This window comes from Pyrus communis, chromosome 9 (genome assembly GCF_963583255.1).
Source record: "Pyrus communis chromosome 9, drPyrComm1.1, whole genome shotgun sequence".
NCBI lineage: Eukaryota > Viridiplantae > Streptophyta > Magnoliopsida > Rosales > Rosaceae > Pyrus > Pyrus communis.
This window is the reverse complement of record NC_084811.1, coordinates 1,491,862-1,626,604: the sequence shown is the minus strand read 5'-3', so window position 1 is coordinate 1,626,604 and position 134,743 is coordinate 1,491,862. Positions and strand designations below refer to the sequence as shown.

At 37.1% G+C, this 134,743-nt stretch overlaps 21 protein-coding genes, 1 long non-coding RNA gene, 2 other non-coding genes and 1 pseudogene across 38 annotated transcripts; 9 read left to right on the top strand and 16 right to left on the bottom strand.

The window, feature by feature from the left end:
- The first annotated feature begins 12,810 nt into the window (after positions 1-12,810).
- On the top strand, positions 12,811-16,732 carry LOC137745560 (uncharacterized). Of its 7 annotated transcripts, none has more exons than XM_068485528.1 (5): positions 12,811-13,298; positions 13,496-13,538; positions 13,730-13,815; positions 13,917-14,931; positions 15,642-16,732. In XM_068485528.1, the coding sequence occupies exon 4, from the start codon at positions 13,987-13,989 to the stop codon at positions 14,884-14,886; it is 900 nt and encodes a 299-aa protein (XP_068341629.1). In that variant the 5' UTR covers positions 12,811-13,298; positions 13,496-13,538; positions 13,730-13,815; positions 13,917-13,986; the 3' UTR covers positions 14,887-14,931; positions 15,642-16,732. The 7 variants fall into 7 exon arrangements, with proteins under 7 accessions (XP_068341629.1, XP_068341627.1, XP_068341626.1 ...); XM_068485526.1 differs by having other exon boundaries at positions 13,719-13,815; positions 15,674-16,732; XM_068485525.1 differs by having other exon boundaries at positions 13,719-13,815; positions 15,647-16,732.
- Positions 16,733-18,902: 2,170 nt separating this feature from the next.
- Positions 18,903-22,814, top strand: LOC137746325 (CRC domain-containing protein TSO1-like). The gene is made up of 10 exons (XM_068486411.1): positions 18,903-19,038; positions 19,371-19,537; positions 19,628-20,318; positions 20,414-20,856; positions 20,943-21,017; positions 21,200-21,380; positions 21,467-21,562; positions 21,678-21,744; positions 21,842-21,962; positions 22,047-22,814. Exons 1-10 carry the CDS (start codon positions 18,979-18,981, stop codon positions 22,336-22,338), a joined length of 2,193 nt encoding a protein of 730 aa, XP_068342512.1. The 5' UTR covers positions 18,903-18,978; the 3' UTR covers positions 22,339-22,814.
- Positions 22,815-25,996: 3,182 nt separating this feature from the next.
- Positions 25,997-29,256, bottom strand: LOC137744782 (uncharacterized). The gene is made up of 9 exons (XM_068484579.1): positions 28,937-29,256; positions 28,462-28,526; positions 28,210-28,258; positions 27,929-28,023; positions 27,692-27,777; positions 27,545-27,604; positions 27,370-27,451; positions 26,636-26,749; positions 25,997-26,442 (listed from the first exon to the last, which is right to left on the bottom strand). Exons 1-9 carry the CDS (start codon positions 29,121-29,123, stop codon positions 26,272-26,274), a joined length of 909 nt encoding a protein of 302 aa, XP_068340680.1. The 5' UTR covers positions 29,124-29,256; the 3' UTR covers positions 25,997-26,271.
- Positions 29,257-30,215: 959 nt separating this feature from the next.
- LOC137744783 (multisubstrate pseudouridine synthase 7-like) lies at positions 30,216-36,736 on the top strand. 2 transcript variants are annotated; one of them, XM_068484580.1, is made up of 20 exons: positions 30,216-30,408; positions 30,710-30,788; positions 30,890-31,087; positions 31,350-31,564; positions 31,963-32,035; positions 32,616-32,672; positions 33,045-33,124; positions 33,208-33,270; positions 33,392-33,479; positions 33,757-33,859; positions 34,001-34,104; positions 34,371-34,444; positions 34,688-34,752; positions 34,954-35,132; positions 35,302-35,369; positions 35,460-35,520; positions 35,666-35,703; positions 35,796-35,864; positions 35,958-36,276; positions 36,404-36,736. In XM_068484580.1, exons 1-20 carry the CDS (start codon positions 30,221-30,223, stop codon positions 36,428-36,430), a joined length of 2,148 nt encoding a protein of 715 aa, XP_068340681.1. In that variant the 5' UTR covers positions 30,216-30,220; the 3' UTR covers positions 36,431-36,736. The 2 variants fall into 2 exon arrangements, with proteins under 2 accessions (XP_068340681.1, XP_068340682.1); XM_068484581.1 differs by having other exon boundaries at positions 33,757-33,885; positions 34,021-34,104.
- Positions 36,737-36,900: 164 nt separating this feature from the next.
- On the bottom strand, positions 36,901-36,973 carry TRNAF-GAA (transfer RNA phenylalanine (anticodon GAA)). The gene has a single exon. It is a non-coding gene; the product is annotated as a tRNA-Phe (tRNA).
- Positions 36,974-41,772: 4,799 nt separating this feature from the next.
- Positions 41,773-44,362, top strand: LOC137745245 (trihelix transcription factor GTL2-like). The gene is made up of 2 exons (XM_068485162.1): positions 41,773-42,395; positions 42,826-44,362. The coding sequence occupies exons 1-2, from the start codon at positions 41,905-41,907 to the stop codon at positions 44,231-44,233; spliced, it is 1,899 nt and encodes a 632-aa protein (XP_068341263.1). The 5' UTR covers positions 41,773-41,904; the 3' UTR covers positions 44,234-44,362.
- Positions 44,363-52,583: 8,221 nt separating this feature from the next.
- LOC137745355 (serine/threonine-protein kinase Nek3-like) lies at positions 52,584-57,879 on the top strand. Of its 3 annotated transcripts, XM_068485301.1 has the most exons (16): positions 52,584-52,851; positions 53,665-53,775; positions 53,920-53,986; positions 54,199-54,264; positions 54,430-54,476; positions 54,578-54,623; positions 54,753-54,833; positions 54,941-54,983; positions 55,065-55,114; positions 55,197-55,278; positions 55,369-55,418; positions 55,580-55,653; positions 55,909-55,960; positions 56,359-56,587; positions 56,660-56,814; positions 56,976-57,879. In XM_068485301.1, exons 2-16 carry the CDS (start codon positions 53,690-53,692, stop codon positions 57,666-57,668), a joined length of 1,821 nt encoding a protein of 606 aa, XP_068341402.1. In that variant the 5' UTR covers positions 52,584-52,851; positions 53,665-53,689; the 3' UTR covers positions 57,669-57,879. The 3 variants fall into 3 exon arrangements, with proteins under 3 accessions (XP_068341402.1, XP_068341401.1, XP_068341400.1); XM_068485300.1 differs by having other exon boundaries at positions 56,359-56,814; positions 57,000-57,879; XM_068485299.1 differs by having other exon boundaries at positions 56,359-56,814.
- Positions 57,880-58,196: 317 nt separating this feature from the next.
- Positions 58,197-59,963, bottom strand: LOC137745431 (protein IQ-DOMAIN 19-like). The gene is made up of 4 exons (XM_068485396.1): positions 59,631-59,963; positions 59,132-59,392; positions 58,316-58,903; positions 58,197-58,217 (listed from the first exon to the last, which is right to left on the bottom strand). Exons 1-4 carry the CDS (start codon positions 59,961-59,963, stop codon positions 58,197-58,199), a joined length of 1,203 nt encoding a protein of 400 aa, XP_068341497.1.
- Positions 59,964-60,819: 856 nt separating this feature from the next.
- LOC137745430 (uncharacterized) lies at positions 60,820-61,949 on the bottom strand. The gene is made up of 2 exons (XM_068485395.1): positions 61,774-61,949; positions 60,820-60,949 (listed from the first exon to the last, which is right to left on the bottom strand). The coding sequence occupies exons 1-2, from the start codon at positions 61,947-61,949 to the stop codon at positions 60,820-60,822; spliced, it is 306 nt and encodes a 101-aa protein (XP_068341496.1).
- A 5,952-nt stretch (positions 61,950-67,901) lies between these two features.
- LOC137744135 (uncharacterized) lies at positions 67,902-69,682 on the top strand. The gene is made up of 6 exons (XM_068484001.1): positions 67,902-68,072; positions 68,233-68,385; positions 68,490-68,570; positions 68,673-68,804; positions 69,046-69,132; positions 69,364-69,682. Exons 1-6 carry the CDS (start codon positions 67,967-67,969, stop codon positions 69,438-69,440), a joined length of 636 nt encoding a protein of 211 aa, XP_068340102.1. The 5' UTR covers positions 67,902-67,966; the 3' UTR covers positions 69,441-69,682.
- Positions 69,683-70,797: 1,115 nt separating this feature from the next.
- LOC137745623 (probable ribose-5-phosphate isomerase 3, chloroplastic) lies at positions 70,798-71,941 on the bottom strand. Its single transcript, XM_068485606.1, has one exon. The coding sequence runs from the start codon at positions 71,809-71,811 to the stop codon at positions 70,972-70,974; it is 840 nt and encodes a 279-aa protein (XP_068341707.1). The 5' UTR covers positions 71,812-71,941; the 3' UTR covers positions 70,798-70,971.
- A 1,167-nt stretch (positions 71,942-73,108) lies between these two features.
- LOC137744867 (PITH domain-containing protein At3g04780-like) lies at positions 73,109-75,921 on the top strand. Its single transcript, XM_068484676.1, has 8 exons — positions 73,109-73,266; positions 73,514-73,600; positions 74,031-74,154; positions 75,047-75,095; positions 75,183-75,240; positions 75,360-75,406; positions 75,498-75,575; positions 75,725-75,921. Exons 1-8 carry the CDS (start codon positions 73,228-73,230, stop codon positions 75,774-75,776), a joined length of 534 nt encoding a protein of 177 aa, XP_068340777.1. The 5' UTR covers positions 73,109-73,227; the 3' UTR covers positions 75,777-75,921.
- Positions 75,922-76,896: 975 nt separating this feature from the next.
- LOC137745306 (peptide-N(4)-(N-acetyl-beta-glucosaminyl)asparagine amidase) lies at positions 76,897-81,983 on the bottom strand. The gene is made up of 17 exons (XM_068485243.1): positions 81,813-81,983; positions 81,690-81,743; positions 81,424-81,594; positions 81,213-81,311; positions 80,883-80,969; positions 80,647-80,729; positions 80,380-80,493; positions 79,832-79,886; positions 79,652-79,738; positions 79,341-79,396; positions 79,181-79,240; positions 79,000-79,087; positions 78,122-78,883; positions 77,982-78,042; positions 77,793-77,895; positions 77,379-77,513; positions 76,897-77,302 (listed from the first exon to the last, which is right to left on the bottom strand). The coding sequence occupies exons 1-17, from the start codon at positions 81,888-81,890 to the stop codon at positions 77,218-77,220; spliced, it is 2,178 nt and encodes a 725-aa protein (XP_068341344.1). The 5' UTR covers positions 81,891-81,983; the 3' UTR covers positions 76,897-77,217.
- Positions 81,984-83,919: 1,936 nt separating this feature from the next.
- Positions 83,920-86,792, top strand: LOC137745919 (protein ECERIFERUM 2-like). Its single transcript, XM_068485951.1, has 2 exons — positions 83,920-84,431; positions 85,806-86,792. Exons 1-2 carry the CDS (start codon positions 84,003-84,005, stop codon positions 86,745-86,747), a joined length of 1,371 nt encoding a protein of 456 aa, XP_068342052.1. The 5' UTR covers positions 83,920-84,002; the 3' UTR covers positions 86,748-86,792.
- A 1,490-nt stretch (positions 86,793-88,282) lies between these two features.
- LOC137744826 (probable aldo-keto reductase 1) lies at positions 88,283-90,820 on the bottom strand (annotated as a pseudogene).
- Positions 90,821-90,958: 138 nt separating this feature from the next.
- On the bottom strand, positions 90,959-93,190 carry LOC137744825 (perakine reductase-like). Its single transcript, XM_068484632.1, has 7 exons — positions 93,039-93,190; positions 92,713-92,880; positions 92,389-92,604; positions 92,065-92,237; positions 91,866-91,962; positions 91,579-91,732; positions 90,959-91,410 (listed from the first exon to the last, which is right to left on the bottom strand). Exons 1-7 carry the CDS (start codon positions 93,096-93,098, stop codon positions 91,226-91,228), a joined length of 1,053 nt encoding a protein of 350 aa, XP_068340733.1. The 5' UTR covers positions 93,099-93,190; the 3' UTR covers positions 90,959-91,225.
- Positions 93,191-94,830: 1,640 nt separating this feature from the next.
- LOC137745411 (probable aldo-keto reductase 1) lies at positions 94,831-98,912 on the bottom strand. 2 transcript variants are annotated; one of them, XM_068485362.1, is made up of 7 exons: positions 98,549-98,912; positions 96,928-97,095; positions 96,523-96,729; positions 96,212-96,384; positions 95,919-96,015; positions 95,663-95,816; positions 94,831-95,309 (listed from the first exon to the last, which is right to left on the bottom strand). In XM_068485362.1, exons 1-7 carry the CDS (start codon positions 98,606-98,608, stop codon positions 95,119-95,121), a joined length of 1,050 nt encoding a protein of 349 aa, XP_068341463.1. In that variant the 5' UTR covers positions 98,609-98,912; the 3' UTR covers positions 94,831-95,118. The 2 variants fall into 2 exon arrangements, with proteins under 2 accessions (XP_068341463.1, XP_068341464.1); XM_068485363.1 differs by lacking the exon at positions 98,549-98,912 and adding an exon at positions 97,186-97,545.
- Positions 98,913-99,034: 122 nt separating this feature from the next.
- Positions 99,035-99,105, bottom strand: TRNAG-GCC (transfer RNA glycine (anticodon GCC)). The gene has a single exon. It is a non-coding gene; the product is annotated as a tRNA-Gly (tRNA).
- Positions 99,106-99,489: 384 nt separating this feature from the next.
- LOC137745600 (probable aldo-keto reductase 1) lies at positions 99,490-102,561 on the bottom strand. The gene is made up of 7 exons (XM_068485576.1): positions 102,424-102,561; positions 101,406-101,573; positions 101,060-101,266; positions 100,803-100,975; positions 100,535-100,631; positions 100,269-100,422; positions 99,490-100,030 (listed from the first exon to the last, which is right to left on the bottom strand). The coding sequence occupies exons 1-7, from the start codon at positions 102,481-102,483 to the stop codon at positions 99,843-99,845; spliced, it is 1,047 nt and encodes a 348-aa protein (XP_068341677.1). The 5' UTR covers positions 102,484-102,561; the 3' UTR covers positions 99,490-99,842.
- A 1,320-nt stretch (positions 102,562-103,881) lies between these two features.
- Positions 103,882-104,657, bottom strand: LOC137745429 (pyruvate decarboxylase 4-like). Its single transcript, XM_068485393.1, has 2 exons — positions 104,652-104,657; positions 103,882-104,490 (listed from the first exon to the last, which is right to left on the bottom strand). Exons 1-2 carry the CDS (start codon positions 104,655-104,657, stop codon positions 103,882-103,884), a joined length of 615 nt encoding a protein of 204 aa, XP_068341494.1.
- A 782-nt stretch (positions 104,658-105,439) lies between these two features.
- Positions 105,440-107,397, bottom strand: LOC137745723 (probable aldo-keto reductase 1). The gene is made up of 7 exons (XM_068485726.1): positions 107,304-107,397; positions 107,001-107,168; positions 106,610-106,813; positions 106,346-106,518; positions 106,161-106,257; positions 105,921-106,080; positions 105,440-105,832 (listed from the first exon to the last, which is right to left on the bottom strand). Exons 1-7 carry the CDS (start codon positions 107,361-107,363, stop codon positions 105,654-105,656), a joined length of 1,041 nt encoding a protein of 346 aa, XP_068341827.1. The 5' UTR covers positions 107,364-107,397; the 3' UTR covers positions 105,440-105,653.
- Positions 107,398-108,644: 1,247 nt separating this feature from the next.
- On the bottom strand, positions 108,645-111,519 carry LOC137745409 (probable aldo-keto reductase 1). Of its 2 annotated transcripts, none has more exons than XM_068485359.1 (7): positions 111,407-111,519; positions 110,399-110,566; positions 110,053-110,259; positions 109,796-109,968; positions 109,528-109,624; positions 109,262-109,415; positions 108,645-109,023 (listed from the first exon to the last, which is right to left on the bottom strand). In XM_068485359.1, exons 1-7 carry the CDS (start codon positions 111,464-111,466, stop codon positions 108,836-108,838), a joined length of 1,047 nt encoding a protein of 348 aa, XP_068341460.1. In that variant the 5' UTR covers positions 111,467-111,519; the 3' UTR covers positions 108,645-108,835. The 2 variants fall into 2 exon arrangements, with proteins under 2 accessions (XP_068341460.1, XP_068341462.1); XM_068485361.1 differs by lacking the exon at positions 111,407-111,519 and adding an exon at positions 110,681-111,078.
- A 1,592-nt stretch (positions 111,520-113,111) lies between these two features.
- On the bottom strand, positions 113,112-120,617 carry LOC137745381 (probable aldo-keto reductase 1). The gene is made up of 7 exons (XM_068485328.1): positions 120,520-120,617; positions 120,217-120,384; positions 119,883-120,086; positions 114,003-114,175; positions 113,822-113,918; positions 113,582-113,741; positions 113,112-113,493 (listed from the first exon to the last, which is right to left on the bottom strand). Exons 1-7 carry the CDS (start codon positions 120,577-120,579, stop codon positions 113,315-113,317), a joined length of 1,041 nt encoding a protein of 346 aa, XP_068341429.1. The 5' UTR covers positions 120,580-120,617; the 3' UTR covers positions 113,112-113,314.
- Positions 120,618-122,457: 1,840 nt separating this feature from the next.
- On the top strand, positions 122,458-126,154 carry LOC137745024 (uncharacterized). 4 transcript variants are annotated; one of them, XR_011069641.1, is made up of 4 exons: positions 122,458-122,693; positions 122,920-123,076; positions 124,345-124,587; positions 126,016-126,154. It is a non-coding gene; the product is annotated as an uncharacterized lncRNA (long non-coding RNA). The 4 variants fall into 4 exon arrangements; XR_011069639.1 differs by lacking the exon at positions 126,016-126,154 and adding an exon at positions 124,982-125,121 and having other exon boundaries at positions 124,356-124,587; XR_011069638.1 differs by lacking the exon at positions 126,016-126,154 and adding an exon at positions 124,982-125,121.
- Positions 124,831-128,353, bottom strand: LOC137745023 (perakine reductase-like). The gene is made up of 7 exons (XM_068484875.1): positions 128,154-128,353; positions 126,691-126,858; positions 126,322-126,525; positions 126,052-126,224; positions 125,567-125,663; positions 125,332-125,485; positions 124,831-125,197 (listed from the first exon to the last, which is right to left on the bottom strand). Exons 1-7 carry the CDS (start codon positions 128,208-128,210, stop codon positions 125,004-125,006), a joined length of 1,047 nt encoding a protein of 348 aa, XP_068340976.1. The 5' UTR covers positions 128,211-128,353; the 3' UTR covers positions 124,831-125,003.
- Positions 128,354-134,743: the final 6,390 nt, after the last annotated feature.

Sequence of the window (134,743 nt, the reverse complement as noted above, 5' to 3'; positions counted from 1 at the left end):
ATAAAAAACACTTCAAAATGCGTTATAAAGTTTTCATTAATGCTCACAGAAAATATTTCGTAAAAAAAAAAATTTGCATTTTTGACAAAAAAATGTGGGTTAACACTCACGGTTTTAAGTTGGTTTTTACAAACTTGTATATAAATCATCGTTCACACTATATATTTTCACCTTCAAATAAGGGTGGGCAATAGGAATCGAAAACCAAAACCGAAACACGAATCAAATCAGACCGCACCGAACAGTTTGGTTTTGCGATTTTGAAACGGTTGCGGTTACAAAACCAAACCACGGCAAAGAAAACGGTTTGGTTTTAGTTTTGGGTTTTCAAAACTGCATCAAAACCGCACCATATAGTGAATGTTATGTTTTAAATCATCCAATTTTGCACCACTATTCGACATCATTGCCTTGAACTCACTGCTTGCATCTGTCTGTCTCTCTCTTTCTTAAAACTCATCTTCATCTCTTTCTCTCAAAACTCATCTTCATTTCTTCCACAGTAGGCATCAGTGCCCCGAACTCATTGCTTGCATCTCTGCGTGCGACTTGGCTGCTTACATCTCTGCGACCTCACTGACCTTTTTATCCATGGTTGCAGTGTGGTTCATGCCATCGTAGGGCTTTAATGGCCTTAGTGGGACTATTATATCCATCCCATAGCTTCCAGCATAATATACATTACTTAACTGTACAAATCCTTTTACCTGTAGAACCAAATTAAATGAGAAAATTCTTTTATGTGCAACACAGTGTTTATTGATGAACATTTCAAATTTTTTCGAGATTATATTGATGACTTAATCATTACCTTATCTCTACTCTTTTCACTAATTACTGCTATTGGAAAATACTTGGCAAGAATTGTCATAACATCACCAACTAAGTCCAAATGGCTAGAAGTAGAACGTACCACCCAGGAATTATAAGCTACATATGAGGAGAGTGGTCTATTAGGGTAAAGCTGTCATGCAGGTTTGACAGTCTTATGCATAAATAGGTGTATATTTTAAATTGTACATTTTTTTCTCAAAAACCAAACCGAAACCTTTTGAAATCGCACCGAACCGAACCAAATGGTTTGGTTTCATTTCGGTTTTGGCTTCAAAACTGCACCGCAAAAAGTTTCGACTTCGGTTGCGGTTTCACTCAAAACCACACCAAACCGCACCGCGCCCACCCCTACCTTCGACTCACTATGAAGTTTGAAAACTAAAGGAATACCCACTTTCCGTTAATATTCCTGAGGGTGGAACCTATTCAACAATGTTTTGGGCCTCATTACTATATTTTTCACTGATTTATTTAGTTTTCGACTTAAATAGTCTACTAAATGTACATTTGTTGCTCAATAAATCGCAAATCCGCTTCCAAATGCCTTATAAAATTTTCCTTAATGCTCACGAAAAGTATTTCGCGAAAATAAAAAATTTGCATTTTTGACAAAAATCGTGGTTTTTAGTTGGTTTTTACAAATTTGTACATAACTCGTCGTTTCAACTATTTATTTTCACCTTCGCCTCACCGTGAAATTTAAAAATTAAAGTAATACTTTCCGTTAACATTCTTGAGGGTGGAACCCTATTTTAATAATATTTTTTGCCTCACTACTATATTTTTCACTATTCTTTTAGTTTTCAACTAAAATAGTCTACTAAGTATACATTTGTTGATCAAGAAATCAGAAATCTGCTTCAAAATGCCTTATAAAATATTCTTTAATGCTCACAAAAAATATTTCATGAAAAAAAAAATTCGCATTTTTGACAAAAAAATGTGGGTTAACACCCACAGTTTTTAGTCAGTTTTTACAAAGTCGTATATAAATTGTCGTTCAAACAATTTATTTTCACATTCGCCTCACCGTGAAATTTGAAAATTAAAGTAATACTCTCCGTTAATATTCTAGAGGGTGGAATCCAATTTTAACAATGTTTTGGGCTTCAACTGACACACCCCGACCCAGAAAGTCCACTTGGACCATGAATCGAGCTGTGCTGGTCGACACCTGGAAGGTGATGAAGCCATAAAATGTGATAGTGTATAAAAAGTTAATAAATTTGAATCTAAAAGTGTCTAAATACCAGAGTGCGCTACAGTGGGAGCGAACCCATTTCACACGCGATGTCCGAGCATAAGTAAGGTACAGTAGTGTGGGTAAAAATCATACCCTTAAAAGTAGCCACCAATACTAAGATTAGCTATATATCCTCGTCGGCACACACGCAGTCAGGGTTAGGCTCTGATACCAAATTGTCACATCCCGGCCCGATGGCGGATCACTTCCCGAGCCCGCTCCACCACCGTAGCACGATATTGTCCGTTTTAGGCCCACTACGTCCTCACGTTTTTGTTTTTGGGAACTCACGAGCAACTTCCCAGTGGGTCACCCACCATGGGATTGCTCTAGCCCCCTTCTCGCTTAACTTCGGAGTTCCTACGGAACCCGAAGCCAGTGAGCTCCCAAAATGCCTCGTGCTAGGTAGGGATGGGAATACACATATAAGGATCACTCCCCTGGGCGATGTGGGATGTCACATCAATACTACATGTTTCACTTATTTTTTTACTTTCTACTAAATATACATATGTTGTTCAATAAATCTTAAATCCGCTTTCAAATGCCTTGTAAAGTTTCCTTAATGCTCACGGAAATATTTCACGAAAACAAAAATTTTGCATTTCTGACAAAAGACATGGGTTAAAACTCACGGTTTTCAGTCGGTTTTTATAAATTTGTACATAAATAGTGATTCAACCTATTTATTTTCACCGTCGCCTCACTGTGAAGTTTGAAAATTAAAGTAATACTTTCCGTTAAGATTCTTGAGGGTGGAACCCCATTTTAACAATGTTTTAAGCCTCACTACTATATTTTTCATTATTTTTTTAGTTCGACTTAAATACTCTACTAAATATATATTTGGTGCTCAATAAATCGTAAATCTGCTTCCAAATGCCTTATAAAATTTTCCTTAATGCTTACGGAAAATATTTCACAAAAAAAAAAAAAATTGCATTTTTGAAGAAAAAAAACGTGTGTTAACACTCACGGTTTTTAGTCGGTTTTGCAAATTTGTACATAAATAACCGTTCAATCTATTTGTTTTCACCTTCGCCTCATTCTGAAGTTTTGAAAAGTAAGATGAGACTTTCCGTTGAGATTCTTGAGTAGAACCCCATTTGACAATGGTCTGGGCCTCGCAACTATATTTTTCATTTATTTTTTTAGTTTTCAACTAAAATATTCTACTGAGCTAAATATACATTTTTTGCTTAATAATTCGTAAATTTGCATCTAAATACTTTATAAAGTTTTCTTAATGCTCGTGGAAAATATTTCGCAAAAAAAAAAAAAAAAAAAAAATTGAATTTTTGACAAAATAAGTGTGGGCTAGCACTCACGGTTTTTAGTCGGTTTTGCAAATTCGTACATAAATCATTGTTCAATCTATTTATTTTCACCTTTGCCTTACCGTGAAATTTTGAAAATTTAAGGTAAAACTTTCCGTTGAGATTCTTGAGGGTGGAACCCTATTTGACAATGTTTTGGTCCTCACTATTGTATTTTTCACTTATTTTTTCAATTTTCGGCTTAAATATTCTACTAAGTATACATTTATTGCTGAATAAATCATAAAATCACTTCCAAACACCTTATAAAGTTCTCCTTAATACTCACGGAAAATATTTCGCAAAAATATAAAATTTTCATTTTTTTCCTTAAAAAACATGGGTTAACATTCCCAGTTTTTAGTCTACATAAATCTGTTTACTTTTACCTTCGCCTTACTATGAAGTTTTGAAAATTAAGGTGAGACTTTCCATTGTGATTCTTGAGTGTAGAACCCCATTTGAAAATATTATCGGCTTCACTACTGTATTTTTCACTTATTTTTTTAGTGTTAGGCTTAAATATTCTACTAAGTATACATTTGTTGCTCAATCAACCGAAAAACTGCTTCCAAAATCCTTAAAAAGTTCATGAAAAATATTTTGAGAAAATAAAATATATGCATTTTTGTCAAAAAAAAACATGGGTGTTAGCAGGCTCGACGCACGTAAAATGAGATGAACTCAGCTCACGCAGAGTGAGGCGAACCATGACATGCAAAACAAGTCGAGCTCCACTCACAGAAAATAAGGTAGAGTTCTGGATGCAAAACGAGGCAAGCTTTTCTCACAAAAATAAGATTGGATACGTCGCACAAATTGGGGCCAGCCCTGCCCACGAAAAACAAGGTTGGCACCATGCACGCCAAAACGGTGCGGGCTCCATGGACGTAAAAAGGGGCGGGCCTCTGGCACGCAACAATGCAGACACCTCACATGCAAAATGAGGCGAACCCAGACATACAAGATGAGGCGGGCTCTGCGTACGCAGAACGAGGCGAACTCCAAGGTGTCTAAAAAATAAGTTGGGCTCCACGCATATAAAAATATATTTTGAAGAATATGAATATGATAGTTTGTTGTAGGGGTAAGAGAAATAAAAGAAAAATTAGCAAAAATGTAAAAAAAATTATTCAAATTCTTGAGGGTGGTAGAAAGTCAAGGTGACTTTCTAGCAGCCACAAAGTCATGCGTGACTTTCTTCCACCCGCAAGAATTTGAATTATTTTTGTTAATTTTTCTTTTATTTCTCTTACCACTACAACAAACTATTAAATTCATGTCTTCAAAATTTATTTTCCTGTGCAAAAATCTATCATAATTCATATTTAAACACTTGCAATCAACGATTTAAAACATAAATTTAAAGATGTTTGAACCTTTTTTTTTTGTTAATTTTTTTTTTATCTAAATCTAAACTACATATTAATAGAACCTTCTTTGTCAACCAAAAAATGATGAAAGACTATTGAGAAAAACAAAATTTTGCTATTTTTTGTATAAACTTCACCTATAGGTGATTTTAAGACTATCTTTCATTTATTTTTTTAGTTTTAGGCTTAAATATATTGCTAAATATAATTTTTTTGCTCAATAAATCGTAAATCCACTTCCAAATATTTTATAAAGTTTTCATTAATGCTTGCGGAAAATATTTCGCAAAAATAAAAAATTTCATTTTTGACCCAAAAAACGTAGGTTAACCACTAACGGTTTTTAGTCGGTTTTGCAAATTCGTACATCCGTTCAATCTATTTATTTTCACCTTCGCCTCATTGTAAAGTTTTGAAAGTTAAGGTTCCATTGAGATTCTTGAGGGTGGAACCCCATTTGACAATGTTTTGGTCCTCACTATTGTATTTTTCACTTATGTTTTCAGTTTTCGACTTAAATATTCTACTAAGTATACATTTGTTGCTCAATAAATCATAAAACAGCTTCCATACACCTTATAAAGTTTTCCTTAATGTTCACAGAAAATATTTTGCAAAAACAAAAAGTTTTATTTTTTGACCAAAAAAAGTGGGTTAACACTCACGATTGTTAGTCAGTTTTATAAATACGTACATAAATCATCGTTTGATCTATTTGTTTTCACGTTCGCGTCACCGTGAAATTTTGAAAATTAAGGCAAGACTTTCCATTGAGATTCTTGAGGGTGGAACCCCATAAACATAAAAAATGACTGATGCATATTACCCTAATCAATTAACCTAATTCACGTGTCTCCTGCATAAATTATATACAAAATGAGAACGTCATTCTGGGCTTTGGGCTACAGTTTGGTTTAGAAAACCACTTCAAATTTCCAAGTAAAGCCCAAATTCGTGGAAAATGGATTCTTTTCTTGTTAGATGGACTATTGAGGAACTCAAGACTCGAGAAAAACCTTTCTTATTGTTGACGATTTATATGGAAAGAAAATAACACAAAAAAGTTATACAATCTTATGTTGGAATTTAACCTTTTGACTTTGTTTTGCCCCCCACTTTGTTTCTTTTTTTTTTTTTTTCTTTTTTTGGATATGAGCAGCAATTGTGGTTGGCTATACCTATCAAGGTGGATGTGCCCTGCTAACTGGAGGGCTTAGGTCAATATTTTAGCTTTAATGTGACTTCAGTATTGAGATAATAATGTATTTCTCACCTTCTTGATTTACTTTTTTATACAATCAAACAATTTAATGTTTTACTTAGTTACAAGTTCATGCTACTGGGCACTTAGTTACAAGCTCATGTTACTAGGTTCGGCTGCAAAACACCATCAAAATGTAAGCATACCCCATCCATACAATACATGATTGCAACTTCAGAAGGAATGGGTGAAAAAGATCAATGAAATGATTGATACAAGCACTTCTACAAAAACAAAAGTTCGCTACAGAAAGACCCACTCACCTCATTACATTTTATTTTACAGCTTTGAGCTTTTTACTTTTTTTCCATCGCATGAATCTCTCACTTTCTCTGTCTGCACTTCACCCAAGTTATCGGGTTCTTTTTCTTCCTTTGCATGTGAAGATCTCATGTCACGTCAACAAGGCACGTCAATAACAATATTTTTAATAAACAGATAAAGTCTGTTGATTAGATAGTGCATCCGCTCTTTAACCCTAGTTTGAATTCTAATCTCCGTGAATTATGATAGCACATTTTCAAAAGTTTTTCAACTCACTTAACCACTTAGTCATTTTTTATATTAAAGTTGATGATCCATGATCCAAGATTAAGCAAAACCATATCTTGATACGTTTGAAGTGGTCCCTGCATTGGTTAGATATTCAAGGGAAGAGGATCCCCTCTAGATTCATTTTGTGGGGATCTTAGTGATCTCTACATTTTAACCGTTTATCGTATATCGTACGGTCAGTTTTCGTTAGGTACTATTTGTGTGTAATTTTAAATAAATAAAAAAAAGTCAAATGATTTATGTCTGCCCAATGCACGATGAATGACTAAAATGTGAGAATCCCTAAAATCCTTACAATTTAGATTCGGATGAGGTTCAAATAAATATTCAAGGGGTGATTTATTATAAAATAGGACCAAGGAGAAGCTTACACATATCATTTAATCATAGTATAAAAATCACATAATATCAATTTTAATAATGTTAAGACCAACCATGAAGAATTAATATTATTATTGACCTTCATGTGAGTACTCCCATGCCGATCCAATTATAGTTCAATGCACTCTGTATCAGCTAGGAATTATTATTATGTTTTAATAAAAGCGATATTCTAACTGATTTATGATACCGCGAGGAGAGAGAGCAACGGTTGATTCAAAAAAAATTATTAGAGGGATTAATAAGAATAGCGCGGTCTGCGCAAAATTTTTTGGATGAAATAGCATGCTAATTTTGTCTGTGAGGCATTTCATCAAGTACTTGGTAGGTTTAAAGTCATTTTCCAAGCCATATTGCACTTACGTCGACAAATGACAATGATTTTCGAGCAAACATGTCGACTGATGTATATAGTTTTTGAGCGAGCATGTCCATAGTTGATGACATATGTCGAGTGATATTATCGACAGATGCCCATACCAACGTATGGAAAGGTACGAGGCTAGCAGCTGCTCTGTCTAGTGTCATCTTACACTTTGTAGAGAAGTTGGAGGACAACATCCAGGGAGATTTCAGAATTTCAAAGGACATCACCTAACTCTACATGGAGGATTTATGAGCTTTTTTTTTGTGGGGGGGGGGGGGGGTGTCAGCTGACACATCTTGTTACTTAGTGGATCCGACCCTAGAAGAGAGATTGAACTCGAAAATTGCATGACACAGTAATTAAAGAGAATTACCTTAACCATCAAAATAATTCATGATGTGCAATTTTATTGTTTGATAAATTGTTATTGTATTGTTTGATAAAGAAGCTAGGAATATTGTTTTGTCACATAGTTATGTAATTCAAAGTGGTGGCCAACAAAAAAAATGATGGCACATCAAGATGATGGAAGAAGCAGTTGCTGGTTGGGCCTCATTTGACTACGGCTTAAAGTAAGTCTCTTCTTATTTGGTACTACTACTCCTTGGCTTTTTGTTGTTTAGGGTATCAACTAGGGCTAGCTTTTGCTTTGGGTACAAATAGACCTAGCATGATACTATCTACTACAAGATTCAAACTTGAGATTTCATTTTTTAATATTGTGAAAGAAAGAATGACTAAACTAATAATTAGTTGGTATGTCGACATGTTTCTTAATCTATATTCTTCGGACTATAAGTTTTATTACTTCTTGTTTTCATTATCTACATTTAGAAATTTCCGTTATGGAAAAAGAAAAGTTCTTTTGAATTTTTTGATATTCAAATATCTATTTACACAACTTAAATTACATGTGATACAAAGGCAGAAAAAATGTAACTTAAACCGTTATTAAAGATCTATGTTATTTTTTATCCTGTAAAATAAGTAGATTTTTTTTTAAAATTTTATGAAGCACCTAACTCTTGGTGTGCCGCTAGCATTACAATCGAGTTATATTATTCTCCAGTCTCCACTTTGGTGTGCCCACGAATACTGATTTCAATATCAAATTATTGTTTACCAATAATCATTGTGTGGTTTAGTCAAAGTACTCACCCCGATATCTTGTATATCAAAAAGATAAACACTCTTGGTATACTTTCCATGTAGGATTAAAGAGGGAGACCAAAAGGCTAATCCCAACAACAAATTAAAAGGACGGTTATAATCGTACATAGGTTGCTTTTTCTCCGATACTTTTATGGCTTGCTTGTCTCTTATCCTTCTTTATTTGAAGTATAATATCTTGTAAACCCCACATATCCATGCACCCTCCTCAATCAACTCCTACTCCCAACACATGCACTTTACTATTTTGCCCTAATTAACAACTTCCCTTTCCATCCTTCATAAATTGACTCCACCTCAACCGTCCGTTATAAAAATGTTAGGAAAATAAAACAAATCAGAGTTGGCTAGAGTAGTTTGTTCTTATCAATACACTTATGTTCGAATCTGAAGAAAAGTTGAGGTTTCATCATAAAATCAATTGATATTATAAGGAGTAGTTTAAGTTCTTATAAGTCTTTGCATAATTTGTCTTTTCATCGACGTAGACTCTATAATGTTCACATCTTCACACGTCCCTCACGTGTGATGAATTTTCAAGCCAAATACATGGACAACACGAATTGGGTGACATAGAGCACGTGTGACCTTTGAGCTTCACACGTGGGGCAACCTGCTCCGATACCATGAAAAAAGTTAAGGTTCCATTATAAAATTAATTAGTAATATGAGGAGTAGTCTAACCTCTTATAAACTCTTGTAAGGTTTTTCTTTCACTCGATATGAGACTCTTTAACCTTCACATGCTCAGAAGATACACTCTCTATAATTTAATATAAACCATCGCTCGAATAAGAAAAAAAAATTGAAAACATATTTAAAATCTGAATCCAATAAGTACAAGAGCAATAAACAAGAGGATCAGATAATTTTGGGCTGTTTTAACCAAGAAAACTTTAATGAAAAGCTACCGATACTGTTCATTTTTTACACTAAAAAATCAATCATGATATTATTCACTTTATTTTTTTATTTTTTTTATCGTTAAAATTCAAAATTTTTAAATTTTTTTTATTAATTTTCTTTTTAACAAATCGTGACACGTGAAAACCACGTCCTTATATGTCACAATAATGTAAGAATTGACAAAGCTTACTCATAACTTTAGCTATCCATATTCCCACACGCACAGCCAATCACGTGGGATGCACTCTCGCAACTCATGAGGTTAGTAATAAATAAAATAATAAATCTCTCAAATTGAAACGTGTATTACGATTCTTTGTGGTATTGAACTTGCATCACATGTTTGTTTACTACGACTTAATAATTTATTCGTTCTGCATCAAAATCATACGTCATTTTATTATGAGTAGTGTTATTATTATTTTCAACATTCGTATGATTCATAGGAGCAGAATTAACCAAAGAACTTAGAATCAAATGAGAATTTGGGGTCGATGTGGTTGGTTAACTATACACATCAGCCATTTTTGTTTATGTCAATGTCCATTCATTTGTGTTTCTGGTTCCATCTGTGTTTGCTCATTTGTTTTGCTTGTTTCGCTCTCATTACCCAACCAACAATTTATTAAGCGAGACAACTAATTACATATTTTATTACACATTGATGATAGTTCTTAAAACATCACATGACAAAGACTGTTCATATATTCACCAAAAAAGAGTTTACAACATCTCTACAACACATTTCAAGACATTGCTTCAAAACAAGGAGATATTTTTCAGTGTGTCCGGAATATGAGGGTGGTACACCACATATCATTGTACAATTGGAGGGACACTTGAAAAAAAAAAAAAAAATTTCCTCCACTTGTATAATAACATATGGCTTACCCTTCGTGGTCTGGGTATACTTAAAAGGAGGATGATTCTCTCCCATCCTAATCTCTCTCTCATTCCATCACCTTTTACTTGAACGGTTATGATTAAGACACCTCAACATCTTATATTAATTTTTTGGGTAAAGCACAAAAAACTACCTCAACTATTGGTGTCACGACACTTTCATATTCCATATTTTAAAATTGACAATGTCATAACTCATCTTTAGAATTTGGTCCAATGTTATACCTTCCGTTACTTGGCCGTTTACTTTTCAGTTAAATGCTGACATGGCTTGATTTGAGGCCCAATTTCTATTAAAAAATCATTAAAATATTATTAAAAACTAAAAAAAATTATTTAATATTTTTTAAATATTAAAATAATAAAAAAGTTAAAGTTTAAAAAAAAAAAAAAAAAAAACAACCCTCGTTCGTCCCTCCCCCTTCCCCCCTCCTTTGTCTTCTCCCCATCTTCATCTTCTTTCCCCCACTTGCAACCCCCGCCCCCCCAAAAAAAAAAAAAAAAAAAAATCCAATTTGTCTTCTCCCTACACCCACCCTCAGTTTGTATTCCCCGCTTTTCTCCCTCCTGCAACCCAAAAAACAAAAAAAAAAAAAAAAAAAAAAAACCTAGATCCCGTCGGCAGGAAGATAGGTGCGCGGAGAAGGTGGATGATAGGTGCAGAAGAGGATGTGGAGAATGGATGAGAGTGGTGGATTTAGGGTTGGTAGGGGGGAAGGGGGACGAACTGGGTTGGGTTTGGTTGGGTTTTTTTTTTTTTTTTTTCTTTCCTCTTATTCTTCTTCCTCCTTCTCCTTCTCCTCCTTCTTCTTCTTCTTCTTCCCCCGGGGGGGGGGGGGTGTCGATGGGTTTTCAAATTTTTTTTTTGGTTGAAGATTAAGAAGAGAAGAAGATGAAGATGGGGGGAGAGAGAGGGTTGGGAAGGGACGAACAGAGGGTTGGGTTGGATTTTTTATTTTTCTTTATTATTTTAAAAAATATTAAATAATTATTTTTTTAGTTTTTAATAATTTTTTAATAGAAAGTGGGTTTCGAATCAAGCGACGTCAGCATTTAACTGAAAACTAAACGGCCAAGTAACCAAGGTATAACATTGGACCAAATTCTAAAAATGAAGTATGACATTGTCAATTTAAAAAAATAAGGTATGAAAGTGTCGTGACACCAATAATTGAGGTAGTTTTTTGTACTTTACCCTAATTTTTTAAAGAGACGGTAAGACAAATAACAAATTGTGACAGGAAAGGAAAGAAGGAAATGTGAATAAGAGGGAAGAAAATCCTGTTTACACTCAAAAAGCATTCCGAAACAAGAAACAAAAAAAAAAAAATTAATTAATTAATTAAATGAAAAGTCCTCAAAACTAGCGCGTGAGTGAGATTTGCTCAAGAAGTTTACCTAGAACACTTGTCCAACGACTCTTTGCAGAATCAAATACCTACCAGTGCTCCCACAATACCAACTCGTACAGATTTTCAAATTCTAAACAGAGAGAGAAAGCCTGAATATCAGGATCCTCTCCTCAGCTATGGGGTGAGAATCTTCTTGAGCAAGTCTATCGAATTGTTTAAATTTTATCCAACTGCTACAAACAAGAGGTTTTTCTAAAAATTATAATAATTATAATTGTTGGATAAAATTTAAATGATTGAACTTGTTTAAGAGGATCTTCATCTTTAGCTCATGAGAGGATTCTGATCCATGAATTGGCAACACTATTCAGTGGTCAGGACAAAAGGTAGTCCGTCCTGGCTGCGGTCAAAAGTCATTCTTGTACTGCGACTACGCGGTATAAGTGTACATATTTGTCGTGATTTAGTATTGTAATTTAATAGTTTTTTTTTTTTTCACTTATTGAGAGATAGATCCGATTCTCGTTAAAAATAAATTTAAACCATATTATTATTAGTCTATTATGAGACTAAATTCACTATCCTTTTTATTAATATAAATAATATCGTCTGTTAAAAAATAATGTACATATTTGAATGTTGTAACAATTTATGTTTTAGATAAACTTCAAGACAAGAAAAGTTAAAAACCGTCAATTCATATCCTATCCATAGATGATTAAACGATTTTTAATTAAATCCCATATTTAGCAAAAGTAATCGTTGAAAAATATACTCTTTCGACCAGGACACAACTTGAATGAACTTGTCTGTTTGAGATTACTTTTAAGAGGACTAAATATTTTCGATGTTAAGAGATTCTCCTAACAACATTTGAACAAAAAAAAAATTAAAAACTCAAATCACAAAAGTGTTTTTTGAAAAAGCGCATGCCAACTAGTTGAGGCACTTTTCCTAAAAAAACTCTTAAAATTTGATAATAATTTCAACATGTTTCTTGAAAATTAATTTCAACAAAACGCTTATGAACAGAAATACATCCAACAAAACGAACCCAGAAGCATTATTTTTTGAAATACTGTGTGCGATGCAAGTTATTATTGTTTCTTAAAAACCAATTAATGTGAGACATAATCGTGCTTGCACTTCACAAAAGCCGGTGGAGGGGCCTCTTCCCCCAAAAACTCTTCTTTAAAATAACATGCAAAAATTAGGGAGCAAAAATAAAGCTTTATTCTTTTCCTTCTTTTATTTTTCCGTTTTTATGACTTAATTTCCATGAGAGTGGAGGTTTTAAAATCCCAGCTCTGAAAGCTTTCCGAGCACATATCACCAAAACAAATTTGCAAATTTGCCCTCTTCCTATAAACTCTGAGGAAAATTCCCCATTGGGTTTCAGTTTTTGGGGCTTCACTCTCTCTCTGTATCTCATGTGAGCATGTCAGCTAAAGCAAAGTTCTAGAGAGAGAAATCATGAGTGAGGAGAGAGAGTAGAGAGAGAGATGCTTTTTTTTTCCTTTCTGTTCTGTAATCTTTTCAAAAACCAACCTTTCCAGCAAAACCCAGTTGCTATATATCCCTCTTTTTGCTTCACCTTCATTAGACTACACAAGCAAGCAGCTGTCAACGTCTTTGAGGTATATATATTTTTGACATTTATCTCTCTCTCTCTCTCCTCTCCTCTCTCTGAGTGCAGCAGCTTTACTGTTTTTACTTCATATTCTCTCTGTTTCTTTGGGGTAAAGATTTAATTTTTATTTATAAATAGTGTTACTTGTTTTATATATTTTTGACATTTATCTCTCTCTCTCTCTCCTCCTCTCTCTGAGTGCAGCAGCTTTACTGTTTTTTCTTCATATTCTCTCTGTTTCTTTGAGGTAAAGATTTAATTTTTATTTATAAATAGTGTTATTTGTTTTGGCGGAGGTCTTCCCGTTGATAGTGAAACAAGTCTGCTTTTTGTCTTCTACTTCTCTCTCTCTCTCTCTGTGATTTATTTTACAGCCCACATTTTTAAAGCTGGTTTCTTTAAATTTAGATTAATGGATTTTGTGCAGTAATGCATCAGGAGCCAGCAACCCAGATCAAGTCAAGGCTGGATTATCAGATTTTGAAGCATTTCTGAGTTGGGTTTTTGCCCCTGGTCAATTTGAGGTAACTTCTCTGCTTCTTCTTGTTGTTTTGCTTATCTTTTTGCTCTTGTTTTTGGTAATTTCTGAGTGGTTTTGTGGGTTTTGTGTTGTTTTTTGTGTAAGGTCACCAATCGTTTGTTAAAATTCCCCAAAGAAAGTTTGGAAAAGTGAATTGCGGTGCTTGGTTTGAAAAATGAGAGATTTCCCATCTTGTTTTGGTGAAAATGGGGTTCAGGTTGCTGATTCTTCATCATCAAATAGTAGTAGGGGTGCCCAGAATTTGGTTACTTGTATGTATCAATGCCGGTTACGAGGCCGGTCTTGCTTGATTACTGTGACTTGGAGTAGGAATTTGATGGGTCAAGGCCTTAGTGTTGGGATAGATGATTCATCAAACCAGTGTCTTTGTAAGGTTGATATTAAACCCTGGTTGTTCTCCAAGAGAAGAGGGTCCAAGAGTTTAGAAGCTTATTCGAGTCAAATAGATATATATTGGGACCTTTCGTCGGCAAAATTCGGATCCGGGCCTGAACCTTTGGAGGGATATTATGTCGGGGTTGTGGTGGACAGGCAAATGCTTCTCCTTCTCGGAGACATGAGGAAAGAAGCTTTCAAAAAGACTAGTGCCAACCCTGTGCCTTCGAGTGCTGTTTGCGTTGCTAAGAGAGAGCATATTTTTGGTAAGAGGGGATTCACCACAAAGGCTCAGTTTTGCAATAATGGTCAAGTTCATGACCTTGTAATTGAATGTGACACTGTCGGCGTCAATGATCCATGCCTCCTGGTGCGCATTGACAGCAAGCCTGTGATGCAGGTGAAGAGACTTCGGTGGAAGTTCCGAGGGAACCATACCATCTTGGTTGATGGGCTTGCAGTTGAAGTTTTCTGGGATGTTCACAATTGGCTGTTTGGTACATCACCTGGAAATGCTGTTTTTATGTTCAAGACGTGTCTCTCAGCAGAGAAGTTGTGGGCTAGTCAACCAGCCTCTGATCCAAGCACGTTGCAGTGGTCATTTTCGCAGAGATTCTCGGATAGTAAGTCACAAAGTCTAGGATTCTCGCTGATTCTGTATGCTTGGAAGAATGAATAGAGGAAGTCAGATGTTCTCCATTGATTGCTAACAGAAAAACCTCTAGTGAGTGATGTTTTTCTCAGCTATGTGATTGAATTACTGCAAAAAAGATGATTATATATGATCATTTGTTTTTTCTCAACCTCTTTTGGTTTCTCTTCATGAGTAGCTTGAGCAATCAAAATACATCAGACAGTTTTGTTTTTACTGGTTGTATATGCTCCATATACCGTTAATTTCACTGTTTATTTTTTTTTTTTTTTTTTCTTTTGCCTATTGAGAATTCTATGTTAAAATCATGGATGCGCAAATATTGAAATTAATGCACTCTTACTCAGCAAATCATTGAACTTCTTATTTGATCATGTTTGCGCTAGCTATAGTGATGTTCTTTTCCAAAGTCGGAATGAATGCTAATGGACTTGGCCACATCCTATTCTTGTTAAGTAGCCATATCTGATTTTATTTTTGTAACATTTCTTTGAATTGGCCTAACTCCACTTGTATTTGGGATCATTTTATACTGCTGATTGTGTTGTGGGTATTGCTGTGCGAATACTTTGACAAGTATGAAACGGTTCAGACCCTCCATTTTACGTATTCTTGCATTTAGATGCTTGACCATCACGGAAATATAGCTAGACTACAAGAGATTGAAAGCATGAAGTACTATGGTACTTGAATGATGTTTGTATAACTAGGTAACTGATGCTATTGAGCTTTTGAGTGAGATTAAGCAATTGACGGAGGTCTACTGCTTTTGCTTGTTGAAGTCCAGATTATAGCTTTTGGGTGCTTGTGCTAGGAATGCTTTTCTCTTGGGACGGTTCAAGGAGCCGAGATCTCACATTCACTATACAAGTCAAACATAGAAGTAATGGGAATCTTTGGTCTGGAAAATTTTACAGTTGCTAGCAATCAAGTGGAAGAAAGGATATAGAAGGTTAAATTGTACATAACTGAAGGAATGTGAAGGGGTAGGATTAAGCACCCTGCACAACTTCCTGGCTTACTTTGCCTGTTTCGGGTGAAGGGTCAAATGATAATGTATGTGCTAGGCATGAATTTGTGGATAAAAAGGGGACAATTCGCAGCTGCTCTTTTTCTTGAAGCCTCGAAAAGCATCTTCTATAGCCCGAGGTCGGATACAGCACATTATCTTGTATCAAGGAGCATTGTGATGAAGAGAGTTCAACAATTATTTTGTGCTTGATTTCTCTGTAGATGTACCTGTTTACCCTATGGAGCCTGCTCATCTTGCAACACATTGTGCTTCCTTTGCATCAGGGCTCAAAATTCAACTGTATATGCTCTAGCTGAAACCCGGAACAATCACATCTTCCACCTCTTTACCCCCTCCCCCTTCAGCCGAGCTACTTCGATACCTTCCACTATGCGTTTCCACTGTGAGTAATTTTTGCAGAAGTTTAAGCCTGTCTTAGTTGTAGTTTGGTGTTAACTCGAAATTTAAAGATGGTTGGTTGAGATTTGCATAGCATTCAAAGAGTGAGTTATTTTTGCTGAAGAAAGCTGCCAAACTTCATGCTTATTGAACCTTACACTTCATATTTTCTCTGTTGATTTATGGATGCATTCACTGGTTGAATGTTGCAGCTACGATTTTGTTGTAACAGGCACAAACCCGGCCACAAATTTGGCGTAGGCTGAGCGTTCGCGGTGGTAGGGTTAGCGCCGGAATTAGGCTAGGGTTAAGCTATTTACGGGAGAAATTTTCAAATCTCGGGTGAGTTCTTTAGCTCCTCCGAGCCAGGCCAGGTTCAGTTCCTTCAGACATTAGCTTGTGACAACCCCTAATTGGTCAAAATATTCAAAACATGTGTTGGTTAAGGATTTAAATGGATGCAATAGCCCTAATTGATGGTTTGTCATTGTTGAAATTATTTTAAAAGCAATTTTTTTTTTTTTTTTAAAGCTTGGGTCAAAATTGTGTTCGGTAATTGAAAAAAAAGGTGCTTTTTGTAAAAATCATGGATTCAAAACAACAGAAAACAAAAGTAGCTCTACCTCTGCTTCTAAAAACAACATATTTTTTTTGCAACACAACAACCTCAAACTAACCCGAGGGTCTCCTTGTACTGATTTCTATAGGAGCTTTTATGTGCATTAGGTGAAGTTTGAATATTTGGTATATGTACCTAACTAGATACAAATAAATTAGAGTTTGTTGGGAATGCGTTGGTCCACTTATAGTTGCTATTGCAATTAAGCGTTGTGCATTGAATTTGAATACTTGAATGTTTGTATCAACCCATATTTTGTTTTATACTACGGAGACAGAGATTTGAACTTTAAGGGCACCTTTTAGAGCCAATTTGGCTACACGGCACATCTATTCAACTCAAAGTGTTTATGTGTGTTGGTACTACGGTTTGGTAATATTTTTCTTCACTTATAAGTGAGAAGTCTTAGGTTCAATTCTCGCCAAAGGTAAATTTTAACCACATTATTATGGCAAGTCCATTGTGAGGGTTGGCCAACTCCCCCAAATAATATTGTTTGTTCCAAAAAAAAAAAAAAAAAAAAAAGAACTGTTTATGTCAGTGTTTGACAAAAATAATTTAAGGTGATTCCCGAATGTTAAAGTTGTATGGATGCAATATTCGTTGTGCATCTTGATCAAGTGGATCGTATTTTTTGTAGATTTTGATGTGATTGTAAATGTGCTCATGGGTAACAATTTTTTTTTTTTTTTTTTTTTAAATCTTTCTAATAAAAGTACTTATGAGCTTAAATGCTTTTATAAAAGTAGGCCGAAACCGACTTTAAGGCTGGTCCAATTTGGGCTTGTCAGCTCTAAGCTTTTTTTGAATTCTAAAAGTACTTATAAGTTCTTCTCATAAAATCGTTTATGTTTCTAACAAAAATTCTTATAAAATACTTCTTATTAAAGCAAACTCAAAGCGAACCTTAAAGATTGGTTCGATTTAGGGTTTCTTGCCCCAGCCCAAAAAACCGAGTGTAAGTGTGAACTCTGTTCCGGTCGAAAATCTTCTTACACAAACAACTTACATGAAACTCAAAAAATAACATAATATTTTGGAGCACGATGGAATTTTCTCGAACTCACAATCCTTCATTAAGATAGAAAAAGATATGCAAAATAAGAAAACGAAGGGGAAAGAGATGATTGCCTTTCTGCCGAACTGCCAGAGTATTCTGTTGCAGGATTATGAAAGCTACAGCTTTCGAACTATTTGCCACCCAATTTTCACACCCATTCAATTATTGATAATGTCCCAAATATATAACTTAAAAAAATTCGAAAAATATATAATCTCAAAAAACGCATGTGTATTTCCATGGACTGATAAATGAATTGAAGAAGATTAATCGTAAAAAATTAACAAATGACTGTGTGAATTGCTTAACTTGACTTCAATTCAATTGAGGAATAATACAAAACTCCACTAATCACTACCAATTAACTACAACAACAACAATCAAGTCGTACATGAAGTGGAGTTGGCTGTATGAATCTTAGAATATCATTACGCTCAGCTTTGCATCAAGTCTTTCGTTAGCTCCAAGTACTCTATATATTCTCTTATAGTCTTTTTCAAATTCTTTACAAGTCTTTCTCTACCTTTTTCGTCCTGAGCCTCCCTTTTATAGTCACATATTCTAACCGGAGTATCAACTATTAACAATTTAAATATTAGGGATTTAACAACTAACAATTTAACTCCTTGACTTGACTCTATCTCTTTATCGATTCCCCTCTCTCCTAACAACTAACTATTTAACCCCTAACGCTGTATCCTTTGTTAAAAAAAAAAAAAAAAAAAAAAAAAAAAAAACTATTGTGGGCCGTGGTCATATTGGGCTTTTTATCTTTTGGGGTCCTATACTCATTTGCAAATGGGAGTTTAACGACATGCCGTTTATCTGAACCGAAACCTCACGAACACAAGGTCAAGGGCGGTCCCCACACACACAGAGACAAAAGAAAAAAACAAAAAAACGAAAATCCCTCCCTTTCCCGCCTTGCCGCCCCAGTCCTCCCCCTTCTATTATTTTCACTCTGTTTCTCTCTCTAAAATTCTATAGAGAGAGAGAGAGATTTGATGCGGCGGAGCTTCATCTCCGACCATGGACACTCCGCTGAAGAATCAGATCACCCCCACCACTCCTCTTCCTGCTAAATACGAGGTCTTTTTTTTTTTTTTTCAATTTTTTTTATGAATTAATTTTTTTTTCCTGGGTCAAATGGGTTCTGCTGGGTTTAGTTTTTTCATGTTCTTCAATTTATTTGCAAATTTAAAATTTTGGTTTAAAATTTTAAAATCTGGATTCGAATCAAGTTTTCATTTTTGTCACTTCCCACTGTTCATTTTCCACTTTGCAGAAATGGGTTTGTTGTAATTTTTCAGAATTTTGTATGATTCCTGCAAAACCCTTCGATTCCTTCTCAATCTTTCGAGATCGGTTGCGTTTTCTAGGCCGTAGAGTGCGAAATGATTCCTGTTTGATGATTTCTGCAGGATTCCCCTGTGTTCAACTACATTAGCAATCTTTCCCCAATTGAGCCGGTGAACTCCGCAGGAAACGATCATCACACTTTCAACTCCCTAGCTTTTGCATCTCTTCCTTCTATTTTCGCTTCGCCGCAGAATCTTTCGGTCCCAGAAACACGCTTCTTACTTAGAAGGTAAGGTTTTAACCATATCTTTTCTTCCTGCGTTGCTGATTTTACTACTTTTAATTGTACTAGTGTTTGATGTTTTGTTCATGTTGTCAGGCATCACTTCTCTGATTCACCGAAACCCGAGTCCTTCCAGAGTGGAAACCGAAACAGTAAAAGTGATGGAGTTCCGGTTTCTGTTGAGCAAGCGTATTTAGGTACTGACGAACCGGAATGCTTTGCATCCGGAAGTTCTTCAGATGTAGAGGTAGCTAGTGCAGTACCAACTGAGAATTTGGAACCACCGGTTGAGTTTCTAAATACCTTGAAGTATAGTTCTGGTAGCCCACATAGAAATGATGTACATCATTCGAAAGGAAGGCACTCGTTTTTCGAGAGGGAAACACATTTACGCAGAATTCGGAGAGTTGAGCAGAAGAAAGATGCAGCCGCATGCGATTTGGTGAGGTTGATTTCTGATGATCAGTTAAAATTCGATTTGACAACCATTAAAGAGAGTTGTGCGGGGCACGATCCTAAACCAGTAGATCCTGGAGAAATCTCTTTTATGTCAAACATCCTACGAGACAATGATATTGAAGTAGAGGAATCTGCTGGTCCTATCGATTCTAGTGAAGAATGCGAATTGGGAAAGGTCAGTAATCAACCAGAAGGTATTCGGGGAACTAAGGAAACAGATCAAGCTCCGGCGATACTTTCTGGTACTTTACTGGATAAGTTAACTGTTAATGATCCAAGTGGTATTGTGGATAAAAAGTCGCTGAATTGTATACATTCTAGCTGCAAGGTAATATACTGGTTTGGACAATATTTTTTGTTGAACTGAGTTTCATACTTTTTCGATTTGATGGTAATGCAACAATTTTGTTTGACCTTGTGCAGCCTAGTTCTCAGTCATACGCAATACGCAGGCGCTGTTTGGATTTTGAAAGGCCAGCAGCTCACCAAAGGAAATCAATAGATGCTAGTGGCAGTTCTTTAGCCTTACCGCAGTCCAGTTGTGAAGTCGCCTCTGTCGAAAAGCAGTTGGTTCAAACTATAAAAGGTTGTGATTATTCATCTTCAAGGTTACCTGGCATTGGTTTGCACTTGAACGCTCTTGCAACTTCTAGTGAAAGTAACTTAAGTAAGGTTGTCAAGCATGATATTTCTGAGAGTCGAGTGACAAATTTTCCAAACTCCAAGATATCTAGTACTTCTTTGACTCCCAGTGAGGTTTGTCGTGATGAATCATGTAAAAATAAAGCTCAGGTTGCAGAAACTCCTCCCCAAGTATGTGCAGCAGTTGGTCAAGAACATGACTGTAATAGTCCTGAGAAGAAAAGGCATGCGCCATAAATTTTAATGACTATTCGTATTCTTTACTTCTATCCATCTGAATGCCGTTGTTTTAACATTTGATAACTTGCAGGCTTAAGTTGCAGCCTGTTGGAGAAAGTTTGGCTTGCAAGCGCTGTAACTGTAAGAGATCAAAATGTTTGAAACTGTGAGTTTTGTGCATACCTTATCTGTCAAACTATGAGTTTATGTATGCAGTATATCGACTAATTGGCAGTTTAGTGTTTGGTAATCAATTATAATTTTCAATTTTCGCTGTTTGCCTTGTACACTATGGATTGGTTCCTTTCCATTCATCTCTTACCTTGACCTCCCATGTTCTCCATGCAGTTATTGCGACTGTTTTGCTGCTGGTCTCTACTGTATTGAGCCTTGTTCATGTCAAGAATGCTTCAACAAGCCTAATTATGAGAATATTGTTTTAGAGAATCGCAAACTGATTGAATCCCGCAACCCACTTGCATTTGCTCCCAAAGTAACTGCAAGCGCCGTTGCTATTCTACAGCACGGGGTTAGAAATTATAACCGAGATCATCTGTTGCATTTGCATTGTCCTATAAATTATAATCATGTAGACTCACAATGTTGCCTATGCAGGAGGAAACTAACTCGACTCCGTCTTCAGCTAGGCATAAAAGGGGATGCAATTGTAGAAAATCAAGTTGCTTGAAAAAGTACTGTGAATGCTTCCAGGTACCGAGTTTTGGCCCCTTTTGTATGAATGTAACGCTCTTGTAAATCTATTAAAGTTTTTGGTATATATCTACCAACTGATATGGTCCATGGACCCTTCGATTTTCTTACCAAGGGTGGTGCTGGATGCGGCATCCTCTGCAGATGTGTAGGGTGTAAGAACACTTTTGGCCGGAAAGATGGTGAGCAAAGTCATACGAAATTTAACTAATCATTTTATGTTCTAATAGGATTCACGATTTGTGTACCTATAATTTATTCTTTTTCTTTATCCAATAGAATCTAAACAAGCTGAAGTTGGAGGAGATGAATCAGTAGTTCCGAATATGGATGCACTGAATGTCAGTTTACCGACAGTAAGGGATCAAGATCTCCCAATGGCACGTTCGAGGATTTTCAGGTTTTCGACTCACTTATTTGTTAGACTGTATGTAACTTCTTTGAGATGTATTGTAAAATGTTTGAAGGTTATTTTGTTTTGCAGACCTCCTCGAGACCAATTGACATCCTCTTCTAACGGGAAACAGAAAATATTTTCTCTGCATTCTGTGGTATCATCTCCTCAGCTCGAAAAGCATCTTCAGGCAATTCCTGAAGACGGAACTCTTGAGACGTTGGCTAGCAGTGGCTCACATAAGTCAACCTCTCCAAACTCAAAGAGGGTATCGCCTCCTCACAGCGGCAGCGAGTTCGGGTCAGCTTGGAGGGGCGGCAGGAAGTTAGTTCTGAGATCCATTCCACCATTCCCGACTCTGGAATCACCACGAAAGCAGTGACTTGCGCCACGATAGAAGTCTAAGAAACTGAAGTCGAAAGAGAAAAATCAGGAAATCGGAAAAAGGGTGCAGAAAAAAGAAGAGAGACTTGTTCTTGCTCTCGCAATTCAGGAAGATGGAAATCGCCGTATGGGCTGGTCCAAGTCCAACCAAGAAAAACATGGGACTTTTTGCATGAATTATGACTGGTAGTTTACGGACAGCAGCAAGGGATCAAGATCTCCCAATTATTTGGCTTTCCCAACTCTTGAATCAACACGAAAGCAGTGACTTAGGCCACAAGCTTCAGTCACGCACTCCACTTCAACGCATATTCTCTGCTGCATAGTTGTGATACAAAGATGTGGCTTCTTGCAATCTTTATGTTACGAATACTGAATCACTGATGGCGTTAACCGTTACTCCTAAAACGATGTCAAGTTTTGTAATACGTTTGTGTTTCTCTTAAGAGGAGGAGGAAAAGTAGATTATTTCTTACCCGGAACCCTTTTTTCTTCAAAATCTTTAACCACTCTAAAACTGGAGCATGTGACGGTAACTATTGAACCTCGCCGTCCTGTGTCACTTCCATCTTTGAGAACTCTGTCCCTCAAATCTGTCTTTCCTATCCTTGATTTTCCCTTCAGCCGGATGCCTTTCCCCCGCACTCGAGAATTTGTCAATTGTTTCGTGTTCTACTGCTGCTGCTGCTGCTGCTGACGATTTCTATGTCATGAGGATGACCGCTGTGGGTCTCAGATCTTTGGAAGTTATCGATTGGCATTGCAAAGCAATTACTGCTATTGCTAAAAATCTTGAATCCGTAACCATTGTTTCAAGGAGGCTAGACTCGATGCCTCAAAGCGAATGATTTGTAGGTTTGAGATCGGAGCACCTTCCTTTCCTGCATTCGGGAAAAAGGAGGCCATGTAGAATTTTTCAGGTCGATGGCCCACTCTAACAATATCAATATTGTCTTCACTTAAGACCTGCATAATCTTCAGGTGCAAAGTTTTATCACAAAAGATCTCAATGTTAGTTAAAGTGGGGTAATTCTATATAAATGGGTTCTCTTCTTCCCTCTTGGCCGATGTGGGACAATTGGAGGTTCCAACACGTTTATGTATGCTGAATGTTTTTCTTTCGAAAATTATATGTATGCTGCTTATTGCTGTGAATATGCCGCATGAATTTATCATCAATGTTTAGTATACGCTATTGTTTCAATGTCATTATCTTCACTTCCTCCAAGACAAGGGAGTCAAATTACATGTATGCTTATTGTTGATAAATTCGTTTGGATGTCCTTTTAAAATGACTGAAAGCGCTTTGAAAGAAAATGTTTTTTGATTCCAAAGCACAGTGCTTTCTGCAAGAAGCACCAATTATGTGTTTCTTTCAGGAAGCACTTTAAGTGTTTTTCCAGGAGGATTGGTTCTAAAAATATTTTCACCAAAAGCGTTTTTAGTCATTTTAAACGCACATTCAAAATGTTTGCTTATTGTTGTGAAGAATCTCAAGTTGCACAGAGGTTCAAGTCGTAATTCAGTATCAAATTAATGCACACAAAACTCATAGTTTGCAAGCCAAGCTTTCTCCAACAGCAACCTCTATATAAGATTGTTGAACAGCAATTCGCACTGGAACTCGATCACATTTGTTTCTTTGGTTTCCTTCCACTCTGGGTGGACTCCGGTTCTGATGCCTCCGAGAAGCACTGCCCGACAACCAACAGGATCCTCTCCGGATTTTTTTGATGAGGATCCTGAGTATCTGTAAATAGTTCATCGTACGGTCAGTTTTTGTTAAATATTGTGTATGTTTATTTTTAAATAAAAATATTCAAATCCTCACAAAGAAGATCCGGCAAGGATCTAGACTCGCCTGACAACATGAACAAACCTTCTAATTAGGAATCTGGTTTTGGTGATGGAAAGATTCTGCAGCAAAGCAAAAGTAAATAGATGGAGGAGATGCGAAGGCTACCAAGTAAAATGTGTGCTCATTTCCAGCGTCAAATTTGTATTGAAAAATTATTGCTTTAGTGAATAATAACCATTCGAGTACATCTCCACCCATAAATGAATTGCCAAGGTAATTTTTGTATTAAAAAATTATTTTAAAAAAAAAATAACAAAAGGATAATTTTATTTTTAATTTCGGATAAGATTTTTAACCAATCTCATCAAGACACATATCATTATTTGAAATTATAATTTGTGTGGATAGATTTTTGATTGGATTTTTAACCAATCCCGTTACGTGTCATGATTCTGTAAGAATTTTGTGAATATATTTTTGATAAGATTTTTAATCAATCCTATCGTACCACGTGTCACTATCCATTTAAAATATTTGTGGATAGATTTTTGATATGATTTTCAATCAATCACGTCGCGTGGCATCAACCTTATCCTTTTATTTTCCTTTATATAAACCCTACATCCAACCTAAAGCTCACACACCAAATACAAAGTTTTTCTCCAATATTTTGTTCAAGATTTACCTCGATATTTTGTTGCTTTTTAGATGGAGAAACTGAGGAACATAAGAGTTATTATAGCCGATAACCTAGATAGATGTGTGGGTAATAACTGGCAAGATAAATCCTCACCAAGCATTTTCCTTCCAGTAGCAACTGACAAGAAATTCCTAGTGGTGAGATGGCACATCTCAATCTACAAATCTTGCTAGTTATTACCCACCTATGTATCTAGGTTATCAGCTATACTAACTGTTATGTTTTCCCCTGTTTCTCTATCTAAGAAGCATCAGATCCACCTGGTTGCTTTCTTTTTCATCCTATGAAGGGTAACAATTGACTGATATTCTTGAACAAAATATCGAGGTGAATCTTGCTTTGTTCACATTTTCTTTTATCGAAATTATTATTAACATACTCTATTTGAAGCCAGCCAATATGTGCTTTAAGCTTAAGGTACTATATTAAGCTTTCTCAATGGATCAAGCACATATTTTGTTCAAGAATATTAGTCAATTGTTACCCTTCATAGGATGAAAAAGCATTTGGGTGGATCTGATATTCAAATTAATATTGTTCTCGGACTAAGAAAGAATCTGTGGAGGTAAGGTTGGTAATGAGAGACTCTGTACTTAAAAATATCAGTCATGAGAAAGTAAACCAATTCCTTCCAAGTTGATTAAGATGTGTCATCTCACCTCAATATTTTGTTCAAGATTCACTTCGATATTTTGTCAAATCACACTGATAGATTTAAAGAATGCATTTCAAAACCCTGAATTCCTTATTGTTTGTATCGATTTTTTCTATCAATTGAATGAACCAACTGATGTTTATGGAATTGAGGGTTTTGAAATGCATTCTTTAAATCTATCTAGTGTGATCTGACATTCTTGATGCGATGGGACCGTAAAGATATAAAGTTCTAGAGGCGGAGGGATTTGAAATGGCATCATGGAAGAAAGCAAAACATTAAACTAGATACTCTTCTTGAAAGATTGACATCATGCAGTAGTGCGAAGGTTGCAATAGCAGCGGCGAGTTTTGATTATACCTCCGGTGTCGCCTCTGACTCTGACGGGAGTCCATCCAGCGTCACCTTTGACTCCGACGGGAGTTCATCCGGCGTCGCCTCTAAATCATAAGCTCGTAATGATCGACTTGAACACGAAAACTGCATAAACATCGCCAAAGAACTGAACTAGAGACTTGAATTTGGATAAAAATAAATTTTTATTCCACAAAGAAGAAAGGGTCTTACTCATACATTCCTAGTTAGCCACTGTGGCCATCCCAAAGAATACATCTCGTCCTCTTATTAAGGACTCCGAAAAAAAGACACAAACAAGTCGAAACACGAAAAAAAATCATTTAACATAACTAGATATGAGATTCTTGTAATCCAAAGCCATCCGGCACCAAGTCACCACTCGCCTGTTTTGGTATACGAAGATTCTTCGCGGACTAAGCAGTTATGATGAAACTTTCAAGCTTTTCAAAGCGGTCGTAAGCAGGGAAAGTTTGTCAGGAGCTCTCTGCTTGTAGTGTTTCTCCAACGCTGTTGCTGCCAGTGATTGTAGCTCTAAGCTCTCTTTGTCTTCCTTGTTCCTTCCTTTTGCAAGCTGTCCGATGGCAGAAGTGCACTGGAAGGCAGGAGTTAAAATGTTTTTTCAGCAATTCAAGTTGGTCACAAGAGCAGGAAAAGAAAGGGCTGAAAGACAATCTGAATAATCAAATTAAATATCCGGCGTCTAAAACTTGAACAATCAAATTAAAGAGACGACTGACTCTCGGCCACAGCAGGATCAGCAATGCAATTCAAGAGGAAGAACTCACCAGGTTAATACCAAAAAGTGCTCTGACATTCTTGCCCCCGGTCAAGTCTATAACAGATGCATAGTATTTTTTTGCGGTCTGAAGGTTTTCCGATCCACCAACAGTGTAAAGCACCTGTTCACCACACAAAGCAAAATATCAGAAATGTGCTTTAATGGGGGTCTTTAGTGCTGTTAAACATGTAATCATGATTGTATGTTGAAAATGCATTGCTTCATTTCTTCACTCAGAATACTCACATTTGGTCGTTTGACTCCTTTCCAAATAGTAGGGCAACAAAATATAAAGGATGTTGATTGCAAGTTAGATATGAGGTGTTCATATTAGGAGTTACTTCACAAAATCAATTTCATTAGCCCTCTATATTAGGATATCGTATCCTAGCCCTGACTCTAGCTTGACATTTTCCACCATCTTAAGTCCCGTGTGTAAATTTTCCATTCAAATCACAAATTTTAAATAAGAGAAGCCAGTGCTGATGCAAAACATTTCCTTTATTTGTAAGCCGATAATTCATTGCTAATTAAGAAGTCTGGTATAGTATTGCAGTAATTTGGGGGATACAAAAGAAGATTTTAGGTTATTTTTTGGTTTTTACAGCTATCAACGAAAGGGTACATATGAAGCTTTTTTTAATGAACAATAAATTTTTTAGTCGTGAAAAACCAGCACACAAACATTTCTATAATGCAAACAGGAATTACTGGCCAGTAAAAGGCCGAAGAAAAACTTACATCAGCATAAGCCAAGTGGTGAAGAGGAACAGTAGGTTGCGATAATATCAGCTCCTCATAGCAGAACGCAGCTTGCTTGTACCTAGTTTACATAAAAAAAAAAAACTTAGCAACAAAACATATGTAGTTTGATTCTTGAAGACAAGAGGTTTCTATAAGTCTGCTGAAAACATACATCTGCAACGAAACATAGATTTCAGCCAGCTCTCTCCATGCATCATGATCAGCCATAAATCTGTCGAAAGGGGAAAATACAACTTAGCAAATATTTTTTGGTGACATAAAAATATTTTTCTTCTAAGGAATTTAATATACGCCTTACATTTCCAGATATTTATTAAGCCACTCAATGGCTCCTGAAGTGTCTCCTTGTGCCTTTGCCATAGCCACTCTTCTCTTATGTATCACCTGCATAACAAAAATAATTTGAACTTACATAACCATTTTTCATTTATCTTTGCTCGAAAAAAGAACATGCTATTTAACAAATATAAAGTGACATGATCCATCTTCAAAAATGTCGATTGATCCTTCCATGAAGAGTTTTTATATGGATTACTTGATCGAGTGGATTTTCCTCCAAAAAGCTTGAGTAAGCCTTTTCTGCCTCTGCCCAAGATCCCTTTGCCTCTAGCAACATAGCCTCTAGCCTACCTGTGATTTGTGCCAAAACAAATAGCTAAGCCACCATACAGCAAGAGCTAAAACTAAAAGTATTAATTTCCACGCCGATTAGCCAAAAAAATTTTCCTAAAAAAATGTTTAGCCAATTATGTTGACACCACTATCGGATCTAAAATCAGAATTACACACATGATTCAAATCAGTTAATCAACTTACCAACTCTTTTACTTTCTGGAAATGCCTTACGTAAAAGCCTAATGCAGTCCTGCAAAAGTTCAGGTAAGGCAGGCATGAGATAGCAGAATATATCACATTCGCCTTACACAAATCTTACGATTCTCAAATCCAGGGTAGGTTATAAAACAATTTCAGTATCTTCCCCCCTCCCAAGTGGGCAAGCGGAAAGTTTAAAGTTCGAAAATAAAAGCTATGCAATTTCAGAAGTGTAAGCCAAAAAACATATCACACCTTTGCAACATTAAGAGACTGGCAGTCCATGGCTGCAATTGCCACTTGCTCATATAAAGTCCACTCTACATCAAAAAATACATACTACTTGTTAGTCAGAACCCAAAATCTCCCCCCAATAAAGAAGAACTCCAAAATCCAAATCGGAGGATGCTTGTTGCACAATACTCATGGCAAAGTTAAACTAACCGAAAACATCAAATTCGAACAATCAAATCCATTTCTTGATCACACAAATTCAAATTAAGCTTATATGACAAATTAACTGCAAAATAACTACAAACCAAATTGAACTTACACAAATTTAAAAACACCAAATTGCAGAGAGTCCATAGTTTTTCATCAGTAAGCAATTCTAATCCATGCCCAATTCAAATCAAGCAATCACGATCACAAAAACAAGCAAATTAATCACAACCCAATTGAACTAACAAAAAACCCAGATGGAACAACAATACGAAGCTCAAAAACTCACCTTCCGTGCCGAGACTGGATCTTTTTTTGAGGTCGTTCAAGATCGAGAGGCCATACTTCAAGACCTTCTCGGAGCGGCGGACCTTGAGCTTTCGGACCAAGCAGAGGTACTCCCAGGCCCCTCCTCCTCCATTATCGACCTGGTTCTCAAGTCTGTTCAATTGGGTTTCTTCCGTTTTGCTCACCATCTTCGCCAATCCAGCGAGCGAAGCTCCTCTCTCTCTCTCTCTCTCCAGATGTTTCCCTCTCTAGCCGGCTTCTCGATCGATCTGTTTCGATTGGAGGAGAGAGGGAATTGACTCAGAACGCACTCTCACAGTTGTACTTGTCTTCTTTCCCTGTCGGCTCAGTCTCATTGGCTTGGGGTCACAATCGTAATTCTACACAATATCAGATTTCATGTTCACCCCCCTGAAATTTTAGTATTTTTCACTTTGTTCAACATCAGTCTAGCGCCAGCGACTCTAGAATAGTCATCAGAAAAAGTTTGAACTAGACAAAAAGAAAGGCACTGCAAGCTCTTTAAAATCCATCTCGTTTCAAAGAAGAAGAATTATAAAATCATTATAATGAGAATCAATTTTATTTTCATTTCAATCTTTGACAATTAATAAACAATTTAATGTGAATGTGTGATTACGAGTCGCGCTTATCTTAATTCTTGCTTACTCCGATTCTTAGTTGGTAAACATGCCCGATCATGTCTGTTTTCCTCAAGGATTTCAAAAGCTTAGGGATCAACCTAAGACCAACTCCAATAGTGGGCTAAAAAATTTCCTCCCAAACCCACTCCAACCCAAGGGCCAATTTGGAGCTAAATGCTAAATGCTAAACCAATGCCAAATTCTCCCCAAAATTTAGCCCAGAAATCAGAGTGGACTCCCAATATTTATTGGAATTTAAATTTTTTTAGATTAAAATGTTTATAACATTAATTTACGATGGTCTACATATTTATTTTTTTGAAAAAAATTTAATTTAACAAAAAAAAAAGCCTAAGTTCATTCTTTAATAATCTCGGCTAAAATTTTAGGTTAGATTGGTTGGAGCAGAAAAACTGTTTATGGGCTAAAAACTAAATTTTTCAGGCTAAAAAATTTAGTTTTAGTCTAACCATTGAAGATGGTCTAAGATGGGAAAAAGAATATCTGAGGACCAAATTGGAATAATAGCCAAGTTTAAGGGGCCAATTTACAATCAACAAAAGAAATTTGTCAAACGGAACAGTTGGAATAGTAGCGAAACGGTGCGTTTCCCGGGAAAAAGCGGTATCCCCAAAACCAAAATGTGGCTTAAGCCCGCACCATCATGCTTCTCTATGCTAAAACCCTACTGCTCTGCTACTCCTCCACCACCACCGCTAACCACGGCCTTAAAAGCCCTAATGGCGACAAAAACCACGGAGGAATCCGACGTCGGAATCGTCTGCTACATCTCTCAGCTCCCTGGATTTCGCGGCATTTTAAAGCAAAGGTCTGGATTATAAATTTGTATGAGAAATTTGAGCACTCTGTTCTGTATGGGACTTTCAAGTTATTTATTGTCGTTACGATGTGCTTGGGTGCCTAGAAAATGTAGGAAAATTTAATGAAAGTATTATTTTGCTGTAAAGTCAGGAACTTGAAGAAAAATAACCACAGGATATGAAATTCAGCATTTTTTTATTTATTATTTTCCTCATTGGATTCGTAATTTGTATGTAAGTTATTATTTTTAGAGATAAATTATTTGTCGATATCTTAAAGCTTATAGTTTTTCTTGGTAAATCGTATAGGTATTCGGATTTTATGGTAAACGAAGTAGATAAGGAGGGAAATGTTGTTCATTTGACCAACTTGGATGCGCCGGTGGAGGTGAATAGTTCATATTTTTGATCTCATGATTTCATCAGAAGTACGTATGTGTATGTACAATTTAGTATTTATGGGAAGTATAATTCTTCGGGTTTATTCAGGCAGTTCAGGAAAGTGGAACAACGACAGGTGATGGTACAAGTAAAGATTATACTACCGAAATTGAATCATTTAGAGCTCTTGCTGATCCTAATGATGCTGAGCGCTTGGAAACTTTTATCAAACAAATTAATTCCGGTGGGGAAGATGGTGTTATGCCTATTGTTCTTTCCCCGGATTATGATAAATCTCATCGAACGGTTAGTTTTTCAGTCTTATCTATTTATTTATTTTTTAAATTTAGATAGTGTTTTGCATAGAGACGTAGACATGACACTTTTGCAATCAGAGAGGTCAGGGTGGAACTGAGTATTTGATTTCCGCTAATGTGAAAAAGAAGTACATATAATTCTTCCAAACTTAATCTGCATAAATCACCTTTACCACCATATTCAAAATGAGTAAATGAAACCCAGTTGCATCTCTCGGTTTCATTTGTGGCTTACATTATTTTTCTTCCAGGCAGTGCATAATTTTTTTAAGCAGCACTTCAAATTCCTTGTCACCGACACAGTTGATGGACCAGATGCTTCATCAAAATGCATCCGGGTGAGAATGAATTCAGGTGGGCAGAACAGCAGAGGCAGAAATTCTAGAAAACGAAAAGAAAGAGGTGATAAACCTTTTGATAGCAGGGGTTCAGAGGATTGGTCAGAGCACGTTGGCAAATTCCTTAGGTAAAAGGGTACATTTAGGTTATTCTTCTCCTTTAGATATTTTTATCGAGATTTGGTGTAGTTGGCACAGCAGAGCTGTCTGATTTATTCATATATCTAATCATGTGTAATGCATACAATGGAACACTTATAGTTAATCTACATCGTTCTCCTTTATTCTTTTGAAACTGTCTGCCTGAAGTACTCTTCTTAACAATGACTGATGAGGCAATTGGCTAGTGGCTAATCAAGTGTTTTCTGCATGTAGCTGTCAACTAATTTTCTTCTTCCCATGTCAGTTTGCATGCAAATAATAACCAGATTTGTTTTTCTTTTTGGGGCTCCAAAATTTTTTATTTTCTGTTGATTAAAACTCTATGTCAGCTTACCTGAAAGGTTTGTTTAATGTGGATGTACAGGTTTCATCTTTACAAGGAGAACAAGGATACACAGGAAGCCTTAGGAGTTATAGGAAAGATGCTTGGTGTCCAGGTATGGGTTCCACCTGAGAACTAATTGACTTGAACACCATTAGACATATGACTACTGTTTTCGCAATTTTTGGCAAGTTAACATCTCCACTGCTTGATTTGTTTACATGGTAATTAGCGGTGTCTTGTTGCTCCTTTTTTGAAAAATATATGAGGGTTTTGATTAAGGAACTCATTATAGAGTCAGTCTTTGCTCTCTGCTTCCTTCCTGCATGCATGGACATAGTCAACACATTATTATAATTAAGCATGCATTTCAGTAATCTATTGTTGTCTTTGATTTTGTTAAGGTCCATTTGCAGCATCATTGACCGTACCGATGTTTTTAAATGAAAGTCATCATTAAATATTTAGTAATTACTGGTGAAGTACTGTGATGAAATATAGTTGTTTTTTAGTTAGTTCTGTACTTAATTTTCACCACATGACAGAGAGCAAAACTTGGATTATTGGTTTCCATGTAAACAGTTGAGATTGGTCAGATGTGTAGAAATTTATAGTACTTGGTTATCATCTTTGACTTGATGTATAGATATCATATTACTTTTCTTTTGATAGATTAATATTATTCTTTTCCATAGCCAAGGTCCTTTGGGTTTGCGGGTACAAAGGATAAGCGTGCTGTCACAACTCAGAGGGTAATTGATACTCACTAATATTTCTGCTTATGCCTTTAAATATTGTATATTTTCTTCTCAAGATGAAACATTTGCTCCACAACAGAATTACTTCTTATTGGCCTTCATGTATCAGACTTATGATAATCCACTTTAAAACTACATATTATTCAACCAACAGGTAGGAGCTCACTTTAGATTGTTATCCAATCAGTGGGTAAGAGGATTCTGAATGATATTCCATAAGTTGAATTTCCTTTAGTTATTAAACCCACAGTAGCTCCCGTCCAATGTATGTCTACTGCCATGAATCCTCGAGTGCCAATTTTTGTAATCCGAGCATAGTGGTTACCCAAAGAGTTAATGAACTTCATTTTCTTGTTGAATTTCCAGGTAACCGTTTTTAAGAAGCTTGCTAGTAAATTAGCTGCTCTTAATGCTAGGTTGATCGGTATCAAAGTAGGTGACTTCTGGTAAGGCTGATGAATGTGAATCATTGGTATTCCCAGTCAGTTGAGTTTTAATGCATATTAATGAGATAGTTGCATTTATCCAGTTATGTGACAGAAGGACTTGTCCTCGGCCAACTATTGGGAAATCGGTTTACAATTACATTGAGGTAAGATTGTTCCTAGTAATCATTTACGTAATTACATGCGCTTGAATAAAACATCTCTCATGGCTACTTCTATTATTCACCATCTAATTTGCTCATTGCGTGCACTCACATTACTTCTCAGAGGAGTTGTTGCAGATTCTGAAGATACCATCAAAGCCTCCGCAAGTGCCTTGGGAAGGCAGGGATTTATTAACTACTTTGGTTTACAAGTACTCTCTCTCTCTCTCTCTCTCTCTCTCTTAGAGTATATCTTGTCCTGGTTTAGACTCCTTATTTGCAATAAAAGCTAAATGTTATTGATATATAGGTGTCTTGTTCGTTATTTTTTGGACAAGTGGTTGTTCTCTTTTGTATCTAAAGCTATATGAAAATGCTTTCAAGCTATTACACGTGCTGTATGTTTCTCATAAGTTGTCTTAAGGCATGTGGATTATATTTTGCTGTGGTTAGTAAGATAACTTATAGTATGCATGGTAATGAATTCAGCGATTTGGAAGCGGTTCTGTGCCAACTCACCTAATTGGAGGTTCACTACTCAGAGGAGAGTGGAAATCTACTGTAAGCATGTTCCTTGATCCAAGAGAAGGGGATATCCTTTTTGTGTTTCTGGGTGTTGTGAGGATACTTTTCTTTTCTTCTCTATACTTGACTACTTCTTGCTAAACTGTTTAGTGCATGCTGCTATAGTGTTCTGTTGGTATTTGTTTTCTTTAACTTGATCTTCGATTACAAAAGAATGTGATTACAGAGGCACGAGAATATTACAAGGAAACTAATGATATTGAAGGGACCCTGAGGAAATTACCGCGACATCTGGTTTCTGAGAGAGCTATAGTAAGTCACCAACTATGATTGCTTTGTTGGGACATGCTAGATTTTTTCTTGATTCCATAAACTATCTCGAAAGATTAAGTTTTATATCTAAATCCTTTTGTTTATTCGAGTAATCCTTCCCCGTCTTCGCATTGTGCATCCTTTACTTTAATTTCATGCATTTGGCATGGTGATCATAATATTAGTTTGATTTTACTGAATTGGGTTACTTCATCTTGTGCTTCATGGCCGATCATAAATTTTTCCTCTTCTTTGTTCTCATACAGTTGCAATGTCTGAAGAAATGTCCTGGAAACTACTTGCAGGCGTTGAAGGCTATTCCTAGAACTTTGAGGATGATGTAAGAGATTTTCCAGCAGAATTAGTTTCTGTTTTCTTTTTTCGTAATGGAGGCAATCTTAAGTTAAAGTTTATGCCTTTTTTGTGCTCAAGTCCATCAATATGAGTTTAATCTGGTTACAGTTGAACATATATACAATATATATATATATATATATATATATATATATATATATATATATATATATATGAGAGCGCAATGGCATTACCACTTTCTTGTGGATTATTTTCACCCTTTTTTCAGGTATGTGCATAGTTACCAAAGCTATTTGTGGAACCATGCAGCGAGTATGAGAGTGAAGAAATATGGTATGCCCCCATTTATTCATTGGAGCAACACCAATTCATTTATTTTGAGGGGTCATGTCGTGGAATGAATTTTTTTATTTTTTTTGGTCAAAATGTCATGGACTGATTGTGTCACTGTCATTGTTACCTCTGGCAAAGCTTTATTGCAACTATCTTTTTATCCTATATTTTTGTAAAACCAATTTGGTTCCACGATGGCAGGAACTGACCAAGTTGTGTTGGGAGACTTGGTATATTGTAAAGGAAATGAGACAGAAAGGGTGACAGAAGTTGTTAGTTCTGAGTGCGTAGATGAAATTCGTGATGATACGCTTGATCCTAATGATTTAGGCGATATAGCTGAAACAAATCTTCCTGAGGAAAAGCTTAGTCTTGTGAAGGTTAGTTGTGTCCGTGTTGTAGAGAGTTTTTCCCTTGCTGTTCTAAGTAGTATGCTATGATTACAGCTACTTTAGTACCTTAATCTACAAATGCAACCCACCTTGTGGAATTTAATTTTAATTTTTAATTTAAAAGATTGGAAATATCAAGATGGTTCCCATCTGGCAGGCTGTAACTGTAGAAGATATCCAGAGTGGAAATTATACAATTGAGGATGTTGTCCTTCCTATGCCTGGGTAAGGAAAAGTTGACTGTCTTCCCTCATTGTATACTTCTCGGGCCGTCTCAAGGTTGCTGAAGCTATTTAATACTTTGTTGTTTTACAGTTCAAGAGTCATTTTTCCAGAAAATGATATTGCTGATGTCTTTCATAATTTGGCAAAGAAGGTTTCTTATTCTCAGCAACAATTTCTCGATTTCTCCATGTTATTTATGTTTCTGAGAACACTCCACATGTTATTTATTTGATTTCTGTCTAATTCTTAATCTGCCTTATTCTCCTCCTGGATTGTTGTTTACAAATATCAATCAGGATGAAATCAGCTTGACAGAAAGCGTACATAATGTCAAGTACGGTTCCTCTTTCCCCTCTCACCTCGCCTCTTACCTCTCTCACATGCTTCTGTTATAATGAAATGCACGCACCTTGTTTCTCTTTTTAGGGAATTCTCAATAACAAGCGTGACTGGAAATTATAGACGCATCTTCCAAAAACCAGTGGACTTTGAATGGTATATAGCTACTCTCGTTTTCTCATCTTTACATATAACTTCAGTTATTATATAAATCGTGTACAATAATATATCTGATTTTTATTGTTCCAGGGAGATACTAAAATACAGTGATGGTAATATACCTCTGGTGGACACCGACTTGGACAAAATTGCCAAAACCAAACCTGCTAGCGTTGACAAAGAGGATCCAGCCAGTCTAAATGGAGATGGAAGTTTGCATGACAACGCAAAACAGACAGAGTGCGTTGACAATGATATCGGGGACAAGGGAGAAAAGTTGCCGGAAGTTGGATCCCTCTGTGACACTAATCCTCAGGAAACTCAAATGGCTCTCAAGTTGAGCTTTACTCTCCCAGCTTCATGTTATGCAACAATGGCCATCAGAGAGCTACTGAAGACATCAACGTCGGTATGTGCCTCGTTTAAATGCTTTCATATTCTGTCGGTATCCCTCTTTCGAATTCATACCACATTACTAAGAGAAAAATTCATGAGCAGGTTTGGTGTTTCATGTGTCTATATTTTGGTTCTCGCAGGTTGCGTTTCACAAAACGTTAAACTAAAGCGCGCATCAGAATCACTGTAAGGACGGATAATTTGAAGGCACGGGAGAAAACAACGATGGCACTCTTCCATACATTAAGATCTCGCCTTTTGGAACTGATCAATGTTTAACTTTCCTACTGGTTTTGTTAATCGACACACGGATGAAATTGTATTTTAGTACTACAGAACAAAGAAGCGACGACATGATCAGAAAAATTCTGATGTTCATTTTTGAGAAATTTTTTCATGCGGCTACATAGCGTTACACTGTTACAATATATTACTAATTTATGACAATCAATCATGTCGTTCTTTCAACATGTGAATTGGTAACATCATATGGCCCGACGACCGCAGCATTAGTGCATGGAATAACAATGCCTCAAACCGGTGATCGTGTAAGAAATAATTTTTTATATTGATATAAAAAAATATAGAAGATAAAAAATAGTAATAATGTTAGAATAAAAACAAAAACAAAAACAAATGCGGTGAAGGTGGATCGAACACCTGACCTTCAGATCTTCAGTCTGACGCTCTCCCAACTGAGCTATCCCCGCTACTGTTGTTTCCTTAACAAGTTAATTTTAATTAGGTTAGTCCTTCAGCTTCTAGCAAACTTCAATGGCAACATAGGAACCACAAATTCCACCATAGTATCAATAAGAACAAAACACATGGTGTGAAACACATTGGAACCAAAATCACAAGTTGCAACGGAAATATATACGCATCTTTACGTCGTTCATAATGAGACTTCATATATTACATTCAACGATTAGATCATTTTTTTGTACACAAATCCTTCAACTCATCGTGTGTGTTTGAATACAGCATTGAAAAGTGTAACTCCTTACTGTAAAACAAGTATATGGTTTCTTAAAAATATTATAATAATAGTATGTAGTAGGTACCCTGCAACAGAAGTGAGTCAAGATGTAGGGTACAACAACAAAGTATCTCAACATTAAATCTCAAACCGTTATTATAAGAAATCAATGCTCATTAATTTATGTAGGCACACAAGTCCACTGCAGAGATATTCAAACAATGGAACGGGCTGAGTGTATGTTTTGTATTCTAGTACTACATCATGTGAGCTGCTAGTCGCATCATATACGAGTCCAAAACATCACACAAAATGACAAGCTGGCACCAAACTCTAGATCCAAAGTGAATGTAAACAGTGCATGTGAACTACACGTGAAGCTAGTCCTTGGCCCAAGACAGTACAAATAATTAAGAGACACCGTGTAAACATGTAATAATGAGAAGGTAAAATGCAAGGATGTCATGCCACAAGTTTATGCTCACAAATAATATTAAAAACATAAAGTGTACGAAAAGTCTATTTGTAAAGCTATACATGGCATATCGCATCATAATTTATAAAAGCAATTGTTGGGAAAAATAACATAGACATATATATACGTAAAAATGAAAAGACCCACTCACAGGTACATGCATGTGGTAACCGTTCGAGCTAGGAAAGTCGAAGTCTTAGAAAGTAATTGCACCTAAGCATAATATTGGGTCCCGTAAATAAAACTCAATTAAAACGATTTAATTTGGAAAAACAGACGGTGGATTCGGAATCAGTGCGTCGAAATACGCTAAAAAGGGTCATGGGCAAATTTTGTAAAAAGTCAACGATCAACCCTAAAAAGTCAATCGAGACGCCCCAGTGGTTAACTACGTTAAAACTTTGGAATTTCACTAAATGGATGTCAAAAATGAACTCGGGGCGTCGAAATTAGCCTAGGAGGGTTTTCGAGAAAATTTCATAAAGTCTACACAAAGAATATTCTAAAGAATATTCCAGGGAATATTCCAGGAATACGTCATATAATATTTCAGGAATATTCCAGGATCCATTTTGGAATTGAGCCGGGTTGGGTACCGGCCCAAAGGTTTGGGATTAGGCCCTTTTTTTTTCATTGGATCGGTTTCGTGGATGTGGGTTGGATCCAGGTTTGGGTTAATGGGTTAATGGGTTATGGGATTGGGCCGGTTTTTGGGTTTTGGGCCCACTAACCCTTGTTTTTTGCCCTTCCAGGATTTTAGTGGCTTAAATTTTGTGATGACGAGGATTGTTGGTAAAAGCTGTTACATATGAGACTTATCCTTTCGGCATAAATGTCCTTACTCTTCTTTTATTACAATTTATCTATGCTTTGACATCACTTGTGTGATATGGGTTCAATCCCGCTCACATGTGCACTCTAAATTAGTCACTTTTAGGTTTTAATTTATTCACATTTTCCACATCACTATACTTTATGGCTTCGTCACCTTTCAGGTGTCGGCCAGCACATCGCGATTTAGGTGTCCAAGTGAACATTCCAGGTCGGGGTGTGTTAGTTGAAGCTATGAATCCAACTCAAAATTTCCGGCCATAAGCAATCGCATTTTACCCTTCTCTTTTGGAAAGAGGAATAGATTTTATGCAATGCAATCAAAGCCTAACGAGCGTTAGATCATCAAGCAATAGTACTACCTAACTAGTCTATTTCTTTATATATGATTGCTGCCATTCTTAGTGAGCGAGAGGCTATATTAACCCCACAAGAATAGACATACTTAATATCATTTCACATACCAACTATGGAGGTGAAACAAATTACAACACATTTACTCACGTCATTTAAGTTTTATCATCACTCATCGCTTTCATGCACCGCCCAGTTACAAGCATGCACAAAAGCTCGACCGTGCTACATTGACTAGTCATGCATGCTTAGTCGTTCATGTTGAATAAATATTGCAATGGAGGAGGACACTTTATGTATTGCACCCTTGTAACAACTAGATGTTATGATACATCTCTTTCCATAAAACTCATAACAAGTTGGTGAAATAATGTGCTCAACCATAAAGACCCCATTTGCCCCACAAGGGAATATTAATTCACTAAAATTAAAAAGCTGTGATAATAAGGACCAAACACACAGAAGAAAACAAGAATCTCAATTATTTTTTGCCTCGAGTGACTTAACTAGTATAACAACAACAACAACAACCACCAAGCATCATTTCACTAAGCGTGATCGGCTGTATAAATCCTACAATATCACTATGTTCGATTTTACACCAAGTCGACTTGATTAGTAGAAAAAAAAAATTTCATGCGTCCTCTTGTAAAATATTCCAACTTTTATTACTTTATCTAACACTCAAACTGTTTCAAAAGCTCAATGAATTTCCAATATTTGCTTTCTGCAAGAACGAACTAATTAAATGGGTCATACCAAATTTCACACTACTGTTCCAACTACTCAAAAGGGCATTTTCAAATTTATATTTTCTCCTTTTTGAATGGGAAGATGACCCCCAAAAAAATATTGAATGGATCCCCATGTAAAGTATTATTCTCTTTGTTTAAGTTACCAACCCCAAAAGACCCACAAATATTTCTTCTTTGAAATTATATATTACCGAAAATTCTATGATGCTCTGAAGTATAAAACATTGCAAAGAACAGTCTAAAATTACGATATTATTATTCTCTCTAAAGATCTACTAATAAATCCATATGGGTTCATATTCAAATGATTTTTTACAAGAACAATCTTTATAAAAATACCTAAATGCTAGTTGATTTCGACTAATAAAAATTAAAAAAGATTTAAAATTAGACCGCTTAGATTGAAATTAAAAAAGATCTAAAAATTAGACGGTTTAGAATGACAACGATTTCTGACTGATGAGGTGTAGAGTAGTTATTGTGATCCCTTGTACCCTTCGAAAGAGTCCCACCTTAAATAAATTGGTCCCAGTGTCTGCATGTTTTCACGTGTCCTGCCATCTCCTTGCCGTTAATTACACCATCATCAGCATCGGCAACTGCATAGGATTCTAAAGGCCAGTAGCCGACCCCAAATACTACCAAAACACAAATTAAATATTGTAAAGATTAAGTATTATTTTCCTCAAATATAAATCCTGCTAACGCCGTTCTCAACACACCCCTCGTGGCCCAATCCCATCACTACTTATATGGTTTTGACTCTTTTGGGTTACTAAGGGTAGATTAGGTCATGTAATTGGAAAGAGTTTGTGATTCGCGTTAACTGATTAAGACAGTGTGCTTATTCCATTACTTTCAACTTTGAAACTTTATTTTTGTGTTATTAAAGTAGAGAGATATGAAGTGGAGCGAGAACTAACGTGAGGGATACCTTAATGGTAACAAGGTAAGATATGAAAAATGCAGTGGTAAGGTTAACATATATAGAAGGAGGAGTGAATAGGTTACATGCTAGCTAGTTCCTAACGAATTTTAAGTTTTGTTAACACCAATTCAAATAGTAGGACTGAAATTAGATATCAATCATATTACGCATATGTTAAACATATAGTGCATAACGATTCAATGAGGTTAAACCCACCACTTAGGATCCTTAGACAACCAATCTGAAAATAATCCACAATTAGTCACACTAATTTAAAAGGGACTTAACTCAAACCCAAATTATTAGACCCCCACACTAGTTCATCCTTGCGCCCTTGCTACTTGGGTACTATACAAGACTTAATTCCCGCTCTTCCTCTTCGTATCCTCTAGGTGATACAACTCTAAACACGGTTTAATCACCTTGGAGCTCGAACTAATACCACGATTCAAGTCGTCTCAATCTCTCGCATGCTTAGCACCAAATATTGAAACAAATGGTTACAAAATAAATGTAATAACTGATGAAATTGAGGTTCCACCATAAAATCAATTGGCAATATGGGAAGTTGCCCAAAATCATATAAGCACATAGCAAACATTGTCCCTCACTAATGTGAGACAAGATGAAATTGAGATTCCACCATAAAACCAATTGATAATATGGGGAGTGGCCCAAGATCATATAAGCACATAGCAAACCTTGTCCCTCATCAATGTGGGACTACTCTCAACAATAACAGCTACTAACAATTTTCTTAACAGACTTAACAGTCACTTAACAACTTACATTATTCATCATAAACACGGTGGTTAATCACCTTGGAGCTCGAACTATTACCATGATTCAAGTCGTCTCAATCTCTCGTGTAAGACACTAGGTAGATTATGATAGACATTCACGATGAACACAATGATATGGTTAAATAGATAAAACCAATTATGAAATCACAATAAACAGTCACATAATCAAGCATATAATTGATGTGGATCACTCTCACAAAAATAAGTGTAATAATTGAGTCAATGTGTAAATATAACAAGTCATATTTTCCTGTACTCAATAATTTTCTCCCGGTTTGAGGGTGACTTCACCTTCTTCTAAAACTGTGTGGTGGGCTATCTTTTCTCTTCCATGATAGGATGCATAGGACAACATAAGTCCTTGATAAGAGAGAGAGAGAGAGAGAGAGAGAGAGAGAGAGAGAGAAGTTTGGTGTTTTTGTAGTCTTTGTTTCTAACATTTTGCTATTTTACAGTGAGCAAACAAAAGGAGAGGTAAAGAAGAGAAACACGCTTTCACAAAAATCACAGACAAACATGTTTAATGGAGTCCCAGCTGAGCAGTTGCACCAATTCATAGCATCCTCAAGAACTTCCCTCCCTCTCCCTCTCCCTCTCTCCTCCTTCCCTCCTCCACCATCAAACAATAATATTAATACCTTCCCAGTCCCTGCTGCTACTCCCTTTGACCCCTACAACAATAACAACCCTTTTCATCATCATCATCATCAACTTCTGCAAATTCAACCCCATCAGCTTCATCAGAATAATCAGCTTCTGCAACTGCACCGCCAATCCGTCGCCACCCCCAAAAATCTCGAGGAGAAAGAGGAACTCTCTACTACTGTTTCAAACTCCATAAACAATAATTTGGAGACCGAAGGAGAGAGATCTTCATTGATACCGGCATCATCAGATGTATCAATCATTAGTGATTCTTGGAGTAATGATGAATTGCTTGCACTTCTCAGGATCAGATCTACCATGGAGAATTGGTTCCCTGAGTTCGCTTGGGAACATGTCTCAAGGTAAGCTTATTGACAATTCGTTCATATACTTATCTCCTATATTCGTATGATTATCTTAATTAATTAGTTCATCGATGAACTAGCTAGCTAGGGTTATTTTAAATTCATTTAGACAACTGAGATGGGGATTCGAACTTGAGCTCTTTATATTTGAACGGTTATACCGATGACATTTTATTATAATTAAGTGACGATTAATGCTTCATCAATAGTAATGGAATTAGTAATGGAATTTAAGTCACTGTTTACTCGTGTATGTGAGAGAGAGAGAGTCATATATATTCACTAAACACAAAGATCCCCTCGTACACAATATGTGTGTGTGTGTAATTAAGTTGGATACTAGCTAGCTAGGACTGAATAATAGAGTGAATAAATGCTCTTGCTTATTGATACTGCTGGTTTGGTATATATTTATGGGGGGAAGCAGGAATCTAGCAGAGCTTGGTTTCAAAAGGAGTGCAGAGAAATGCAAAGAGAAGTTTGAAGAAGAAAGCAGATACTTCAACAACATTAACTTCACCAAAAACTACAGTTTTCTCAGTGACCTCGAACAACTCTGTCAAGGTGGTGGTGATGCTCATCAACAAAACGCTGATGATCATCACCGAAACCCTGCTGATCATCAGGAAGCTCCCAAGGATAAAAATAATGAGAAAGAAAAGGTTGAAAAGCCGAGTGATGAGGGAGATCATCAAGACTCAACGAGAAACGAAACAATTGTTGGGGACAGTATCGGTGTGATTAGCACCGAGCCGCTGAACCCTGAGGAGCACAATGAGAAAGAGGTAGTAGTGGAAACTAGACCAAAGAACAATACTAAGAAGAGGAAAAGGCAAAGGAAATTTGAAATGCTCAAGGGTTTCTGTGAGGACATTGTGAACAGGATGATGGCTCGGCAGGAAGCGATGCACAAGCAGCTTCTTGAAGAAATGGTGAAGAGAAACGAGGAGAAGCTTGCGAGGGAAGAAGCATGGAAGAAGCAAGAGACGGATAGGATGAACAAGGAGCTCGAGATTATGGTGAAAGAACAAGCGGTTGCTGGTGATCGACAAGCTACAGTCATTAAGTTCTTGAAGAAGTTCACATCGTCGTCCAGCAATTCTAGTACTTCCACTTCGTCTTTTCCGATTCAAGCACAAAACCCTAATCGTCCTACGTGTCACGATGTTAGTGGCCGAAAAGAACTTGATCATCATCAAGAAAAAGAAAATAACCCAACAACGCCTAGTTCATTAACTGAAAGTACTCTTGCACCGCAAAGCCCTAGCTCAAGTACTCTTGCTCCGACTCCGATTGCCGTTCCAACCATGACCATTTTATCTAGAGCTACTGCTGCTGCTGCTGTTGTCGTCACACCTCCTGAAAACCCTAGTTCTGATGATGTCATCATCAACACTCAAAACCCTAGTTCCATTAGTCATGACAAACAAGACCTCGGAAAGAGATGGCCGAGAGATGAAGTGCTGGCTCTGATAAACTTAAGGTGCAGCCTCTTCAACAATGGGGGCGGCGGCGATCAGGACAAGGACGGAGGAGTCGTGATGAAAGCTCCTCTTTGGGAGAGAATCTCACAAGGGATGTTGGAGATGGGTTACACGAGGAGTGCCAAGAGGTGCAAAGAGAAATGGGAGAACATTAACAAGTACTTTAGAAAAACAAAAGATGTTAACAAGAAGAGGTCACTTGACTCTAGGACTTGTCCTTATTTTCATCAACTAAGCTCTTTGTACAATCAAGGGATACTCGTACCGCCTTCTAATCATGCACCGGAAGACCGTCCCGCTTCGCCGGAAAACCATTCTCTAGGTGATGATGATTCAACTAAGCATGATTAAGGTGAGAAAAACAACAATACGGTGCAGCAAGCACCGCCACCAGCTTTTGATTTTGAATTCTAATTAATTTTAATTTGCATATTTGTGTGTGCATTTTCAATGATAATAATATGTGATACCTTTTTTTTTCTTGTCGATCTTGGTAAAACATGTGGTAGCTAGCTAGCTAGCTAGTACTCTCGGCAGTCGACATGAATTTTATAAATTAATTTCCAATATTTATTATATATTTGATTTATGGCGGATATATGTATGTTTTAAACTTGTTTTGTAGTGAGCACCGACAGATAGATTCAAATCAGGAACCAGATTTTAAATGAGGTCTGCTGTCATTTTGTATTTGCCATATTTACTCTCAATTTGCTACGCGCAGCAGCAGAAGTATCTTTGTTGCTAGCTGTTACTTAAATATACTTTTTTTTTTTTTTTTTTAATTTTTACAAACGATATTATCCACATTAAGAGGTGAGAAAGTAAGTTAAGCCTCACAATGGGCTAACACTAATGTAGTTCAATTCGCCTTTGATAAGAACTGAACCTAAGACTCTCACTTACGAGTAAAAATAAATATCACTAGACCGTAATACTATATGGAAACTTAATTAAAGTTTAAAGAATTAAAAAAATTAATTATAATTTCACCAAAATGATGAAGAGCATGCATGTGAGATAATAAGGATAATCATGTGTTTATAATCCCTATAAGAGCATTCCAGTTGTTACATCTAGCAACGGGAAAAAAACATAAATCAACATATGATTAGTTCATATAAGCTAATTAAGGTTTTGTTTTGGCCAAGGTTAATACATACAAATGTACAATCATACAATAGTTATTTAAGTGTGCTAGGTATATTTTGAACTTTTGGCCAAGGGTTTACAAGGAGCTTAGCAATGACTTATTATGTTCTCGATCCTCATAAAATTTTCTCCCTTATAAGCTGGCTGGGTTTTCTTAATTAGTTTGTAACTTATATTTTCTTTTTGCAAAACAAATTAAAATTTTCCATTTGCATAAAGTTTTCTTTTAATGAGATATGTTTTTACTTACAACTTTAATTTACAATTAATTATGGAACACTGTTTACAATTCACAAAAATTTTATATGTTTACACGGTAGTGATATTCTTTGTTTCTCTCTTTATTTTCGAATTCATGTAATGATCCAGGATGTAATCTAGATCTCGTCATTCATTATTAGCTTATGTAGAGCGCTAAACAAAGAAAACTCTACTGTCTTCCTAACAGGAACTAAACGTAACGTGCGAAATTATAGAAGATCCCTTTTAGATCAAACAATTTCCATGAATTCTTTAGACCAGGCCGATAGGTGGGGCGGATGGGGACAGAGAACAAGAAGAGAGAAGGAAAAAGAGCACACAAAGATTTACAAGTATAGAAGTAGGGGAGATTAGAGCAACAAGGAATGCTTGGACGACGTTTTTATTCTTGGGCTACCTAAGCTCTTTCCACGGGTCCTAAGTAATTTAATTATACGAGTAAAGTCTTAATAGACGGAAGAATTATAGAATACTCCACCTACTAGTGGACTTGCGAGGGGCGTGCCCGATTTGACCGACTTTTGGATAACAAGAAGGCGAGCTTCCTAGTTGCTTGGCCTCTAGTAGGTATCTAGTTCACCACTTTAGGTATCATCACTATGGCTTTCAATTTAAATGGTCTTAATTTTATTCAATCTCTTTTAAGCGCCGCTTTTACGCCGAAAGGAAAATCAGCTTTGCTTTAAGGATAAAAAGTGAACCAACACTGGGATCCCATCAGAGCCACAGTGAAGTGTTGGGACTTGGGATGCAAAGACCTTATATCAATACCAACAGCAATAGATGTAGCAACTGATACGGGAGGTAGTTCGCTCACTCCAAAAGAAAGAATGCTCCTAATTAGAGACCATTTTCTAAAGAACTGATGCTTCCTATGTTTCCTGCTTCTTACTACTTGCCGCACCTGAACTCTCACAGCGGGAAATCATAGTTTTTCTAGTTTCCGCCATTAGTTATTGGTCGAGCCATTGAAATGGAATGAGATAAGAATGTTTAGCGATCTTTTCTCCGATATACAATACACCGGAACATACTAGATTCAATTACGCAAGTGCCTGCCATAATATGTAAATTAGCAAATGAAGGATTACATTAATTATCGTCTTTCATTTGGGGTTTTGGTTTAGAACTACAAATGTATGCAATTGACAGTACAACTGCAAGTCTGCATGACATAATGTTTTCTGCTTGGGAATGGGATCTATCGGAATGCTCCACACAGAGAGAGGCCAGTACTGCCAGTGGTCACCGGTCAGTAAGCAAAAGCCTTGGAGAGGGTGGAAGACGTTGTCGTTTTGTGTCATGTTATCGATAACAAGTCTTTCTCAGAGTCGGAGAGGGGTTCCACCGCACCTTGGACAGCATTGGCAGACAAATGATCCCTGCCACGCGTCAACATCAACTGATGGGTTTGTCCGCACCCTATCCCAGCCTCACCAGTAACCTGCTGACATGGTCAGAGCCTCAGAGGGCCACATCATCCAACGGCTGAGAATCTCAGATGCCAGTAACGCGTTCAGAAATTTATTTTTTTTTGTCAAAAGTGAAGCCTTCAAGATGCAGTTCTTTAAAGAATTAAAGCCAAAAGTCAACACAATCAACTTAGGTATAACTTTGTCGGACTCCCACTCCTCCACCGTGTTTGACTTTTACTTTTTTACGTACGGGTAACTACAAACATGTTGAAAGAGATTGACCCAAACCAAAATTGTTTGCCTTTCATCGCAGAAGGATTTTCATAGCACGACAACAACGTATGTGTTTCATAAAAGTTTGCTTTCTTTGAACAAGCGGGTTGGGTTATGTTAACTCTTATATAATGTTTGTCTTGGAAAAAAACTCTTACATTATGTTACTATGCGTTATGCATGACTGGTTTTGATTTCATGCTAACTGTAAATGTGAGGATTCAGAAAAAAAAAGAAAATGAATTCGGCACATATTTATTTTTTGTACACATCTCTGTTTCTGTACTTTCATTTCAAATAATGCAGAAGAGAGTGAATGAGAAAAATAACAAGAATATTTCGCAAGAAGAATAAGAATTTGCATAAATCATTTTTCTTTAGAAAAAAAAAAGAAAAAAAAAAAAAAAAGGAAAAATGGTGAAAGTCTTTGTGGGGTTGAGCTTTGTTACAACAATTCAAATCGATGGAATTTGGATCGAGCGCTAAGCATTATGCCAACATGTGATCAGTCCAAAATTATCTTGTTAAAGGTAGATCGGCCTTATGCATGGGAATGGGCCTCAAAGATCATTGCACCCACGTTGCATGATACAAGCATGCACAGAAATGTTTTGTTCTTTTGTTTCAGTTATAGGGAATTCGAACTCAAGAACTCTTTCAAAACTATTTGGAGGGGAGAGGGACTTGTGATCGAACTCCCTATAAGCCATTTTTTCTTAACAACTTTTTGACGTGGGACACTTCTTTGCATCCTCACACTGCCCTAGTCTCTACCAAAACAATATACGAAAGCATTATGCAAGGGCGGATCCAGGGGATCCTACTGGTCCCGAGACCCTGTGAAAATTGGAAAACATAGAGAGAAGGTCGCCTGAGGCCCTGTGACCATCTGGTATCGGAGGCGGAAGAATTCGACATGCTTTGGCAAGTGATGCTCAAGAGACATATTGGGACAAGCCTTGCCAGAACACCTTGGTAGGTAAACTTGACATCATGCATTGGAAACTGTCGACAGAACTAGAAAAATAACAAAATCCCTACCAATTACTCAACTAAATTTCTCGATGAAAAAACTAAAAGTTTTGGGCGATGGGCGCGTTTGAATCTTTTACATTGGGACTCCATGTGGTTAGAGTTCTGATACAGTAGTTTGTAAATTCATTTTCTCCAGTTCTACTGCTACCCAACATGCATGCAAGTAACAAATGTCAACTATGGTAGCTCGTTTTCAACATCATAGGGCATTCACAAGTCCTCCTCATGTCCACCCAACATATGTCAATCTAAAATTCAACACACACACGGTACTCTCTCTCTCTCTCTCTCTCTCTCTCTCTCTCTCTCTCTCTCTCTCTCTCTCTCTCTCTCTCTCTCTCTCTCTCTCCCCCCAACAAAGGTCAGTTGATGGAGAAAAAACTTTGGAACGGCTGCCTGTTGGAGCAACTCTTACATCGAATGCTACCAACATGAGGTTGAGCGAGACTAAAATAGAAAGAATCTCATGCTTTCGTGAAGATTGCTTTATAGATGACGTGGCACAAGTTTTCCTCCGCATATAGGGCAGCTTCCAACTTAACAACAAACCCCTCGTCGTCGTGTACACGGAAGGCCTGAAATCTGGAGGTTTTCTGCAGTAAAAACGGTGCCTGTTGCACCTCACGAGTCGGAAATAAAGTTAGAGGGGTTCATGTGCGTACGTGTTTTCACGAGAAAAGGCATTGCTTCCTTCACGAGCTATACCACTGCTTTAATTTGCACGATATATAATAGAGGTTACATGAGAAAAGGCATTACTTCCTTTTTTTTTTTTCCTTTTTTTTTTTTCAAATGTTATTATTAAGATGAGAGGTAGAAGCGAATAAAACTATTACAATAATTTAAAAGAGTCTAAAGTTTCGAACTCATGACATATGGATGAAAATTTAACACTCATCGACTAAGAGATTGGACAACATGCATGCATGCTATGTACTTGAAAAACCGTGACCAACCAAAAAATCAATTTGTAATAACAAGAATTATACCTATTTTTGTATATTTTTCTAGGTTTTTGGTATAAGAGAAATAGTCATGCGTGAACGGAACAACCCTAGCTAACGTGTCTGGTTTATTAAAAACCTTGAATGCAGAATTGCAGATCGAAAGAAGGCAGGCAGACAACAAATGTTGGAGTAACTATTATTTAAATTGTACTATTAGTATTAGATTAGTATTAGTTAGTGATCTCAAAATATCACCTCGTCAATTACTTTTTAAAACAAATACATAAATTTCAAACAAAATCCGATGCTTAAGCTGTACAATTAGTATTAGATTAGTATTGGTTAGTGATCTCGACTCAGCGAGTCTTTTCTTATGTGATGAACTGTTGACACTGGTCTTACATTTTGTCTATGTACAGTAAGGAGAAGAGGAGGAAAAGGGGGGGGGGGGGCGCTTAGCAGGATGACATGAGATGTGTGGGATTCACTGTCCTCTCACATTTGACGAATTTTTAAGCTTAGCACGTGGACAACACAAATCAATTGACATGAAGAAAGAGGGCTTAGCATGATGAGGATTGTAACAATAGATATGTGAGATTCACTCTCAACACGTCCACTCATGTTTGGCAAATTTTCAAGCATGTAGACAACACAAATCTAGTGACGTGGAGCACGTGTGACCATTGAGCTTCACATATGAGACAACATGCTATGATATTTATGAATAAAGTTAGGATTCCACTATAAAATTAATTGGCAAACACATACAAGATCTCTCATTTCTTTGAGATAAAATCCACTCTAAACAAAGTCGCACAAATAATCGTGATGATATCTTAATTCAATAAATTTGCATCTAATCATATATTGGCGTGTCGTCATATATGTCAAAACCACTAAAAAAAATAAAAAATAAAAAATAAAAAATAAATAAAATGTTGGTGCGTGGATGAACATGAGTCAAAGAACTCAAGATCAATCAAACCTAACGACGACGTTGGATCCCAAAGTTACCGGAATTATTTATTATACAAGTCAATTCATGAACGTGCTCGCAGCACGTCTACCGGAGGTTGAAAATTTTGAGGGGTAGTTTGGTCATTTGGGGAATACCAGCGGCCGAATGGTAAGCTTCGTGATTGGTGCGGATCGATTGGGCGACGAGAGATGCTGCGGGACCCCCACGCTCCTTCTCTTAGTCGGTCTTCTTGCATGAATCCGGATCCTTGCTGGATCCTCACTATATTCTTTTTATGAGGATTATGAAGATCTGTAAATTTTATATGTTCATTGTATGTTGTACGGTTATAAATTATTTTAAATATTTTTATTTAAAATTAAATACAAAAAAAATCTGACAAAAACTAAACGCAAAATGTACGATGAACAAACACAATTTACGGATCTTCAGAATTCTCACCAAAAGAATCCGGAAACAATCCTATTGGTTCTTTCATCCCCCACAAAAACATATAATAAATATTAAAAAAAGAGAAAATTGGAGTAACAATCTCTGAATTCTAACTGTAGCCTTGGTTCATCATGAACCGTTCAAGAACTAAAAATTCATGAATATTGATTCCTGAACTTGTTATAATGTACATCAATGATCATTTTGGTTAATTCTGTTAGAATTTCTATCCATTTTTATCCCTATAAACCCTTTATTTTGAATGAAAGTTATAACATAGCTAGTCAAAGGATCCTTATTCCGCATTATAATAAGTTAAGGGATTAATACTCACGAATTTTTAATTCATGATTAAAACTCCAATTGAGCTAAAGTTGAGCAACCAATGCTCCAATTACATCTTAAAAACCCTAAAATGATTATTTTCACTTCTTTTTGCATAATTTTTCCTCTTAATAATTTTTTTCAATTAAAAAGGAAAATGATATATATAAAACGAGTTTACAGTCGCCGTTATATTTTGGTTTAATAATCTAATATTATGCATAACATTATATTATGAATCATTACATCGTGTAATAGTATACTTGTTTCATATAAGTTGTTCTTCAAAAAAGTCGTCTAATTATGTTATGGTATGATGTTTGATAAGATGGTTTTGTAAAGTCCGAATGCCATCCAATTTGCAAAATTTCCAACAGAAAGAAACCTGCAATAAGTGATTCACATGAGAGTTTGCTCGTGATTGCGTTAACAACGCCTAGAAATAAGTTGATGTTGATTTATGAGTATGGATAATTGGTAATGATTATGGATAAGTTTATTTGCTAAGTGATTGTTTTATCAGAAATTGAAGAATAAAGTGTGACTCTTTATGAATTTTCTGTCACTCAATTTTTTTGCACAATATTTTATAAAATTGTTGAAATTAACGTTAAACTGTGAAGTGGCAAAACATGTCTTATTCAAGATAAAGGAGTTGAACATTATTCTTTGAATATCAGTTAAATTTATTTTGTATCCTAACGTCCCTCACAAAAGTTAATGTATCCTCATTTCCCGCCATTCTTGTAACCGTTACTTGTAATACATACATATGCGAGTGATAAAACATGTCTTATTCAAGATAAGGAGTTGAACATTATTCTTTGAATATTAGTTAAATTTATTTTTGACAAAACAATATTGTACACTACTCCGACCTATGAGAAAGAGTGTCCTAACTCACATCTCAAAATAACATATAACAATCTCTCAACTAATTGACTCACTAACATTTACAAAACCTATAACACAAAATGTCCCAACTCACATCTCAAACAAACAAATAACAATTTCTTGACTAATTGACTCAACTCATATTTACAAAACCTATAAGAAAGAATGTCCCAACTCACATCTCGAAAAAAACAGATAATAATATCTCGATAACTCACGTCTCGAAAAAAAACAGATAATAATATCTCGATTTTCTTAATAATAAAAATTAAAAAAGTAAAGAAAAGTCTGCAAAGTCCGAAAAGATTCAATAAAGCCGTGACAAAATGGGTGGGGGCCATGTTCATCCTCCCAGCTTCCCAGCCTCCCCTCGGACCCACACCCGGTCCTCTTTTGTTTGTCGGTGTCTCCTCCTCCTCGTGCCATGTAGAGTGCAGCCTGCAGGGTTTACTTCACTTCTCTCCTTTTCACAATACTAAACAAATGAGACTTTAAAATTATATTAATTTAATTATGAGCTCGTTTGAATGTGTTTTTAAAATGACTGAAAGTGTTTTTAGTACAAATATTTGTGAAACCAATTTTTAGTAAAAATACAAGTAAATTATGAAAAAGTGATTCCTAAAAAAAGCATATAACAGGTGCTTCTTACAGAAAACATTTCAAATGCTTTTGAAACTCCAAAACATTTTCTCTAAAAACGCTTTCAGTCATTTTAAAAGCACATTCAAACGAGCCATATATTAATTGTCTTGTTTAACACTTAATCTCATAAATCTCTCTTTGTCTCTCTTGAAATAAAATTTTCAATATACCAGAAACACAAATACTTTAAACGTAATAAAACAATGTATTATAACACTTATTAATTGAGTTCTGTATCCGGCACACTGAAATTTTTTTCATCCCTCTGAGTTTCTCTAACTCTGATTAATTTGCTTATTATTTTATTAGATAGCAATTTAGCAATGTAGTCTCTCTCTCTCTCTCTCTCTCTCTCTTAATTCTTAAGAACTTGACAGTTTGTCTATTGGGAAGACGAGAGTAAAAACCCAAATGGGCGAATGGGGGAAAGAACTACTGCAACTTCCTCTGCAGCTTCTTCTTCTTCTTCTTCTTGCTTTTCTGCTCCCTGCTCTACTGGTCCAGTGACGACGTCGTTTTCAGCTCATTCTCCCCTGCCGCCAGCCAAAATGTCTCCTCCCTCACCTGCATTGTGATCTCTTCGATCCAACTCACTCACTCTACATTGAGGTCTTCCAAATCTCCCTATCCTCTTTCTCTCTCTAGCTTAAATTCTCTGACTTTTCTTTTTCTTTGACATTAAAGTTCAAATTTTGACTTGGGTTTTTAGTTTTGAGTTGCATTTTCCATTTTCTTAGAAGCAATTTGATTACTTTTTATTCCTTTTGACTCAGTTTTTCTCTCTCTCTCTCTCTCTGTACTTAGTTTTTACTGTGTATATTACATTGTTTGATTGCTGAGAAAGTGTGGGAAAGCAAGAGAAAATATAATGTGCAATTCATGGTTTTTCTTACTATTGGGATCTGGTTTGAGCCTAAAATTGACCATTTGGCTGAGCTAATTCGATAATTTGGACACAAAGTTCAAATTTTTGTGCATCTGTTTGCTAAAATGTTTATGTAATTTCATCTGCTTTATACCGCATTCGATTTTCTACAATAAAGAACCGGGCTTTCATCTAAAAAGAAACAGAATTTGGGATTGTCTGACTTGAATTTTGTGTTGTAAGTAGTTAATAGGGTAACTATGGTTTGGTCACATTTTGCTTTCAAGGGTTTATCAATTTGCTTGAGTGATAAATGTAGTATTGTTTTTGTTTTGGATTTACTTAGTTTATTTCTCAAGCAAGAAAAAAAAAAAAAAGAAATGCGATTTTTCCGAGCGATGCAAGTCTTGAGTGACTGCTACACATATGGTGTAGCTTTCCCTTGATGCTGAGTTGCTACGTTGAATTCGTGTTAAAGTACATTCCAAGAATCGAATAGAATTGTTTTAGCTATTGTAAATGTATATGAGATTAAAACCATTTTGTTCTTCATTCAGTGAAGATAAGTTTTGAGTCTACAACATGGAGCAATATGAAGTTCTTGAGCAAATCGGTAAAGGGGCTTTCGGTTCTGCGCTTCTTGTCAGGCATAAGCATGAAAAGAAGAAGTAAGACTGGAATTTACTTTTCCTTTTTCTTTCCCTGTATCCATGGTTACTTTCATGGGAACATGCACTGTTCAACTATTCCTCATGACAATGTTATCCAAATTTTGAGAGTTGCTCTTAACTTTGAATCTTTGATATATAAAGGTACGTGTTGAAAAAGATTCGTCTTGCTCGCCAGACTGATAGATCGCGGAGATCTGCACATCAGGAGGTTAGTATACTTTTTTGATGTTTTAGTGTGCTGATAATCTTCCATTTCTTTTCGACCTCAATTGATAATCTTCCATATACAATATATCTCATTCATCTTCTACACGACTTTACTAAAGAAAACATAGAAAGAAAAGAAATGATGGAGTATGCTGCAGGCTTTATTATATATATTGGATACCTCCAGATTTACAACTTTCCTTGTTTGTGTAGATGGAGCTCATTTCCAAGTTCAAAAATCCATTTATTGTGGAGTACAAAGATTCTTGGGTGGAAAAGGTACATTTGCCCGCAACTGTTTCTAGTGTAATTGTGCTCAGTGGTGCACTTTTCCTTTTCTCTGTATCTAGTGTAATTTTATTAATTCCCGGGTGGATACTTTGGAGTTATGGTAGCCTAGCGAGTTGCGATGGCCTAAACTTGGTTCATACTCCTTGTTTTCAGGGTTGCTATGTGTGCATTATCATTGGTTATTGCGCAGGAGGGGACATGTAAGTTTTGTATCGTGCTGAAACTTTGATATTTTTGCTTTGACTTAAAGGCTTGCATATTGTCGGCCAGGCCACTTATTCTGTGTATCTGTGCGGTACAGGGCTGAAGCTATAAAAAAGGCCAATGGTCTTCTTTTCCCCGAAGAGGTTTGAATTTGTTTTAATTCTTCTTCTTCACTTTGTTTCCTCCTGCAGAATTTTTTTTCTTAAAAGACATTCCTTGCAGAGTCGCTTTTTTCGGCTCCTATCATCTAATATGGGAATTAACTTTTTCAGAAGCTCTGTAAGTGGCTTGTCCAACTTCTGATGGCGCTAGACTACTTGCACAGGAATCATATTCTTCATCGCGATGTCAAGGTTAGTGACATTTATCCTCCTGTGCACGTTGAAAAGATGTATGTTGCTATGTCCTTTCAAATTCCCCGAAGCTAATTTGTATTAATAGTGATCCTTGATTGTTTCAGTGTTCTAATATATTCTTGACAAAAGATCAAGACATACGCCTTGGTAAGTGATCCTATATTCTTCTATAGTTCTCCATAAGCGGAGTGTAATTTTTCTGACAACAATTGATGAACGTTGGAGCAGGTGACTTTGGACTTGCCAAAATGTTGACTTCAGATGATCTTGCCTCTTCGGTAAGAAACTGTGGTTCTCTTCTGAAGTTCATATTCACAACATCTTGAAGATCTATAGTAAGAATCATTATCTCTGACCCAGGTTGTCGGAACTCCTAGCTATATGTGTCCTGAGCTTCTTGCTGATATACCTTATGGTTCAAAATCAGATATTTGGTCTTTGGGTAAGCACCGAGTGTGTGCGAATTTTTTCATTGTTGATTATTTTTCTTTTCTAGTTGCAATATGTATTGTACTAAACATATTTCGTCCAGGATGCTGTATCTATGAAATGACTTCTCATAGGGCTGCATTTAAAGCGTTTGTAAGTTTTGTAACTCATAATCTGTTTCTGTTGTTTGTGTTTCCTCAATCTGCTTCTTGTTTAAGAAAATGTTTTATGTTCCTCCGCATTTATAAATTGTTTCCTTTTTCTTTCGCATGTTATTTTTTTTTTTACGTATTTATTTGCTGTTTCTTTAACAGGATATACAAGCACTGATTAACAAAATTAACAGGTCCATAGTGGCTCCCCTTCCCACAAAGTACACTGGTGCATTGTGAGTCCTTATTTATTTTGTTTGATTCTTTGTGGCTATTCAACGTTGATTGCATGTTTAGCGCCCTTCCTTACTTTGTATGATCATCATAAATTTCCGCGACATTTGGAATTGTGTAAGGATGTTCAAGTAACCAAACAAACAGATGCTTTAATAACCTGATTTTCTGTTACCTCGTGTTTCTAGTTGGATGTGATTAAGTTACCTTTCATAGTAAATATTGTTTCTAATCACTTTCTGTATTTCTTTTTTCAGCCGAAGCCTTATTAAAAGCATGCTTCGGAAAAACCCAGAACTCAGGCCAAGTGTACGTATAATTCTTCTCTAGTGTAAATGCGTCTACGGATAGACATACTAGGATAATAGTCAAACATGACAGATTTACAAAGTTGCTTATGGATTCGTTGTGCAAAATCTCTCTTCGGTGCAATGTCCAATGCACCTTGTTAAGATGTGCCACAAGCTGGTGCAGTCTGGTTTTATTTTACTGACAATCATTTTGTAATTTCCGCTTATGAACTCAAATGCACTGTACCCAATACCTGTTGAATACACATTGTCAATTCATTGTTGCCTGGTATGACTTTGGTTTCTTATAATCTTCATGAAAGCACAATATTCCTTTAGAATCAGATTCCTCAGAATTGTGACAATTCACATCTTTCAAACGTTTCATCTCACTTGAAGTGTTTTCTGTTGTGGCAGGCTGCTGAGCTGCTTGCTCACCCAGTCCTTCAGCCTCATGTTCAAAAGGTTCATCTCAAACTCAATAACCCCAGACATGGAACTTTAGCGGTCAACTGGCCTGATACTGGTTACTTGAAGAAGACAAGGTTTTCAGAGCCAGAAGCAGTTCCTTTCTCCACTCGCCGTTACCAGGACAAGCGGCATACATTCAGCAATGATAGGACTTTAAATCCTAGTATATCTGGAGGTGAGCAAGATTCTGTAAGCTCTACCCAAGAAATGCATGGCAGGCCAAAATATCTGAATCGAGAATTGGCAGGACATTCTGTTGGTGGCACTGGCGCCTATAGAAAAGCAGCCATACGCAAGCAGCCAATTGCTTCCAAAACTTCAAATATCATTAACAGTCGAGTTACTCCAGCAAAAGCTTCTGCCACTCCCAAGAGATTTATGGAGCCAAAGAATCGTGCATCGGTAAGATCTCTCTCACTCTCTCAAACCAAAAGTGCAAGTTTATCTCAAACAAACTATAGCTGCATAAAAGCACTAGCCGTACTTTTGCATAATATTTTAGTTTCTAAACGGCTAGTGTTTGCTAATCTATAAGTTTAAGTTTATAAAATTCATCTTTCCAGCTTCCTGTTTCACGCGCTCCGCAGAAGACAGTGAGTACAACTCGCAGAGCATCATTGCCATTAACAAGAGCTGCAACTCAACGGTCCCCTTTCTGGCCCAATGTTGGTGTTCTTCACTGTATTAAATCTCCCGACGTTTCTGTCAATTCCCCTCGAATTGACAGGATAGCTGAATTCCCATTAGCCTCGTATGAAGAACAATTATACGAAGAACAGTTTCTGCCTATCCATAGAAACTCATCGCCCTCAGTGCAAGGTTCGTCTGGTTCCCCCCACTCTGGTGACCGTTCAACGATGAAGGACAAATGCACCGTTCAGATAAGCGACAGAGCCTCTCGCAAACTTAGTTTCACAGGTGCATGGAAGGGAATTGAACCTGGCATGTTCAAAGCTGCACCAGACAATCAAAGCGATGAATGTTCGGATCAAAACGCAACTGCTGGAGCATCAAGCCGGACCTCATCAAACACGCGCCGCCAGCATTTTGACACCTCATCATTCCAGCAAAGGGCCGAAGCTTTAGAAGGGCTGCTCGAATTCAGTGCAAGATTGCTCCAGAACGAACGATATGACGAGCTTGGGGTGTTGCTGAAGCCTTTTGGGCCAGGGAAGGTCTCTCCTAGGGAAACTGCAATTTGGTTGACTAAAAGCATCAAGCAAAATAATGTCGACCAGGATGATCAATTACAATGAGCGGTTGCAACATGTATTATATTTATTTCCAACTCGATTAGTTTTGGTAGTCACGAGTTTTCGGTTTTCATTCTTCTCAAGAGGAATTAGGCTCCTAGGTAGATCCTAATTTTGCAGGTTATGATCTCAGAAAAGGAATTGATTATCACCATGAATTCAACTTAGTTTGTATAACTGCGGTGTCTTAATAGAATCTCTCTCTCTCTCTCTCTCTCTCTCTCTCTCTCTCTCTCTCTCAAGAAATGGTTCAAAATTTTTCAAAAGATGGTATTTGAAATTGGCACTGAACTTCATGAACAAGTACAATTAGTTATTAGTATCTTTCATAGGAAAGTTCTTTCTGAGTAATGAAAATGCATGCTACGAAAATTCTAGAGTACATCAATGTGCGTTGAAGAATCTATCAGATTTTAGCGGGTGGACTTGAGCCGCATAAAACGTTTGGCGTTTGCATTTTAATATACATTGATGTGTAGGACTCTGCAAGCTCTATATAGGTCTGGAAGAGCTCTTCAGCATCCCTTTCTGTTAGTACAAGTTCACATGGGGCTGCAAATCAAATGGTCGACGAAATTAGACAGATACGAAAAAGGCAGAAATCAACAATAAAAACCTGCAGAACTCAGTTCGTTAAGCTAAAGTTTTACCTCATACGCAGCAAGAGATTCATGATAGTAGGAATGGACAGTACTCGGGCTACCGGAGGCATGCTTGTTGTCCTCGAACAATCTTCTTGATCTGTAGAGCTTAACAAACCAGGGATCCTGGTTTTTCTGACCATCGGGTTTAAACTCTGTGGATGAACGTTTCAGCACTTGATAGTCCATGGCAACAAGTGTGGCATCCACTTCTGTTTGCTTGCTTCTATTCTTCAAGCTTGCTTCAGGCCTTTGCTTTGGTTCACTCTGTGACCTAGCTTTCGCCTTTGAAGATTTCGTGTTGGTCATGTAATTTGGCTTGAATGCAGAGTTCTCATCATCTGTGTAATCTTGGTCTTGATGAGTGAAGGGGTGTCTTGTTGGTTTTGGTTTGGATGCAGAAGGATAATTCCAGGGACTATTTGCTGTTGCAAAAGAGAAATCCTCGTAGTGATGCCTGTTTGAGATGGAAAGACGATCAGAATAGATTTTTGAATGGCCATGTTCAAACCTCCCTGCACCTTGTGAATGATTAAGGTGTCCACTCGTGCTTTTTGCAACTCGTTGAACATCATTCGGGTTCAAATCTATTGAGTTCTGCATAAACAAGACCACATTGTAAGCTTGGTACATTTTAGGGACCTGAGCTGGATTGTGTGTTATTAATCACTACATGTTCGGTTGATCGGAAAATGCTTTCTTGAGGAGCTCAGCTTTCGAAACCCGAGTGATTTATCAAGCTCAATTGGGTTTATGATGCAATATTCACTTGGGTTTCGTAAGCTGAGATTAATCTAAGCAAAAACTAGCACAGATAGCACGAACAGGAAACATTTCAGATTGGAGGAGACTTGCCCTATGAACTCCATTGTCCTGAGGGTGGCCTCTTTGAATGATCAACTGCTTTTTATTAGCTAGCCGTGCTTCTTCCGCCATCTGAATTCGCTTAATCCGCGCTCTAACCTGGATAGCCATCAACGCCTGCATCTGAATTAACGTAGCAGTTGTTTGTTTCCTCACAATGTGACCTCTTATCAGTGCTTGCAACTTCACCAAACCCTTCAAGGCATGTAAAGCCTTCCTTGCCTACAACAACAGAAGCGATATGACTACGAAAATAGATAGATTTCGAGTTCAAAATCTTATGACATGTTTACTAATCTGTAATTAGGCGAAGATGAATTGAATTCACGAGGAGTCAGAATCCGGGATTCCCATTAAAAGTTGTTTACTAAATTATTTGGAATCGGGTTAGGAACGATCCTGAAACTAACCAGTTATAGATTAGTGAACATGACACAATGTTTTGGATGGAAATTCGTACCAAATGCGAACGGAAGGCAGCTTGAATCCTTGTAGCTGCAGCGTTTTCGACATCTCTTGGTGTCACTGCACGATTCTTCTGAGCCTTGAGTGGCAACTTAGTGATGTCAATTGAATCAACAGATTTTGTAAACATGTGGGATGCCTCTTTGCCTGCCAACTTCCCAAAGCTCCACCTTCTCTTCACTTTCGGCGTCCCCGGATGCTTCACCTCCGCCCTGGCAGAAATGGTAAGCAAAAACTCATTCGAAACGTTAGTTTTCGGAACATCGTTAATCTTTTTCTCTTGCTTTCCGACCAAGAAATTTATAATCCATCTGCTTGCCTTTCCCATCTTCAACTGTCACTAAAAGTTTATAGCACCACAGGAAAACTACATAGTTACACTTTATATAGAGGAGTATAAACATAGTTACACACACACATATGCATACATATATGTACGATGATCTTACTTGCGTAACTAAAATATGATCTGCATGGCTTTTTCTCAAAGTGCTTTTCTGGCATGGTCATCTTTGTGCTGATTATTTAATCACTTCGGCCTGCAGAGGTTGCTCTTAGAAAGCCATTTGTCACCCTCATATGGTATTTAAAGTGAAAATAAATAAATAAATAAACTGCTTAGAATTTTAGGAGGAAGCTGCATCAAATCAAGGCATCAATGGACTTATTAATCCCTAATTTCCTTTTTACTTGGTGATAAATAAAGCATCTTTTTTATCTCTTAAAAATTTCATAAAACGGACTTTCTAGAGACTCATAATAACCAATCTTCACATGAATTGCTAAGGATCTATTAAGTCCAACGTTGATTCCTTTAGACGTGTCAATGGGGCAAATGTGTCCATAATAACTATGGTGGATATCTCGTATACGAAAACTAGCAATTCGCCCTGTCAATCCTCCAGGGCCCATACCTCTTACCTCTTCGTGTTACTGGTCACAATGATGAGTGACCCAACTAATCACCTTTTTATAAACTTCCAAATTTAGAACTTTAGAAAGTGATAACTACACGGTTTTTTCTCTCCCAATGAATTTGTGTATAATTTTGTTTCTTGTTTTCTACTTGTCGAATGCTTCTTCAAGGACTTCCAAGTTACATGTTTTTAATGAAAGCACTTTGTGTACAAACGCTTATGAGTATAAGTGTTACAAAAGCAGTCTCAAACGAGCCTTATACCCCATTAGGCCGTCATTGACTGCTTTCCGGACCGGCCAATGCAGCATTTCTTTAGGGGGTCAGGGATTGCTGACATAACACCTTCCACAAATCTTGAAAGACTTGGAACTTGCCCAGAAAGTTTCTCATACGTTCTGTATAGATCATGAAACCATGCAACTATGTAAAACTCAACAATTTCGGTCAAAATACTAAACTCATCCGACATTGAATTGCCGAAAGCATTCAAACAGATTATTGCTAATAACCAGAACAGAAGCAGTAGATCTAATTTTCATCGCTTCGTCGTCAACACGCTGACTTCATGAACACAAATATTAGCTCTCTTCTGAATTCAGTAAACGCTAGTGGTCCGATAACAAAAGATCTCCTACCTCGCAAGCATAACTCCGTCTGCATAAGAAACATGAAATCATATCAAACAAGAAAAAAAAATTGAGAACCGGCAAAACTAAGCGAGCAGAGGCATGGAACCTAGTGAATGCTGCATGCCTTTCTTTCTAGAGGCCAGGTCTCAAGTTTATTTAAAAAACGCAGATTGTTTTGGTGCACGCGAGAGGTAAACTATTTCAAAGCTAGATTCACAACCTATTAACCAAATCTCCTGAAAGAAATTAGGAAACTTTAACGAAAAGCTTCTGGTACTGTTCATTTTAACAAAAAATTACATTTTTACACTAAAAAGTCAATCATGATACTATTTATTTTACCTTTTATTTTATCCTTATCGTTAAGATTCAAAGTTTTCAAACTTTTTTCATTAGTTTTCTTAAAAAAGTATCATCCGCAAAGTGGAAATACGAATTTAGCAGGGAAGTAAAATGCTAGGAGCCGAAAGAAAAAGATCAACCTTCAATTATCTGAGCTTCTCCTTCGCACTGCTCTTTCTTGCAGATTCCTTCACTCGCTCAATATAACCTTCAATTGGAGGAGTCAGAGTTTCCATGAACCGGTTTACTGGGAACGGAGTAAGATCTCAATCTCCACATCAACCAAACCTAGTGATACCAAATCCAAACCAGGAGTTCCAATAACTGTTGGTTTTTCTGGGATGCCCAATTTTCCCTCGTCTTTCTTCAGCATCTCAATCTCACGCTGTCGCTCTATGCTAATAAGTCCCATCTTCTCTGGCATTATTGACGTTTTCTTTGTACCAGTGGTAACCACCTAACAGGCGTGGGGGCATTTAAGCATGAATCATACAACTTTTCCGCCGGACTTATGTGACCTCCTCCACCTTTAGCGGCAGGGGCTGCGGTTCCGCTTTTTACAGTTATCTTTGACCGCTTTAGTGGCCCTGCAGTTTTTGTCTTTGATTTACCCTTTGCCGTCCCACTTACAGAGCATCTCTAGGGTTTAGGGTTTAGGGTTTTAGGGTTTTAGGGTTTAGGGTTTTAGGGTTTAGGGTTTAGGGTTTAGGGTTTAGGGTTTAGGCTTGAAGAAGACTCAATGAAAGACGTCACATGTTTAAGAGCAATCCCTTAACTTTAATCAAATTAGAGTAATAGTCTTTTAATCAAAAAATTGTTATCATTGGTCCCTCAACTCATAAAAACGTATAGTTATGGTCATTTTCGTCAACTTCGTCAGAATTTTGTCAAAATGAGTTATGTTCGAAGGATTATTTCTACAAATTCTGTTCTAAAAATCCCCACGCTAGCGCCATTTAGGCGCTAGGTGAGTGGTCACCGTCCCTATTACTGCCTAGGCGTTTGAAAATTTAGAAAAGACGCCTAGACCTTCTGAGGTGCCCGCCTAGCCCGTCCAGACACGCCTAGACGCCCCGCCTAGGTTCCAATTCACTTAGACAGAAAATAAATAACTATCATTTTGCATTATTATTTTTTTAATAAATTGTAAAAAACTTATTGAATACTAAAATGAACACAAATTATATGTTTGTTCCCCATATTTTCATTATGTTTCAATACTTCATAATATATATGTCATTCTATTTTGTAATTGATGATTTAATTATATATATTTTAAGTATAAAATAAAAGTGAAATAAAACAATCCGTAATCAAATTACAGGAAATGAATCAGAAAATAAAAAAGATTTGAACTTTCAACCATCAGAACCAAATCTTTAATCCATTCAAACTATTATTAATTATTATTATTATTATTTTATCCAATATAGGAAGAAAAGGAGAGAGATACGTACCTGTTAGCTTGATTAAATCAGCAGAATAGCAACGGACTGAGGATCATTAAATCAGCAGAATAGCAACGGACTGAGGATCAATTTTTTATTATGATGGAAATATGAATGGTATACTATATGTTTTTATATAAGTGGTGAAAAATTTTATTTTTTAAGTTATTAACTTTTTAATACACATATCTCACTATTTATATAATAACACGTGGTGTATCATCTTATTTACCAATTACACTAAAAAATCTCTCCAGACCGAAGAGTGAGAGAGGAGGAGAGAGATGGGAAGAAAAGGGTTCGAAGGTTTAAGCGAACGATGAGAAATGATAGACGGGTGTTGGATTACGGGTTAGAATTTGGGTGGGTTAAAGTTGGGCTTGGCCTGCTTAGGTATGATGATCTTCTCCAAGTAGGCCTCACATATGGGCCCAAAAGTGGGTCGAGCACAAAACTGAAAAATGAAGTTTTTGTTTCTTAAAGATTAATCCCTTGATTAATAGGTATACTTGCGAGTGGTTCTAAAATTGCTAAAAGCGCTTATAAATATGTTTGACAATAAATTTAAAAAATTCTTATTCGTTTTATAAATGTTTTTTTGTAAAACCAAGTACAGTTCCAACTTTTTCTTTCAAAGCACTTCTACTAAAAGTTCTCATGAACTAAAGTACTTTCGAACGGGCTACATTAATTTGATCCAAAATAGTTTCATAGCAAATTAGTTGTATAACTTAACTAAGCTTTATATTCTCGAATTGAAAGAAAGAAAGTTAACACTCGTTAGGAAATGTATTTAAAATGATTGAAATAACTGCATTAAGTTGGTCTAAATTAATTAAATGCATATTAATAAACTAACAAAATAGCTTTCGTATGTGAGAGAGAGATTATGAATAACTGGATCTATCGTTTTGTATATTCATCTCTCATCGTAGATATAAAAAAAATACATCACCAGCTCCACACAAGAATCTCTTTAGTTGTTGAGAACATGCGGTTCAATTAATTAGCATAATCTCATGCTTATTGAAATCATAAACCTAAACTCCACTAATGAGCAAAAAATTAAATATATGGTTTGGTTTATAAAATGGTGTGTTTGACTTCTGATTTCATCTTCTTCTCATTGTTTTCTTCTATATTCTTGTTAAGCGAAATGCTAAAGGGACTGTATAAAAGTAGGACTCTCTGTCATTTCATAGTTTAATATCAATTATTGTGCAAGTGTTATAAAATATTGTGTCATACAATTTAACGTGTCAATTATTGTACAAATATTATAAAATATTACGTAAAAATTATAAAGTAGCACAAAGTTCATAGAAAATCTCACGTGAGAGTGTTCTTAACATTTCTCTTCTTGTTAACATCATTGAACTATTTTTTTCGAAAAGATTTAATAAATATGGACTATGGTTTTAAATAAACTCAATTATATTAATTTAGTTATTTCATATTCAACCACCCCAAATAAAAAAGAGAACCAATCATAAAATATAAAGAATAAAAGAGAAAGGAAGAATATCCAACGGAGACGTCAAGACGACAACATTCGAAACCTAATCCTCTAACATGTTTTTAACTTGCAGCACACTTTTATTTTTGTGGGAGAAGAGTTCTCGCTCTTCTTAATTCCTCTGCTATTCTCTTTTTTCCTATTTAAATTATTAGGATTAAGATATATTAAATTTTATATTGATTTTTTTAAAGAAAATAAGATAAAAATAAAGTATAAGAGGAGGAGAGGGCAGAGAATGAGAGAGAAGATGATGAGAATATGACGGTAGAAAATCCTGCTTTATTTTTGTGATTGCAAAATTTTCCAATTATGAGAAAACCAACATATTAATATGATTTTCTTTGAGTCATCTTTTCCATTTTTTTTCTTCCATGGAAAGTATAAATGTAGTATAATATTTTAGTAGATAAAATGTTGAGTTTTATCCATGCATCTCGAGTTCGAACTCTTATATTTTCTAAATTATTATAATAGTTTCGAACTCACTAATTCACTTTAATAATAAAAATTCTCTCTGTAGTTGGCATCTTCTTTTTGTTTTGGCTTAAACATTTGGAAAAGGACAATACTTGAGTACTTAAGAGTAGCTAATTTACTGACTATCTTATATGGCCCACTAACATTTTAACACCTGTACTATGAGAATATTACCATCCTATCTTGCTAACCAAACATCCGTCACTCCCCTTAAACCTAGTACCAAACATCATCCTTCTTCCTCCCCTTCCAAACGGCCATGGCATATCTGTCGACGTCAACCCCACCGACCCAATGCCAGTACCTCCTCTAATCTGACGCCTTCCTCGTCGACCCAACCAACCCATCCCTATATCTCGCCGCCGTTGACCTTCCTTCGTAACACCCATATCTAACCAATAGAATCTGACCGGCAAAGAGGAATGAAGGGGGGCCGCCGTCGAAGAGAGGGTTTGCGGTGGGTTCTCCGGCGAACAGAGGGGCTGGGGTAGTCCAGGTCGTCGGAGAAGAGATAGGTGGAGTTGGGGTCGCCGGAAAAGTAAGAGATTGGGGGCGGTCTCACAAAAGAAGAGAAGGGATGGGGGTTGGGCTCCCCTGAGAAGAAAGAGGTATGGGGTGGACTCGCCGGAGAAGTGAGGAATTGATGGTTCATGGTTGGTCTCACCGGCGAAGAGGGAGGAAGGAGGGGGAGTTTCTGCGCATAGGCAAGAAGGGAGAGACGATGACAGTGTTTGGTTGTGAAGATGGAAGATGGATAATGTTTGGTTACGAAGATAGTAGAAGTTTGGGAGGAATTTTTTTGACAGGTGTTAAAGTTTTAGTGGGCCACGTATAATGGTGACTGAATTGATTATCCTTTGAAAAATGCTTCCTCTTTTGTGGTCGTTGTTTGATTAAGAATTTATTAGACGGCTTAATTAAGGAGAAATGTTGACTTTGTGGACGCTCAAAGCTTCTGCCCCCATCGTGTCACTCTTCTAGAATTACAACTTCCCGTTTTGAATTTTGCACGACATTGTTGAATTGGGAAAGGAGTATTCTCTGGATTTCTTTCATCAAGTTTATCAAGTTTGCTTATTCGAACTATTGAAATTTGATCAAATGACTACAAACAAGATGTTATTTTGAAAATTATAATAACTTTAACCATTGAATTAAATTTCATTCGGCCGGATTAGTGGATTTGATGAACTTGACTAAAGGAATCCCAAGTCCTTAGTTTTTTTTTTTTTTTTTTTTTTTTCCTTATTTTTTCTTAGAATTCTAATTGTCTAATTGATTGAAATTGGAATAGTTAGTTATATTTATAAATTGTTTTTTCTTTTGTATTCTTTTCTCAACATTCATATTGACAACAGTGTATCAAATAAATATAATCCGATCGTGGATAAAACGATCCATTTCTATCTCCATCCCATAGCTTTTATTTCATTCAAATAATGGATTCTTGTATTTTTTGTGATACAAGAAGTCTTTTTTTGATCGAAAGAGATCCATTTCCGTTGAATTGTACTACCAATATGTTGGAATTTGCAAATGCTTTACTTAATATTACTTTTAGCAAAAGATACATTTTTTTTCAATATCGTTTTTTTGGTAACTTCTTGGCTTTTTAGTCATTAAGTTTTGGTTTAGCATTTTCAAGAGATCGATGAACGCCAAGGGCTCCTATCTCTATAGGTATAGTCAAGTACCGAAAGAACTTGACTTATTTGGACTAAACCGTAGGTACTTTAATCTTTATAACGTTGTCAATGACTAAAAAAAACTTATTTGAACAACTTTAAGAAAACACCACCATCTATCAAAGCTTAGTCTTTTTTTTTTTTTAACAAACAATAGTATCTACGACCTCTTACTGAACTAAACTTACAATGGGTTAACCATAATAATATGGTTCAAATTTGCTTTTAACGAAAATCTAACCTAAGACCTCTCACTTACGAATAAAAATAAACATCACTAAACCGTAGTATTTAGTGACAAAGCCTAATGACTTTAAAAACCGATGCACGTTTACTTGTATCAATGGCTCATAATTACCAAATCTATATGGTTTTGTTTTGTTGTTGTTAAATAGTAGGATTTGAAGGTTAAAACCTCAATGTTTCTTTGTTCTGGTAGCATATGTTGACTTTGGCAAACCCTAGTGGACCCAAAGAAATTCGATTTTATGAAGAATATTTTAATGAGAATAATTGGCAATTACACGTTGCACAATAACAAATTAACAACCACCCTCTTCACGTTTTTTTTTTTCAAATTACGGAACCTTCTTTCGGGGGACAGAATTGGGCAGCCACCAGAACTTTCTCCACCGCTTTGATACCTTCTTAATCTTCAATCTTAATCACATGTTAATTCAGTTTACACTACATCAAACTTTAATGATCTGAACCGTTTATTTCTCAAGTTGCACCTCATACATCATCTTTACAAAATATTAGTCAGATCAAAAATATTAAGTTTGATGTGAAGTGAGCTCCACACCAACCCACATTTTTTGAAAAAAAAAATGGGGATCCCTTTGCATAAAAGGGTCTGTATAATTCGATGTGAAATGGGTCCCACATCCACTTCACATCGAACTTCAACAATCCAAATCATTTATTTTGTAAATCTCGATTTATAGATTATCTTTTTAAAAATTCAATTCAATCCGAAACTATTTGCCTATTTAATTATCAAGATAAAATTTCATTATTTCTTATATAACAAAGTATTTGTTAATTTCTTTGAACCCAATTAAATGTTTTAAATATTTCTGATTTTGCAAGGATGATCTATGAGGTGAAACTTGAAAAAATAGACGATTTTGATCGTTAAAATTCGATGTCGTGTGAACCCTACCTAATTTTTATAGAAAAATGAAAATCCCTTCATTTAAAGGCTTCATATATATATATATATATATATATATATAAAGAGAGAGCCTAACTTCATTAGAAACAACCTTCACAGAATACCTCCCTCCCTCTCTCTCAAAACCAGATACAAATGGCTTTCTCTAACTCCATGACCGTTTTATATGTGCTTCTGGTAGCGGTGCCCATGGCTGCTTTCACCTTGGACTGGCCGGATAACTTAGCTCCTACTATTGCCGGTGAGAACTTCATTTTCTCTCCGAAAACACATCCTTTCGAACTCTGTCTGTAACTCACTATAGGCTTGACAAACAAAGAGAAGATGTTTACGAGTGACATATTATTGTTCTTTTATATCAACTGGTTTCTTTCTTCTTACACATGTTCTTCTTGTTGCAGCTGAAATATGTAAACAAGTTGAGTGTGGAAGGGGAGCATGCAAATTCGACATGAACGAACCATTAGGTTTCACCTGCGAGTGCGAAGCGAACTGGAAGCGAACGTTTGATGGGGACGATGATCTGAAGTTTCTCCCCTGTGTCATCCCCAACTGTAAGCTCCAACTCTCTCCCTCTCGAACAAAAACTTGAGGAGCAAGATTCCGTTTTGCAAGATGTCATGGCTTAGGATCGGTTCTAATTTTCGTGTTTTCGCAGGTACGCTGGACTACAACTGCCAGCCAGCTCCACCTTCAGTTCCTAAGAAAGAAGTCCCTCACAATTTATCTGCCTTTGACCGTAATTACCACTAAACCAGCTCAATTATCTCATCCATAAATTAACATAGTTAATCACTTTGGTTCCTTTTACTAATAACTCGAATTTTCGGTGGTTAAACAGCTTGTTACTGGTCTTACTGCGGAGAAGGTAACTGCGTAAGGAACAGCACGTACAATTACGCACCCATCTGTGAATGCAAATCCGGCTCCTCTAATCTTCTCAACGTCACAGCATTTCCCTGCTACAATGAATGTAAGAACACTAACTAAACTTGTTTTAATTCTGGTTTACAACATAATTAACATACTTTCAAGAAGCTGGAGAAAGTAATGGGAGCTTTAATTTTTCGGAGTTTAATAAAACACTCTCGGTACTGTTCACTTTTAACAAAAAAACCACATTTTTACCTTTTCCTGGTACTATTCATTACACCTTTATTTGTCATTTTTCGTTAAAACTTTAGTTTTCCTTTAATTTTTTTGTAATATTTCAGGCACGCTTCAACCCGACTGCGCGAGTCTAGGAATTAAGGTTGCAAACTCAAATTCCCCCACTGGCTCTGGGAATGACAACAGTCAAGGTGAGATTGTCTATCAATCTAAAGGCCAACTAAGTAAAACGTCGTTCGATAACCATATCGTTTTTAGATTAGTTTTCTAATTAAATTGCTCGAAAATAAGGATTAAGACTAGGTCGAGGGGCTTGAGGTTTCGAAAGTTTACATAGGCATCACATAGTTGTGAAAATATAGCCTAAAATCCACACAATATATTGACGTTTTTTTTCTTCCTCTTATCCTCTCGATTTCCAGCTACATTGTTCTTGCCCGGAAAGTTCCAGTTGATGGCCATACTGACGGTGTCCGTGGGTATGATTCTGACGAAGTAGAATCGAAAGTCCGGTTACACAATTGTGAATTACATTTGTTCGTTTGATCATCCTTTGGTTTCATAAACTTCAGGTTCGTTTTGTTGTTGTAACATCGCTTCGATGTTTCACCAGTTCATCAATTTGTATAAAGTCAGTTTGTGTAAATAAATCGACGCAGTCATAGCCCCACGACTGTCATACATTGCACTTGTATACAGATTTTTATGTGTACATACCTCTTACGGATCATCGATCATCGACAGAGCAGATTTTCTACAAGTATCTTATGGCTTTCTAAGCTGCACACAGTAACATACACTGGGTAGATATAGATTTATCGACGTCATAAGCAAATCAACTTCTCATCAGAAAATACTTCCAATACAACGGAAAAGATTTTACAAGTCGATAAAACCCACCCTCGTGAAACAATTTATAGAAATGATGCAATCGGCATAAGAAATGAAGACAACTAAGTCATACGCAGATCAAATTTTCATTAGAACACTTCCAATACAACGGAAAAACTAACACGTTAATCAAACCTTCTCTCACCAGACAATTAGAAGAACACATGCCATCAACAGAAAAAGAAGACAAACCGAAAACATGATCAAGTTATAAATACGCTACTCAGGTTGCAACCGAAACCATATTACACGTTCTGTATGATTTAGGCTTGAATAGGAATCGGTTCATTTGTAACACAGCCGTTTTTGCAGACACTAAGGACTATTCACATAAGCTTACTCACCATAAAATGGAGAAGTTTACAGACTGATGAACCAAGAGATTAACCGATATCACATAGTAATCCAAGCATTGAACACCAGTACACCGTTGAGCGGTTTACTCCATAAAGTTGCTAACTTTAACATGCCATTGCAAAGAGACAGCCACATGCATCATACAGCATACAAGAGAGCCATTAACTAGCATAAGTTGTTCACTGATCGATACTCAGTTCATTTGCAAGTCACAGTGATCACAAAAGCTACCGAGCTTGATCCTCTAATCTCAGAAGGTAGTGATCACTTAAAAATATCAGTTCAAAGTCAAGAGAAAACGTTGTCGAAATCTTAGCTATTCTGGATGACGAGTTGAAAAGTAGGAAACACTTGACGCTCGAAAGCCTCAAGAAAAGTATGGTTATGGTTGTCAGTTCTCAGTTCACTCTCCTAAAAATATCCAGAAACAAGACTGCCAACAACTCAATAAGGCGATATAGTGAGCTAAGAATCTAGTGACCGAAAATCGGAGAAGCACGAAGGTAACACTTCACATTATTTCACAATTTACACTTCCATCATTCCTTAGTATTGTTAGTATACTACTGATCGATGCTCAACCAACAAGAAGAGCATGGAATGCAGGATTTTCGACTAATTCCCCATATCGCGAATTAAAAGTTACACCAAAGGAACTAAATTTCACAGTGAAATACTGAAGAACAAGCAGCAAGTACAAAACCCTACCAAAAAATATGAAAAAAACAGAGTACAAATGGAGGTTCAACACTCACCGCCACCGGAAATATCCAAAAAGCCAATCACTTGCTCTTCACATCCACTCCATCCGTGCCGGCAATGATCACCGCCGTCGCCATGTCCAAGAACAACCCATGTTCCACAACACCTTCGAATTTCAAAATCTCCTTCCCTGCCGCCGGTCCGTCTTTGATCGGAGTCTGGAAGTACAAATCCACAATGTAGTTGAAGTTATCAGTCACATACGGCTTCCCGTCGCCGTCGACCCTCAATTTCGCCTCCACCCCTTCTTCCTTAAACAGCTCCTGAAGCCTCACCAAGTTGTATTTCCAGCAGAACTGCACCACCTCCACCGGCATTGCCAGCCCGCTTCCGCCGAGCCCCGTCACCAGCTTCGTCTCGTCCGCCACTACCACAAACTTCTCCGACGCCGCCTCCACCATCTTCTCCCTCAGCAGAGCTCCGCCGCGCCCTTTGACCAAATCAAGATTTGGGTCGACCTCATCCGCGCCGTCGATCGCCAAATCGATCTTCGGGTGATCGTCGAGCACCGAAAGGGGAATACCCAACTGGCGAGCTTGGTCCTCCGTGCGCTTGGAAGTCGGGACTCCAATAATGTCCTTCAAATCGCCGGATTTGAGGAGCTCACCAAGCTTGGAGACCACGAAGGCGGCAGTGGAGCCGGTGCCGAGGCCCAGCACCATTCCGGATTTGACGTACTCGACGGCCTTGTCGGCGGCGAGCTTCTTGAGGTCATCTTGAGTGAGCGCGGGGACTGTGCGCGCTTTGACGGACATGGGTCGGTAGGAAGAGCGCATGTTAGGGGATTTGGGGGTGCGCAGGATAAGGTGGGTGGCGGTGGAGGCATTGTGGGGGGAGAGGAGGGATAGGGAGGAAGCCATTGGAGAGGTGGAGAGTGGAGGAGGAGGAAGATAGAAGAAGTAGAATTAATTGGAGAGAGGAAATAAGAGGTTGGTTTTGCTTCCTCTGTTTTTTGTTTGTTTGTTTCCTCTGCTTTCTTGTGAGCTCTGGTTTTTTTTTGTATTTTCAAAGGTATAAGCTTTGGATATAAAAAATGTGACCTTTTATGGGTGGGTGGTTGGTGGTTTGCTATTTTTTGGTTTGGTTGAGATAAGAGGTTTTTGGTGAGAATTACGGGTGTGTCTTCGATAATTCAGCCTAGTTTTATTTTTAAAAAGTTTTCATCGTTCAATTTCTTACAGTTAATTTTTATTGATTATTTTTCAGACCACTCACTAGTTCTAGATTATTTACAAAAATTAATCTTTTAACTTTCATTAGAGTTTCAATTTGTACTCACCAACTAGATAGCAAGAAAAAATAGTCACAAGGAAATTTATTTATTTTGCATCAAATTTGTGTAACAAATCAAATAGAACCCTTTTTACCAAAAGCATATGGGAAAACCAATGTCAACTAAAAGATTTGCATTGCTAAAAACATGTTTCATCTCAACATAAACCGTTTTGGAAAAGAAGAAAATATCTGACTTAGAGAAATTCTTTAGTCCGAACATCTTTATACGAACACCAAACACAAGAAAGTAGGATGGGCACCAAACTGAGAAGGTGAGATTGGAAGAAGCTGGTTGAAAGAGATCAAAATATATGGAGTAGAGTATTTTATATTGACGATTGAACAGTCATATGGTGCGGTAGTTTGTGTCTTCTCCACTGCAAGGCGTATTTACCTGCCACTTAATAATATAATCGGGTGACATTACTCTACACATAAACAAGAAGATTCTTCTGGACGTGAAAGGTGTTAGATTCGAGTATCAATAACTGCAGATTCAAACGAAATTAATACGTTTGGTTCATATTGGATTAGGCCAATCCTCCTTAGTGTAGAAAATACCGTATATATTAAAAAAAATTCACATGTAATTATGAGTTCAATAAGTGATTTAGATCAAATCTACCTACTAAAAAATAACTAAATAATTTATTTTAAAGAAAGCTAATGAAAATGGCTTGAAAACTTTGAATTTTAACGATAAAGATAAAATAAATGGTAAATTAAATAGTACCAAGATTTATTTTTTTAATATAAAAATATGATTTTTTCGTTAAAATGAACAGACCAACAGATTTTCATTTAAGTTCCCTTTATTTTATAGAAAAATGTAAAAGTAACCTCTTATACGGTGCCGTTTCCACGCTACTACCCACCATATTCCTTCCTCTCTTCGGCTTCGGATTCTTCAACTAGACCAATATATAGCTTTCGTCCTCCAAACTCCATCTCTCTCGTTTCCGTCCTCCAAAATCCAACTCAAATTCTTAATCTTGTCAGCCATGTCTGCGGAATCAGCCAGTGCAAACCAAAAAAGCCAAGTAAGCAAAGACCCACGTCCCGATTTCCCTTTTCCTCTTCTGTTTTCGTCACTAAAACCAAAACAACACGCGGAAATTGGTGGGAAAAAGTTTGAATCTGGCATCTGGGTTTCTCCCAAGATCAAAACCCAGTTTTTGGGTCACCCAATTCCTCTCCCGGCGCAGAGAATTTCAAATTCCGGCCTGCAGTACGACACTGCGTTTAAAGGTGCTGACTTTCTGACATTCAATTTTGTTTTTGTGGCAGGTTGATTTATTGGACTTCATAGATTGGTCTGGTGTTGAATGCCTCAACCAAAGCACTTCTCACTCTGTTGCTAACGCTCTCAAGCAGGTATTTTTATAATTTTGCATTCGGCTTGGGCTTTTACTGTTTTAAACTTTTAATTTTAAGGAAAACTAATGAAAAATACTTGAAAACTTTGAGTTTTAATGAGAAAGACAAAATAAAAGATAAAGTGAATAGTAGTAGGATTGACTTTTTAAGTGTAAAAATGTGGTTTTTCGTTAAAATGAACAGTATCAGGAGCTTTTCATTAAAGCTCCCTTTATTTTACTTGTAGATTAGTTATTTTGTTATTGTAATAGTTGTTTCTTGGATGTTAATTTGATGGGGTTTTGTTTAAATACTGGGAAAGATTTATGATGGTAATGTGGGGTTTCGATTTTTGTGTTTTTATGATGTAAGGCTCGATCAGTTCTTGAACATGTTTTGGATCGGGTAATGGAGTTAAAGTTACTTGCTCTTGTTGACTAACTATTAGGGTTATAGAGAAGATGATGGTTTGAATCTGGAGAGCGATGCGGATGAGCAGCTTTTGATTTACATACCTTTTCTTCAAGTCGTTAAACTGCACTCTGTCGTCATCAAAGGGCCTGAAGACGAAGGTAACATCGAATGTTTATGTTTATTAATAGATACAGTTCAGCTGCATGTGGCCATGCTTGCTAAATTCATAGTGCTATGCTTGAATACACTGATATGCTTTGATCCAAATGCATAGGCGATCGTTCTTTAAGTTGTTATTTATTTTCACTATCTATGGTACATTTCTTTGATTTTCTTGGTAGTTGCTTCTATCTTTCGTTATAAAATCATATAACAGTGAAGCCGTCCCTACACATTCTATTTAGGGCTCACAGGAACTGTGTATTTGATCTAGTCATATTCACTCTTTTATGGTTTATAGATCAAATAGAGGTTTTCAAACAGATCAAAGTTGTTGGCATGCCGACTAAGGACAATGAAACTGTTGATTATTTTGTAACCATGGGGATTTAAGAAGCTACGGATCTCAAACCAAATCCAAAAGGATCACGTTTTTTCTCATTTGGTGATTGTAATCCATAAAAAGGGTGATTGTATTTTAAAAACATCTGCCTTAGCAGCCACTACTTATTGAGTGAACACGAAAGTTGATAATGGATATATCGTAATGGCTATCGCACGAAGTTTTCTTCTTTACTGGAAAACCATTGGACAGATGAATGTTTTCTCAATGTTGGCATTGTTCAAAGTTATATTACAAGACAGGGAAAAATGAGTTCATTTTACAGTAATTTTCCCCTGAGAAGGATGATTTTCCTGGCATCTTTGCTTTTATACCATTTTTGCTTCGTCTATGTTTTTTTCATTTTTCTTTTCATTTTAGTCTTTACTTGGCCTCTTAGTTAACCAAATTGTAATTATCATAAATATGTTTTATCCTGAAATTTTTTTCTACTCAAACAATTTATGAGATGATGTTTGATTTTGTTCTAACGATATGATGATATTTAGGTCCTAAGACCGTGAAACTTTTTTCAAACAAGGAGCACATGGGATTCAGGTATTATTTTGGGACAATTACAGTCATTAATCGTCGATAAATACATTTACTTTAACTGATAAATGCATTTCTTATTGATTATTGCAGCAATGTCAATGACTACCCAGCAAGTGACACCATTGATTTATCCCCTGATAATCTAAAGGTAAGGACTCTGTAACTACAACATCTGCTATACGATTCTGTTGATTGGTGAAGGCAATTCAGCGACGCATATTTGGAAGAGTTCTGCTTTATATTTGATGTCATTTTTATACGTTACAGGGAAAACCAGTTGTTTTGAAGTATGTCAAGTTTCAAAATGTTCGCAGGTATCTTACTTAAACCTATTTTCTGTTCATACACTAGTTTATTTGCTCTTAGTCAATCCGATTCAATAGAAAGTCATTTTATTTGTTTCAGCTTGACTGTTTTTATCGAGGACAATCAATGCGGCTTGGAAGTCACAAAAGTTCAAAAGATTGTTCTTTGTGGAACGACGTAAGTTTCTATTATTCCTCTTATCACATCACGCGGTCTACAATCTGTTGATTTGTGCATCTGGCATGACGGAATTTCCATTTCGATAACAGTATCTACGTATAGTACATGCCGTGTGTATCTGATGATTTATTCGTTGTGTTATGCAGAGTGGAAACGACAGACATGAAGGGCTTGAAGAAAATTGAGGACGGACACTGAAGAAAGTGAGAGAAGTAGTAGAAGAACAAGAATGAACAGATTGGATCATCTAAATTCACAAACCATTGTGATCATCTAGCAACCCTATTTGGTTAATGTTGCATATTAAATTTAAGATTATAATCTATTTTCTGTTGGGATTTTTCGCCGGAATTCTCTTATCTCCCTCGCTCTCGTCAATTTTCACATGTGCGAATTTTTGTTAAAATCAATGGCATGCCAAGTGCAACAACCAAGTTTTATCCCACGAAGTATATCTTTTCTACTAGTCTAATTTTCAGTTTACCTCATTCTTCCTATACTCCTCTTGCCTTGAGTCCTAGTCTCATACCATCTGTAGGTTTTTGGTTCACGTGTCCAGTCTATCTTAACCGACAAAGGAACAGAGAGAGTGTGTCAACTAGTGGATAGCCGTCACTTTGTTCTTTACGTTGAATCCCTTATAATGAGTCCTAATGGCATGCCAAGTGGGCAATTCATAAAGCCACATGTTACTTTAAACAAGAAGTATCTAGCCGTACTGGAATTACATGCAGCAAACATCTTGGGTCTTTCAATAAGTAATCAATCTACCTTATGAACAATTGAATTGACGTATAATAGGATAACTAATTTATGTGGATGTGAATTCAAACACAAGACCTCGAGTGTGATAGCAAATTTTCTTACCTAAAAATGTCCGTTAGGGATTAAATTAGGGCCAGCCAATATATTCATTGTTTCCTTTGCGCACAAGTTACATCCAACGGCTGATATTTAAACCCCATTATCGTGTTGAATCATGTGTGCTACACATATCCATTGGTTTGCAAATGTTTACAATAACAACAATAGACGAGATACAAAAAGTACTTCCTCAATTCACTTAGTGTCCGATTCATAGAACTTTCTTTATAATCGATTCCGTTAATATTTTGAATCTCTATGAAAATATTGTTTCTACCAAAAAATCTTACTTTAACCAATTAATTGTAACAAATAGATTGATGGTTCTTAATGCTGTTATTGAATCTTCCATTTGTTTTAATAGAATTCAATAACTAAACGATTTCATATATTAGTGATTTTTTGGATATCGTCTTTAAATAATGCTTTATAATACGAACTTTGCAATCATACATATAAAAGTTCCGATCATAAATATGAAGTTCCGTAAGTAGGTCACATAGCGAATATTGAGGAGCCAAGTTAATTCCCTCCATAAATTCTCCACATATTTATTCTCTTTTGAAAACAGTTTCTGCTAGATTCCCAATGGAAATATGAAACATCTTGGTAAGGAGTTTTAGGAAAGATCCCAAATCCCATGGGCAGTCCCCCTAGGCCTTAAGACGGGAGGAGAGCGACTTACAGGCAGCCGAAACAAATGAAACGGCAGCGTCAAGCTTCTTCAACGCACTGGAATCGAGTATCCAAATGGAGAGATTCTGATCTGTAAGAATCAACTGCTTCTAGAATAGAGGTCAATGCTACCTAATTGCAGCCGCGAATTTGATTGGACGTCTTTAACGGCCAAAAATCTAAACCTGCCGAGCATAACTTTAAGTTAAAGGAAGCGCTCGAATACACGCAGGTTTGAAATACATTTGAGTGTGTCATTACCTGAAAGCATTTGCAAGGAAACCTTGAGAAGCAATCTGAAATGTTTTACGCTGAAAACGACTATCAAATACTTGAAAAGTTCGTTTATCCAACAGATGCCAGCTTGATTCCTCATCATTGCTTCCTTCAACAACCCTGCAAAATTAAACTTATAAAATGCTTAACAATATCATTGTTGCACAGGATTGTGGCAATACAAGCATACAAGGACTGAACGGTGTAAGTACATGGAGAAAGCAAATTCAATTTCTACATTCAGGTCACTTTCGTTGTTGTTAAGAAGATGCCTGAATAAAGAGGAGCGGAAGTCCTTGATGCATAAGCACATTATGTGCCACTTTTTGGTCATTAAGAAGATAGTAGATGAAACAAAAAGATATGAGGTTACTCATAAAGTTACTATATATATCATACCAATCCATGGGATCCCTTTCTGGTGCATCGTTGGCTGACATTAACTCATACGCCACAAGTTCGTGCATCTGGTTCTCTGATACTTTATACATGATCCAGCAACCTAAAAGCCATAAAGAGAAAGTTACATAGTGACCTTGTTAAATAGTACGCCATAACAATGAACAATAGAGAACCTTTCTTAATTACCTTGTGCACCATTTGGTTCTTCCCACTTAGACGTGCGTATCCCATCAAACGCTGATGTGGCCTGAAATTTACTGGGGAGATTGAGAAGCTTTTTGAATGAAATGGTACAAAGATGAACCGCAAAACCAAATAAAACTCACAATTCCAAGGGGAATTTCTTCCCCACTTGCAAGGACTAAACCAGAATGTATTCTGTTTAGCTTCAAAAGTGGCAAGCAAAGAGATTTTTCAACAAAGTTATCACAACTGTTAAGATTATTGATTGTGTCGTCCAAAGCATCCAATGCAACAGGTAGTGCCAAAGAGGTTTTAACAGCACTTCCAGACAGAGAAATGTCGACCTTCCCATCACCATCTACCATAACACTCATCGAAAGAGCATTAAGTAACTCAGCGAAAGTGGGCAGCAACTGATGAACAAGTGATTGGTTGATATTAGAAACTAAATCGATTGTGGCCCTCCTTGTTTTAAAAGGTGATTTCTTAAGATCCATGAGAATGCCTTTTAGAGTCTCAAGTACTTCAACAGCCCTTGACTTTGGAAATTCTTCCTCAACAAGTTTTGAAAGAATTGGGAGAAATGCATTATGAATTTTGGTCACGTGCTCGTCAAAGCATGAACGAACTGGACAAGAAGAACCACTCAAGGAGCAACTCTCATCAGAACCACATTCTAATCTTGACTTGCGCCATTCCTTGTCCCCACTTCGTCTCCCAGGTAATGAGGTTGTGTCATTGTCTGTAGAATGCAAACCTCTTTCTAGTTCTTGTCTTTCCTTCTCATCACGCTCTTCAAGTACAGAAAGTACTTGAGAAGTAAACCCTCTTCGACAGTCTTTTGTTATATTAGCAAGCACAGCTGACAATGCAGGCTCTGCAATGATGTTACGTCGAGAAAGAACCTGCAAAAACAAAAAGAAATCTTCCTCATCACGGCTCAAAATAAAGTTCGCATGGTGGATCTCCTAATGAAAATCTAGGCAAATTAATTAAAGCCAGTACCACTTAGTGTGATTACCTCATGCCACTTCCTCGTATAGCGTTTGGTTACATCACAAACACCATCTTTTGTGATGGCAATTACATAATTCAATTTCTTGTTCCACCTTCCGAAAAATACTTGAAGTTATATTCTAATGCTGATAAGTCAAGGTAAAATAAGTCATCTACTGAATGAACAGACTAATTAAGAAAAGTACCCGCTTTCATATAACAGGGGTTTATCATACACTGCTTCACAAGGATCAAGATGCATCCATCTGAAAAACAAAGCATCAAAAGAAGATTATAGGCATATATTATTGGCTTTCCAAATCTCCTAAGTTAAATAAATAGCACTAGTTTGTAAATGAAAGTTACCTTCCCAAAGATTGTGAGAAGCACTCTGTCCAAACATGATCCGTGAAATCCAAGATCTGAAAACGAAAACATAATTAATAGAAATATGTCACCAGTAACAGCAAGTATGGGTCCAAGTAAGCCTCCTCAGTCTAAGGAAAAAGGGACACAACGAAACTACTTAATTATCTATTTTCAGCTGAAAACGTATAATGAGATTCCAGCATTGAAGCTCAACTCCAAATGTGGTACAGGATGAATTAAAAATATTCATATTGCTTTAAGCATATCCATATTTGAATACTAAGAAAGTCAGATAGAAAATGACTAACAAGACGGGATTCATATCCAAAAGCTCGGCAATAAAGCGTAAAGCAATTGGCCCATTCCCCACAACGCCCTCTTCTTGTTTCCACAAGCTGCATTGAGAAGAACAGGAAAAAGAAATTGACGGAGACATAAAATATCCAATAGGCTTCTTAACGAGGGCAAGATTCATAAATAGTAAATACCTTTAGTGGATCATTGTAGCGTGGGAAACGAGTCACCGTAGGACAAATATTGCATCTGGATAGAAGAAATAAAAAACAATAAATGTCATTATAATTAAATATTTTGAATCTAGATATGTATGTGAAAATTCACTTATGCATCAACAAAAATATAAGAAGCTAAGAAACAAGAAAAGGGAAATATAATAAGTAAAAGTAATGTCTATGGTTAAAAGTTGTGATGAACATAGAAGTTTGTCAATGTTTTGTGACATGAGGTTCTCACCTAAAAACGCTTAAACTGAACAATATAGATGTGAATGTTTCCACATCTGTGAGAGTGGAAGGATCCAAGTTTACAGTGGAAAAGTCTTTTCAATTTCAGCTATCTTTGATCTTAAATCAGACAAAGAAAGCCTACTAAATTATATCTTTTACCAGAACCATTATTGTCCGACAGTTACCCCAATGAAAGGCTAGATATATAATAGTGGAACAGTAAAGAAAGAAAATTACTATGTAAACTATGCATTGATACAAATGAGTATATTCTAATTTCTATAGCATACCTATAGATCTCAACTCGAGAAGCTCCATATCGGATTTCTGAAGGAATTGCATTAGCCATGCCACTATTTACGGTGTTATTGCCACAACTATCACAGGCAGGTGCGTTAACCCAACTGCAATAAATAAACCAGACAGAACACAATTATGCAATATTCAGCGTGTAGCTATGAATGATGAAAGTGAAACGGAAGTTTGGTTAAAACGAAACAAAATAAACTTTTATTAGAAACAACTCAATAGTATAAGACAACGAAGCAACAGAACACCTGAAAGACTGTTTGAACCAAAAAAGTAGCTGCAGCAGGAAAGCATGATCTTGCTCATTTTTTGACGGAGTTAAGTTCCCCTCCTAAAACATTTTAATCAGATTTACTTATCACCAAAACATCTTAGCAGAGTGCATATTCATATATTTCTACACACCAGTAAAGTCCTACAGAAAAAACAACAAAATGGGCACTTAAAACATATATTTTCTGAGACAAGAGACAAGTGCTCTCACCTTGGCCAAACTGACCAATGCCTTCTCCTCAAGCTCTTCTATAGGGACTGTTTTCCGAGCAGCCTCCTGGCGCACCGGGTCCTCATACTAAACGAACAACAGGCCAAAACCCAACGGAAACATCATTTAGCAAGTATGTTTAAATCAATGCGTAAATTGGAGAGGTACAAAAATACAAGTTAACTATTATTCAAAATCTAAGCACCCTAAGCTCATTGCTTTCTCGTGTCCGAAGCAAAATAAACCTCTAAATTCCAAATCTTTATTTTCCACTGTTTTCGATCGGTTTCCCGGGAACCAAACGCATTAAGCAATGAGAAAGAACATTACCATAAGAACTTGACTGACATAAGGCCGCAGTTTTTGCTCGAATTTTCCATCATCTTCAGGGGCAGCGTACTGCTGAAACAAAAGTGCTTCCTCCTCTGCCTTTTTTTTTTTTTTGTTTTTTTGTTTTTTTTCCAACACAATAATAAATTAAGAGTTAAAATTGATCAAAATTTCAAGAAAATTTTGAAAAGCAACGGAACTGTAAACAAACCTGCAACATTCTAGCCAATTCCTCGTCCGATTTCAGCAATTCGTCGTTCTGAGCCGTTGATTCTTCTTGCTGTTGTTGTTCTTCGCTGATCGAAACCAATCGGAGCTTCTCGCAAATCGAAACGAGGTCCGAATCGTCCGAAACAACGGAATCTCCATCGAATCCAATTAACTTTACAGAAAGTAAAGTAATTCAATTTCAATCAAACTTGAGCTAAAATTAAGCTCAAAATTTCACAATTTTCAGATACAGAGAGACTGTCGAACCTTTTGCTCGTCGGGGGGAACGGAGGTGAGGGAGAAGAGTTGAAATTTGAAGACCTGCAATGAATTGGATGTTAGAGAGAGAAAGAGAGTTTTAGAGAGAGAGAGAGAGAGAGATGGAGATACTTCAAGGCCGTCGTCGGTGTCGTAGTCAACGGAGAATGTGGAGTCCTGGTGGTGAACCTGGAAGCTCCGAGCCACCATCTTCTCTTTTGCGGCGGTGACGGTAGCGGTGATGATCGGTGCAAATGGAAAAGCGAAAGCCAAAAATCGAGGTGGAAATTATTTGATGTCCGAAACGTGTCACCCTCCATCTTTCTCACCTTTCTCCGGTTAGTGGGTCCACAGGCCTTACTCATGGGCTTTGTTCGACCTTGGGCCGATCCATAGGATAGTTATCTGAAAAAATATCTTTGCCAACATATAAAATAAAGAGGTACTGGCGGATTTTCTTTCTGAAGTTGTAAAGAGATGTCAATTTTTTTCTGGATTTTAATTGTAGCGATTAGACCCTTCCTGTCACTCCAAATCTTTTATAATTGATCAATTTCTCATTTGAATTTTAAATTTATCCATTTACCCCACTGAACCTTTATAATTGACTAATTTCCCTCTAAACGCTAAAATTCAAACAAAAAGTGTACTTAGTGAACTAGGGGAAGAGAAGAAGAAGAAGAAAACAATATGTTTTCCACATTTTGATAAATTAATTTTGCAAGGGCATTGTTATTGGCACTCCAAACTTTCTATAGTTAGAAGGAAAAAAAATATACTTGTGAGGAGTGCAAAAATAAATTTTTTGGAGTGCCAATAGCAATTCTCTTTTGCAATCATAAATTAAAGTTTATGGGGAAAATTGTCAATTACAAAAGTTTATGGGGATAAGCGGCTAAATTTAAAGTTCATGAAGGAAATTAACCAATTATAAAAATTCAGGTGGTAATTGGCTAAAATTAAAGTTTATGAGGGAAATTGACAGCTCCTTAAATCCACAAATATCTGTAAAATTAAAAACGGTTAGTCATTGTTTGTTTTAGTAGACCTCATATCGTTGAAACTTGAAACAAAGAAATAAATATGCAGATTAGGGTTTGGGATTGGGGGGTTGGACCGTAGGAGTCGTTAACATGGGACCAAAAGTAATGAAATTGAAAAGAATTGCTTAACCAGAAAGAAAGAAAGTTGCATCATTTTCTTTGGTCGAGAATCCAGCCCATGCGATGTTGAATATATGGTTGCATGGTAGCAGTTGTACTCGGGAATTAAGTTTTGGTTTTGGTCCACGATTACGTCCATGACTGATGATGATCGTGAAAGGAAACAAGAAAGTAATTGCTTGAAATTTGGAGAAATTCTATCCAAAATTTTTACCAAATCATCTCTAATGGTGTATGTAGAATGGCTGACGTTGTAAGTTCTCTGCTCAATTGCTTTATAAAAAAATGTTTCACTTCAATAGAATAGGCAGACTACGTAGGTAAAATTTTATTTTATTTTATTGCTTTTTTTTAATCTTTGATATTGACCTATCTTTTATTTTTGTCTTCTTCCGCTCGGATGGAATATTTTATTATGAATAAAGAAGCAGAGTTTAGTTTTGCCGATATGCGTAGAAGTAGGCAATGTTGTCTACTTTGGAATAGTGGGCAAAGTTGCCTACTCAATTGACTACTCTATTGGAGCTTGACTTTGCTTATGCGGCTCATCAAAAGGATTTGGCTACTCATTTGCCTACACTAGTGGTGATGCTTTTAAGGCTCGTGTTATTTAATTAGGTTTAGAATGAGATTATTTGCCTACGATAAAACATACTGCTCTAACCAACTTGACTACACTAACGTCAACTAACCAAGATAAGGCTTGCTATTTTACTACCTGACGCAATGCAGGCAGCAAAATAGTGGGAATGATTCATAAAATACATACACATGATACTTTTAAATTTACACAAACGACAGTGGGAATGATGATTGAACTCGAAAACTCGAGTGTAAGGGCGAACGCTCTTAACATATTAGTCAGTTGAAAACGTTCACCCCTTTACGTCTCTCCATCTCTTGGTACCCTATCTTAAGAGGGTATTGTTGTGGTGGGGGTGGGTGGTGAACATTTAAGAGGGAAGCAAGTATTAGTTGAGTTCATTATTGGTGGACGGCTGGCTCTTTTTAAGATAGGCAGGGAACCAAAGGGCCGATATAACCGCATATATAAATATGCACTCGATACGTCGTATATATTGCTACAAAACCCCACAGAATCCACGGAAGTTCAAAACTATTATCCTCTCTGTTTCTCTCCATATTGCTATCTGTGAAAATGCCGGCGGCTGATGGGAGGAGCAGGGTGGTGGTGCACTCAAAGCTGACGGTAGTGTCGAGCAGGCCGGTGGTGCCGGGGAAGGCCCACACGTTCACGGCACTGGACCATGCAATGGGACTGCACAGTCTCCACGTTGTTTTCTACTACAAGGAGCAGCTGTTCGGGTCTATTGACTTGGACCCGCTCCGGGTCTCGCTCTCGGAGACCCTGTCTCTCTACCCGCAGGTTACGGGTCGGGTGGACAAGAACCCGGACGGGAATTGGGAGGTGAAGTGGAATGATGCAGGGGTTCGGGTATTGATGGCCCGGGTGGGGACCACGCTTGATGAGTGGCTGACATCTGGGGATGGGTCCGAGGAGAGGCTTTTGACGATGTGGGATGATATGCCTGATGATCACAGTACCTGGTCGCCGTATAGGATCCAGGTGATTTATTTATTTTCTCCCAATATATTTTAGGACTTTGATTACAAAATAAATACGTGAGTTACAAGGTTTTGTCAAACGATAGATTTATTAGATTAAATATTAGATTAGAAACCGATGATGTTTGAACCCATATTGTGATGTAAAGACAACATTCATCTTTACCATTGTGGTAGAGGGCCATTTGCTTTGTTTTTTGTTTTGGATGAGCCATATGTAGTGCACTTGAGTGGGAAACAGTAGAACATGAAACGAATTATTGTTATGTGACATTTTAGTAGTGTTATGTTTCGTGGAGAAAATTTGTACATGACATGATCGAGAGGAAATGGTGGCAGTAAATCTATTTCAAATAACTTTGGTAGCTTCTTGTGAAGAGGCTGATTGATTGAAAAATCGAGACAAAGGAGTAGCTTCTTGTGTGGAAGGCTAGGAAGGAGGTGAAGCATGTTAAGCATTTCTATTATGTTGTGGTCAATGCAGAGGGGAGGCCCTAAAACCCTATATTGATTTTCAAAAAGGTTTTTTTATTTTTTATTTTTTTATTTCTATTTTTTTTAAATAATTAAAAATGTGGGCAAATTGGTCTTTAAGAAAATATTTTAAGGTGATGTTTGCCCCAAAAGGGGTTATGTGAAAGTAAATTAAAACTTCAGGAAATATTAGTGTTATGTTTCAAATGTGAAGAGGTTTTGTGAAAACATGATAAACTTGAGGGGCATTAGTGTAATTAACCTGATTTCTAACCCTACTCAATAATAACAACTTTGCACTAACTTTTGTATTTGGACATTCTCACTCTATCAAATATCCTAAAATTTGATAAAAATAAGAAAATTTAAATACAAAAGTTAGTACAAAATTTGATAGCACTCCATATGAGAGATTTTTCAGTGTGACTGGTACACAGGATGATACACCATATGTCATTATACAAATGATGAAATAAGTGTGCTAAAAAGTTAATAACTTAAAATTTTCCACCAGTTCTCTTAAAACACGTAATGTATCATTTGTATTTCCGTCATAATAAAAAATTTCTCCCTTTCCATAGACCAAACCTATGTTACCCAACTGAGTCTAACTTCAAAACAATGGCGCGCCAACGAATAATAATTTTGTGGACCACAACTTTTAAAGTTTGTATGGTCAATGCACTAAATCACATCGATCACAATTTACATCACAACACAACAACAATTTAAACAAAATTTGAAAATTTGAAAAAGGTCGATTGTCTGGTGATGATGACATTTCTCTTTAAGTCATCATTGCTTTTCGAGTTTAATTTTTTTTATTTATTTTTAGTATAAATATCCTTTTTACTAAAAAATGCAAACTACTAAAACACATGAATCTTGTTTGATTTTGCAGATAAATGAATTTGAAGGAGGAGGTGTAGCAATTGGACTAAGTTGCACTCACATGCATGCTGATCCAACTTGTGCCACCCTACTCATCAAGTCGTGGGCTGAGACTCACCGCCGAGAAGCGATTTCGCACCCGCTTTTCGTCGACGAGTCATCAGCCCTTGGGGGACGGCCCTTTGATCAGGTCATAAACAAAAAATCATCAGCTGCCTATTATGAAGCCAAGTCCGTGGCATCAAAGACTACTTCCTTGCCTGTGAAGAAAATGGGGACAGCCACATTCAAGTTTTCCAATTCCACGATCAAGCGAGAGCTAAACTCATGCCCTGGTGCCACTCCATTTGATCTGCTTGCTGCAATGTTTTGGACGCAAATTGCGCGCTTGAAGCCCTCGGAGAGCAAGACCAAACACTCCTTCTCAGTTTGCATAGACTTTCGAAAGAAGAAGTCCTTCGGGTACTACGGCAATGCCTTGCATTTTTCGTTGCTTTCAGTACCGGATGTGGAGGAATTGGAGCGAGAGGACGGGCTGGCACACATCGTAGGGGTGGTGCACCGCCATGTATCGAGTCAGAAGGAGGAGGACTTTTGGTCCGGAATGGATTGGTTCGAAGCACAAAAGGGAGAGGGAGATAAGTTTGGAGAACCATTTAAGTTGTATGGCCCTGAGTTGACTTGTGTTAACATGGAGCACATGCTGGACGACTGTCAGCCGTTGATGTATGGAGTTATGTTTGAGAAGGAGAAGAAACCAGTTCACGTGTCGTATCATGTGGGGAATATGGAAGGGGAAGGTTTGATCATGGTGATGCAGGCGCCAGAAGGCGGGCTCGCAAGGACGGTTATGGTGACATTGCCGGAGGAGGAGCTTGCCCAATTATGTGAGGCAGAAGCTATTTCGAGCCTTAACCCTACAATGCTCCTAAGTGGGAGACAAGCTATGTAAAGTTTTCTATGGCATTGAAATACTTACTATAATTGTAAGACATTATGGACTTTAAGAATTGAAGATTCAAATTTACAATAGTTTGTTAAGAGCATTCAACCTTACATATATTGTCTCAAGTTCGACTCCCCTCCCCCAATATCGTTGCAACAAAAACAACCCACAACACTCTTAACTAATTAGAGAGAGAAACTGTTAACTAACACAACTGCCAAACTATTAGGAGTTGAAAATCAGAGTACATATAACAAACAGTTCACAAAACTAGGAATATTATTGAAACGAATAACAACTACAAATTTGCTGAGACGGCTACATAACCCAAATAGATTACATTGTGCCTCACTTGTTTATCATACTAAAGTACAAACTATATTTATAGAAAACGATACTTAAGAAACTCTAACTTAAATGGGCTGAGCTCAAATCCGAAACTAACAAGAAAAACCCAAGTAATTAAATAAACATAAAAGACTAATATTTTCCAACATCATGCATATCATCAAAAGGCTGGCCCAAATTTATATTCTTCCTGATCTGCATGATGATTTATGCCTTTAATTCGGATTCCTTCGCGGAGTGTTGGCAAATTTCCATTGCACGGGCATTGCATGCGCGAAAGTTTTCTCGCCGGTCACTTGGTCCAGAGGCACGGCATCGGAAATTTCTTTCAAGTCCTCTTCCTCGAGTTTCAGCGCCATAGCGCCAATGTTCGCGTCCAGGTTCTTAATTTTCGTCGTCCCTGAGGAATTTGAAGTAAATAAAGCATGAATGAACAGTGTAGCTCATGTTCATCAAATTTTAAAACATGACAAACTCGTTGGCATCATGCAACTGCAAACAAGATCATGCAAATTTAGCGCAGACGATCATCTTAGAATGCAAATGAAACCAGTGAGTCAACTCACCGGGGATCGGAACAACGTCATTTCCTCTGTGGAGAACCCATGAGAGAGCTAGTTGAGCAGCGCTGCATTCGTGTTTTTTAGCAAGGCCTTCGATTCGATGATATATCTGTTTGTTTTTCTCCAAGTTCTCTCCTGTCAGCCGAGGATGTGCATCCTACACACCGAAAACAAATCAATTTCTTTCGTTAAGTTTAAAATTAGCTTAATTAGCTCTGTGTTTTGAAAAACCGAGTGAGCAGAGCAGAGCATAGAAAAATGCGCATATGTAATGAAGAAATTAATATCCACCCCCATGAGCTGTAGCATCCACTTTCTCCAAAACCGCTTTTCCGGCGAAAAAACCATGTCCAAGAGGACTATATGGAACGGTTCCAATGCCACGCTCCAAAACCCCTTAAGCCGTTTATACTACAACTACTTTGTTCTCTTACAAGTATTTTTAAGTATTTTTATCCATATTTTTGCAGTTGGTAAAATCCCTATCAATATCCATCGGTACAGACATTTAAGCACATTAATTATTTATGACATTTCAAAGGATTAAAATGAATACGTAATCTAACACCGGATTTTTTTCTTCTTCTTAAATGTCAAATTTTTTCAAGAACTAATGTTCAAAAACCCTTTTATTAATAGAATTAGTACCAGTAACCATCCCATAGAGCACAAGAAACAAGTTTCATTTGCCTAAACTTCACAAGATACAATATCATTAAAATCCAACACTCAGATGGAATAATGTTCATGTCTTATTAAAAGCTAAGATCTTGGGAATCTTTCGGAGGAGTGTTGGCAAACTTCTGCAACGCCATGAGGAGCACGAAAGCTCTCTCGCCAGCTACTTGGTCGATTGGTACAGCATCAGAAACTTCTTTCACGTCTTCTTCCGTCAGCTTCACCCCCAAGGAGCCAATGTTTGCATCCAGGTTCTTAATCTTCGTTGTCCCTGCAGCGGAAATTGAAAAACAAATGAACAATGTGTCGATCGAGTGTGTGTTATTTTCTTCGCCTAATTCCATGGTGTGCGGACTCTCCTCAGGAAGATTAGTAACCGCAAGATATTTGAACAAACTTGGAGCTAACGGCTCTTAAGTTATGTGAGTTCTAAATCACATTGTCGTGTGCTAGGAACAAAGTATTTGAAGTTGAAAAGAATAAAAAAGTTACAAGGACTCACCCGGGATAGGTACGACATCAATTCCTTGGTGGAGAACCCATGCTAGTGCTATCTGAGCAGTAGAGCACTGGTGCTTCTTAGCAATGCTTTCTATTCGATAGTAAATGTTCTTGTTCTTGTCTAAGTTCTCTCCTGTGAACCGCGGCTGTGAGGCCTTCAAAACGGAGGAAAACAAGGTTTCAATTGGCACACATTTAAGAACAACATGATTTAGAATCAACATTTACTTCTACAATAGATGGAGCAGAAGAAATTACCGCAAAAGTATTTGCAGGCAAACTTTCAACAACTGCTTTGCCACCGAAAAAACCACGACCAAGTGGACTATATGGAACTATTCCGATGCCAAGCTCCCTGTATGCGATAATATTCAACAAAATAATTCACACAAACAAGAGTTATTATCGTAACCCCAATCAACTTTCACAACTACAATGGATTTATACGAACAAGACCATCTTCAAAAGCACTCCCTCCCCCTTACAGAAACGGAATTATGAAAGCAATTCATATTAACACTTGTGCATAGCTCAGATTGGAACGTACCTGCAAAGTGGAACAATCTCTTCCTCAATATCACGAGTCCAGAGGGACCACTCCATTTGCAGAGCCGTGATCGGATGAACTGCATGCGCCCTCCTTACTGTGTCCGGGCTGGCTTCAGATAACCCAATGTACTTTATTTTTCCTTCTTCCATCAGTTTCTTCAGCTCACCCATCTAAACTCCACGAAAAAACAAACCTAGCTAATAAATTTTCCAGCCAGGTACCCACTATTTCTACATGGGGATGTCTAATATTATACATTGTGGTTCTAAAGGAACAGAACGACATACAGTTTCCTCTATAGGCACCAAAGTGTCCACCCGGTGGTAATAATACAGATCAATGTAGTCCACGTCAAGACGTTTCAAGCTAGCCTCACAGCATGAGCTGAAATACTCAGGAGTTCCCTTCACTACCACACCAGCAGGCGGCACTATTCCAACAATACCAAACTTTGTGGCCAATTGAACTTTTTCCCTTGGCAACTGCTTCAAGGCCTAAATGGCATAAATTTTTCAATTAGAATTTCAGAATATAACAATCAAAACACAAATATATAAAAGGCAAGGACATATACATTCTGCTAATCGTCTACTACTTCACAAATTCTGTCTATCCTGCATCAAGCAATGCAGATACTTCACTTCTGAGTTAATCTAAAGAAGTAGCTCAATAAATTCACAACCGGAAATACATACCTTCCCAACAAGAACTTCATTTGTATGAGGTCCGTACGCATCAGCTGTGTCAAAGAAAGTGATTGCTTTGTTGAAGGCATGTTTTTAATTATAGCGATACCATCCTCATCGGCGACAGGAGAGTTGTAAGTCCCGGTAAGGCCCATGCATCCGAACCCCAACTTTGAGACCTGTAAAATTTGAAAAATGATGAAAATTTGGCCGAAATGTATCTAAACAATTGAGTATATTTACAACCACAGAAAGCAAGCATCTAAATCAACGCCTGGAAAAATGTTTAGCCTTAAAACCAAAAGAAAAATCTGCATTTCTTCAAAGAAAGAAGAAAGATTGAAATTTGGGCATTGAAAGCATGAATGTGAGACTTTACCTCAAGTCCTTGGCTGCCCAGTTTAACTCTTTGAACTTGGACTTGGTTCTCTTCTGCCATGCTTCCAAAATTTTGGCCTCTCTCGCTAACTCTCTCTCCCTCGATTTTAAAAGTCGTCCCACTCAGTGTTGTTGGATCAGCTGGAGCCTGAAGGTTAGGTGTTTTTAAAGGGTTTTAACAAGGAATCTATGGAGTAGGACTTTTGGTCCCCCATGTTTCGAGTCAGAAGGAGGAGGACTTGAATTGACATGTGTTAGCATGGAGCACGTAATAAACGACTGTCAGCCATTAATGGATGGAGTTATGTTTGAGATGCAGAAGAAACCGGTCTACATGTCGTATCATGCGGAGAATGTGGCAGGGGAAGGTTTGATGATGGTGATGCCGGCGCCAGAAGGCGGGCTCGCAAGGACCGTTATGGTGACATTGTCGGAGGAGGAGCTTGCCCAACTTTGCGAGGCAGAAGCTATTTCGAGCCTTAACCCTACAATGCTGCTAAGTGGGATACAAACTACATAATTTTCTATAGCTTTGCAATATTTATTATAATTTCAAGACTTTACAGACTTTAAGAATTGAGGATTTCTCAATTTTACAATAGTCGTTTAAGAGCATTCAGCCTTACATTCGTTGTCTCGAGTTCGACTCTCCCTCCCAAATATCGTAGTAACAAAAACAACCTACAACTCTACTAACACAACTGCCGCACTCTTAGGCATATCATCCAATGGCTTGGCTTAAATTTGTATCCTTCCTGATCTGTATGATGATTTATGCCTTTAATTCGGATTCCTTCGGGGAGTGTTGGCGAATTTCCATTGCAAGGGACTTACATTTTCGTAAGTTTTCTCGCCGGCTACTTCGTCGAGAGGCACGGCATCGGAAATTTCTTTCAGGTCCTCTTCTTTGAGTTTCAGCGCCACAGCGCCAATGTTTGCATCCAAGTTCTTAATTTTCGTCGTCCCTGAGGAAATTTCAAAACAAATAAAGTATAAACGAACAATGTTGACTCATGTTCATCAAATTTTAAGGCATGACAAACTCATTGGCATCATGCAATGCAAACAAGATCATGCAAATTTAGCACAGATGATCATCTTAGAATGCAAATGCAATCAGTGAGTTGACTCACCGGGGATCGGAACAACGTCATTTCCCCTGTGGAGAACCCATGAGAGGGCTAGTTGACCAGCACTGCATTCGTGTTTTTTAGCAAGGCTTTCGATCCGATAATATATCTGTTTGTTTTTCTCCAAGTTCTCTCCCGTCAACCGAGGATGTCCAGCCTAATTTACACACCGAAAATAAATCAAATTTCTTTGTTAAGTTGAAGATTAGCTTAATTAGCTCTGTTTTTCAAAACTTAAGTGAGCAGAGGATAAAACAATGCGCATATGTAATGAAGAAATTAGTATCTACCGCATGAACATTAGAATCCAATTTCTCCAAAACCGCTTTTCCGGCAAAAAAACCACGGCCAAGAGGACTATACGGAACGATTCCAATGCCACGTTCCCTGCATACGTTTAAATGTGTTACAATTTGCCAACATTTGCGCAAAAACTTAAACGTCCGTATGGCAACCATTTTCGTTTTCAGTTTTTGACAACATGATTACCTGCAAAGTGGAACAATCTCTTCCTCGATATCACGAGTCCAAAGTGACCACTCCATTTGTATGGCTGTGATGGGATGAACTTCATGAGCCCTCCTAATCGTGTCCGGGCTCGCTTCTGATAATCCGATATACTTTATCTTTCCTTCTTCCACAAGTTTCTTCAGCTCCCCCATCTGAACTCCAACAAAACAAGAAAACCAGTATCTAATTAATCAGATTTTAGTCCGGACTGGCTTCGGATTGCGCATTTAGTGCAAATTTACGCGGTTTTAGGACCGAGGAAGAGAAGAATGCAAGTAAACACGGATTACATAATTTACATACCGTGTCCTCGATAGGCACGGATTGATCCACCCGGTGTTGGTAGTAGAGATCAATGTAGTCGACACCAAGGCGCTTCAAGCTCGCCTCGCAGCACGACCTCACATACTCCGGATCGCCCCTTACTTCCGTACGAGGCTGTCTGTGTCCCATGCTTATACTTACAACACCGAATTTTGTGGCTAACTGAACTTTTTCTCTCGGCATTTCCTTCAAGGCCTAAGGATTCATAAAATTTTACGTTCATCAATATTTGTTTAGCAACAGCGAGAGTCCGATTAGCGGAGTTCGTGTAATTAATTAACTTAAATCGATCGATAATAATACCTTGCCTACAAGAATTTCATTGTAATGATCAGTTCCATATACATCAGATGTGTCGAAGAAGGTAATTCCTTTGCTGAAGGCATGTTTTATTATTGAGATTCCTTCCCTTTCAGCATCCGGAGAGTTTATCCAGCTAAGTCCCATGCATCCAAACCCTAATTTTGACACCTGAAGATGATCAACGTGAATTAATTAATAATTTTTGGAGATACGCATCAATGGAATGTTTTACAAATATTCAATCAAAATTTATTGGAGAGGCTCTAAACCAACAATAAAAGGGTCCTAAAACGCGACGGATCCAAATCAGCATTGAAAGAAATTACCTCAAATCCTTGGGTTCCAAGTTTAACTCTTGGAATCTGTATTTCTTGCCCCTCTGCCATATTATTCCTCCTTTCCTCTGAATGATAGTTTCTTTTGATTGCTTCCTCTCTTAGAAGATGAATCCCAAATGCGAGTAAGGATTGAGTGCCACACATCACCGGTATATCTTTATATATATATATATATATATATATATATATAGACACACACATATATCTTTATATATTTATATACTGACATCATTAAGTATGTCATGTGTCATAGGGATCATTTAGCGCAACGAAAATATATAAAGAGGTTTAACGAAAAATTCGTAGTATTATTCATTTTCACGAAAAATTATATTTTTACATTAAAAAGTCAATTCTGGTACTATTCACCTTACCTTTTATTTTACCTTATCATTAGAATTCAAAATTTTCAAATCATTTTCATTAGTTTTCTTAAATATTATATATCCTTGTATATTTGTATACTGACATCACTAAGTATGTCACTTTGTAATGGAGGAGTATTTGGCACAACGAATAAGTTTCTCTGTGACAAAAAAGTCACAAATTCAAAACATGGAAACAATTTCTTGCAAAATAAGGATAATGCTCCATATCCCTAGTGTGTGTGTATATAAAACAGTAGGATTGAGTGCCACACATCACTAGTATATTATATATATATATATATATATAAAGATATATATCTTTATATATTTATTTATTTACATCACTAAATATGTCATTGTGTCCTGAGAACTATTTAATGCAACAGAAAAATTATTTATTTGTGACCGAAAAAATCATTTATTCAGATGGTAGAAACAGCCTTTTTATAAATAAATATAAAATTATGTACGATAAACTTGATTTTCTCTTTTTGTATTTGTGTGTGTATATATAGTGAAATCACTAAGTATGTCAGTAGTCATCGGGAATATCTAGTGCAACTTTTGACAACTAGCACCCATGTATTATGTCACTATCTATACCACTTGACATCATTGACTATGTCACACTGCAACTCGCTTGTCTATTCTTTCCTCCATCATTGATTACGTTTCTATCCTCATCATATTATTTTCTTCATTTATGCTTATCTCTAATTGAAACAGGATCAACGACCATATTTAGCCATATAGTTTTGTAAAAAATTATTTTTTCATGAATAATGTCAAACCATATTTTATATCATCTCAAATAGAGGAGGCCAAAGAGCCTTAGGCCAAAACATAGTCATTTGACAAAAAACCAATCTCCAATCGAATGAGGCTATTTTTTTAGCCCTCTCAATAATTTATTATTTTAATTGAATTACATCAGACATCTTTTAAGTGCTACTTGTTGCTAAATGAATAAACCTCTGAATTTTTATATCTTTATATAATGAAAAGGATGTGAAAAATTGGTGAGTAATTGAAATAAAATGAGGTAAGATAATATATAACGGTGAAAATGATGTGAGAAATAATGTAGAAATAGCTTAGGTATTTATAGAAAATTATTTTAAAATTTTGGTCTAAAAATAAAATTCAAATGCAACAGTAATCTGACTTCAGCATGATTTCAGATATCATGTGTTTAGACTGGGATAATCAACAATGTGCTATGCAATAACAAAAGTCCATCTACAAACCAAAAGTCAATGAAAATGAGTGAAGCTCTAGGAATGCATTTTCTCTTTGGTACCTCCTACATGCACTATGCTGATCCAAGAATTTTCAATCACTCATTTAAATCGTTAAATCAAATCTCACGATTAAATATGTGTTGTCATTAAGTAACGTAGATACTCAAAAAATATATCTCAAGGCCTTGTGTTCCAAGTTTAATTCTTGGAATTGGAGCCCTTCGGCCATATTATTATTTTTGTTTAGTCGCAGCTGTTCTTTTGTGCGGATTAATTACAAATAGGTTGAAGAAAATAAAAATAAAATAAAAGGAACTAAAGGAATTAGCAGAAATGGGTATTATTTTTAGATAGAATAGTACCAGTAACCATCCCATAGAGTACAAGAAACAAGTTTCATTTGCTCAACATCATTAAAATCCAACACTCCAGATGGAAAAACGTTCATGTCTTAGAAGCTCAGATCTTGGAATCTTTTGGAGGAGGAGTGTTGGCGAACTTCCACTGCAACGTCATGAAGATTCCGAGAGTTCTCTCCCCAGCTACCTGGTCGATTGGTACAGCATCAGAAACCTCTTTCACGTCTTCTTCCGTCAGCTTCACCCCCAAGGAACCAATGTTTGTATCCAGATTCTTAATCTTTGTTGTCCCTGCAGCGGAAATTCAAAAACAAATGAACAGTGAGTTGATTGAGCGTGTATTTTTCTTCGCCCAATTCAAGGGCGTGTAGAATCTCCTCAGGAACATTGGTACCTGCAAAATATTTGAACAAACTTGGAGCTAACGGCTTTTTAGTTATGAGTTCTAAATCACATTGTAGTGTACTTCGAGCTCAAGTAAAAGGAATTAATGAAATGAAAGCTGCTTTTCTGTTTCTATAAACCATTATAAGAACACGCACAAGGCACAACCCATTGGCATGGAAACAATGAGCTGCAGATGCGACATACCAGATTTCACATCAATTAAATTTGAAGAGAATAAAAATGTTACAAGGACTCACCTGGGATAGGTACGACGTCAATTCCTTGGTGGAGAACCCACGCTAGTGCTAGTTGAGGAGTAGAGCACTGGTGCTTCTTAGCAATGGTTTCTATTCGATGGTAAATGTTCTTGTTCTTGTCTAAGTTCTCTCCTGTGAACCGCGGCTGTGAGGCCTTCAAACCGGAGGAAAACAAGGTTTCAATAGGCACATATTTAAGAACAACATGATTAGAATCAACATTTACTTCTACAATAGATGGAGCAGAAGAAATTACCGCAAAACTATTTGCAGGCAAACTTTCAACAACTGCTTTGCCACCGAAAAAACCACGACCAAGTGGACTATATGGAACTATTCCGATGCCAAGCTCCCTATATGTGATAACATTGGACAAAATAATTCACACAACTAGAGTTATTTTCGTAACCCCCAATCAACTTTTACAACTCCAATGGATTTATACGTACAAGACCATCTTTAAAAGCACTCCCTTTTTTCCCCTTACAGAAACAGAATTATGGAAGCAATTCATAGTAAGACTTGTGCATAGCTCAGATTGGAACATACCTGCAAAGAGGAACAATCTCTTCCTCAATATCACGAGTCCAGAGGGACCACTCCATTTGCAGAGCCGTGATCGGATGAACTGCATGCGCCCTCCTTACTGTGTCCGGGCTGGCTTCAGATAACCCAATATACTTTATTTTTCCTTCTTCCACCAGTTTCTTCAGCTCACCCATCTAAACTCCAAAAAAAACAAGCGTACCTAATCAAATTTTCCAGCCAGGTACCCACTATTTCTAGATGTGGAAATATAAAGTGTTGAACTTAACATGTTCAATATTCTACACTGTTTCTAAAGGAAGAGACTAACATACAGTTTCCTCTATAGGCACCGAAGTGTCCACCCGGTGGTAATAATACAGATCAATGTAGTCCACGTCAAGACGTTTCAAGCTAGACTCGCAGGATGAGCGGACATACTCAGGAGTTCCCTTCGCTGAAACAATAGGAGGATTCTTTTGTCCAACAAGACCAAACTTTGATGCCAACTGAACTTTTTCCCTTGGCAACTGCTTCAAGGCCTAAATGGCATAAAATTTTCAATTAAAGTTACAGAATAGCAATGAAAAAACACGCATATAAAAAGCAAGGACAGATACATTCTGCTAGTCGTCTACGACCTCACAAATTTTATCTATCATGCATCAAACAATGCAAATATTTTACTTCTAGTTAGTCTAAAGAAGTAGCTCGATAAATTCACAAGCGGAAACACATACCTTCCCAACAAGAACTTCGTTTGTATGAGGTCCGTATACATCAGCTGTGTCAAAGAAAGTGATTCCTTTGCTGAAGGCATGTTTTATTATAGCGATACCATCCTCATCAGCGACAGGAGAGTTGTAACCCCCGGTAAGGCCCATGCATCCGAACCCCAATTTTGAGACCTGCAAAATTTGAAAGAATCAGGAAAAGTTGAGCATATTTACAACTACAGTAAGTAAGCATCTAAATCAACCTCTGGAACAAAGGTTAACCTCAAAACCGAAAGAATTTAAAGCTCAGTTAATGTTCTTTTTGTCTGTCCATTGAGAAAGTGAGCCCAAAAAGCCTTGAAAGAATAATATGGATTACTAAGTTAGAGCAAATCTGATCAGTTCTATTGCAGAATCAAACATATTCACTCAACAAAAATCTGTCTGAAGAGAGAAAGACAGAGTTTGAATGAACTCTGGCCGCGTTTGGTGATTAGGATTGGATTGGATTACTCCTAAAATTGAAGGTATGCTGAAGGTGGAGGCGAATGATTTTTCATTCCGAGAGAACTAGAAGGGATTAGACACGAAGTAATCTTATCCCTTCTAATCCTACCACCATTTTCTAAGGATTGGAACGGAAAAGTTTCGTTAACAACTAATCCATCTTCTATCTTTAAAGTTTTTGGAAAAAAAATTCTTCATTTCTTCCTTCAACATACCTAGAATACAACAAGTTATCTCGAAAACAACGAGTTATCTAATTCAATTCTATCCAATCCAAGGCACCAAATGAGCACGTCTAGGAAACTAAGAGGGATGTATTCAATTGAGATTTTGAGGGATTTTAATTCTTTTAATAAATCTAGGATATTCAATTAGGATTTTACGTGATTCTCAGAAATTCAATGTGTATTAAATTAGAATTTTAAGATAGTTTATTAAAATCCTTAGAAAATTCAGGTGTATTCTATTAGGATTTTAAAGAATTTTATAATATTTCATGTGTATTCAATTAGAAATTGATTTTAAAGAATTTGAGAAAGTTGAGGAATTAGAGGAAATTGGAGAGATTTTGTAATATATTTTAAGCATTCACAAATCTTACCTCTCCTCATGAGATTTTGAGAGAATTGAATCAAAATTTTATATGAAATCTCTACAAATCAATTAAACCCCATAAAAATCTATGAATTTATAAATTCATTAAAATCTCTTAAATTCTTAATAAAATACATCCCTAACCCTAAGAGGAATCATTGTACCTCAAATCCCCAGTATCCAAGTTTAACTCTTGGACGCAATATCCCCGTCCCCTCCTCATCCATACCATCTTTTTATTCTCTAAGATTAATTTACCACTCACACGATTGACCATCTTAATATACATTTCACAAAACCAGCAAAAACTATGGGATTTGACCCAACACCAACAGGGTCATCATCAACTTCACTAAATTTTGCATTTTTACCACCAGATTTGGTCTGTTTACAGCAAAGAAGTTGACTTTTTTCCCGATTTATGCAAGTGGGGTTATCAGGAAATCTGATATGAACACAAACAACAATCTGCAGTTCTCCAAAGAAAGAAGAAAGATTGAAAGTTGGGGTATAGAAATTTGAAAGCTTGAATGTGAGAATTTACCTCAAGTCCTTGGCTTCCCAGTTTAACTCTTGGAACTTGGACTTGCTTCTCTTCTGCCATCCTTCCAAATTTTTGGCCTCTCTCTCTCTCTGACTCCCTCTCTCCCTAGATTTTAAAGGTCCCTCCCACTCTCAGAGTTGTTGGATCAGCTGGAGCCTGAAGGGTGGGCGGACTGTCTGTACTCGATTAATATTTTAAAGGGTTTTAATGAGGAATCTATCGAGTTTGACGGAGAATCCATGTCTTTTCAAAGCGTTTAAAACTTGAATTGAATTAGAAATGGGTCTAAAAATTCAAGTGTATTCAATAAAATCGAGATAACACGTGTTCTTTAGAATGAAAAATGCACTATTTTATTTCGTTCGTCAATTAATTTTATAAAGGAATAAATTCTCTACCAAATTTTTGATATTATCCATTAAAAATAAAATCCGAGTCGGATGCACTAAAACTGAAAAGGAAATGATCTTTTATGCAAAAAGGAAATGCACCAGCCGGGAATTGAACCCGGGTCTGTACCGTGGCAGGGTACTATTCTACCACTAGACCACTGGTGCTAACATGTCATTTTCAGCTCCCTCATAGGTATTAAGAAAACGTAAGAGGGACTGAAAATGAAACTAAACAGAATATTGTCCTCAATTGCAAAATGACCCGTTGGTAATTATTATTATTATTTTTGTCCAACATTGGCCATAACAATCAAATGATCAAATATGAGACAGTCACATGCAAATCGAAGAAAATGGTACATTGCACAATGTTTTTTTTACTCTGTTACACGAGAAAAATTTAAGAGCATTTTTTTCTATCCAAACTCCTTTTATGTTTTAAATCATTCAATTTTCACAACTTGTATTTGCAAGGCACACTTACGAATATGAGGTGACCGACCTTGAGGATCTAACTCCTCTCAAGACCGGTCTTATTCCCACATATTGAATTCGGGACAATACAGTGCTTCAATGCTTAATTTGCTAAACTCAAGCCCACAAAGCATGAATTACAACTACTATAGAAAATCTTTCCAAAGTCTAAAGGAAATTGAAAGACGAGACATTAAGAAATGGGAACACATAAAGTATAGAACACGAGTTTCAACTTTCATTTGTTATTAACACTGTAAAAACTTCATCTTGAACTCCTCTCCTCCATTTTTTTTTTTCTTTTTTTTTTCCCCACAAAAGAGGAGTGCACGATGACTTTCTAGGTGTGTAAATAGCAACTTCCGTTCACAAAATACAACGTCGTTCAATTCCGACAGTCAGATGGAAATGTTTCCATGTCCTAAAGCTCAGATCTTGGAGTCTTTCGGAGGAGTGTTGGCGAGCTTCCATTGCAGCCCCATCAGCAGTGCATTATCTCTACCACCAGCTACTTGGTCGATCGGTACAGCATCACAAATTTCGTTCAGGTCCTCTTCCTTCAGGCTCACCTTCAAGGAGTCAATGTTTGAATCCAGGTTCTTAATCTTTGTTGTCCCTGCAGTCGAAATTCAAAAACAAATAAACAATGTGTCAATGACGAGTTCTAAATCACAATGTCATATACTTGGAGCTCAAGTAAGATGAACCGAAGGCCACTTTTCTATTCCATCTAAGACAACCATTATAAGAACAAGCACAAGCTCATTGGCACATAAACAACGAGCTGCAGATGCAACGTTGCAGGTTTCACGTCAGTAGAATTTGAACAGAACAAAAATGTCATGAGGACTCACCCGGGATAGGTGCGACATCATTTCCTTGGTGGAGAACCCATGCTAGTGCTAGTTGAGCAGGAGAGCATTCGTGCTTTTTACCGAGGATTTCTATTCGGTTGTACATGTTCTTGTTCTTGTCTAAGTTCTCTCCTATGAACCGGGGATGTGAGGCCTTACAAAACGAAGAAAAACAACATGATTAGAATCAAACCCTACGCTGTCATTTTTCGTTATTCTACAGAACCAACATTTACTTTTACAATGGAATGAGGAGAAGAAATTACCACATAACTATTTGCAGAAACACTTTCAACAACTGCTTTGCCACCGAAAAAACCACGACCAAGTGGACTATATGGAACTATTCCGATGCCAAGCTCCCTATACACGAAAGCATTGAACAAAATGATTCACAAAAACTGCGATGAACTATACATACAAGGCCATCTTCAAAAGCATTCCCTTTTTTACTTAACAGAAACGGAATGATGGAAACAATTCATGGTACCAGTTTTGCATAACTCAGAGTCTCAGATTGGATTTTGAACATACCTGCAAAGTGGAACAATGTCTTCCTCAATATCACGAGTCCAGAGGGACCACTCGATTTGTATAGCCGTGATCGGATAAACTGCGTGTGCCCTCCTTATTGTGTCCGGGCTGGCCTCAGATAACCCGATATACTTTACTTTTCCTTCTTCCACAAGTTTCTTCAGCTTACCCACCTAAACTCCACGAAAAACAAACGTATCCAATCAGTTTATTCACAAGTTTGGTGATTTAGTTGATTGAGGAGGAGAATGACGTACAGTTTCCTCTATAGGCACCGAAGTATCCACCCGGTGATAGTAATACAGATCAATGTAGTCCACATCAAGACGTTTCAAGCTCCCCTCGCAGGATGAGCGGACATACTCGGGAGTTCCCTTCGGTGAAAGAACAGGAGGATCCACCTGTCCAACAATTCCAAACTTTGTAGCCACTTGAACTTTCTCCCTTGGCAACTGCTTCAAGGCCTAAATTACGCAACGTTGCAGTTAGAATCACCGAACATAACAACCGCGAAAGGTAACGGTATCTGCACTTTTCTGCTCCGTCATACAAAACACATATAAAAACATGGAGACATATACATTCAGTAGTGCAAACACATACCTTCCCAAGAAGAACTTCGTTCGTATGAGGTCCGTACACATCAGCTGTGTCAAAGAAAGTGATTCCCTTGCTGAAGGCATGTTTTATGATTGCGATACCATCCTCATCGGCAGCAGCAGAGTTATAAACCCCACTCAGGCCCATGCATCCAAAGCCCAATTTTGAAACCTGATTAACAAAGAAAATAAAAATTTTGCAACAAATCAGAAAAAAAAATGGTAGAAATATATTATAAAAAAAAAAAAAGTTGAGCTACTTCCAAAAGGTAAGCATCTAAGTCAACCTCTGCAACAAAGGTTAACCTCAAAACTCAAAGGCCTCGTTTGATAGAGAGGATTGGCTTGGGTATGACGATTATTCATGAAAAAAAAAGTTGTCCCTTTTAATTCTACCATTTTGTAGGGACTAGGAGGGATATATTTTCTTCATGATTAACCTTCAACATGGACAAAATCTTCTCATCTATTTCTTCCTTTAAAATGCCTTAAATGTAACGAATAGTCCCATTGAAATTAGTCCTCCCTATCAACCAAGGCCTAATGAAAATGGAGCTTAGAAATCATTGAAAGAGGCAAAACAATTAAGTCTCATTTAGAGTCAAGGATTTGATCAGATTGGATCACTCAGTAGATTTAACGGATGTTGATAGAAAATAAATGTCAAGTTCCAAATTTGGTCTCAGCCGAATATAAGAGATTGGTCACGAGCGAGGGAAACTTTTCCCTTCCAATAGGATTTGGAGGTTAAGTTTTCTTTGTGACTAATTCATCTTCCATTCTTTATTCAACATACATTGAATCCAACGACTCTAATCCAATCCAATCATTGACACCAAAACAAGCCCTTACATCTCTTTCTTTTACCAAAAAATGGAGATTAGCAAACTTTAGGCAAATTTGATGAGTTATATACTAAACAACCAACCATTTATTCACTTTCAAAACTTAATCTGAGAAACAAAAGACATAAATTGAATCACTTTCAGAATCTAAAAATGGATTGATTAATTAATTCATACCTCAAATCCACAGTTTCCAAGTTGCACTCTTGGAATCTGTATTCCCATCTCCTCAGCCATACTGTTCCCCTCCCTCTCTGAATTTCTTCAAAAAAAGAAAAAAGAAAAAGAAAAGCCAAATGAGAGAATATATTTATATGATTTAAAGAAAAGCCAAATGAGAGAATATATTTATATTTATATTTATATGCTGCTCGTCTAGAAGCAATGCTCGCGGTGAGGCGATTGCTCGGCTGGAGGCGATGCTCGTTGCGAAGCGGCTCGGCTTATGACGTTCTTCATTGTGAGTATGCACTCGATTTCTGCATGAGCTCATTATGAGTTAACTCTTGACATGGCTCGAGTCCGCTTGTCGGGTTCGCATATTGGGTCTATGTGTCGGATCCACGGATCGGGTCCACAAGTCGGGTCTTTGAGTTGGGGCCATACGTAGGGTCTGTGAGTCGGGGTTCGAGCTCAAGGGTGTCCAAGTTTGACGATGTCTAATCTCATAAGTGCCCGAACGAATGGGTGTCCAAGCTCGCGGGTGTCTAAGCACATAGGTGTCCAAATGAGCGAGTGTCCGAGGAAGTGGGTGTCCGGCCAGACAAAAGATTACCGTTCAGACTAAATCTTTGTCACCATAAGAATGTGGCTCATCAATCTATAAGTTGGTAGGCTTCTTTATCAATGACAATGTTGATCAATAGAGTCTAGTTGCTCAATAATTCCTAACAATAAATGACAATATAAATATGACCGTATAATGAATAAATCAAATTGACAAAATTTGTTTTGTTAAGGCAAAATATTGTACCATGTGCCTTCTATAAATAAATAATTTATTGAGTCGGTAAATCACATGTTGTACAAGTGACACAGTTTAATGGCAGTCACAATTCATGCACATATAACTATGCATATCAGTTTGTACTTGTCACTTGTATCAGTAGCTGCATGACTCTATTTATCATGTTGCACATACCATGTCATGAACTATTAATCAAATGCAAATAGTACTATCTAAATATCATGCTGACTGTCACTGCGACAAGATTGAAAAAAGTGCATAAAGCAATTACTTATATATATATAGTGGCACTTAATGTATAGTGAACAAAATAGGCAATGTGGCGTGTATGAAGCATATACAGTAATTACGTACGAAAATAATATTTAAATAATAAATATAGTGTTCATAATGATTAAAGTTGTGTTATTTTAAAAGGGAGGTGGCCGACATATTAATAAAAGAATAATGAATTCTAATCTTCTTCGTAGTTGTCTCGTGGGTTTTTTCAGAAAGTGGGCATGGTGGGAACATGAACTCCCCTTCATGATGAAAGTCTTATCTTTTTCAAAAGTTGGTGGGCATCTTCTAGTACAACAGAAAGTGGAGACGGGGAACCTTGGTGTAGTGTAGTGGGAACCTTGCACTAGTTCTTATCTTATTCATGAGTGCTTCTCGTGGGTGTTTTTTCAGGCCACTGGTTCATTGATCTGCTCGTTAGTGGCGGTCTCAATTTGGTCAGTGTATTTCTGATAGCAAGTGACGGTTTGGAAGCATGTCAGCTCTTGGCTAAAATCCGGTAACCCAATAGTGTGGTGAAGAATCCTGTGCGTCCCGTAATCGTTCAAGTTGGGTCCTCCAACTATACAAATCAATGGCAGACTCTCACTGTAAGCTCCCGCGATAGCATTGAGAACACTGAGCCCACCCACAGTGAAAGTAACAACACACGCCCCGACTCCCCGAGACTGGGCGTAGCCGTCAGCAGCGTACCCGACGTTGAGTTTGTTGCAGCAGCTGATGTTGGTGAGCCCGGGCTCGGCGATGAGGTGGGCAATGAGGGTTAAGTTCAAGTCACCGGGGACAGTGAACACGTCGGTGACGCCGATTTGGACGAGTCGGTGGGCGATGTGGCCACCCAGAGTGGCGTCAGAGGAGTTGACGGTGGAGGGGGCAAAGCTTTGGATTGCTAAAGCGGCGCTGTTCGGTAGGCTGTCGACGTCAGTGCACGCAGGCTTGCAGACGTCGAGGGAACCGATTTTGGTGTCTATAGGTTTTTGAACTGGGTTTTGATCGTACTAAAAAACCGTTCTTGAAAACTATTCGGAAAACAGAAAATATGGGAACTTTGCAATGGGATTTGAAGACTGCGATTTGGGTTTTTCTGGGATTTATGGAATTTGGTTTTTTGCATATCCACAGTGGAGACAGGTGGTTTGATGAAAAAATGAAAGAGAACCGACATAGCTTTTCGTGTTGATTCCCACGGACGGCGCCAAATGTTGATGAACAAAATCGGCGAGGATTTTGGTACAACATAAAATGTCAAGTTTATGACTTTTGCTAGATTGCTATGATCATTAGTGTGGATAAGTATGCAAATAGATAGAGACAGGGAATCAAACAACACAAGATGTATCGTGGTTCACCCAAGTTGGGCTACATCCACATTAGTGTCGATTCTGTTTCACTATTGTGGATTGCAATGGACAAGCAAGGGAGCTCTCTGTGTGCTGCCCTTTGCTATCTCTCCCCCTCTAATGATTGCGAGGGAGCCCTTTTATAGAATAAGGGTTTCCTCCCCTTTTACATGAATCATGGGCTAAGTAATGAAGCCTAAATAATGAGGCCCAATATATGGTACAACAAGCTATAAAATTAATTAGCAATATAAGAAGTAGCCTAATTATTTACAAGCACATGCAATGTACCGCTTTTTTTTTTTATGTGAGATTGATACTCTCAACAAATTAAATGTTTTGGGGTAATTTTACGCACAATCTTTGGGTGTTTTTTTTTTCCACTGTGGATTATGGATTAAACTCGACAATTGTGATTGTATTTGTAAATTTATGGCATGTCATTACACGGACGTTTTCAATTTCAAGCCTCCAAGTAGAGTTCCGAGGCCATGGATAGAGCTTTAACATGGAGATGAAGTCTCTAAGTTAGGGCTCGTTTGAAAGTATTTTTACACGATTGAAAACATTATTAGAGAAAAAACTGTTATATGCTTCTTGTAAGAATTACTTCAAATGCTTTTCTACGATTCACTTGCATTTTTACTAAAAATTAGTTACAAAATTATTTTCACCAAAAATGTTTTCGACCATGTTAAAAACACTTTTAAACGAGCTCAGCTCTTATTAAATCAATAATAAAAAAGCTAGGCATGTCAACAGAAATGAGCAGTATTGGCCAAATAGTACTACATGCGCTTTAGGTACAAGTTGGTATGTTGCTATGCTTTTGCTGGTGTATTTGCAAACTTCCATGACCAGCTAACGAAACTGTCACTATATCTTTCCCCTGCCGCACCGTTGATGGGTATCGCATCAGAAACCTCCTTCACATCTCCTTCAGTGAGTTTCACTCTCAACGATCCGATATTATCATCGAGATTTTTTATCTTTGTCGTCCCTAAAAGAACACAATGAGATGTAAGTATGCTTCGTTTTCAAGTTTATTAAAAATGGATCGTCCAGTTAGTAAGTTAATACGAACATACCAGGGATTGGTACCACGCCATCACCTTGGCTAAGAATCCAAGCTAGGGCAACTTGTGCAGGGGTGCATCCGTGCTTCTCGGACAACTTTCGTACGTTGCCAAAGATGACCTTGTTGTTCTCCAAGTTGTCTCCTGTGAATCGAGGACAGAAACCTGATACCTGATAACAAAATCAATAGCCATCAAATAACCGTTCTTGTTCACATAATTAAGCATATCGCTACCCCGGAACTCCCTTACCAGAAAATTATTTGTAGGTAGACTTTCGACAACTCCTTTGCCACCAAAAAATCCGCGACCAAGTGGGCTGTATGGCACTATTCCGATTCCAAGCTCCCTGTGGTTCCAACAAAAGCGACAATATTTTCTCACATTGATCAATTGACTAAGATGCGGGAACAATCAACCAGCCACCAAGTAGTTACCTGCAAAGCGGGACAATTTCTTCCTCGATATCTCGAGTCCAAAGGGACCACTCCATTTGTATAGCAGTTAAGGGATGAACTGCATGAGCCCTTCTTATTGTGTCCGGGCTAGCTTCCGATAATCCGATGTACTTAATTTTTCCCTCGTTCACCAGCTTATTTAGCTCCTCCATCTGTCCTTACAAAAATTGTAACTGAGTAACAAAAAAAATGGAAAAAGGCTTCACACTGCACTTCAAAAGTGGGGGAAAATATCTCACTTACAGTGTCCTCTATGGGGACTGTTTTATCGATCCGGTGCTGATAGTAAAGATCAATGTAGTCCACGCCAAGGCGCTTCAGGCTAGCCTCGCAGCAGGAACGGACATATTCAGGACTGCCATTTACTAGTATATGATGAGGTTCAAATTTTACGATACCAAACTTTGTAGCCAACTGAACTTTGTCTCGTGGCAATTGCTTCAATGCCTGAAGTTAAACCGATCGAAGACAGCGTAAATGACTAACATTAAATGCATACCAACAACCCTAGACACTCTTAGACTCTTTTCAGAACCTGCTCCAATTTCGAGTCAAGAGATACTAAACCCTTGCTTGCTGCACAAGGCAGATTAAAACTTTGAATTATGGAAAGACTAATTTCAGAGCACATTACCTTTCCAACCAAAACTTCATTAGTATGAGGTCCATAAACATCTGATGTATCAAAGAATGTAATTCCCTTATCGAATGCGTGCTTGATGATCGATATGCCAAGCTCTTCGGGGAGTGGATCGTTGTAGATTCCAGAGAGCCCCATACACCCAAATCCCAACTTGGAAACCTGCACAACAAATGAATTCACAATTTGCAAAAAATCAATGTGAAATAATGCTAATTTTTATTTGGAGGGAAGCAAAAAACATAACCGAGTTGCAGAAATGATAAGCTGGAAGTAAAGAATCTGAAATGGTTTCACCTCAAATCCCTGAGTTCCGAGTTGCACTCTTGGAATTTGAACTTTCTGCTCCTCCGCCATTCTTCTTCTTCGATCTTCTTTGATCTTGGTGCACTCTTGGAACTCTTTTTGTCCCCTGTTTGGTGAAGTGAGAGCGAACTTATGGGCGTTTTACGCACTAAACTTCATGTCGTCATTGATTACATCAGCTTATCTTTTAGATCACTGCGTGTGTCATTAGCCATTAAGGAACTAAATCCAAAGCTAAACTCGTGAGTGCTATATCAAATATTATTTGGAAGTTTGTTAGTGTCCAAAAGCCTACTTCCAACACCACTTTGTTAATTACCACTTGCATTACCTGCACGGCTGCACCATCTGTCAGATATTGGGTTTTATGATTAAAAAAACCTCGATATTAGTTTAAGAGGGGTAGCATATTTAAACCATTTTTTTCTCATAGATACGATGTGAGATATTCAACAAAAACCATACTCTAATTGCGTGAAACGTTAAAATAATCTCTCTTATTACATATAATTTCCCATTAATGTGCCTGCCATGTATGAGTCCAGTATAATTTTATAAGAAACGGAAATTTTCAGGGATAAGTAGTCCCCGGATCATTGTGTCTGTCCATGAGTGTTACAATTTCGAAATGGAAATTACGCTTAGGAATATGATCTTATTATGATGTTGAAATATCCGTAACTGCTTCATAGACTTCGATTGGATTGCAATTTTCTCGCAGAAACTCTGCAGATTCGATTGTGTATACAAACATTTAAGATGGTCTGTTGCATTCTTTTGCTGGTGTGTTTGCAAACATTTTCAGCTCCGCCCAAATATTAATAAAACGTAAGAGGGACTAAAAATGATAATAAACTGAATGTTGTCCTCAATTGCAAAATGACCCGTTGGTAATTATTATTATTATTTTTGTCCAACATTGGCCATAACAATCAAATGATCAAATATGAGACAATCACATGCAAATCGAAGAAAATGGTAAATTGTACAATGTCTTTTTTACTCTGTTACACGAGAAAAATTCAAAGACATTTTTATCTATCCAAACTCCTTTTATGTTTTAAATCATTCAATTTTCACAACTTGTATTTGCAAGGCACACTTACCAATATGAGGTGACCGACCTTGAGGGTCTGACTCCTCTCAAGACCGGTCTTATTCCCACATATTGAATTCGGAACAATACAATGCTTCAATGCTTAATTTGCTAAACTCAAGCCCACAAAGCATGAATTACAACTACTATAGAAAATCTTTCCAAAGTCCAAAGGAAATTGAAAGAAGAGACATTAAGAAATGGGAACACATAAAGTATAGAACACGAGTTTCAACTTTCATTTGTTATTAACACTGTAAAAACTTCATCTTGAACTCCTCTCCTCCATTTTTTTTTTCTTTATTTTTTTCACACAAAACAGGAGTGCACGATGACGTTCTAGGTGTGTAAATAGCAGCTTCCGTTCACAAAATACTATGTCGTTCAATTCCGACAGTCAGATGGAAACGTTTCCATGTCCTAAAGCTCAGATCTTGGAGTCTTTCGGAGGAGTGTTGGCGAGCTTCCATTGCAGCCCCATCAGGAGGGCATTATCTCTATCACCAGCTACTTGGTCGATCGGTACAGCATCAAAAATTTCGTTCAGGTCCTCTTCTTTCAGGCTCACCTTCAAGGAGTCAATGTTTGAATCCAGGTTCTTAATCTTTGTTGTCCCTGCAGTCGAAATTCAAAAACAAATAAACGATGTGTCGATGACGAGTTCTAAATCACAATGTCATATACTTGGAGCTCAAGTAAGATGAACCGAAAGCAGCTTTTCTATTCTATCTAAGACAACCATTATAAGAACAAGCACAAGTTCATTGGCACGGAAACAACGAGCTGCAGATGCAACGTAGCAGGTTTCGCATCAAATGAACTTGATGAGAACAAAAATGTAATGAGGACTCACCCGGGATAGGTACGACATCATTTCCTTGGTGGAGAACCCATGCTAGTGCTAGTTGAGCAGGAGAGCATTCGTGCTTTTTACCGAGGATTTCTATTCGGTTGTACATGTTCTTGTTCTTGTCTAAGTTCTCTCCTATGAACCGGGGATGTGAGGCCTTACAAAACGAAGAAAAACAACATGATTAGAATCAAACCCTACGCTGTCATTTTTCGTTATTCTACAGAACCAACATTTACTTTTACAATGGAATGAGGAGAAGAAATTACCACATAACTATTTGCAGAAACACTTTCAACAACTGCTTTGCCACCGAAAAAACCACGACCAAGTGGACTATATGGAACTATTCCGATGCCAAGCTCCCTATACACGATAGCATTGAACAAAATGATTCACAAAAACTGCGATGAACTATACATACAAGGCCATCTTCAAAAGCATTCCCTTTTTTACTTAACAGAAACGGAATGATGGAAACAATTCATGGTACCAGTTTTGCATAACTCAGAGTCTCAGATTGGATTTTGAACATACCTGCAAAGTGGAACAATGTCTTCGTCAATATCACGAGTCCAGAGGGACCACTCGATTTGTATAGCTGTGATCGGATAAATTGCGTGTGCCCTCCTTATTGTGTCCGGGCTGGCCTCAGATAACCCGATATACTTTACTTTTCCTTCTTCCACAAGTTTCTTCAGCTCACCCACCTAAACTCCACGAAAAACAAACGTATCTAATCAGTTTATACACAAGTTTGGTGCTTTAGTTGATTGAGGAGGAGAATGACGTACAGTTTCCTCTATAGGCACTGAAGTATCCACCCGGTGGTAGTAATACAGATCAATGTAGTCCACATCAAGACGTTTCAAGCTCCCCTCGCAGGATGAGCGGACATACTCGGGAGTTCCTTTCGCTGAAACAACAGGAGGATCCACCTGTCCAACAATTCCAAACTTTGTAGCCACTTGAACTTTCTCCCTTGGCAACTGCTTCAAGGCCTAAATTACGCAACGTTGCAGTTAGAATCACCGAACATAACAACCGCGAAAGGTAACGGTATCTGCATTTTTCTGCTCCGTCATACAAAACTCATATAAAAACATAGAGACATATACATTCAGTAGTGCAAACACATACCTTCCCAAGAAGAACTTCGTTCGTATGAGGTCCGTACACATTAGCTGTGTCAAAGAAAGTGATTCCTTTGCTGAAGGCATGTTTTATGATTGCGATACCATCCTCATCGGCAACAGGAGAGTTATAAATCCCACTCAGGCCCATGCATCCAAACCCCAATTTTGAAACCTGATTAACAAAGAAAATAAAAATTTTGCAACAAATCAGGAAAAAAATGGTAGAAATATATTAAAAAAAAAATTGAGCTACTTCCAACCACAGAAGGTAAGCATCTAAATCAACCTCTGCAACAAAGGTTAACCTCAAAACTCAAACGCCTCATTTGATAGAGAGGATTGGCTTGGGTACAACGATTATTCATGAAAAAAAAAGTTGTCCCTTTTAATTCTATCGTTTTGTAGGGACTTGGAGGGATATATTTTCTTCGTGATTAACCTTCAACATGGACAAAATCTTCTCATCTATTTCTTCCCTTAAAATGCCTTAAATGAAACGAATAGTCCTATTGAAATTAGTCCTCCCTATCAACCAAGGCCTAATGAAAATGGAGCCTAGAAAGCATTGAAAGAGGCAAAACTCTTAAGTCTCATTTAGAGTCAAGGATTGGATCAGATTGGATAACTCAGTAGATTTAACGGATGTTGAAAGAAAATAAATGTCAAATTCCAAATTTGGTCTCAACCGAAGATAAGAGATTGGTCACGAGGGAAACTTTTCCCTTCCAATAGGATTTGGAGGTTTTCTTTGTGACTAATCCATCTTGCATTCTTCATTCAACATACATTGAATCTAAAGAGTCTAATCCAATCCAATCATTGACACCAAAACAAGCCCTTAATTCTCTTTCTTTTACCAAAAAATGGAGATTTGCAAACTGTAGGCAAATTTGTTGAGTTAAATACTACACAACCAACCATTTATTCACTTTCAAAACTTAATCTGAGAAACAAAAGACATAAATCGAAACACTTTCAGAATCAAAAAATGGATTAATTAATTAATTCATACCTCAAATCCACAGTTTCCAAGTTGCACTCTTGGAATCTGTATTCCCATCTCCTCAGCCATACTGTTCCCCTCCCTCTCTGAACTTCTTCAAAAAAAAAAAAATATAAAAAAAATATAAAAAAAGCCAAATGAGAGAATATATTTATATGATTTGAAATCGCAAACTGCTGACCATTATTAGCCTAAATAACAATCAAGTCTATAGCTGCCAACATTGACCAAGTGATTTTTCGTTGCAGACAAGGCCAGGATAAGATATATTATTGACACTCCCTCCCACCTCATTGGATCACAGACTTTGGTCTGTTTGCAGCAAAGAAGTCAATTTTTTCTTCTTAGAGTGATTTCCGTACGTTGTTTTTTAACTTCCGTACAATCTTCTTAAATTTTAACAATTGATTTTTCTTTAATTTGTTCAATCTAATGACAAAAAAAAAAAAAAATAATAATAATAATACATACAGTAAGTGAAAACGGTGTGCATAAATCGTTTTTATTTCCTTTATGCATACGGGAATAAATCTGATTTTTTTTTTTCAACACATACAATAAAGAAAAATATGGATTGAAAATTTGTGTGTCCAAAGACATAATGCGAGATATTACTTTTTACCTCTCAAGTCCTTGGCTACCCAAATTGACTTTAGAAACTTTGGACCTTTCTCTCGCTCTCTAAAACAAACGTAAAAAAATGAGAAAAAGAAAAACAAGGAAATGCACCAGCCAGGAATCGAACGCGGGTCTGTACCGTGGCAGAGTACTCTTCTACCACTAGACCACTGGTGCGAACATGTCGATTTCAGCTCCCGCCTTATTATTGCCTCGACAGAAAGTGGAGTGAAAGGTGCCGGAAAGGAAATTACACCGAATGATGTCCGTATTTGCAAAAGGACACATTGGCAATTATAAATTTATAATCAGTAATACGACAAACGACGCGCGCGCGCGCCGGGGGGGGGGGGGGGGGGGGGGGGGCGGTCGAAATAAAAATATTGCAAAATACATAATGTCTTTTCTACCCGACTCCAAGATGTAAAAGTGAACGCTGCTTGGCTGCTGAAGTTTCAGCAGGAGTTCCTGAACTATTCAGCAGCCAAGTATTTTCTTGTAAAAGTAAAAGCAGATGGCATTTTTGACCATCCAAACTTAGTTACGACCATGTTGAAGCATAAAATATTACAAAATCTTGAGGAAGTGGCACCGTGTTTCTTTTTTTAAGCCTAGCACGTGAACAAGATAAATTGAGTAACTTAGAATACGTGTAGTCTTTGACTTCACACAAAGGATAACTTGCTTTAATACCGTTAAGAAAGTCGAAGTTTAGTCATAAAATTATTTAGCAATATAGAAAGTAACCCAATTATTCAGAAGCACATGCAAAGTACCTCTTTTTTCGATATGAGATTGATACTCTCAACAGATTAAACGTTTTAGGGTAATTTTAAGCACAATCTTTTGAGTGTATTTTCTTTTCTTTTCACTTTGGATTATGGATAAAACTTCAGAATTGTGATTGTATTTGTAAATTTATGGCAGGTCATTACATGGACGTTTTCGATTTCAAGCCTCCAAGTAGAGTTACGAGGCCATGGATAGAGCTTTAACATGGAGATGGAGTCTCTAAGTTAGGGATTGTTTTAAAGTATTTTTAAACAATTGAAAACGTTTTCAGAGAAAAAAACTTGTTATGTGCTTCTTATAGGAATTACTTCAAATGCTTTTCTACGATTCACTTGCATTTTTATTAAAAATTGGTTACAAAATTATTTTCCCCAATAGTGCTTTCGACTATGTTAAAAACACTTTTAAACAAGCTCAGCTCTTATTATATCAATAATAAAAAAGCTAGGCATGTAAACAGAAATGAGCAGCATTGGCCATGCACTTTAGGTACAAATTGGTATGTTGCTATGCTTTTGCTGGTGTATTTGCAGACTTCCATGACCAGCTATTCAAACCGTCACTATATCTTTCCCCTGCCGCACCGTTGACCGGTATCGCATCAGAAACCTCCTTCACATCTTCTTCAGTGAGTTTCACTCTCAACGATCCGATATTATCATCGAGATTTTTTATCTTTGTCGTTCCTAAAAGAATACAATGATATGTAAGTATGCTTCGTTTTCAAGTTTATTAAAAATGGTATGTCTAGTTAGTAAGTTAATACGAACATACCAGGGATTGGTACCACGTCATCACCTTGGCTAAGAATCCAAGCTAGGGCAACTTGTGCAGGGGTGCATCCGTGCTTCTCGGACAACTTTCGTACGTTGCCAAAGATGACCTTGTTGTTCTCCAAGTTGTCCCCTGTAAATCGAGGACAGAAACCTGATACCTGATAACAAAATGAATAGCCATCAAATAACCGTTCTTGTTCACATAATTAAGCATATCGCTACCCGGGAACTCCCTTACCAGAACATTATTTGTAGGTAGACTTTCGACAACTCCCTTGCCACCGAAAAATCCGCGACCAAGTGGGCTGTATGGCACTATTCCGATTCCAAGCTCCCTGTGGTTCCAACAAAAGCGACAATATTTTCTCACATTGATCAATTGACTATGATGCGGGAACAATCAACCAGCCACAAAGTACCTGCAAAGCGGGACAATTTCTTCCTCGATATCTCGAGTCCAAAGGGACCACTCCATTTGTATAGCAGTTATGGGATGAACTGCATGAGCCCTTCTTATAGTGTCCGGGCTAGCTTCCGATAATCCGACGTACTTAATTTTTCCGTCATTCACCAGCTTCTTTAGCTCCTCCATCTGTCCTTACAAAATGTTGGATTAGTGGCCAAGTGGACAAATGTCCAAGAAAACTTTAGGTGATTAAACAAAACAAAAGAAAAAATAATGGACAACACATTCCTTGTTTTGGGGAGGAAAATGGGAAAAGCAACATCACCTTTCATTATTGTGTTTGTTCTCAAAAACCACCCGTGGGTGTTGGTTCAAGAGCAATATAGAGAACTCATTTCAGAGAGAAGAAAAAGGTGGAGAGAAAAAAGAGAGCTCATTCATTCGGTTTTGGCAGAAAGAAGAGAGAAGAAAGAGCTCCTTTTTGCAGAGAGCAAGGGAGCTGCAAAGAGAGAGAAGAGAAGCTGCTGCTTCATTCGGTTAGTAATCATCTACCAAAATAGTTGTTGTTGTAATAGCTTTGAGCTATATGTATAGAGAAGAAATTATTCATTATATTTCTTTCTCTATTTGTTTCTTTGGTGTGTGAGAGCTATTGGGGGTATTGGGCTTTTGGGTTGTGAGATTGCCAACACTTTGTAAACTCCCATTTGGTTGATAGTGGATTATTGGGTGAGCTCCTATTGCTCCGAGGACGTACTCCAGTTACACTGACTGTGGAGGAACCTCGTTAAAATCTTTGTGTCTTTTATATTTTGTTCTTGCATTTTCATTTGATAAATTTCCTGTGGGCTAGCTTGAGTTGGTTCCATTTAGTTTGGTGCTATCCTAGCACAACAATTGGTATCAGAGCACTGGTCTCTTGGGTACTGTCTAATTGCCAAAAATGTCAGACGGGCAAGATGAGAATCCTTTTGGAAGCAGCTCCGGATTTGCAAGAACTACGGTGCAAAATGCAAAGTTCGAAGTTGAAAAGTTTGATGGCACAAACAACTTTGGGATGTGGCAATGTGAGGTCAAAGATGTGTTGGCTCAACAAGATCTACTTGCCGCTTTGGGAGAGAAGCCGGAAGCTATGTCGAAGCCGGAATGGGAGAAATTAAATTTGTGGGCTTGCTCTTCAATTCGGTTGTGCCTTGCAAAAACTCAGAAGTATTTTGTGATGCGGGAGACTTTGGCAAGTGCGTTGTGGCAAAAATTGGAAGACAAGTATATGACGAAGAGTGCAGAGAACCGGCTACACTTGAAGAAAAAGCTCTACCGCTTCCAATACAAAGAAGGTACAAAAATGATTAGACACCTTGATGTTTTTAATAAGTTGATTGCCGACTTGTTAAATTTAGATGAGGATATTAAGGATGAAGATAAGGCCTTAATATTGTTGAATTCCTTGCCGGACTCTTATGAGCATTTTGTTACCACTATTATGCATGGTAAAGAAACTGTGAAATTTGAAGATGTGTCAAATGCCTTGATGAATTATGAAATGAGGCATAGAGATAAAAATCATGATAGTACCTCGGAAGCTTTATTTGTTAGAGGTAGATCATCGGAGAGAAGATCGTCTTCTAGTAGGAAAAAATCACAGTCTCGACCTAGAGGAAACTCTAAAGGTAGAAAACCTTTGGAAAGGGATGAATGTGCCTTTTGTCATAATAAGGGTCATTGGAAGAAAGATTGTCCTAGGTTGAAGACCAAAGGAAAAGAAAGCTCTGAAGCTAATGTTGCTGAGGTTGAAACTGATTTTTCTGATTTCGCTTTAACCACTTCCTCATCATTTGATTGTGCTACTAAGTGGGTGTTGGATACGGGTTGTACTCATCATATGACTCCTCACAAGGATTGGTTTTCAAGCTTGAAAGAGTTTGATGGCGGTGTTGTGTTCATGGGAGATGACAATCCTTGCACAACAAAAGGGATTGGTACAGTTCGTTTGAAGTTGCATGATGGCATGGTTAAAGAGTTGACAGGTGTTCGGTATGTACCGAATTTGAAGAAAAATCTTATTTCTTTGGGAACTTTGGAAGCCAAGGGCTTCAGGTTTCATTCAGATGGGCAGACATTGAAGGTGACTTATGGTGCACTTGTTGTGATGAAAGCTCCTCGATGTGGTCATTTGTATTTATTGCAAGGAAGCATTGTGACAGGTGAAGCATCTGTAGTCTCAGAAAATATGGGCACATCCGATTCTGATACTACTAGATTGTGGCATATGAGATTAGGCCATGCCGGTGAGAAAGCTTTACAAGGGCTTGTGAAACAAGGTCTTCTAAAAGGTGCCACGACTTGTAAGCTTGATTTCTGTGAACATTGTGTCTTGGGGAAGCAAACTAGAGTGAAGTTTGGTACTGCTGTACATCAGACGAAGGGCATTCTTGATTATGTGCATTCGGATGTTTGGGGTCCTACAAAGACGTCCTCTTTGAGTGGTAGACATGGGTTCGTGACCTTTGTTGATGATTATTCAAGAAGGTCTTGGGTCTACACTATGAAGCACAAGAGTGAGGTGTTGAGTATTTTCTTGGGTTGGAAGAAAATGGTTGAGAACCAGACTGGGAGAAAGATTAAGATTTTGAGATCGGATAATGGTGGTGAATACACATCCGACCCTTTCTTTAAAGTTTGCAAAGAAGAAGGGATTGTAAGACATTTCAGTGTCAAGGGAACTCCACAACAAAATGGAGTTGCAGAAAGATTGAATCGAACCTTGCTTGAGAAGGTTAGATGCATGTTATCTCAGTCGGGTTTGAGCAAGTCGTTTTGGGCAGAGGCAGTTACTTATGCATGTCACATCATCAACCGATTACCCTCAGCTGCTGTTCAGAGTAAGACGCCAATGGAGGTATGGACTGGAAAACCTTCTACTGATTATGATTATATTCGTATTTTTGGTTCACCTGCTTATTTTCATGTAACTGAAAATAAACTTGATCCTAGAGCCAAAAAGGCTATCTTTCTTGGTTTTAGTAGTGGTGTCAAAGGTTACAGGTTATGGTGCCCGGAGATGAAGAAACTTGTAATCAGCAGAGATGTGACATTTGATGAAGAAAATATGTTTAGAGACTCTGAAAAGAATGTGAAAGATGTCCAACAGGTGGAGCTTGAGAAAGTTGCCTCTAGTACTTCAAATCCTATTTCCGCTGATGTCGAAGCCACTACAAGTGAAGAAGTGGGAGACCATGAGGATGTTGAAGAATTTGAACTTGAAGATTCTATTCAAGTTGAAGAGCAAGTTTCACCTCAAGAGTCTATTGCCAAGAACAGAGGAAAGAGAAATATTACCAAGCCAGCTCGATATAGTGACTATGTTGCTTTTGCTCTTCCTATTATCACTGATGAAATTCCATCCAATTTTGAGGAAGCCATTGAGAGTGAGGAAAAGGAGAAGTGGTGCAATGCCATGGGTGATGAGATGAATTCTCTCTTGAAGAACAAGACTTGGGAGTTAGCTAAATTGCCTAAGGGTAAGAAAGCTATTGGTTGCAAATGGGTGTATGCCAAGAAGGAAGATGCTGATGAGAAAAGCAATGTCAGATTCAAAGCAAGATTAGTTGCTAAAGGGTATGCACAAAAGGAGGGCATTGACTACAATGAAATCTTTTCTCCAGTTGTGAAGCACTCCTCAATTCGCATTATGTTAGCTCTTGTTGCACAATATGATCTTGAGCTTGTGCAACTCGATGTGAAGACGGCTTTCCTACATGGTGATTTGAATGAAGAGATCTATATGTGTCAACCGGATGGGTATAAAGTGAAAGGGAAAGAGAATTTGTTTTGTAAGTTGAAGAAATCACTTTATGGCTTGAAGCAATCTCCAAGACAATGGTATTTGAGGTTTGATAAATTTATGAGAGGCCAAAATTATTCTAGAAGTCAAGATGATCATTGTGTGTACTTCAAGAAGTTGCAAGATGGGTCTTTCATTTATTTATTGATATATGTTGATGATATGTTGATTGCCTCAAAGAATGTCGAAGAGATTGAGAAATTGAAGAAGCAAATGAAGAATGAGTTCGAGATGAAGGATCTTGGTGAAGCAAAGAAGATCCTTGGCATGGAGATCACTAGAGACAGAGAGAAAGGTTTGGTATGCTTGAATCAAAGACAATACCTTGAGAAGTTGATTCGGAAGTTTGGAGTTCATGATTCAACCAAACCGGTTAGTACCCCTTTGGCTCCTCATTTTAAATTAAGTTCTCTACAGTGTCCTAAAACTGATAAAGAGAAGCTGCAAATGAAAGATATACCATATGCAAATTTGGTTGGTAGTTTGATGTATGCAATGGTATGCTCTAGACCGGATATTGCTCATGCAGTTGGCATGGTGAGTCGATATATGCATAATCCAGGTAAAGAGCATTGGCAAACAGCTAAGTGGATATTGAGATATCTCCATGGTACTCGAGATATTGGTTTATGCTTTGAGAGGGATGACTCTGGTATTGGTCATTTTGCTGTTGGTTATGTTGATTCAGATTATGCAGGTGATCTGGATGGAAGGAAGTCTACTACAGGCTATGTATTTACTATGGCTAAAGGGCCAGTTTGTTGGAGGTCCACTTTGCAGTCGTCTGTTGCCTTGTCTACTACAGAGGCTGAATATATGGCAGTTGCTGAAGCTATAAAGGAGGCCATTTGGATACATAGACTGATTAGAGATTTGGGGATTGATCAGAAGCAGGTGGAGGTACATTGTGATAGTCAGAGTGCCATTTATTTGGCTAAGTATCAGGTTCATCATGCGAGGACCAAGCACATAGATGTGCGTTATCACTTTGTTCGTGAAGTAGTTGGTGAAGGGGAGATCATTCTCCAGAAGATTCCAACTAAAGACAACCCCGCTGATATGTTGACTAAGGTTGTTGGTGTAGCCAAGTTTGTTCATTGCTTGAACTTGGCTCACATTTTGCTTATATAAAGAAGGCGTTGAGCAGTAGGAGTTTTGGAGAATTGGCTCGGCATGAGTTGTTCTCTTGCTAGTGTTTGGGAGTGATTTTTTGTGTCAATTGTGTTGGTTGGCTTATCATGGCGTTTTCGGAACTTGGCCAAGGTGGAGATTGTTGGATTAGTGGCCAAGTGGACAAATGTCCAAGAAAACTTTAGGTGATTAAACAAAACAAAAGAAAAAATAATGGACAACACATTCCTTGTTTTGGGGAGGAAAATGGGAAAAGCAACATCACCTTTCATTATTGTGTTTGTTCTCAAAAACCACCCGTGGGTGTTGGTTCAAGAGCAATATAGAGAACTCATTTCAGAGAGAAGAAAAAGGTGGAGAGAAAAAAGAGAGCTCATTCATTCGGTTTTGGCAGAAAGAAGAGAGAAGAAAGAGCTCCTTTTTGCAGAGAGCAAGGGAGCTGCAAAGAGAGAGAAGAGAAGCTGCTGCTTCATTTGGTTAGTAATCATCTACCAAAGTAGTTGTTGTTGTAATAGCTTTGAGCTATATGTATAGAGAAGAAATTATTCATTATATTTCTTTCTCTATTTGTTTCTTTGGTGTGTGAGAGCTATTGGGTGTATTGGGCTTTTGGGTTGTGAGATTGCCAACACTTTGTAAACTCCCATTTGGTTGATAGTGGATTATTGGGTGAGCTCCTACTGCTCCGAGGACGTACTCCAGTTACACTGACTGTGGAGGAACCTCGTTAAAATCTTTGTGTCTTTTATATTTTGTTCTTGCATTTTCATTTGATAAATTTCCTGTGGGCTAGCTTGAGTTGGTTCCATTTAGTTTGGTGCTATCCTAGCACAACACAAAAATTGTAACTGAGTAACAAAAAAAATGGAATAAGGCTTCACACTGCAGTTCAAAAGTGGGGGAAAATATCTCACTTACAGTGTCCTCTATGGGGACTGTTGTATCGATCCGGTGCTGATAGTAAAGATCAATGTAGTCCACGCCAAGGCGCTTCAGGCTAGCCTCGCAGCAGGAGCGGACATATTCAGGACTGCCATTTACTAGCATCTGATGAGGTTCAATTTTTACGATACCAAACTTCGTAGCCAACTGAACTTTGTCTCGTGGCAATTGCTTCAATGCCTGAAGTTAAACCGATCGAAGACAGCATAAATGACTAACATTAAATGTATACCAATTTCGAGTCAAGAGATACTAAACCCTTGCTTGCTGCACAAGGCACTATGGAAAGACTAATTTCAGAGCACATTACCTTTCCAACCAAAACTTCATTAATATGAGGTCCATAAACATCTGATGTATCAAAGAAAGTAATTCCCTTATCGAATGCGTGCTTGATGATCGATATGCCAAGCTCTTCGGGGAGTGGATCGTTGTAGATTCCAGTGAGCCCCATACACCCAAATCCCAACTTGGAAACCTGCACAACAAATGAATTCACAATTTGCATAAAATCAATGTGAAATAATGCTAATTTTTATTTGGAGGGAAGCAAAAAACATAACCGAGTTGCAGAAATGATAAGCTGGAAGTAAAGAATCTGAAATGGTTTCACCTCAAATCCCTGAGTTCCGAGTTGCACTCTTGGAATTTGAACTTTCTGCTCCTCCGCCATTCTTCTTCTTCGATCTTCTTTGATCTTGGTGCACTCTTGGAACTCTTTTTGTCCCCTGTTTGGTGAAGTGAGAGCGAATTTATAGGCGTTTTACGCACTAAACTTCATGTCGTCATTGATTACATCAGCATATCTTTTAGATCACCGCGTGTGTCACTACTCATTTAGGAGGAGCCGGCTTATCTGTCCTTCTACTTCCTATACACTCACATTCTTTCTTATTTTGTACGGTCACAGTTAAGTCACGTCAACATTATTAGAATTAATTTTTTTAATGTAAAAATATGATTTTTTTTGTTAAAATCAACAATGCCGTGGCTTTTAGTTAAAACTCTTATTTTATTTAGCATTTTATCCTTTCTCTACGTGTTGATCATCCTGTGTTGCCCTTTTGCTTCGGTCTTGCATGCCCTCCAGCTGGATCTTTGGAATTTTTCATTGGTTTCGATCACCCATCCCCTCCATCTGACTCATCATTATCCCCCCAACTAATTCCTCTTCCCCTCACTCTCACGCCTAATTCACTTCCTCTCTACACCCCATTAAGGGCTGGTTTGGTATTGCTGTGCTTTGAAAAAAAAGCTGCTTTTGTTGTGCTGTGAAAAAAAACGGCTGTGAAAAAAAGCCAGCAGAGTGTTTGGTAAACTTTTTTGTGAAAGTGCTTTTGGAAAAAAAAGCAGTATGATAGTGTTTGGTAAACTTTTATGTAAAACAGCTGTGACTGTGTAAAATGACCAAAAAGGGTATAATACTAGATGTGCCATTAATTTAATTTTCTTAACCAATAAAGGTGAATTACTAAATATACTTTATTTGTAAAACAAACATATTTATAAACTTTATCTTAAATATTAATTAGTATGACAAACTACTTCAATTGAAATATTTTAGACTGAATAGTTAGAATTCATTAGTACAATATTGTTAATGTACTTAAAAGTCTAATTAGATACATTCATCAAATTTTATTATTAAATTTAATCAAATACTAATATTTTACCTTTTTTCTTCTTTCTAGAATCATCTTCTTTCAACTTTTTTTTCTTTGTTCGACATCTTCTCTCTATCTAAACCTCTCTTTTCTCTGTACCTCTGTCTTCTCCCATCTTCCTTTTTTCTTCCGATCCACCTCAAATTACTCTGGCCTCCTTCTTATTTTTTAAAGTTTGAAACTTTGTATTTATTTTGTTTTGCCTCAAAGAAAACGGCATGGAGCGGGTGCTGGAGCTGCGGGTAATTGGAGCGAGCTAAAACTTTGTATTTATTTTGGAATTGAGGGCTCGAGGACTTTCTAGGAGAGGGCACAGAAGTGCTTAGGCTTAAAGCTGTGGTGTGGCGTTGGAGAAAGAGGTGCAGCGACGGCGGTTGTGCGGAGAGAAACGAAAAAGAGGAGGAGGAAGAAGTGCAGCGGCGGGAGGGAAGAGGGTTTTTTGTGATAGAGAAAGAGAGAGTGCAGAGTGTAGGATCGGGAGAAGGAGAAAGGAGAAAGGAGGGGGCAGTTTTGGTAAATTGAAAAAATTCATTAATGGGTACTGTAGCTCCGCGTTTTGGAAAAAATAAGCGGCTTCTGGAAGCTGCAAAATGCAGCTTCCACTTTTTGGCTTTTTTTCATGTGAAACTTTGAAATTAAGCTATTTTGGGATGTTTACCAAACACCAAAATTCTTACCAGCTTTTTTTCATGGTAGCTTTTTTAAAAAGCACCTCAACCCCAAACTGGGGCTAAGACTCCCCCATCTCCCAACACTATCACTTTCTCTTATCCATCGAAGAAATTTTTCATTGTAATCGAAATATGAATGGTACTTATGTGTTTTTATACAGGGTTAGAAATTTTAATTTTTAAATTATTAATATTTTAATACATATATCGTATATATTGTATAATGACACGTGATATATCATCTTGTGTTTTGATCATATTAAAAAATCTCTCCATCCCTCGCCACTCTCTGCCTCTCGCATCTGTCCCCCCTCTGCAACTCTCCTTCTCCCTCTCGACAAAACCGAGAACCACCAAATTCCAGTTTTTTTAGTGATTTCCAAAAAACGCAGTCTGCAATACCTGTTCCGTCTTGATTTGAAGAAGATTTCTCAAGCGACTGTAATTTCACGGTAAGTTGGCTTAAAGCAGTTCCAAAATTTGGGATTGTGTGGGATATTTTCAGGTTTTTCTGACTTCTGTGTTTTGGGATTGTCATCCTTTGTGTTTTGGAATGGCCATGAACATTCTCCGGGAAAAGTAATGCAATCAGCCATTCAAATTTACATTTTCTTTGCCCTCTCTAATGCAAATATATTTATGCTAATTCATTGGTTTTTTATCATTTCAAATTTGCAGTATTATTTTGAGGACGGATATGATCTGGTCAAGTTCATCAAGCTGGTGCAACAAGCAGGCCTATCTGGTTTTTGTTCTGTTTCTGAAACAGGGGATTCCCAGTTCGGCTGAAATATATCTCCGGAATCGCTTTTCGAAGGACAATGAGCCTTTCAAGGTGGGATATTATAAATCTTCCGTTTACTCCAATTGCAATTTAATTTGTTTAATAAATAATTTTGAAGCTAAATTTAATTTCTAATTATCTGTTATGAAGGCGGCAATGCAAAAATTTACAGAGAAGATTATCAGCATGATAAGAATAACAACATTCTCACAGCTAATAATTTACATATCCCGGAAAAAAGACCCATTTCTTGACAATATGTGCTTATCAACAATTTTTAAACATTTTAAAAGAAATCATACAAAGCTAATTGTCAGATTGCAAGATATTTTGAAATACATTACTGCAGTACAACCTTTGGAAAAAAAAAAAAAAAAAAGGAACTTTAACGAAAAGTTTTCAATACTGTTGTCTTTAACGAAAAACTATATTTTTACACTAAAAAGTCAATATTGGTACTATTTACTTTACTCTTTATTTGTTCTTATCATTAAAATTCAAAATTTTCAAGCCTTTTTTTGTTAATTTTCTTTTAAAAAAAAATGGTTGCCAATGAAAGATTTGAGACCAAAAGTTAAATTTGTATTGAAAATATGAGGTACAAAGTATAATACAGCAATTTATAAAAGGATGATTACCCCTTCTTTTTTTGACCTTTTTAAAGTTAAATTTGTATTAAATGTATTTGAAAACTGAATGAAAAAAGTATCCAATTTTTTAGCAATTAAAAAAAATACCTCAATAATTACAGTTTTATTCCAATTTGTAAGCAAGGGAAAAAAAAAAACTCCAAAGTTTCAATGAAGAGAGAGTTAGAAATTCTGAGTATTTTATACCAAATATTATTTGGAAGTTTGTTAGAGTCCTAAATTATATTAAAACGGTGAAATTATCAAAAAGACGGGTCAATGGTCCACTTCGAATAACACATTGTTAATTACCATGTGCACAACCCATTAAGTTTAGGGTTTTATCACAAAAGGCATTTGTATTAGTTTAGAAGTGGTTAAGATATTTAAACTCTTCTTTTCTCATGAATACGATCGATGAAAGATATTTCAACAAAAACCATATTCTAAGTGCGTGAAATGTTAAAATAATCTCTCTGTGCCTGCCCTGTATGAGTCCAGTATAATATGATAAGAAAACGGAAATTTTCATAGCAGCAGTTTCCAGGATAAGTAGTCCCCGGATCTTTGTGTCTGTCCATGAGCGTTACAATTTCGAAAAGGAAATTACGCCTAGGAATGATCTTATTATGATGTTGAAATATCCATAACTGCTTCAAAGACTTCGATTGCGTTGCAATTTTCTCACAGCAACTGTGCAGATTCGATTGTGTGTTCAAACATTTAAGATGGTCTGTTGCATTCTTTTGCTGGTGTGTCTGCAAATTTCCCCACTGACTCAACGGGCTCGCCACAACTATCAAAGAAAAACTGAGGCTGGGACACGCTAATCACGTCATCTGCAACGCATTTCTGATATTATCTGTGTTGATTCTCTCAACTTCACGCAATTGTCCTAGTAGGGCAACTCTACCGACTCATCTTTCGTTACTGGTAAGTTACACGTTTTAGTTTTATTTCGTTTTGCTTTTTTTTTGACATTTTTTTCTCTAGTTTTTCCCTTCTTGTTTATCTAGTTCATAAAAGATGTAGAAAATCATTTGATACGTGAAACATGAAATGTGATTAAAAAGTGTACGAAATTAAGCTTAAATCAGCACACAATTAACTGAGAACAGTTTTTATTAGTACCAAAAAAAAAAAAAAGGCTTAAGCATCCAACAGAACTGGGCAGCATTCACCAAAGGTTCTCAAACCGTGCAGCAATTGGAACTTTAGTTGCACTTTCTAACAACAATCAGAACCAAACAAACATAAACACCTTACAGCATTTCAATTTCTTACAAATATTAGCTGCATAGTAAAAATTCTTACACGAAATGCGCAGACCCGATCACATACACGAACATTTAAGATGGTCTTCCTCCATCTCTTTGCGGTGTATCTGCGAACTTCCAAGAGCAGGGGATGAAAATTTCAGGTACATTATTCCCCGCCGCCGCATCCAGTGGTATCATATCTGAAATCTCTTTTACATCTTCTTTTGTGAGCCTCACTTTAAGGGATCCAGTATTATCATCAAGATTTTTCACCTTAGTTGTCCCTACAAGAAAACACAAGGGAAAGTCAGCAACTGGAAAAAAAAAATCCAGCAATGTTTCTACTTCATTGCATTAGTAAAACTCATCAAATACCCTAAACCCTAGAGGCTAGATCGGGAAGGTAAGGGGCACGCACCGGGGATAGGTACCACATCATCGCCTTGACGACGAATCCAGGCAAGTGAAAGTTGTGCAGTGCTGCATCTATGCTTTTCAGCCAACTTTTGTATTCTACCATATATAATCTTGTTCTTCTCAAGGTTGTCTCCTTGGAAACGAGGATGCCCATACTGAGAGCAAGATTGATTCGTCAAATCATATAATAATTAGAACGAAGGAGCTTCATACATAAATTCTGTGACATAGATTACCAGAAGACTACTTGCAGGTAGACTCTCCACAACTGCCTTGCCACCGAAGAATCCAGAACCGAGAGGGCCGTATGGCACTATCCCAATTCCTAGTTCCCTAATGTTCAACAAGGACAGCACAATTCTTGTCATACATACAAAGGGGGGAAGCGAATACATGTAGCGTGTGAAAAGATGGTAAAAATAGATGCTAACATCTTCGTTCTAGGGCAAGTTAATGCAGACAGAAAAAATGTAATGCACCAACAAGCTAATATGCTAGCCATTATGCACATATTGTATATATAACATCGAATTCAAACCACCCCCCTTCTCTCTCTCTTTTCTCCTCTGTTTTGAGTGATAATTTGATCGTTTTAGTTTCATTAAACGCAACCAATGCCATATGCTGTTGATGTACTAGGGTTTCCGAAAACACCTATCAATGCATAATTATGATTTTTGCACAGGATTTTCAAATCGGATAGTAAGATGAGGAGGGTTACCTGCAAAGTGGGACAATTTCTTCCTCAATTCCACGAGTCCAAAGCGACCACTCCATTTGTATAGCAGCAATGGGATGAACTGCATTTGCCCTCCTTATTGTGTCTGGACTAGCTTCAGACAATCCAATGTACTTTATTTTCCCCTCATCCACCAGCTTCTTCAGTTCCTCCATCTACCCTTATACCACAATAGCAAGTACTAATAGTTATAAAATAAGAAATCTTCAACTTCAAATATATTTTGTTGAGTGAAAAAGGGTTAACGCTTACAGTATCCTCAATGGGGATGGATGTATCCACGCGGTGCTGATAGTAAAGATCGATGTAGTCCACACCAAGGCGCTTCAGGCTAGCATCGCAACACGAACGGACATACTCAGGAGTGCCATTTACTACAACGCCATTAGAATCGAATCCTGCAATACCAAACTTCGTAGCCAACTGAATCTGGTCTCGAGGCAATTCCTTCAATGCCTGAAAAACTTTAAATCGTAAACAGCATGCAAACTTGCAAGGAAAGTTAACAAAGACAGGAAAAATGAGCTAATAACGTTTTGAATGAGATTTCGTTGAAGCAACATCCTAAGAACTGATGATTTTTCACCTTATATTTTAGGATTTTGAAGTAGAAGACTTTACCTTTCCAATCAAAACCTCATTAGTATGGGATCCATAAACATCTGCTGTATCAAAGAATGTGATTCCCTTGTCGAATGCGTACTTGATGATTGATATGCCAACCTCTTCAGGTACTGGATCATTGTAGATTCCAGAAAGCCCCATGCACCCAAATCCCAACTGGGAAACCTGCACAACAACAAATGAAATGAAATACACAGAAACTACTATTTACAGCAATTCAAGGAATTTTTCAGTATGACCAGTCACCCTTGACGGCGTGACCGTCACGCAACCACGTTTATTACTAACCATCCTTGACACTTGACAGTGTGACCGCCACACAACGAGACTTATTACCAATCCATCTTTGAAGGCGTGACCGTCACACAATCGTGTATATTACTAGTCCACCTTTGACAATGTGATCGTAATACACCCAAAAAAAAAAAAAATCCCAATAATTAATGGTATGTTTACTTACTTAAAATGAAGGAAGTCGTGAATTCATGAAGTGTAAGTATGAAATCATATTAACTAGGAGTCTAGCACCTTATCAATATAATTCTTGATTTTTCAAGCACGCGCTACAAATCTTAATGTGATATTCACAATTTTTATACCATACGTCTTAGTAAACACATGAAAGTTGGGACTTGAAATAATTATAGTATCTTACTAAATAATTTCAACATCCAAGTAAATATGTCTTCCGAGTAGGACACGAGCCCAAGTTTGTTAAGAAAACTAAGACCAGGACCAAAAAATTAAAACAGTGCTGGACAGACACCTTCCTGTATTCCCGGCACACCAAAACATTAAAATAGTGCTAGACACACGCTCAGTAGGGATTTTTGGGGACCTTTCGCGATCCATCGTCGACAGAGGCCGATGGCGCCTCCACCGCAGATGATGAGAGGACCTCCGCCTCCCTGCCCGGGATTGCCTCCTCTGCCCGGTGGAGTTCCAATTTATGGTCCTCCCCATCCCGGCATGCCTCGTCTCCGCCCAATCCTCAGAACCAGCAGCAGCAGTGATGATCGGTACTTTTTCCGAATGTCTAGTTTTGTGTTTTGAGTGAAAATTCTGATGGTTTGTTGCGGATGATGAGGTAGGTGACTTAGTTATGTGAAAGTCAATTTATTTTCTGGTATTATAACCATTAACTGTGAAAGAACAAGTTCTTCTTGCTGAAAATTGCTCTCTTTATACTCGATGATCGATCGTTTCGAACACGAAAGGGTTCATGAAAGTATCTCTATTTACTCGACAAGGAATAAAATTTCGGAGATGGCGCTTCCCTACAGTGGCAAAAAGCAATCATGTTTATGCGCGGGGATTGATCCACCGATTCTCATACTCTAACGACTAGCCATAAACCTATTAACGCTATCGAAAGCTTAGAGAAACACAATCTAAGCAAGATTTCTTCATTTCGTCGTGTTGATTGAAAGTTAAAAGAATGGAAGTGATAGGGGTTTTACCTCAAATCCCTGAGTTCCTAGTTTCACTCTCGGAATTTGGACTTCCTCCTCAGCCATTCTGCTTCTGCTTTTTTCTCCAATTCTTTTTCCTTCCCTGTTTGCTTGCTTCCGATGCGGGAGGCGAGGACTTTTAAGAATTCCGAAGTCGGCCAGTAAGGACAACAGACACTATTAGTTGTTATATTCTGCGGATGAAATTGTAGCAACCCTCTTTTGACTTTGATTTTAACTTTAACTCTAACTTCATTGGAGTAATAGTACTTCAATAAAAAAATTCAAGGTCATTAATCTATTAGCTCATCAAAATATGAAATTATGATATTTTTTACCAACTCAATAAAAACTTTTGTCAAAATGAGTCTCATGACATGCACGTGAAGCTGAATCAATGGAAATATGAAAGATCAAATGAGAAAAATTGTAGCAGTTGTTCATCAACTTTAATCTCAATAGGAGAAAATGGTTCATCAACTTTAATCTACTTGTAGGCAATTGTCCTTCCAACATGAATCATCTTCATTAAATTTAGACAGATTAGACGAAAATGATTATAACTACTTGTTTTGATGAGTTCAAAGATCAAATGATCATGATTTTTAATTGAGAACCATTGGAGAAACTATTTCTACAATTTTTTCTAGTCTATATTTTGTGTCATCGTTGATTGCATTATTGTTGTTTCCTAATCCTTAATTGTCATTGTCATTGTCATTTATCATTAATCAATTGAATTATTGTTGTTTCCTAATCCTTAATTGTCATTGTCATTTATCATTAATCACTTACCTAGAAATGGTTAATCACTTACCTAGAAATGGCATTTCATGGTCAAACTCTTACCTAGAAATGGCCTCTCTTAATTTACTTGATTATGACTACGGACATGATAAAATTCTCTATAGCTTATTCGGGTCTAAAAGAGATTGATAATCCTGACTTGCCATTAGTTGTTCTCTTTTTTACAAGAAAAAAAAAACAAATCTTAAAACTTAAACTCATCTAACGGTAATAAATATAGTAATGAGCATGTGCTAAGCAAAAATACTGCCATTTCAAAACTCCAGATTGACCAGCCGTTGTTCTCCACAAATAAAAGATCAACACTAGTCCTATGTTTTTTTCAAATGATATCACGTGGTATTTTTCATTCAAGTTTTAACCATGGTTAAGTCTAAATTAAATAAATGCTGAAATTTTTTATGTTTTTAAACTTGAACCGTAAGATTGATCCAACGGTTCCTATCTTTCTTACTGTTAGGTTGATCCAGCCGGCTCTTCCCCATCTTTTTCTTAGGCTGACATGGAGAACCTCAGTTTATTTGGAGAATGGGACGTCACCCAGCAGTATACGAGCTCACATAGTGTGCTACTTATGATTTACATGTTTTAAATGTAAGATAAAACTTATTACAAACCAATCAAAACAGTTGAATTTACATAACAAAATCGGTCTTTTAATTTCCATTTACATTCTATTGAATTTACATTAAGAATAGAGAAAATAATATTTAATAAACAATTGATTGAATCACATTATTGTTAGCTCATTATGAGGCTAAGTTCACTCCCTCCCTCTTAGTGTAGATAATATCATTTGTTAAAAACAAAATTGACAACTAATTTAATCACATTATTATGTGCGTGCGAAAGACTTTTTTTATAACCGGCATTATACACCTCTTAAGATGTTTTGAAAGTGTTTAAAAATAGAAAAAATAAAATTTAATGAATAACTGGTTGAATCACATTATTGTTAGCCTATTGTAAGGTACTAATTAAAAAAAATTGTATAAAAAGAATTAATTATTAAAAAAAATACTGTTAAAATGACGAAAAAACCCTTGTATTATTTTGTTAGCTTTTGAAATTTTTTGTTTTAGAGGTATTTTTGTCCAAAACTTTTTAATGAAGTTTGTGACCCCAAAATTTTTTTTTTGGCTTTATATATAAAGATAACCAGATCACTTCCCACAAAAAACAATCCTAAAGTTTGATCCTAATATATATATATATATATATAATTTTTTTTTTTTTTTTTATGAAAAACCTGGACAGTACGAGGGCATCTTATTGTGGCCCCAGATGGCGTCTTGTCTTCGTATTAAGCACGGTGGGCTGATTGGATCAAACGGCAGACAGTACGAGGGCATCTTGTTATGGCCCTAGATGGCGTCTTGTCTTCGTATTGAGCACGGTAGGCTGGTTGGACCAATCAAACGGCAGAATGTTAAAGATAAACCATATTTAACTTAAATAACACAGGTGATATTTTCTTCTTTTGAAAGAACAAGATTTATAGGTGTCAACTACGTATTAGTTGGGACCCCATGTCAGCTGGGTAGGAGAGATCTTTCAGCGGTATACGGGATGGTATATCATGTCTTACTAAATAAATAGTGAGATATATGTGTTAAAATGTTAATAACTTAAAAAAAAAGAATTCTCATCATTTTTTTTAAAACACGTGGTATATTACTTGTATTTTTGTCACAACTAAAAATGCAGAGGCATTTTCTTGAACGCCCCGTCCAAAAAACCACTAGGCTAATCTCAATAGATTTTTTAATCGTCCAATTTCCATATCTTAACAAAAGATTGCACGTTTGTTCAACCAAAAAAAATAAAAAAATAAAAAAGATTGCACGTTTGAATTTCTTTATTTACGATATCTCCGGCGGTCTGTTTGCCGACTTCCATGTGCAGCGAGAGTTAAAGTGTCGATCTCCTGCAACTTCATTACTAGGCACAGCATCCGAAATCTCTCTGAAGTCATCCTTTTCCAGCTTCACTCTCAAAGACCCGATATTGTCCACCAACTTTATAAACTTTTGTCGTCCCTGCAAAGGTCTATCAAAGAGAAGATCATGAAACCGCACTGCAAATTAGCTCGTTTTGGTAAGTTTGTATGAAGAACTCACCTTGAATAGGCACCACATCATCCCCTTGATTGAGAACCCATGCTAGCTAGGGCTGTTTGAGCTGTGGTGAATCCATGCTTCTTGGCCAAATTTTGTATTCTGAGGGTAGAAAACCTTGTTCTTGTCAATATTTTTGCCTTTTGGTTTTGGATATGATTCCTGTGATCAAATTTAAACACGAACTTGAGTTAAGTTGCCGTAACTCGAACATGATTTCGGTAAACATTTCTATTTTGTTCCATACAGGTTGAGAACTTGAGTATGGAAGAATTCCAACTCCAAGTTCCTTACTATAGATGTACCATTAGACTACGAGCTACTTGGTTTCATTACAAGACTCATACATTTATAGTTGATAGTTACTCACACACATATGAGATATAATTTTAAGCACAAACGATTTATGTGAAATTGAGTATAGTTGTTTGAATTGGGACCAATTATATATACATTCAAGTTCTATTCATACAAGGCAATTTAGTTAAAAGTCAAAGTTAGCGGAAAGCCTGAATAACTTTTTCGAGTAATTAATGTTGTAAGAATTTGATACTTGTAGCCATTTAACAGCTACAATCTAATTTTTAAATTTGCTAGATCAACCGCGCAACATAAGTCTATGATAATGACATCATAACAAATTTTTTTCCATGATACGTATAACTAAGTAATTCGAAAAATTAATGGTTAAGTATTGCAAAAAGAAATTCAATGTATTTTTGAATGGTTAGATCCGCATAAAATTTATATCAGTGAGTGATACATATCATTGTAATTTGACATCATAATGATATGGTAAAAGTAAACCGCTGAAATTCCTTTTGAACTTGTAGTTGACTTCCAATTTCCCTCATGAAGTTTCTCTTTAGAAAATTACGAACACAAACTAGTTTTTTAGCCAATTTTTCTGTACTGTCTATTTTCTTCACATCTCACCCAAACTGTCGTTAAAATAGAGGCATATACAAAACAAATTAAAAAAAAAAAAAAAAGTAATGTAGGAGAAAGAGAGCAATATCAATAATTACTTTATGCCTTGAAATTGTATTTCACCAATTAACTCAATGTAAAAGAAAATAAAAACAAAAAGATAACCAAGATAACAACGGCGGTGCGGGGTCACAGTGGCCTGCCGGAGATTAGTGGTACCTAGAGTGAGCAGGCATGCATGTAACAGAGATGGACCACCAAATTTTAATCCTTATTCAGTCTCTGCGATATTATTGATGACCAAGCTGCAGAAAATTATAAATGTATATGTTTTTGGAGAGGTGCAGACTGGTTTTCATCAGATGGTGCACAAGGAAATCAGAAACTATATTCTTACTAAGTTTCTTGTTAATCAAATTTACGATGGATCGATCTTGACCATTTGAAAATCTTTGGTGGATGAATCAATGCATTAGTTCATAGTTAATTTTGTTTCAAAAAGCAGTTAAACTTTTTTTTTTAATTATTTATTCAGTCAGCACATGATCAATTTAAAAAAAAAAAAAAAAAAGAACTAATGAGAGAGAAGAACACAAAAACCCTAAAACGAACACAAAGTTCAAATTGTTAAAGCATGTCACATCGGAAATCTAATGAAGTTTAATTTTTCTCAGATCAAATGGTTCACCACACAGGCAATGACATGAATAGGACTATATATAGTAGCACATTACTATGTCAACATAGATAAAACGGACAAAAGGAAAAAAACACTTCAAAATGCAAAACCTACCTAGCTAATTAGAGAGAGAGAGAGAGAGAGAGAGAGAGAGAGATAAGATGTTCAGGTTTTTGGTGCCAGCTGCTTAATTTCCTTTTTTTGTGTGAACCTTATGCAGCCCCGATGAGCCATGCAAAAATAATGGTCCCCCATTTGCTCTGTGATTTTATACTTTTTTTGGGTTCATGCTTGATGTTACCTTACAGCACAGGCCGGCACAGAGAGAGAGAGAGAGAGAGAGAGAGAGAGAGAGAGAGATGCCCAGAGAGACAACATGAAAAGTCCTCCTGCTAAAGTTAACTAAAGACCTTCATAGAAATATAGAAACTCTCACACAAAAAGGGCCGGTCTGCATGTGGTGGCGTGGGGGGCGTGACTTATTCAATTTCAATTTTTCTTTTGGGGCCACATGCATCTTTCATCTTTTCCCTTGTTTTACATTTCATCTACTAGCTAATCTAACTTAGTGCTTAATTTTCTCACTTTCCAGCCCCTAATCACTCTTTAATTAACATGCGTTTTATATAATCAATTAGGTTAATGTTTACAAAAACTATAATAACACAAACAGTTACTCTAGCTACAAGCCTACTAAAACTATGTTGTTTCGGTTTACGTTTAATTGCTATGTCTAGGAGGACTTTGAATGTATCCTAAGTTCCTAACATGTATGGTGGAATGAAATTTGAATTCCTTTAACATTAGACATAGAATATCGGAGCATATTTCTTAACTTTTTGACAAATTCCGATGTGCTAACCTACTCTGATTTATAGGATCGAAAGTTCAAATTTAAATGTACTGAAGAGGCGAACATAATATTCTAATCAAATGACCTAATTCCCACTATTTTGGCGTATTTCTTTCATGAACACACATACATGGCTTTTTTTTAATCAAATCAAAATGTATTTATGTCTAAATGCTATATTTAATATGTTTATTAGTTTACTAATTAAGTTTTTTTTTTCCTTTGTCAATGCTTACTAATTAAGTTAGACCAAAAAAGACATGTACAAGAGAGACAAAAAAAGATGGAGTGGAAGGTGCAAAACTTTGGTTGGAAGAAGCAAAGAATTGAAAAGACCGCTATATCCTATTCACGTGAGACAAGAGAGACAGAGTGGAAGATGCAAAATTAATTGCCTGGAAGAATAGAAATCAAAGACCTCAGGCTCTATTTATATCCTCTCATCTCTTCTTATCTCTCTGAAGCCTCCAAGATGAAAGAACAGAAAGAAGGAAAAGAAGAATGACCTAGCTAGAGTGCTTGCTATCTTGTCGTGCACCTCCAACAGTTGAAGCTGCCAGCATGATCTAAGCTATCTTTGTATACAGGAAAGGCTATAGATCATGTGGTAGCTTCACCTGTTGAATGAAGCACGAGAAAAACCCTAGATTCACAGCGGTCGATCTCCTCAAGAACCCATTAGGTTTTTTTTTTTCCCGGATAAACCCTAGAAAAGGTCTGTTTACATATATGAATATGATTTTGTGTAATTACTTATCAGAATTTAATTACTAGATCTATGTCTGTTTTACTCATCTGGGTATCTCGTCACAATTTGCTCTTCTTTTTTTAAACAATTTGGATTTTGTGAGCAATTCTTTGTATGATGTTTCGGACGTTGTGCATGTTGTTGATAAAGTGAAAACCTAGCTTGTAGCTAGAACTCGTGGAGAATCTCATTAGCAAATGATAGATGTTGGGGTTGGAGTGACAGAATTTCTGTGTGTAAATGCAGTTTGGTGCTTTTGAGATCCATCCTCGTTCACTGGGAAAAGTGTTTTTTTTTTGCCTTTCTAAATTCCTTCAATTCATGTACAGTTAATTATATGTGTACTAATTCATGTCTCTATATGCAATCCTTAGTACATCTGTTCTGATATGTTCACATCAGTAGGTTCCTTTAATTTATAAATTTTATTAGTTTATTATCTTAGTGAGATTCTGTTCTAATCGA

What these genes read in the sequence shown, in the direction of transcription:
- LOC137745430 (XM_068485395.1), bottom strand. Translation starts at nt 61,949, where the DNA reads ATGCCAGAGAAGATGGGACTTATTAGCATAGAGCGACAGCGTGAGATT. An exon ending in GAGATCTTACTCCGTTCCCA is followed by an intron (nt 60,950 to 61,773) that starts GTAAACCGGTTC and finishes TGATCTATACAG; the next exon opens with AACGTATGAGAAACTTTCTG.
- LOC137745306 (XM_068485243.1), bottom strand. Translation starts at nt 81,890, where the DNA reads ATGGTGGCTCGGAGCTTCCAGGTTCACCACCAGGACTCCACATTCTCC. An exon ending in AGAACCAAATGGTGCACAAG is followed by an intron (nt 77,896 to 77,981) that starts GTAATTAAGAAA and finishes TATGGCTTTTAG; the next exon opens with GTTGCTGGATCATGTATAAA. An exon ending in GAAAGGGATCCCATGGATTG is followed by an intron (nt 77,514 to 77,792) that starts GTATGATATATA and finishes TTAATTTTGCAG; the next exon opens with GGTTGTTGAAGGAAGCAATG.
- LOC137744867 (XM_068484676.1), top strand. Translation starts at nt 73,228, where the DNA reads ATGTCTGCGGAATCAGCCAGTGCAAACCAAAAAAGCCAA. An exon ending in TTGCTAACGCTCTCAAGCAG is followed by an intron (nt 73,601 to 74,030) that starts GTATTTTTATAA and finishes ACTAACTATTAG; the next exon opens with GGTTATAGAGAAGATGATGG. An exon ending in AAGTTTCAAAATGTTCGCAG is followed by an intron (nt 75,407 to 75,497) that starts GTATCTTACTTA and finishes TATTTGTTTCAG; the next exon opens with CTTGACTGTTTTTATCGAGG.
- LOC137745409 (XM_068485359.1), bottom strand. Translation starts at nt 111,466, where the DNA reads ATGGCTGAGGAGATGGGAATACAGATTCCAAGAGTGCAACTTGGAAAC. An exon ending in GACATTGTTCCACTTTGCAG is followed by an intron (nt 109,625 to 109,795) that starts GTATGTTCAAAA and finishes TATCGTGTATAG; the next exon opens with GGAGCTTGGCATCGGAATAG. An exon ending in TTTCTGCAAATAGTTATGTG is followed by an intron (nt 109,416 to 109,527) that starts GTAATTTCTTCT and finishes TCGTTTTGTAAG; the next exon opens with GCCTCACATCCCCGGTTCAT.
- LOC137744135 (XM_068484001.1), top strand. Translation starts at nt 67,967, where the DNA reads ATGGCTTTCTCTAACTCCATGACCGTTTTATATGTGCTTCTGGTAGCG. An exon ending in CTTAGCTCCTACTATTGCCG is followed by an intron (nt 68,073 to 68,232) that starts GTGAGAACTTCA and finishes TTCTTGTTGCAG; the next exon opens with CTGAAATATGTAAACAAGTT. An exon ending in CAATTTATCTGCCTTTGACC is followed by an intron (nt 68,571 to 68,672) that starts GTAATTACCACT and finishes GTGGTTAAACAG; the next exon opens with CTTGTTACTGGTCTTACTGC.
- LOC137744782 (XM_068484579.1), bottom strand. Translation starts at nt 29,123, where the DNA reads ATGGTGAGCAAAACGGAAGAAACCCAATTGAACAGACTTGAGAACCAG. An exon ending in ATCCAGTCTCGGCACGGAAG is followed by an intron (nt 28,527 to 28,936) that starts GTGAGTTTTTGA and finishes TTTTTGATGTAG; the next exon opens with AGTGGACTTTATATGAGCAA. An exon ending in TCCAGAAAGTAAAAGAGTTG is followed by an intron (nt 28,024 to 28,209) that starts GTAAGTTGATTA and finishes CACAAATCACAG; the next exon opens with GTAGGCTAGAGGCTATGTTG.
- LOC137745919 (XM_068485951.1), top strand. Translation starts at nt 84,003, where the DNA reads ATGCCGGCGGCTGATGGGAGGAGCAGGGTGGTGGTGCACTCAAAGCTG. An exon ending in GGTCGCCGTATAGGATCCAG is followed by an intron (nt 84,432 to 85,805) that starts GTGATTTATTTA and finishes TTGATTTTGCAG; the next exon opens with ATAAATGAATTTGAAGGAGG.
- LOC137745560 (XM_068485529.1), top strand. Translation starts at nt 13,987, where the DNA reads ATGAGAGATTTCCCATCTTGTTTTGGTGAAAATGGGGTTCAGGTTGCT.
- LOC137746325 (XM_068486411.1), top strand. Translation starts at nt 18,979, where the DNA reads ATGGACACTCCGCTGAAGAATCAGATCACCCCCACCACTCCTCTTCCT. An exon ending in AATAGTCCTGAGAAGAAAAG is followed by an intron (nt 20,857 to 20,942) that starts GCATGCGCCATA and finishes GATAACTTGCAG; the next exon opens with GCTTAAGTTGCAGCCTGTTG. An exon ending in AGATCAAAATGTTTGAAACT is followed by an intron (nt 21,018 to 21,199) that starts GTGAGTTTTGTG and finishes TTCTCCATGCAG; the next exon opens with TTATTGCGACTGTTTTGCTG.
- LOC137744783 (XM_068484581.1), top strand. Translation starts at nt 30,221, where the DNA reads ATGTGGCTTAAGCCCGCACCATCATGCTTCTCTATGCTAAAACCCTAC. An exon ending in GTGCTGTCACAACTCAGAGG is followed by an intron (nt 32,673 to 33,044) that starts GTAATTGATACT and finishes TTGAATTTCCAG; the next exon opens with GTAACCGTTTTTAAGAAGCT. An exon ending in TATGAGAGTGAAGAAATATG is followed by an intron (nt 34,753 to 34,953) that starts GTATGCCCCCAT and finishes CCACGATGGCAG; the next exon opens with GAACTGACCAAGTTGTGTTG.
- LOC137744825 (XM_068484632.1), bottom strand. Translation starts at nt 93,098, where the DNA reads ATGGCAGAGGGGCAAGAAATACAGATTCCAAGAGTTAAACTTGGAACC. An exon ending in TTGGAACCCAAGGATTTGAG is followed by an intron (nt 92,881 to 93,038) that starts GTAATTTCTTTC and finishes GATCATCTTCAG; the next exon opens with GTGTCAAAATTAGGGTTTGG. An exon ending in GAGATTGTTCCACTTTGCAG is followed by an intron (nt 91,963 to 92,064) that starts GTAATCATGTTG and finishes AAACGTATGCAG; the next exon opens with GGAACGTGGCATTGGAATCG.
- LOC137745023 (XM_068484875.1), bottom strand. Translation starts at nt 128,210, where the DNA reads ATGGCTGAGGAGGAAGTCCAAATTCCGAGAGTGAAACTAGGAACTCAG. An exon ending in TAGGAACTCAGGGATTTGAG is followed by an intron (nt 126,859 to 128,153) that starts GTAAAACCCCTA and finishes GTTGTTGTGCAG; the next exon opens with GTTTCCCAGTTGGGATTTGG. An exon ending in TGATGTGGTACCTATCCCCG is followed by an intron (nt 125,198 to 125,331) that starts GTGCGTGCCCCT and finishes GTTTTCTTGTAG; the next exon opens with GGACAACTAAGGTGAAAAAT.
- LOC137745245 (XM_068485162.1), top strand. Translation starts at nt 41,905, where the DNA reads ATGTTTAATGGAGTCCCAGCTGAGCAGTTGCACCAATTCATAGCATCC. An exon ending in GCTTGGGAACATGTCTCAAG is followed by an intron (nt 42,396 to 42,825) that starts GTAAGCTTATTG and finishes GGGGGGAAGCAG; the next exon opens with GAATCTAGCAGAGCTTGGTT.
- LOC137745623 (XM_068485606.1), bottom strand. Translation starts at nt 71,811, where the DNA reads ATGGCTTCCTCCCTATCCCTCCTCTCCCCCCACAATGCCTCCACCGCC.
- LOC137745411 (XM_068485362.1), bottom strand. Translation starts at nt 98,608, where the DNA reads ATGGCAGAAGAGAAGCAAGTCCAAGTTCCAAGAGTTAAACTGGGAAGC. An exon ending in CGGTGCCTATAGAGGAAACT is followed by an intron (nt 96,385 to 96,522) that starts GTATGTTAGTCT and finishes TTTGGAGTTTAG; the next exon opens with ATGGGTGAGCTGAAGAAACT. An exon ending in GAGATTGTTCCTCTTTGCAG is followed by an intron (nt 96,016 to 96,211) that starts GTATGTTCCAAT and finishes TATCACATATAG; the next exon opens with GGAGCTTGGCATCGGAATAG.
- LOC137745723 (XM_068485726.1), bottom strand. Translation starts at nt 107,363, where the DNA reads ATGGCGGAGGAGCAGAAAGTTCAAATTCCAAGAGTGCAACTCGGAACT. An exon ending in TCGGAACTCAGGGATTTGAG is followed by an intron (nt 107,169 to 107,303) that starts GTGAAACCATTT and finishes TTTGTTGTGCAG; the next exon opens with GTTTCCAAGTTGGGATTTGG. An exon ending in GAAATTGTCCCGCTTTGCAG is followed by an intron (nt 106,258 to 106,345) that starts GTAACTACTTGG and finishes TTGGAACCACAG; the next exon opens with GGAGCTTGGAATCGGAATAG.
- LOC137745381 (XM_068485328.1), bottom strand. Translation starts at nt 120,579, where the DNA reads ATGGCGGAGGAGCAGAAAGTTCAAATTCCAAGAGTGCAACTCGGAACT. An exon ending in CAGTCCCCATAGAGGACACT is followed by an intron (nt 114,176 to 119,882) that starts GTAAGTGAGATA and finishes TTGTAAGGACAG; the next exon opens with ATGGAGGAGCTAAAGAAGCT. An exon ending in GAAATTGTCCCGCTTTGCAG is followed by an intron (nt 113,919 to 114,002) that starts GTACTTTGTGGC and finishes TTGGAACCACAG; the next exon opens with GGAGCTTGGAATCGGAATAG.
- LOC137745600 (XM_068485576.1), bottom strand. Translation starts at nt 102,483, where the DNA reads ATGGCTGAGGAGATGGGAATACAGATTCCAAGAGTGCAACTTGGAAAC. An exon ending in ACGAAGTTCTTCTTGGGAAG is followed by an intron (nt 101,267 to 101,405) that starts GTATGTGTTTGC and finishes TGCGTAATTTAG; the next exon opens with GCCTTGAAGCAGTTGCCAAG. An exon ending in TGATGTCGCACCTATCCCGG is followed by an intron (nt 100,031 to 100,268) that starts GTGAGTCCTCAT and finishes TTTCGACTGCAG; the next exon opens with GGACAACAAAGATTAAGAAC.
- LOC137745431 (XM_068485396.1), bottom strand. Translation starts at nt 59,963, where the DNA reads ATGGGAAAGGCAAGCAGATGGATTATAAATTTCTTGGTCGGAAAGCAA. An exon ending in CTGCCTTCCGTTCGCATTTG is followed by an intron (nt 59,393 to 59,630) that starts GTACGAATTTCC and finishes CTGTTGTTGTAG; the next exon opens with GCAAGGAAGGCTTTACATGC. An exon ending in AATCTCTTGCTGCGTATGAG is followed by an intron (nt 58,218 to 58,315) that starts GTAAAACTTTAG and finishes TTTGATTTGCAG; the next exon opens with CCCCATGTGAACTTGTACTA.
- LOC137745355 (XM_068485299.1), top strand. Translation starts at nt 53,690, where the DNA reads ATGGAGCAATATGAAGTTCTTGAGCAAATCGGTAAAGGGGCTTTCGGT. An exon ending in CATAAGCATGAAAAGAAGAA is followed by an intron (nt 53,776 to 53,919) that starts GTAAGACTGGAA and finishes TGATATATAAAG; the next exon opens with GTACGTGTTGAAAAAGATTC. An exon ending in GGGCTGCATTTAAAGCGTTT is followed by an intron (nt 55,419 to 55,579) that starts GTAAGTTTTGTA and finishes TTTCTTTAACAG; the next exon opens with GATATACAAGCACTGATTAA.